Source organism: Mustela lutreola, chromosome 8, assembly GCF_030435805.1.
Source record: "Mustela lutreola isolate mMusLut2 chromosome 8, mMusLut2.pri, whole genome shotgun sequence".
Classification (NCBI taxonomy): domain Eukaryota; kingdom Metazoa; phylum Chordata; class Mammalia; order Carnivora; family Mustelidae; genus Mustela; species Mustela lutreola.
Window position 1 is genome coordinate 51851633 of NC_081297.1, and position 144179 is coordinate 51995811.

At 36.2% G+C, this 144179-nt stretch overlaps 1 protein-coding gene and 1 non-coding gene across 6 annotated transcripts; both read right to left on the reverse strand.

Moving 5' to 3' along the window:
- Positions 1–2421: 2421 nt before the first annotated feature.
- MON2 (MON2 homolog, regulator of endosome-to-Golgi trafficking) lies at positions 2422–113552 on the reverse strand. 5 transcript variants are annotated; one of them, XM_059184753.1, is made up of 35 exons: positions 113018–113552; positions 97530–97593; positions 88213–88340; positions 87152–87283; positions 83079–83208; positions 76281–76378; positions 75462–75587; positions 73794–73988; positions 67021–67145; positions 66466–66602; positions 65234–65387; positions 59532–59764; positions 57759–57840; positions 56199–56383; positions 54835–54947; positions 53653–53757; positions 52864–52944; positions 52712–52785; positions 52536–52626; positions 48364–48465; positions 46962–47072; positions 45273–45448; positions 42014–42176; positions 40354–40647; positions 37314–37512; positions 32997–33625; positions 27645–27788; positions 27040–27057; positions 26620–26748; positions 24427–24617; positions 17298–17358; positions 16013–16136; positions 12530–12737; positions 9873–9955; positions 2422–2725 (listed from the first exon to the last, which is right to left on the reverse strand). In XM_059184753.1, the coding sequence occupies exons 1-35, from the start codon at positions 113126–113128 to the stop codon at positions 2562–2564; spliced, it is 5160 nt and encodes a 1719-aa protein (XP_059040736.1). In that variant the 5' UTR covers positions 113129–113552; the 3' UTR covers positions 2422–2561. The 5 variants fall into 5 exon arrangements, with proteins under 5 accessions (XP_059040736.1, XP_059040739.1, XP_059040738.1 ...); XM_059184756.1 differs by lacking the exon at positions 113018–113552 and adding an exon at positions 95041–95057 and having other exon boundaries at positions 97530–97562; XM_059184755.1 differs by lacking the exon at positions 97530–97593.
- On the reverse strand, positions 106696–106882 carry LOC131840105 (U2 spliceosomal RNA). Its single transcript, XR_009357208.1, has one exon. It is a non-coding gene; the product is annotated as a U2 spliceosomal RNA (small nuclear RNA).
- Positions 113553–144179: the final 30627 nt, after the last annotated feature.

A 144179-nucleotide genomic window follows, 5' to 3' on the forward strand; every position in this document is an offset into this window, starting at 1 on the left:
GTCAGAAAGGAATTGTAATCCAATGTTGGAATATACCTGTTGTCTGGTAATCTATGTTATAAGATAGGCACTGTCAGTGACATACAATGATCATGTGAGGCTTAAAACCCATTATATTTATAGTATGCATTCCAGAGGACATTATTACTAATGGTTCAAGGACTAATCACAGTCTCAGTTGTGCTATAATCTTAGCCTTGGGAACTTGCTTTTTTTAATGATCTCTTAGCATCTAGTAATCTTGCACAGCTCAGTTCTCTTAGTCACTAGAGAACCCACTTCATATTAACAAAACAAGGGCTCTGCGTTAACCACCCCAGGGATTGGGATATTTTAGAAAATGCAGCCTAAGAGGAATGTTTGACTCAAGGGAATGAATTGCTGGTAGCTGACTCCTGGGGGTGGCAGGAAATATTCTGAGAGGAAAAACCTGTCAAATTATATCACCAAGGGGGCAGCTCACTTTGCTTGTCACTAAGACTGACACTGATTACCATATTATATGGTATTAACACATTTATGCTTTGGTCTGTAGGGAATGGTCCCAGTATTGAAAGCTAATAGGATAGATATTAGCTAAAGCTACTCAATTTATATAAATGTATGCTATAAACCTCTGACTCATTTTTAACTTTCACTGGAGAGTAATTTTTATGAGTACAACTGGTCTATTATTTCTCAAGAATAAACATTTTCACTTCATGTAAATTCATGGCAGTATTTTTAACATATTACTTAACTGGCACACTACCTTTCTATTTCGGTAGTCTATCAGTGATAAACAGAGTTTTCTAATCCTTAATTTAACATATTCAAATGTAGGAAATAAACTAAACACACAGCTTGAATGTATTTTTTTTTTTTTTACAACTTTAAGGAAAATGCTGGAGATAGACTGGAGGAAATGCCATAATTTACCTTAATTCTAGGTGAAATTATAAAATAGAAATTCATTCATTCTGGTAAATAAAAATAATATCCCCTCCAAAAAAGACCTTACCATGTTTATAGGTAACAGTGCAAATTAAATAATTACACAATTACAATAGCCTCAAAATTGTTTCTCATCTATTACTCAATTCTAGTATCTTCCCTAGTTTTATATTTATTTGAGAGGCTGAAATGTATAAATTCTATTAAAATCAAAGGCCTTCTAGCACATTAGCACAATACTGAAACCATTATGATTTCTTAGCCATTGTTTTAAACATCTTTGCATCTTTACATGTTTAAGAAAATTTAACTAAGAAAAATATGGTAATATCATAATCCATTAAATAAAAAATACAGTGATCTAGGTTAGTTTTTTAAGAAACAATTATGTTAATGTACTCAAGAGCATTTTTCTTCTTCACTGAGAGCAAAGTGAAACAAAATTAGCAATTTACTCCATGACAGAAAGTTTACTGTACTTCTAAATGATTCACTATCTCCAAAAATACACTTCTCATTGTTTTGGAATACACACACATTTTATATTTATGAGTTAGCATAGTTATTTTTCTTCTTGAGAAGACATTACAAAATGAAACACTGAAATGAACGAAACTTCACAGGCAAAAGTTAGGAAATCTGGAATCATCTTGCCTGGGTCATAATTCAAAAACAATGATAAATGCTTAGTGGGAAAAAAAATCAGTAGAAATAGAATATGAAAAGTCTTTAAAATTCAGATACCAAATATAAAAACAGACAGACTTATGTGAAAGCTGGGAAAGATATTTAAAGAAATGAGGTATGATGGAGCCAGAGCGCTACAATATATCCCAATGTATTAATAACCCATACTTCAAAGTTGCAAAATCAGCAAATCATAAACTATTTGCTGCTGTGTTCACATGACCTTTCTGGTCAGATGTTCAATAGTCACTAGTAAATACATTTAAAATAAGCACTGAGATAACTGCATGATCACATGGTGAGCGTATCTGCTGCTTAAGAAGGCAAATTATAAGTAAAAATGTAAGCAAACAATTTTGTATTAATAATAAATACTAGCTTCAAGCATTTAACATTATCAATATTTTAAAAATTTAAATAATAAATGCAACTATTTTATACAGAACTGTACCATTTATTATACACACAAGTTTATCAGTTCCCTTTGTTTACAAAGGCTGGTTATAGATAATGTGGAATGTTACAGTACCATCTTGCATAAAATTTTAGTACACTTTTGTACTTGAAAAAGGGTGCAAAAACACCAGCCTAATAAATCTGACTGAATGAAATAGCTTTTCTTTCATTTTAAAAAGTACATCACATACACCACAAACTGTACATAAGCTCACTTTTAAATCACCAATTGAAGATAAAGTAGCAGGCGTGTTTTAGTTACATTAACTCTCTCTCCATCAGTTTAACTTACTAAAGGCTTCCACTGCTACTCATTCAGGAGGCTTTGTTGACATGTAAGAAGTCAGGTAAGTACAATTTAAAGGAGGTCAACAACAGCTGCCAAGAATTATTTGTAGTAAGAAATGTCCTTCTCATAGAAGACTCACTGAGGATCAGATACTCTTGAGATATCTATCTTTCCTCTTTAAAATTATTGTAGCTGGTCAAGACTCTCCATTTTGAACTTTGGATGCTGGTGGTTGCATGAAATCCTTAAAAGGAACGAGGGCCTCTTTAAGCGCAGAGCAGACTTCTGCAGATGAGCAGGTGATGCATTCTACTAAAGTTGGGTATAAAGCAATCACTTGTGCCCAGGTATTTCCATCAACTGTAATGAGAAAGTATAAAAATCTCAAAAACTTGTGGTTTAAATAGTAGAGATTATGCAATTAACATAAACAATCCTTTAAATACAAGGCAAAGAAAAAAATCCCCAAATACGGAGATTCCATAAACGTGTACCCTTTCTTTTTTTTTTTTTTAAATTTTTGGGAGATTTCCTGCACTATTTAATAAGATATGAAGGAAAACCATATGGTCAATGTGCAGAGTCATCAATACGAAGAAATTTGATAACGTTCATTTAATTTTTTTTTTAAGATTTTATTTATTCATTTGACAGAGATTACAAGTAGGTAGAGAGGCAGGCAGAGAGAGAGGTGGAGACAGGCTCCCTGCTGAGCAGAGAGCCCGATGCGGGGCTCGATTCCAGGACCCTGGGATCATGACCTGAGCTGAAGGCAGAGGCTTAACCCACTGAGCCACCCAGGCACCCCTGATAACGTCCATTTTAAACGATACTTCAATTTGTGAAGGCCCTGGAAGCTGACAAAATAACCTGGAATTCAAACTTATCATTTTCAGTATAAGTGCCGGATAATGTAGTATGTATTTCAAGAACAATGAGAAAACAACTCCATTTCTTAATGTAGTTGTATGCTAAAAATATAAACATTTATATGATTTTCCCAGTAATGTCCTTGATATTCACTTTAATTTCAAGTGACCACACAGATCCATTCTTGTCCTGTACTGCTCCCTAATCTTTATGTATATCACTACATTGAAACCTCAGTGGGGAGGTACATGTCTGTGTTCTTCACCACTATCACCAACAACCAGTATAGGTGAATGCTATTTGGCTATTTATATCCTAATTAATTTACAATTTCCTCATACTCTGAGATCACATATTACATTCCTATTTTCTTGAAAGTACTATGCATATTGCTGAGAGTTCAATATGGAATAAAACCAACTGAGAGATTTCGTTAGATAGTATATGTATACGACACTTCATGGAGTAAGTCTCAAATCTAGAAGGCAGTATAGTATAAATGAAAGAATACTATGTCATACATGAGGAACTTTAATTCTGTTTTTCACTCCAATTTCTCTTTATCTCAACTTCTGTTGGAAAATAAAGGAATGAGTTTCTCAAACTAGTGTCCTTCAAGATACTTCTTATAAAAATAAATAATGTTCAGGTAAGTTTGACACATGTTATATATATTATCTTCCTTTTTGGGAGTCATAATTCACATGAATTTATTAAAAACCTGCAGTAAAAGAAGAGGTTTAACTTTATTCAGGGCTTCCAAAACTAATTTGGTTATGGAACTTTTTTTATATTCAGTATCTACTGACACCACTCATCATCATTCATCATTAATAATCATTGCTTAGTACTAACCTTGGGAAATGCTGACCTGTTCATTAATCCCTACTTCACCCACACAATGGCTTCCTCAGAGTGGGAGTAGGGCTGATGGGTAATGGTGAGGGAGGGAATGTCAGGCCAGAGCTGTTTTTATCTGTTTTATATGTTAGGAATCAATATCAGATTTCTTTTGTAAAAAGAATTGTGCTGCTTGACAGGAAAGAAACATTTTAAAAATCACCAGTCTAAGAAGTTTTAAACAGTCTTCTCCAGCTGTTGCCTGTGAAACTTTCCACTAATCATTTGACAAAAGATTGCACAGAGAGGATTCTAGAAAAATGGCAGAGTAGGAAGTACCAGGAGTCTGTCTACCCACCCAGACAACAACTGCATTGGCAGAATCTGCTTGATGCCAACTATTTTGGAACTCTGGAGTCTACTGAAGGCTTGCAACTTGCAGGGGTAGACTTGGACAGTTTATTGTGATTAATTTTGGTCAATTTCAGGTCTTAGCACAGTAGCAGCTACACATCCCTCACTCCTAGCCATGTGGTCGGCAGGTGTGCACATGTTCCTGAAGCAGCTAGCACAAAGCCTACAGAAAAGGCCAGTGGACAAAAATAACACAGCCTCCAAGTAACAGGGATCTGTGCTCTCTAATCGATGCTTTTGATCACAAAGGTGCAGATAAAAAAGCTTCAACAGCAACAAAAAAGCCAAACACCTCAATTCAAAAAATGTGCAACGGGTTTAAATAGATATTTCTCCAAAGGAGATATACAAATGGCCCATAATGCACAGGAAAAGATGCTCAACATCGTTAATCATGAGGGAAATGCAAATCAAAACTACAATCGGACCCGCCTCTTACTCATTAAAATGTCTACTATCAACAAAAACAAAAATAAAAATGGAACAAACAAAAAAAAACCCCAAGTATTCATAAAGATGTGGTAAAATTAGAATCTTGTTCACTTGTGGTTAGAATGTAAAATGGTACAGCCATAGTGAAAAATAACATAGTGGTTCCTCAAAAAGTAAAAAATAGAGTGGCACCTGGTGGTGCCTGGTGGCTCAGATTAAGCATCTGCCTTTGGCTCAGGTCATGATCTCCAGGTCCTGGAATCTAGTCCCATATCAGGCTCCCAACTCAGCAGGCAATCTACTTTCTCTCTCTGCCTGCTTGTGATCTCTCTCTCTCTGTCTCTCAAATGAATAAAAATCTTTAAAAATAAAAAAAAATTCAAAAATTAAAAAAAAATAAAAAATAGAATTACCATATAATCTAGCAATTCTACTTCTGGGTATATACTCAAAAGAATTGAAAGCAGGGTCTTTTTTTTTTTTTTTTTTTTAAAGATTTTATTTATTTATTTGACAGAGAGAGATCACAAGTAGGCAGAGAGGCAGGCAGAGAGAGAGAGAGGAGGAAGCAGGCTCCCTGCTGAGCAGAAAGCCTGATGCGGGCCTCGATCCCAAGACCCTGAGATCATGACCCGAGCCGAAGGCAGCGGCTCAACCCACCGAGCCACCCAGGCGCCCGAAAGCAGGGTCTTGAAGAGATTTCTGTACACATGTTCATAGCAGCATTACTCACAATAACTAAAATGTGGAATCAACCCAAGTGTGTACCAATGGATAAATGAATAAGGAAAATACAATATACACACACAGACACACAAAGACACAGATACACACTGAAATATTATTCAGTCTTAAAAAGGACATTCTCTAACATTCTATGATATGAATGAACCATGATCATATTATACAAAGTGAAAAAAGCCAGTCATAAAAAGACAATTTACTGTATGGTTCACCTTATATGAGGTACTCAGAGTACTCAAAATCATAGTGATAGAAAATAGAATGGTGGTTGCCAGAAGCTTGAAGAAATGGGGAATAAGGAGTTATTGTTTAAAGAGTGTAGAGTTCCAGGGGTGCCTGGGTGGCTCAGTGAGTTATGCCTCTGCCTTCAGGTCAGGTCATGATCTCGGGGTCCTGGGATCGAGCCCTGCATTGGGCTCTCTGCTCGGCAGGGAGCCTGCTTCCCCCTCTCTCTGCCTACTTGTGATCTCTCTCTCTCTGTCAAATAAATAAATAAAATTTAAAAAAAAAAAAAGAGTGTAGAGTTCCAGTTTCAAGATGGTAAGAGTTATAGAGATGGTGCTGATGGTAGTACACTATTATGAATATATTTGAATTTGAATACATATTGAATATATATGAATATACCACTAAACTATACACTTAAAAATAGCTTATTATAAATTTTTATGTGTATTTTACTATAGTTTAAAAAAAAAAAAGTTGCACAGATTGAAACCTAGTATCTAGAATGCCCCAGATGTTAAGTCAACTGACAAAATTAAGTCTTGGTTTGTTATAAGAAAATACAAAAATACATTAAGATCACATCTCAAACTCAGGAGAAGTTACTCAAATTTCTTAAATTAAAATATATTTTTAAAAGCCCACTATAGATCTTGGTGGGCACCTTGGACTACCTACCAAAAAGGAATGAAAAAGCTGCAAGCATTGATATGGAAGAATCTCCATATTATATGAAGCAGAAAAAAACAGAGTATTCAGAATAGTAGATATAGTATGGTCTATTATGTATATTCATTTATGTTCAAAACTGGGGGCGTACTGGAGTATATATTTGGTATTTACATAATAAACTTTTGGAAAGATCCACAAAATAATAAAAATGGTTACCTATGTCAAGTTAAGAACAGTTAAGGCAGATCTAAAATAGGGTAAAGATGATCTTAAAACTTTTCCCTGTATGTCTTTCTATGATTTGGAATTTTTGAACCATGTGTAATGTTATTGCTTATCAAATTTTAATGTAAAGATCAAATAAAACAAAAACAAAATTCCTCCAAATTAAAAATAAGTCTAACAAATGCCTCCTCCCCCCCTCGAAAGCCCCAAAACAAATGACAAATGTCCTAAACAAATGTTGAGTGTACATTGGTTCCAAATCTTATACCTGTCCTCCTGAATTAACTCTGGAATAGCTATGAGCAATCCAACATATTTCCACTGGAAAGGCCTGAATTTTTCTAAGTTACCTTTTATTTTCCTGTTTCTTTTTTTTTTTTAAGATTTTATTTATTTATTTGACAGAGAGAAATCACAAGTAGATGGAGAGGCAGGCAGAGAGAGAGAGAGAGAGGGAAGCAGGCTCCCCGCCGAGCAGAGAGCCCGATGCGGGACTCGATCCCAGGACCCTGAGATCATAACCCGAGCCGAAGGCAGCGGCTTAACCCACTGAGCCAACCCAGGCGCCCTATTTTCCTGTTTCTTAATGAAGCTTATCATAGCTAATATAATACCATCATCATTTATGGTTACATTTAAGTTTTCACTTCATATATCCGAAGCTACAATTCAAACTCTCTTAGACAATTTTTAACAGTTACTTAAATAATCTATCACTAATGCACTGCCCTATTCATGGCCCACTGGCTTTGTTTAAAAAAAAAAAAAAAGGAAAAGAAAAGAAAAAGATTTTTTAAAGTTACATTTCCCTTCCTTTTTTTTTTTTAGATTTTATTTATTTATTTGACAGAGAGAGAGACAGTGAGAGAGGGAACACAAGCAGGGGGAGTGGGAAAAGGAGAAGCAGGCCTCCCGCCAAGCAGGAAGCTTGATGTGGGGCTCGATCCCAGGACCCAGGATCATGACCGAGCTGAGGCAGATGCCTAATGACTCAGCCACCCAGGAGCCCCTTCTTTTCTTCTTCCTTTGTACAAATTCTGCTTCAATTCTTGACAGCTATCAAAAAATCCTACAAAATCATGCAAGCACTATGCACTGAAATGTACTCGTTATATTTAATATATCTCTAACAATAACATGGGAATTGGAGAATTTTTAATTGGAGAATGTTTAAGTCTTAAATATATTTTTAAAGAATCCAATTGTGACCTATGATGTAACAAAAATTTTACTGGTCACTAGGAAGTTAATTCATGGTATCGCTCTCTGAAATATCAACCAGAACTTTTTTTTTTTTAAAGACTTTATTCATTTATTCGACAGAGAAATCACAAGTAGGCAGAGAGGCAAGCAGAGAGAGAGGGGGAAGCAGGCTCCCTGTTGAGCAGAGAGCCCCCAATGTGGGGCTCGATCCTAGGACCCTGAGATCATGACCTGAGCTGAAGGCAGAGGCTTAACCAACTGAGCCACCCAGGCACACCAACCAGAACATTTTTTAAGAGAGCTCAAATTTGAATTTGAAGGGATGAAATCAGAGTATTGCTCCCACAATTTTCTTACAAACTCTACCCCTCCCTTTGGATTGAATAAATATAAATCTATTGCTCCTTAAGATTTAGTATAATACTCACCGTTTTAGGCCAAAGCACCAGTGGGTAAATTTTGAAAACAGAAAAATAAGTATTTACTTATAGTATATAGCAACTGCCAGAACAAATATCCTATGACTCATTTATTAGGCATTTATTAGGAACTTCCTTGGGTATTAAAAGTAATGTTACTTAAAGTGCCAGTCTGCTAAGGTACTTGGGCCAGAATATAAATCAATACACTTCCCTCTTTAACAAAAGCTTGTTGTATTAAAAATGCCAACTGGGGTGCCTGGGTGGCTCAGTCGTTAAGCGGCTGCCTTTAGATCAGGTTATGATCCCAGTCCTGGGATCGAGTCCCACATCAGGCTTCCTGCTCAGCGGGAAAACTGCTTCTCCATCTCCCACTCCCCCTGCTTGTATTCCCTCTCTCACTGTCTCTCTCTGTCAAATAAATAAAATCTTACCAAAAAAAAAAAAAAAAAGTCAACTGAACCACTGTGTTCACTGACACAATTAACTTATACTCTGGTGCCAGCTCTTTATCCTGTCCTCAAACCACTTTGTGTTGCAATGCAGAGCATTCAAAATAGAACAAAGCATGTCCCAAAAAGCCTCTCAAGAAGTTTACAAGTTAAGGGAACTGAGCCATGTGTGTATATAACTGTAACACATACAGAGTGCTTTAAGACAAAGGTATACATGCTACAAATTCAATGAAAAGAGAAATCACTCACCATTAAGGATTAAAAACAAGGCTTAAAAGCAGAGTGATATCTGAACTAGATAGATGTAAGCAGAAGACTGAAATAAGCAAAAGGTTGGGACTACTTGGGTAGACTAAGAATTTTAGTTTGGTGGGAAAACAGGATATGTGAGGTCTAATGGAAATAAACCATACATCTAAGGGGGTTTGACAACAATACTCTTTGCATTTGGTAGGTAATGGTAAATGAAAATTTTTTGTTTTACAAAGATAGGTAAATGAACGATCAAAACTGCACAAAAAATAATTTCTGGCAATAATGTAAAGAATGGAATAAAGAGGAATGAGTAAAGAAGAGGAATGTAAAGAAAAGGAATGAGTTACAGAAAGGAGAAACAAATGAGGAAAAGCTATTAAGTAATTCAAAGTTGTATAGTTTATTCAATACAAACGCAGGATGGAAGCCTACACTACCCAAAAACTCAAGTGATGGTCTACATTAAAAATATATGTACTATGAATTATCCATGGAACATTCTGAATTCAGACCAACTTAGTTTAAAAAAAAAAAAAACACTGTTATTTAACATAAAGAAGCTAAAACATTACAAATTAATTTTACTTAATTAAATCCTAATGGACTTCTTTGCCGTTATAAGGCCTGGAAAAAAGAAAGCCAAATAACTGTTATATTCCTAAAATTCAGTTAACTTAATAATAATAGTAAAGTGCATCAGAAATAGAACGTAAGTGCTGTGAGTTTATAATAACTGAGTTTCTAAGCACTTACCATTCTCAGGCTGAGTTTTCTTAAGTGAATCAATGAGAGTACTGACTGCTTTTAAAACAAATATGATTTCCGTTACTTGTTGCCTGAAAAAGAGATGGGAAATTATTTCCATCAGGATTTTAAGATATGCCATGTTTGTTTTTTACTAGGTTTATACAAGTAAAACATCTTTATACAAGTTATTGTATACATCTTTATACAAGTTATACATCTCTATACAAGTTATACATCTCTATACAAGTAGATGTACCTTGGAAAAATACTAGACACAATCCAATGCAAAGTTAATATTAGTTTTAAATTCTTAAAAAAGAAAAATTATTTTATTAATATGTACTTCAATGTGCAAATAAGATTTACATTTTTATCATAAATTATCCATTTCAAAAGGGGGCATCTATTCAGGCAAATCTAAATTTATTTGTAAGATATTTCACATAACTATTTAAATTTAAGGTATTTTATACATCCTTTTAAAGCTCCTCTACAAATTTTTTTTTTTCCTTTTTAACTAACTAGTCCTAAAAGGGATCTGCCAAAGTTTAAATGGAAATAAAGACTACTACTACCTCCTGGCATATAATTTTACCATGCTGTTAAAAGGACATTTAAAATTACAATAATATAGAGACGTCTTGGTAGTGTAGTTGGTTAAGTGTCCAACACTTGGTTTCAGCTCTCTGTGATCTCTGGGTCCTCATTTCAGGATCCTGAGGTCATGATCTCAGGAACATGAGGTCAAGCCCTGTGTTGGTCTCTAAGCTCAGTGTGGAGTCTGCTTGACTCTCTCTCTCCCTCTTTCTCTGCCCTCTTGCACTCTCTCTTTCAAATAAATAAGTAAATCTTTTTAAAAAATTACAATAGTACTGGGGTGGGAAAAAAAAAAGTATCATAGTACCTTTAAAGTTTCTATCTCTCTCTCTAAATAAATAAGTGAATCTTTAAAAAAAAATTACAATAGTACTGGGGTGGGGAAAAAAGTATCATAGTACCTTTAAAGTTTCCAATACAACAAAAGAAACATGCTCAAAATTAATCCTAAAGCATGATTATTTGGAGACATTAGCAATGAAGAATTAACTTGGGAGTAAAGGATCAAGAGTAGCTTGATTCCCTTCTTTCTCCCTAAATAGTCTCCTCAGGCCTGATACAAATCTGTGTTTTCATTCTACAAAAAAGATTTTTCTATTACTACAACAGTATATTTCAAGTTTCCTTTTAAAGCATAGAGGAATGTCATTGTGTTGCATTGTAGTTTAGAAAATAATGTAATGATACTGAGTCAAACACAGGATGATACACTATAACACTTTTATAAGACAACTATAAATAAGACTCAATTTAAAAGCAATAAACACTGAAAACATAAAAAGAGGAAAAATTACTTTCTGAAATAAAATAATGTTATACTCTAATAAATAAAAAACATTCCAAGCAAAGCAACTTTATTACTGCTTTTCAAAATATACTTCAGAGATCAATTCTGACAAATCAATTTTTAATTATGCCCATAACCAAATTACCAACACCTGTCTTTGGAACTTTTTCACATATAATTCTGAATATGAGAAGGTATAATTTATGATTAAGAATTGGTAAGCATTGGTAATTAAAAAAACAATAGCAAACTATTATGTAGCTATTTTTCATTCATCAAATTTTAAAAACATAAATCATAAACTGGCAAATAATTTTAAAATGCTAACAACTGAGGAAAAGGACATTTAAATACTCCTAGGAGAATGTAAATTGGTAGAAATCTCAGGTAGGCAATTTGTAATATACATATCAAAAGCTTTTAAAATGTCTTTATCTTCTGACAAGTTAATTCTCACTTCAAAAATTTATTATAAGTAAATAAGAATGTACACAAGAATTTAGGAGTGGTGATTTACCTTTCCAGTGCTACCTTATATGAGATGGAACCTATCATGATTTTCGTTAATTCTTTCTTGACTTTGACAACTTTGTCTTCCAATATTATTTTGTTTCATTTGTTTTGCCTTAAACTCTAATTCCCATATTAAAAAACAGACTGGTGATATAACCATAATTTGTGATTGCATTTTTTGATGAATTCTGATTTCTACCCCAACTTTGATTAGCCGTGGCTTAGCAGAAAGACCTAGAGTCCATTTTACTAACACAGCATGGCTAAATGGAAAGCAAATTAGTCCAGGAACAAGGGCTTAATTAAGCAAGCAAGAAGAAAAGAAGATCTAAGACATGGCTAGTGGACTTACTGAAAAACTTAAAAATAACTAAAACAAACTAGGAAGTTTGTGGAATATGATTTACCATTATTTTCTCTCTAGAGAGAGTCACACCCATGTGCTCATACAGATTCATAAGTCCTTATCCAGAAATCCTTAAGAAGACATATTTTAGAATTCAAAATTTTCTTTTAAATCCCAAAAGGAAACTTGGTACATATACATTACTTAACCTCCATGAGCAGTCTGAAAGAGCACCCCATAATAAAACACACTAATATATCTGCAGCAAAACTTACAAATATTTACACTGTATAAAATAAAATTATAAACAGCTTCAGGTCACATCAAATCACTTATGAAAACAATTTGGTGCTCAGAGCTTTTTTTATTCATAGTAATTAAGATAACATATTTCCTTCATCTATAAAATAAAATCTGTACCTTGGAAGAGGGCATTTACCACTTAATCTTTCATCCTCTATATAGCGATGAAGCACATCTTGAGATCTCTTTAAAAGCACTGAGAGTGCCATTCGTGAGATGTAGCCTTCTTGAGGTGTTGTGACTTTATTACTGAAGGAAAACTGGAGCAATGTTTCAAAACACATTTTAGAAAATTCCTCTCTCAAACGAATATCAATCTCTGCTTCTGTAAAATTGACAATTATTGATGGTTAACAAAAGGCTAAATTAATAACCTTAAGGATAACAACTCTTAGCCAACTAGAAATAGAAGGAAATTCTTCAATGGATGAAAGCCATCTATGAAAAACCTACAGCTAAAAGCATATATATAACAATTTTCCTCCTTGCAAGATCAAAAGCAAGGCAAGACTGTCCACTCTCATCACTTCCACATAATATTTTTCTTACCTAGACAAAGACAATTTTATACCCTTTTATACCCTTGACAGCACTATCAAACACTTCTCAATAGTTTTCCACAAGGTCAAACTTGCGATACTCTTTCTTTCTTTCTTTCTTTCTTTCTTTCTTCCTTCCTTCCTTCCTTCCTTCCTTCCTTCCTTCCTTTCTTTCTTTCCTTCTTTCTGCTTCCTCTCTCCCTTTCCTCCTTCCTCTTGGCAACATCTTTGCCAGAGCCAGACCTCTGCTCTAGTGTGGACTAGCTGCTCTCCAGACCTGCCATCCAGCTATATCCTCCAAACAGTCTCTGCCAAACTCTCAGAATTGTCTTTACTCTCTCTTATTTTATACCCAACTTCCTAGATCCATGCCCTCGGTTTCTTTGGTTTACTCCTTTGTTTTCATGGAACACATTCTGGAGTACCTGAGAAAGACTGAATATGAAGTAAAATTTTTCAGAACTTGCATTTCCAAGAATGTCATTACTTTACTCTGGTAGTTAAAGAAGTGTGTTACCTAGCAGCATTAGCACCACCAGAGAACTCATTAGAAATGCACATTCTCACATCCCACCCCAGACCTACTGAATCAGAAGCTCAGAGACTACAGCCCAGCAATAGCTTGCCCTTGGAACTGACTTTAATACATGCTGACATTTGAGAATTACCATTCCGTGCTTATACTCTGACAACAGTGGGCCTACGTATAAAACTCCATGTTAAAAATTCTTTCCGACTATAACTCTGAAACCACTGTGTCCATGTCTTTTGGCATCCAATGCTGCTACTCAACAGTCCAGTATCATCTTGACAAAATCCTTCTGTGTCGGCCTTTTTCCTTTTCTTTCTGAAATCTTATAGAATCTTCTCTTTAGCCCAAGTACTCTGAAATTTCATGACAACATAAAATTTGTGGATCTTCCTGTGGATCTTTTTTCTTCCACTGTTCTGGTTACTGAGTGACTATTTTTAATCTGGAGACTGATTTCTTCGGTTTATGTCTTTGATAATTTCCTCTTTTAGCTTTGCTTTGTATTTTCTCTTTCTGGAAAACCTATTGTCAGATGTTATACCCCTTGGACTCATTTTCATCTTTCTTCTCATATTGCCCACTTTTTTTCTTTCTCTGCTTTCGGGGTTATTTCCTTATATTTTCTTGCAACCCTTCACTGAACGTGTTATTTTAGTGGTCATATTTTTAGTTTCTATGAGCTCTTTCTTATACTGATTGCTCCTTCTTAATAGCATTTTCTGTTTCATGGATGTAAAATCTTTTATCTCTTTGAACATCCTAATTATAATTGTGCTTTTTGGGAGTGGAATGTGTCTGTGACCCTGAATTTACATTTCCTCTGGGTTTCTTTTCTTCCCTCTTCATCTGTTTTGGTTTTTCTCTTTCACATTGGAAGATTTTCTCTGAAAGCTTTGGCTATCAAGTCATACTTAAGAGTGGTAGACCAAAAATAATCCCTGGAACCTAAGTCTTTATAAATTGGTCCATTTTAGCATAGAGAGCTTTCCATATATATGTTTTAAAAGGCCCTGCAGGGTGCCTGGGTGGCTCAGTGGGTTAAGCCGCTGCCTTCAGCTCAGGTCATGATCTCAGGGTCCTGGGATCGAGTCCCGCATCGGGCTCTCTGCTCAGCAGGGAGCCTGCTTCCTCCTCTCTCTCTCTGCCTGCCTCTCTGCCTACTTGTGATCTCTCTGTGTCAAATAAATAAATAAAATCTTTAAAAAAAAAAAAATAAAAATAAAAAATAAAAGGCCCTGCAAGTTCAAACTGAGAAGTTTGTGTCATATAGCAAAGCCATTGGAAGAATGTCCATGTACCTATTTTATCTTGGTATATTTAATACTTTAAATGGCAAGACAGAAATTGCTTGAAAAGGTATACATGGCAATTCAGTGGTCCTTATTTAGCTTAAAATATTTATATCTGATTATAAATAGTTTGTAATACTTTTATAAAAATGTATCTAGAAATTTTTATATACTCTTAATAATAAAAAGTTGACTGTGTTAACATATAAATAGTATTTAATCTTTTTTCCTGAGATTTTTATATTTGTTAAATCTACACTTATCAGATCACTTTTATCACTTATCTGGGCTGGGAAAAAGAACTACTGTAGTTTCTGAACGAAGCAGTATGAGAGACACCTAGTGGCCAAACTGTGAGCATTTACATGCTCTTTAAAGTGTTCAGCACCGTTCAGCAGAAGTTAGTCATGGCTCTGGTAAATTCCGGGGATAATGGATATGCATGGCACAAATTTAAAAATTTTTTAATCATCTCAAGAGAAAAGTCACGTAATGATACCACACAATTACATTTAGCAATTGAGCACAGGTTTAGAAAAAGAAATAATAGCAAAAGGCAATTTAAGTATTATCTCCCAATAAGGTAGCATGATAAAATGAAAAGCATGGAATTCTTTTTAAGGATGAATTTGGCTTCCAGACTTTAGATTATGGATAATTTTTCCAAACTTTTTAAACCTATTTCAAACTTTTTAAACCTGTGCAATATGGTGGAAACTATTCTCATAGAAACGTTGTGAGGAAAGAGGTAATATTCTAGGGTAATACCCTGCACATAGTAAGCATTTACTAAACTTAGTTCCATTAACAATGTTATAGCATCTATTTGTTTTAACTGGTTAACTGTAATTTATAACTCTGAACAACTGATATCAATATCTTTATTTCACAGATGACAAAACTGAGACTCATAGAAGTTAGCCAAACACTAGGTGGTAGAACATACACTTATTCCTTCCCAATAATCCATGACTTCACAAAACTGTTAACTTGTGTCAGCCAACAGTGACTTGGGTAGATTTCATAAGTGCTCTGCAATTTAAATCATAACACATAATTCACAGAATATTCACATTTTCTCCATATAAAACTTAATATTCTACCACATTCTTAAAATTTATCCGACAATTCTCAAGTTCACAATTTACCACAATCATAGGACTAACATTTCTATAATCAGTTTCATCCAAAGTGCTTCAATAGTTACTAACATTTTTAATAAATCATTAAAGTAACATACCCGTAAATGAAGATGACTGAGAGTGTATTGAGCCCTTATTAAGCATTGTCATTATCTGACCAACAAATTCCTTAGGAATAAAATTGGCATAAGGTAGTATCTCAGTGCTGATAAGCTGAACTACCTAAAACAAAAGAGGTAAACTCAAATGCATTTTTTTCTTGAAAAAGACCAACACAAACGATAACTTCTAGACTAAAATCTAAATTTTATTTTAAAAGAAAATTTATTAAAGGATTTTTCTTAATAAAGTACACAAATATTTTAATGTTAACATACAGGATGGGTAGCCTATTTCACCTTAGTAATAATAATAATTTATTTTTTAATAGTAAATTACAAAACAGTCAATAATATAAACTGTTTACTATGCAGTCATTTTAATAAATATTAATCTTATATGAAATGTATCCATGTTAGAATAAAATATCCAAAACAGATTTAAGAATAAATCTGGTTAAATCACCTTTTTAGAATCATAAACAATAAGCCAAAAGAGAAAGTAAAGTTATATTCATTTTTGCTAAACAGCTCACTTCTAATATATAATTCATTAATTTGCCCTTTGAAGAAAAAGGAGTTTACAACAGTTTTAAAACACAGGACAAAAGGCAATGAACACTTTAAAGTAGTTTACTTATTTGATTTACTTAAAAGATCATTTATCCCACTTAAAGGAAAATCATCAAAACACCTCCCCCAACAAAGAACCCATAAAGAACTACTTCCTTAAGTTCCATTTACAATTAAAAAAAAAAAAATCTTAAAAAAAAAACAACACTCATTATGTGCCTCCAGAGTTCTAGAGGTTTTATCTATAGCCGGTTAAAAACAAAAACCTAGGGGCGCCTGGCTGGCTCAGTCAGCAGACTGTGTGACACCTGATCTCAGGGCGGAGCTGAAGCCCCATGTTGGGCATACAGCCTACTTAAAAAATTCTAAACAACTTACTGATTAGTTTGAACCACTAACACCTGGTTTGCCAAACTACAGAGCAAACTCTCAAATACATGCTCAAAAACTGACAGATTTTACTGAATCAATTGCTTTTTTAAATTATTAAATGAACACAACTTCGTATTTAGAGACAAAGCTAACAAGTATAAGGAAATCATGTCAGTGTTTTCAAAACTAACCTTTAATCTATGTGAGAGTTTTACTGCTTTTAGGTTCAATCTTAAACCTATTACTTTACTTTTTCTCTTAGCAATTTTATAGTTCCAACATTTCTACTATTTGCTTTGCACAAATGGTTATGGGAAAATGTTTTAAATAGCTTCCTCACCTCAACATCAATACTTTCATTTCTCTGAAATTCTTGAATAGAGAGATTATCTGGAGGTATGCTAAAAAAATAAACAAAACACTTGATTTTTAAAAGGTAAAATGTTCTCTGGAAATAAACAGCATTCAAATGACAAAAAGTATTTTCTCACCCAGGTTAGACATTACCATTTATTAAAAAAAACAGTATTTTTAATTAAAGTTATTAGGATAAGTGACTAAACTAATTACAAACATGAACTTCTAGCTACAAAAATGCTTGGTCCATTCCAGAACTAAATAAAATCTGTACTTTCAGTACTAATGAATGAAAGAATAACAAAGAGTGAGGATATTACTATTATCTGTAATAACAAGAAAAATTACCACTGTGATGATACCTGAATTCACTTATATTGCCAGTGGAGTGTCTTGGTTATCTGCTGAACTATTCACGGAGAGACTGACCATTAATCACTAATTTGTAATAAACACAATATATTAAAGATCTTTACAATAAAAAAGAGAACATCTGGGGGAAAAAAAAAAGCAGAAAATTGTTCCAGCAAGATCACTGGAAATCAACATTCTGTGAGTACCAAGGTGAATTTTAAACCACGTGACTCTTAAGAATGAACAGTAAAATGGTATTAAACTTGTGAAGCAGTGAAAAATAAACTACTTGAAAACTGCTGAGAATCAGATGTTAATGCCTATTACAATAATAGTAACAGTTAAAGTTACAGAGACAGCCAATGTAGGAAGAGCTTTATTTGTATTACTTCCTATGATTGAACAGTAACCACATGTAGTATTATCCTCATGTAATTGACAGAAGAGGAAATCGAGGCTTTGAATGCTAGTAATATGACAAAGAATGTATTATAAGCAAATGACAAGGTCAAAATTTGACCCTAAACTTCTCTGATGTTTGAGCTTAAATTCTTCTCTTTCATGTTGTAAATGCAAAATAGTGTTATCATATTTAGGATTCGAGGCATAATGTACACCTTTATACCTAGGGCTATTTTTGCTTTATTTGGTATTATTTGGTTTTTCTGTTTACAAGTTATTTCTATTTACAAGTGTTTCCTATTTACAAGTATTAGAATATACACACAAGTATTAGAATATACACACACACAAATGTACTCTACTATGGTTACCAGATCTTTGTTTGAAGCTACTTTTCATCCAACAAATTACTGAGTACCAAATACTCTGTATTAGGCACTCTATGAGATCCAGCTGTGAACAAGATGGACCCAGTCCCTGTTGCATGAAATCTGCATTTTGGTGTGCAAGTCCTAAACTAACTATAATCCGGTATTAGGAAACTACAGAAAAAGTTTTAAAGACATGTACCCAAATTTGTACCAATGGTGGGAATTTTATAACCACTACTACTAAAGTAGCTTCACAGAATCTTTCTGTATCTCTAGAGATAAAACTGTTTAATTCTAATTTATAATCAAGTAATGTAAGTGTTAACTGATACAAAAATTCTGAAGATGGTGGAGGTAACTAAGGATGGGCTGATTAGCAATTTAAAGAAAGTTTATTACGAACAGACACTAATAATGTTATTGGAATCATATAGCAGAAACACTTAAATGGATATATTTTTTAAAGATTTTATTTATTTATTTATTTATTTATTTATTTATTTATTTATTTGACAGGGATCACAAGTAGGCAGAGCCGCAGGCAGAGAGAGAAGGGGAAGCAGGCTCCCCGCTGAGCAGAGAGCCCCATGTAGGGCTCGATCCCAGGACCCTGAGATCATGACCTGAGCCGAAGGCAGAGGCTTATTAACCACTGAGTCACCCAGGCATCCCATTTAAATGGATTTTTAATATACTTTATAAATATTTTATAATATTTTAAAAGAAGGTAGCACACCAAGTCAGAAACTGAAAAGTTCATTACTCCTTATCCCAGTGATCAATAAAATTCGAAAATTATTTGATCGTGCATAGATTATATATATTTTTTTAAGATTTTATTTATTTATTTGTCATAGAGAGAGAAGCGAGAACAAACACAGGTATACAGAGTGGCAGGCAGAGGCAGAAGGAGAAGCAGGCTCCCTTCCAAGCAAGGAGCCCGATGTGGGACTTGATCCCAGGATGCTGGGATCATGACCAGAGCTGAAGGCAGCCGCTTAAGCAACTGAGCCATCCAGGCATCCCTAGATTACGTATTCTGATCTCAAAACCCAAACTAACTGTTATACTTTAACTTAGAGTTAGTATCCTTACTAAACACTTTGAGCATATAAAAAAACACTGGTTGAATTTTTTAAAAACACTAATAATTAACACAGTTTACCTATAAAGTGTAAGTAGAGACTGTCAGTAATCCAGGCAGAAATGGGCCACATAAGATCTTTAAATTCTCTAAGACTGAGGTTAGTTAGCGATTTTTTAAAAATTATTTTTATGAAACTTTGACATAAAAGAGCCTTCAAACTGATAAAGTATTATTTGTAATTTCTTTCAGTTCTCTCTGCATGGTACATTAAAAAAATATATATTGAGATATAATTTCATATACCATAAATTTCACCTTTTAAGATGTATAATTCAGTCCTTTTTAATATATTCACGAAGTTGTACCACTTTCAATTCTAGAGTATTTTCATCGCTCCTGAAGACATTCTGTACTTTTAGCAGTCACTCCTCATTGTCTTCTCCTCCCACCTGTGGCCATTAATCTACTTTGTCTCCATGTATTTGCCTACTCTGGATATACTATATAAATGAGATCATACACTATATGGCTTTTCATCTCTGGTTTCTTTCACTTAGCACAATATCTTCAAGATTCATCTATATTGTAGCATGCATGCATGCATGCATGTATTTTATCTCTTTTCATGGCTGAATATTCCATTCTATGGACAGACCACATTTAATTTATCCACTCAACAGCTGATAAACACATTTGCTTTTTTTTACATTTTTTAGCTATTATGAAAAATACTGCTATGAACATTAGTGAACAAGTTTTTGTTTGAATATGTTTCACCTGATTTCTTTTGGGAACTACTTGGTGATTTTAAACTTAAGGTCCACTGACCACTAATTGTATGAATTCTCACTAGGCCACGTGTATTCTACAAGTTAAATACATTTCTCCTTAAATACTTTAAGGAGGACTGAATGAATTCCTAATAAACCTCAAGTGTCTACCTGATCACAATGTTTATGTTTTTCATCTTTAATTATGTATTTTCTTTTTCTCATTTAAATTTACTTATCATAATCCTCAATTATATCCAAAGTCCTTGTTTTCTTCTAGCTAATTTTGTTGCCTTTTTTTTTAAAGATTTTATTTATATATTTATTTGACAGATAGAGATCACAAGTAGGCAGAAAGGCAGGCAGAGAGAGAGAGAGAGGAGAAGCAGGCTCCCCGCAGAGCGGAGAGCCCAATACAGGGCTTGATCCCAGCACCCTGGAATCAGGACCCGAGCCGAAGCAGAGGCTTTAACCCACTGAGCCACCTTGGTTTAATTTGTATTTCTTTGTTACACTGCCTTGCAAAACAGTTTACAGACCAAAAAGAAGCTAAGAAATATCAGAGAAAGGCATGGTTATTCACAGTCTTAGAGTATATATTAAAGAAGTTAAAGGGTTTATAAATGTTCCAAGATAAAATATACTCAAATATTAGTATTATCTAAAAACCTATGTCTTGTTATTCCAAGCGACGTTCTGAAACACCACTATTCAAATACTAGTGCTGGACTTCAGTTATAGAACAAATATATATGTGACATAAAACAAAATTTTGTGATTTCCAAAGTAATCAATTATTTGGAAAACAAAAAACAAAGCCCTCTCATGAAATAAAAATACACATTGTTTTTAAGTTCTCTTCGTGAGCACTGCATTTTTAACTTCAACCAACTAATGAAAGCATTCGATTTGAGCCTTAAAATATTTTTGGACTATGAGGGGTGCCTGGGTGGCTCAGCGGGTTAAAGCCTCTGCCTTTGGCCCAGGTCATGATCCCAGGGTCCTGGGATCAAGCCCCGCATCAGGCTCTCTGCTCAGTGCAGAGCCTGCTTCTCTCTCTCTCTCTGCCTGCCTCTCTGCCTACTTGTGTTCTCTGTCAAATAAATAAATAAAATCTTAAAAAAAAATTTTTTTGAACTATGAAATAAAAACTAAACTGGCTTTATCCATTTTAGCTGTTTTCACAATGATGAAAAATTTAAGTGAAAACGTATAAACTAGTGGGACTTCTACAACTAATCAACTCATTTCATTTTATAATTAAGAAAAATGATGCCTACTGAAGGGAAACAACCAGTTTAAGGTCAGCAGAAAGTAGGTGGCAGAGTCCAAAGCAGGTCATGGGTTTCCTGACTCTCAGTATAGGGTAGCAGAAGGCTTAAATCTATAACTAAAATAATCACAACTTAGAATGCTCATTTTGTGTTAATGACAGCAGAATTTAGTGCCTTTATTATTTTCTAGCCATAATAAGCAATTCCAAATTTAGAAGTAAATTTCTACTCCCAGTTATTTAGAGTTTGGGTCTTTAAAACTCTGGTTTGAAATATGGCTGCTTCATGGGAAGGGGTATGTATAATATAACTTTCTCTGAAAGAAAAGAAATAACAATAATGAGGATAATAAAAGTGGTAGCAAGCATTTTTAAAGCACTCATGTGCCAGCTACTACTCTAAGCAGTCACTTTTCTTAGCGACTTAATACTCGGGTATCTGGGTGGCCAAGTCTTGATTTTGGCTCAAATCATGATCTTAGGGTTGTGAGACAGAGCCCCTCGTTGGGCTTCATGCTGCCTAAGATTCTCTCACCCTTTCCCTCTGCCCTTCCCGCACCTACTCTAAAATAATAAAAATAAAATAAGTCACTTAATACTCTAAGCAGTCACTTAATTTAAGTGACTTAACCCTCATAGTAACCCTATGAGTTAGGTAGCATTATCATTCCTCTTAACAGATGAAAATATCTCAGTTACAAAGTAACTGTTGGGATTTGAATCCAGGTGGCCCAACTCCCGAGGTCAGTGCATTACACTGGCTGCTTCTTAAGCAATATGATTTTTTAACATACCCAATATACTAAAACCTTTATTGTAAGTAGGGCCATTGTTGGGCAAAAGACTCCAATGAAGTTATAGTACAGCTGCATTAACACAAAACGACATGAGATGTACAGTATCTATTATTAGGACTTTGATTTCACTTTCTACTTTCCTGCACAGAAACAAACAAAAATCATTTCATAAAACTGAACTTAATAAAAATATGCAATAAGAAACTTGAGAATAAGTAAGATGGTGGCAAGACTCAGCCATAGTAAAAGATTCTTCTTTTTTTTTTTTTCCAGATTTTTATTTACATATTTGAGAGAGCAAAAGAGAGAGAGAGAGAGACAGACAGAGCACACAAGCAAGGTAAAGGGGAAAGGGAGAAGCAGACTCCCTGCTGAGCAGGGAGCCAGATGAGGGGCTCTGATCCCAAGACTCCAGGATCACGAACTGAATAAAGACAGATGCTTAACTGACTGAGCCACCCAGGTACCCCAGGAAAAGAAATTCTTTTTTTTAAAAAAGATTTTATTTATTTATTTGACAGAGAAAGATCACAAGTAGGCAGAGAGGCAGGCAGAGAGAGAGAAGAGGGGAAGCAGGCTCCCTGCCGAGAAGAGAGCCCGATGCAGGGCTCGATCCCAGGACCCTGAGATCATGACCTGAGCCTAAGGCAGAGGCTTAACCTACTGAGCCACCCAGGCGCCCTGGAAAAGAAATTCTTTTTTTTTTTTTTTTTTTTTTTAAGATTTTATTTATTTATTTGACAGACAGAGATCACAAGTAGGCCGAGAGGCAGGCAGAGAGAGAGAGAGGAGGAAGCAGGCTCCCTGCTGAGCAGAGAGCCCGAGATCATGACCTGAGCCAAAGGCAGCGGCTTAACCCACTGAGCCACCCAGGCGCCCTGGAAAAGAAATTCTTAAAGAAAAGTTTACTTATTGCTAAAAAACCTGCTCTAAATCTTGTATTGATAAAGCAACATGCATATACAGATAGAGAACTGGGAAAGAAAAAGTATAAATTTCCAAACCTACTTGATTTATACAAATTAACATAGTGATTTTACACAATGGAGTCCACAGAGGAACTCCAATTTTCAGGGTTGAAGATAAAAACACAATTTGTTTGAATATGTTTTGTGAGTCATTATAATTTTTCTACAAAAACAAAAAGTACACTTGCATTGGTATCCATAACATATCTAGAGATGAGAAATATAAAAGAAAGTAAAACAAAATCTAACCATTTGTGGAAACAGAAATGAGAATGTAATTACTTTTAATTTTGAAATACCAGATATGCTTTCACACAGCAAAATTTAAGTTAACCCACAGACAATTCCTCCTTCAAAAAATTCAGTGTGTGTTCCAATTATCCCACTCTCAGTGAGGGGTCAAAAGAGGATCAGGAAATGCTCAGGTGGATATCATATAGTGAAAATCCCACTCTTCTTTGCCAAACCCAGCATCTTAAAGAGCTGATCATTATCACCACTAATCTTATTTATTATCGTAAAAATACTGATTTTCTGAAATTGTTTTCCTCTTGCAATGTCAAATGGGTAGCAGATTTTTTTTTTTTTTTTTTTAAATATTTTATTTATTTATTTGACAGAGAGATCACAAGTCGGCAGAGAGTCAGGCAGAGAGAGAGAGAGAGAGAGAAGCAGGCTCCCGCTGAGCAAAGAGCCCGACGCGGGGCTCGATCCCAGGACACTGAGATCATGACCTGAGCCGAAGGCAGCGGCTTAATCCACTGAGCCACCCAGGCGCCCCTGGGTAGCAGATTTTAAAAAACAGATCTTCTTAGCTTCATTGAGTCAAAACCTTAACTATGATACATCCATATAGTCTTATAGAGTCCTGTCTTAAAATCCAGAATAGCGTGAAAACCAAAAATCTCCACTTGTTCATGGATACTGTACTAGTGGATAAATGTTTAATCAGTTGTGCTCTGTATATAATGGAACAATCTTAATAATTACTTTGTTAATGAATGATGAGAAATACTGTTTTCAGATCAACTGCAGTTATTATATACTTTTTGAGAGACTGTCTTAAAACTATAAAATTGAATAAGCTGACCTTTTGGTAAAGAGAAAGTCTTCAAAAGTATTGGCTAGTTCTGGCCACATACTGTCAAATTTCCCAGAAGAAGCATGCTGCCGGGCAACAGGTAGCCCAATAGAAAGAACTTTGAGAAGAGAAGATACTGCTAATTTCCATGTGCTTTCGGAAGGGCAGGAATATTTCAAACTGAGAGGAACCCTAAGTGTCTGTGAAAATAAAGACAGTTTAAGATATGTATTAATTAAAATATATACACACTTTAATTACTTAAAAAACTAAAGCAGAGAAAAATAATAGCATAGGTATTTTTACTTAAAAAGGTTATTTTCTAGAAAGATCAATTTTCAGACATAGTCCTCAAATCTACTGCCTAGAAAGATATTCTGACTCCATTTTATAAACAATGACCTTGAATAAGGAACAGCATTTTGAACTTCAGTTTCTCATCATAAAATACAGTGATCTTATCTCAAAAGTTAAGATAGGAGTAGCAAACTTAAATTTTGCAGGTTCTCTCAACTTAATGTTATTTAATTAGAACATCTTGCCATAGTTTTCCTAGAAGAAAATAATTTGGCTGATGGTGTTCTCACATCTAAGAGAGATCAATATCTTGCTTTTTACATTATTGCTTAGGTAAACATAACCTAAACCATCAATACTCTGAAGCCTTATGTTTTATCTCTAAAGTTCTTTAAATTTTATGTTCTACTCCAATATTTAAATGTACCTTTTTTCCATTTCCAAGTTATTTCAGTAAAATTCATAATTCAAAAGACAATTTATTAAATCTTTAACCCTTGCGGATATAGGTGTAAAGCATCTGAGTTATGTATAGTGACTACGATGTTCAGACTTATTTTTAACTAGTCAACTTTTGAGGTAGATTGCTATAAACCATTGAAGAACTAATTTGAATGAACTCCAAGAGTCATAGTTCTATCCAGCAACTAAAAGACCAGACGGACCAAACTACCACAGTGAGTTGTCTCAGAGCATTATCAATAGTTTCAGCATACAATCAGATCGTTTGCATTAAAGTGAAAATCCTGCTTTTATATAAAAATTCTAGTTAGAGAGCGATAAGGAGTAGAAGAAATACATTTTCACATTTCATGGTTACGGAGGAAATATAAAACTTAATTTCATCACCCTCCACACAATTACTACTAACTACTCACACAGTGAACCATTACCTGTTAGCATAAACTGGGCCTCAACTAAGAGACAATCTGCTTAGCCAAATCTAGTTATCCTTTTCCTCTCCCCATGTGCTTTGGGGAAACCTGACTCCACTTCCAGTTGGGAATTTCAGCAATATCATACAATAGGGAAGATAATCAGAAAAAGACATAGGATTTAAAGATTTGATCTTCTAAATTTTAAGTCATTTCTGAAGCCCAATATGAAAGTAAGCCAGCATGCAGTGGGTTGAGAGTGAGCGGTGACTAGGTGAAGGACACAAGCTGTTTACAGTAAAGGAATTTGGAAAAGAAGGAAAGCTGAAAGAGGATGGCCATTTGAGTAGGAAGTAAAGTGAGAGAAAGTTCTTATCTTCTTTCCAAGATATGGTTTACAAGGCTAAAAGGAAAATGAAAGAAAGAAGGAGAAAGAAAGAAAGGAAAAGAGAAAAGGAGAAAAACAAAGAGAAGGATGAGCTTTGGAACAGAGAAAGGTTCAGATCTGCCCTTCAAAACACAGGAAAAAAAGCAAGAAATAAACTTCAGGGGAATCAGACACAATCAACCAGAGATGAGTTTTAAAAATGGTTGTCCATAAACTAGGGAACTGGCTTAAAAATAAAATACAGATGATCAGTTAAATTGAGGCACTGTGAATTTCTCTCTGAATGCTCATCAACCTTGAAGTATGAGAAGTATTGTCCTAAGAAACAGGATCCTTCATTGACTTGTGGCATAATTTAAGAACTGTAAAAAATCTAATGCATACTTATTTTAAAATATTTTTCATTAAAAAAATTTTTTTTCATACTGGGAATGGCTTCCTAAATACTATCCATGAATGATGGAGAAAAGTCCCTATAAATAATAATATAAATATTTTTCCATTTATCTCTCTCTCTATATATATATGGTATACCTATATACCATATATATATATACATATATATATATATTTTATTACCTAAAGAGTAATTTCAGTAATAGTGTCTTCATCAAAAAATAGAAATTAAAAAGAAAAAGGTACCTTAATAATATTCTGGAGTACTTTCTCATTCACAACTGCTTTGTGACAGGCTGTTTTCTGGTATAAATCCACAACTACTTCTAAAGACCTTTCAGCAAACGGTACATAATTCAAGGCTACCCATTCCGCCTAAAAAGTAATATTTTCACATGGAGTTAAAAATAAATGAGATTAAATTAAATCATATTGCTTTCAAAGAGAAACCTTCTTCGTCTTAAAGTTCAGTCCTTGGTTTTAGGCTGCATTATATCACATGCAAAGTTTTCAAATAGATACGTACTTCACGAAAGAACAATTTTCAGCCAGGTAAAAATTAAAACTATCAAAAAAAAAGGACAGAGAGCATTCTATCAAGAAATGGGAAAGATGTATTTTACTTTTTGCCAATAGGTTAGGACAATTTCAGGAAATTTAACTCACCGGTGCAAATAGTTGGATCTATTGTGATTCCATTGTGTTGCAAGACAAATAGAATGAGAAAAGTTAATACACATTAAAACTATTTTTCGGACCATGTAAAATTTTAATTTATCTTGAGTGAACAAAATCAGCCTGTGCATGCACTCAGAAATTTACTTTTCCCCTAAGCCAAAATTTTCAAGCTATGGCTATAAAAATCTTTTGGGTAAAATCCAACTAAATTTCACACCAGCAGAGGACAACTTATTTAGTACACACGGATTTCTTCATTTTGCATTGCAGCTATTTATTTTAGACAAGATTAGGCTTAGAGATTTAGAAGCCATTTTGTAATGGGATGGGGCAGTCAAGAAAGGAACTTTGAAGAAAAATGTAACATGAAAAGCCAAACTATCTAGAGAACTATTTGGGAAAGGAAAGTCATAAGCAAGAAAAAAAAGAACACAGAAAAGGTTTTCCAAACAGTGTTTCTTTACAGCTTAAACTATTAACAGACACATGAAAGTTTATTTGTACATGAAAAATTTCTGAGATACTCGAAGTCCTTTAGAACTGTTTACCAGCTATGAAATCTTACAGAGAAAATACAATTTAAAGCAAATTACCTGATTATATTTTGCATTTGCAATGTGCTTTGTTTCCAGCTGCCCATACTGCGGAGGTTTACAGGAAAATTCCACAAATGCCAGTAACTGATCAAATATAGCTGGATACATTATTTGCATGTTTTCTGGCCCCACACAGATGGCCTATAAAAGCAAAAATATGAACAGTAGAATGCATAACCTGAACTCTAGTTAAGTTCTTCACTGTATACACATTTAACCAAATAATCTTAAAAACTGTCCTATTTAATGTAAGTATTCTATAATCTTTTATAAGCCCTGAAGGACATAGCTATTACAAGTTATTTTAAACTATTATTGAATACAGTAAAAGCTCAATGTGTTAATCAGCTATAAAAATGCTTTTTAATAGAAAGTGTGATTTATTACTTAACAGACTGGAAAAAGGGCAAGTACTTGGAGAGGAATCCCAGGCAATCCTGAGTTTCTACGATCGGATCACATATTCAGTAATACAGCCACTAGACCATCAAGAATACTTCACTGATCAAGATGATATTGACTGATACTGACTTCTATTTTTCTTTTTTTTAACCTTTCAAATAATATATTTATTTACTTTTTTTTCAGCGTAACAGTATTCATTATTTTTGCACCACACCCAGTGCTGCATGCAATCCGTGCCCTCTCCAATACCCACCACCTGGTTCCCCCAACCTCCCACCCAACCCCCCCCTTCAAAACCCTCAGATTGTTTTTCAGAGTCCATAGTCTCTCATGGTTCACCTCCCCTTCCAATTTCCCTCAACTCCCTTCTCCTATTTAAGTGATAGTATCAGTTCATTGAAATGACAGCTGATTTCTGCACTATGCTTAGTCTTCTGACTTTAATAATCATGTGTATTGTAGTTGGCAAAATAAATCATGTATGAAAATCTGTTTCTAAAAGAAATGTAGGGACGCCTGGGTGGCTCAGTGGGTTAAAGCCTCTGCCTTTGGCTCAAGTCATGATCCCAGGGTCCTGGGATTGAGCCCCGCATCAGGCTCTCTGCTCAGCAGGGAAGCTGCTTCTCCCTTCTCTCTCTCTCTCTGCCTGCCTCTCTGCCTCCTTGTGATTTCTCTGTGTCAAATAAATAAATAAAATCTTTTTAAAAAAATTATTTAAAAAAATAAAAGAAATATATATGTTAATTTTTCAACAGTATACATTTAATGTCTAATGTTCTGAATATACAGACTTGGTTTAAAACAAGAATATTTTTAAAAATTAAAAGAAATTAAATCTATTGCTATAAGCAATTTGATAAAACAAAGAGTAAAATGTGTATCTTGACACTGCAGATTTTAATTACTTCAGATATACTGAAAGCACCTAAAATAAACCTTACATTTTCATTTTTTCCTAGCCACAAATGTGTTTTCTCCTCTCACCCTCTCACATATTTTAGTGCTTCTTTTTCTCTGTGGGAAAAATATTTAATGGTATTATTTACATAATGTCTAAAATACATTTGTGGTTTACAAAAAGCATGGTCATTCTACACTTTAGGTACCCTCAAAGTACTAAATCAAAATTCAAAGCATTTCAATTTTTTTTTTCAAAGCATTTCAAATTTTTTTTTAAAGATTTTTTTTTTTGAAGATTTTATTTATTTATTTGACAGAGAGAGATCACAGTAGACAGATAGGCAGGCAGACAGAGAGAGAGGGAAGCAGGCTCCCTGCTGAGCAGAGAGCCCGATGCGGGACTCGATCCCAGGACCCTGAGATCATGACTAGAGCAGAAGGCAGCGGCTTAACCCACTGAGCCACCCAGGTGCCCTGAGCATTTCAAATTTTTAAGGAATTTCTTTAAAAAGATGTATACATTTATGTTTTTCTGCAATCCATGGCTTTTTAAATAAAATAAATTACCTGTTAGATAATATATTAATTTTATTTTCCCTGAGAGAAGATGTAACCATTTAGTTACTATGTTACCATTGAGTTCTAAATAATGAGTTCTAAATAAAAGTCTGGAAATATAAAGTAGATAAGCAAAATGGGGCCATGACTAAGTTAGATCATCTTGTAATTACAATGTAAAAAAGTAGAATAAAGATATCTAATACTATCCTTCAATATTTGGTTATTTTTCTTAGTAACAGTAAATGGAGGACTTGAATACCTAAAAAAATTTACTCTACTGACTGCTTCTGTTAAGTTTCACTTTCTTCTTTATTAACCTCTTGCTGAGTCTTAACTCTTAGGAGTAAACAAGCAGTAATTAGGAAAAGAAATAATTACACCAAGTAGCTATTTAATTTTCAATGACTAAAAAAGAGAGAAAAGCCTGTGTGGTTACCTTAGAAAACTGAGTATTACAATTTCTCTGGAAATATCTTAGCACCAAATGAAAACTGTGATTATATACTTTGATTTTCAGTGGCTCTTTATAAAAAGAAAAACATACTATAGTGCTATACTTGACTTAATAAGCAATTCTGAGATCTTAAGATGTATAATATGGAACTGACATTTTTTTTAAAAACAAATCCCATCTAAGAAAAAGTTATTATTGGTTTTTCTTCAGTATTCTTAAGTTTGCATATCAGAAAAAAACTACAGTATGAGCCTGATAACATATTTTAGTCCAAAAGTTAAGAATCAGTCAGCAATCTAGACATGTCCTATTATTCCAGTTTGAAAATATATGTGGAACAAGAACAGAAAATGGACATCCAACCTCTGACATGGTTCAAAGTTTCTCTTATTAAGTCCTTCAACAGTAATTCCTTCAGCATCTGTATATATTAAGACTTCTTTGCCCTCTCCTCTCATATACTAAGAACTTGAAGGGAACTTGAAGACAGTAACAGTTAACATTTAGTTTAACTGTGTCAGGCATTTAGAAAATGCCTTAAGCAAATCCCATTTGATAAAAAGAAAGTTTTAGATCTATTATTTTCATATTTTATAGATTAAAAAGCTGATAATTAAAGAGATCCCAAACCTTGACCCATTGAGTAGCAGGCAAGGCTTCATTGCACAACTCCAAGGGCACCATCCACACATAATGTGATGGTGTTTCCTGGAGTACTACTCTGACAGCCTTGATGACGGAGGCAGATACAGTACCCAGCCATCTGACTTTAGGAAGTTCAGCAATAAATAAGACAGATGCAGTCACCTGATCTCAGAACTTAGGTAAAACAAATCATCAAATTCTCATCTCCCACATAAGCCAAAATATCTTGGCCCCCAAAATAAATAAATAAATAAATCGGCATGCATAACTAGGTCAATTTGGTGGGAACTAGTGATTTAAAAACCAAGAGAAAACCGTGACCCTGAAGCCCTAAACTATATAAGGGTAAACATGAAATAAAAAATGAGTTTTTATGAAGGAAATGATATTTAATCAATAAAATTTTTGTTGGATAGCTTATTAATTTAAGGATAAAGTCCCCAAATAAGTAAATTTTGCTGTGAAAAAATTTTCTGACACCTTGGGAGAAAATACAGAAACACTTTTACTGATAATGAAGTATGCTAATTTTTTCTATTAGGAAAAATTAAAGATACCATATGGTTGACTCATATTCAAGTACTATGAAATATCATTTAGATAATCACAGAAGTAATAAATGTTAGCGTGAAAACTAGTAACACAAAATGGTATCAACTGATATAAATGAACAGCAGCAAAACTTCCTAAGTTTCAGACTGAAGGTATGTATATATTGTTTTCAAAGCCAGTAAAAGCTCAGAACAAATTCCTAGTAGTTGGAATAAATGATTGTTTGTTCTGTCATTGCCAAAGCAAAGTTTTTAAAAATAAAATTATGTACTTTTTTTCTTGAAAAGAATTTTGGAGGTTTGTTTCTTCTTTGTTTATAAAAACCTATGTCAAATATCTGAATGACAGTTCTAGATTACAGACATCCTATAAGGCCTGTGCTTTGCTCTGCTTTATGACAGAGTAACTTTTCAGTTTCCTCCAGGCCACTCCATAAGCAACCTATATGCATGGTCAATCAAGGGGGACAGAGTAGGTACTGACAGGCTACTTTTATTTCTACACTAAAAATAAAATAGCTATTCTGATTTCAACTGCTGAAAGCCCATATCCCTAAAATAACGTTTTTTAAATGTCAGATTCTCTTAAATTTTAAGTTTCTACACAATTTTTCTTTACACAGTGTAACTCGGGTTAAAGAGATCAAAGGAATTACTGCTCAGCTGGATTTCCTCCAGAGCCAGTGAAAAGGTATTATGGTGTAACAGAAACCGCTACTTTTACTGTGAAAGTTTTCATCATTCCAGCTGGATATAATGCAATCAGTTAATTAGAAAACATGACTTGCAGTACGCGAATCTGATCAACCATGAATGTCATAGCAACTTTGTTGGAATTGCTGGCTCCTCAATAGACATTTTTCTGTTTAGCATTTTCGTTATTGTGAATTGCGCAATTATCTTGATAGTTTAAAGAATTCTTTGATTTTGATCTGGTCTTGCCTGCTAATTGGGATTTACACAATGATTTCTAGGTCAATTGTTTATTTTTTAGCTGTTTGGGTTTTACTTTTTTTTTTTTTTTTTTTTTTTTTTTAAAGATTTTATTTATTTATTTGACAGAGAGAGATTACAAGTAGACAGAGAGGCAGGCAGAGAGAGAGGAGGAAGCAGGCTCCCCGCTGAGCAGAGAGCCCGATGCGGGACTCGATCCCAGGACCCCGAGATCATGACCCGAGCCGAAGGCAGTGGCTTAACCCACTGAGCCACCCAGGCGCCCCAGGGTTTTACTTTTTTATTTAAATTCAATAATTAACATATAATGTATCACTGGTTTCAGAGGTAGAGGTCAGTGATTCTTCAGTTTTATATAATACCCAGTACTCCTTAATAACTTCTTTGCAGTAACAAAACACACATAGGTAAGATACCTCTTTTTAAAATTTCCATGAGGAAAATTTATAAATTTATTCTTACTTACTTTAAAATATAGGCTCCCAACAATTCCAGAGCTAAATGAAAAATATATATATATGATCCCATACCTTATTAATTTTCTAATTATATAAGTATTTTCTAACGTTGTTATTCAGAAAAGTATATCCTCTTATGAAGGAATGCATGATCAAACCAAAAATGCTGGTGAAAGGAAACAAGAGGATACATACAGTTTCTGAAAGATTCTCAAAACAAACCTGAATCACTTTTTCAGATACATCAGAAAACCCAATGTTTTTAAAATAACTGGATGTTTACAATCCTGAATTTACACAACGTATACATATACGACAGTCTTGATGATCCAGATTTCATCTCAAAAAACATATAGCAAACTAAAAAACTGCCAGCAAACCACATGCATTATTGTTTAGACAGTCACTAAAATTCTATTACCTTTTGGAGAACATCTAAAGCTGTAAGCACGGCTTCCTGTAAACTTGTCAAAACGGCTTCTGTATAAGATGGAAGAATGAAAGGGGACGCATCCGAACTTATTGGCACTGACACAGCACTGTGCAATATGACTCCCAGCTTTTGCAAGTCATCCATGTTGAAACCAGTTTTTATGTGTTGGTAGAGAGCGGGAAATATCTGAATTAATGCTGTAAGGAAAGGCTGACTGGGAATGAAAGTCAGTTTGTCAAAAGTAACAGGAGGCTTAGTGCTTTCCGATCCAATTCTATACCAGGTACTCCATGCAGCCCACCAGAGATTCAAATCTTCAAGCTCATCAGTAACTACTGGTGGCTCAGAACTATTGTATCTTCCCAGTCTGTCTCCAATGGAATCTGTTCTTACAAATGGTCTGCTCAGGCCAGGGCCTGATATGGACCCTAGAAGGACAGGCACAGGTACATTAACTGCAGGTGGGGTCTCAGGCTTATCTGAGTCTCTGACAGGGGACACAATCTGTAAAATTTCCTGGAAGCTTTTCAGTGCAGCCAGAGACACTTCATTGTTTTTGCTGAGTGCTGCTGACTGTATATGGTCAAGAAGAACATCCCATGCTCTTGAAAAATCTCCTGTATTAGGAAGAGAAGAACAAAATCTATCAAAGCAATCAAGATTTCTCTTACTAGTCAAGATGTCTCTTACTACTACACACTTTAGAATGTTTGTTTTATTCTCCTACTCTAATTCCTATACACTAGGAAAATATGCTTAGGTATTAAGATATAAACAATATGAATTAAAATCAATGAAATCCAAAAATCCAGTAAAATTTTTTTTTAAATATAGGAACAAAGAGCAACACAAAGAGGACAATGAATATATCATCAATGTTTCAGTCTTAAATACAGAACTCTACAAATGTACATACACATGTTTACAATATTTCCTGGTATTTCTGCCTAAGAAGAATGAAATAAAAACTTAAGAGGGTAAAAACAAAAGCTTTTTTTTTTTAAGATTTTATTTATTTACTTGAGAGAGAGACAGTGAGAGAGAGCATGAACGAGGAGAAGGTCAGAGAGAGAAGCAGACTCCCCATGGAGCTGGGAGCCCGATGCGGGACTCGATCCCGGGACTCCAGGATCATGACCTGAGCCGAAGGCAGTCGTCCAACCAACTGAGCCACCCAGGCATCCCAAAACAAAAGCTTTTTAATAACAACTTTGATCTATCTGTCTATCTTTATTAATGTTAAAATCTTTTTTTTTTTAAAGATTTTATTTATTTATTTGACAGAGAGAGATCAAAGTAGGCAGAGAGGCAGGCAGAGAGAGAGAGAGAGAGGGAAGCAGGCTCCCCGCTGAGCAGAGAGCCCGATGCGGGACTTGATCCCAGGACCCTGAGATCATGACCTGAGCCAAAGGCAGCGGCTTAACCCACTGAGCCACACAGGCGCCCCTATTAATGTTAAAATCTTAAGATGTTCTCATTCTTAAAAATATTGGAAAAGTTACAAATTATTACTGAATAATATGTTCTTATAGGTCTAAATGCTTAAAATAAACTATGCTATACTCAAAATCTTAGTGCTACACTTTTTCATATTTACGTAACTTACAGTTGCAGGGTTTTCCTTCCTTTTTTTGTTTTTTTTTTTGTTGCAGAATTTTCTTAAACATTTATTTCCAATTACAAGGAGTCACCAGGAGAAAAGGTACCATAAAGTACAGACTGCTTTTTAGAATGAGTCTAAATTTCTTCCTCTCATAGGAAACTGAGTCTGCTGATCCACCATCAGCAGAGCATGGGCTGAATGGTAGTTATTGGTTTCCGCTGATCAACCCAATCTCTTTTTCTACTCCTATGACCAATTAAGCACATTTATATTGAAGCTTTTTATAGAAACATGTAGTTTGTTCCTATGAAGCCCAGCAAAAATGACCTTGTTCCTCTAGCAATCTAGCCTAATGGCTTTTAATACCATGGATTATTACCAATATACTTGTACTTTTTTTGTAACGATTTTTTATTTTATTCATTTGAGAGAAAAAGAGCAAGCAAGCAAGAGCATGAGCAGGCAGGAGGGTTAGAAGGAGAGGGAGAAGCAGATTCCCTGCTGAGCGGGGTGCCTAACAAGGGGCTCAATCCCAGGATCCCGGGATTATGACCTGAACCAAAGGCAGACACTTAAAAGCAACTGAGCCACCCACGCACCCCACATACTTGCATTTAAATAACACCAAAATCAGAAGAACAGGTATTTTCCAAAGTAGGATGACATACGTAGGCTATGAAATACTTAAATAAGATTTAAACTCACTTCCTAAAGGCTATAAATGACTAAATTTTTAAAGAGGAGATGAACCCCCCCAATAAATAAATTAAAAAATAAAAATAAAAAAATAAAGAGGAGATGAACCCATACGCCTAAAGAAGCATTCAGTTAGTAGGAAAGCTCGAAGTAGTCCTGCAATAAAACAATAGGTACTATTCTGCCCAAACAGGACAAAATATAATACCAGCTACATGCCTCTTCCTCTCCACTCTTTTTTATTAAAAATTGAGGTATAATTTATATACAATTGAAAACAGATTTTTTTTCTTGTTAAACTATTCAAAGAGTTTTGACATATTACATCTAAAAACTATCAAAACAGCTAAACAAAACTTCTGTCTTTTGCCATCCTAGTTCAAAAGTCAGATGAAACAATAATTTACGAACCAGAACAGTGACTTAATCTCAGAATATTTCATACAATCAGGGGAAAAACCCTGGAATTCCTTTACTAATTTAACTCTATGCCTAGAAAAAAGTCCTCTTTCTAAAAGAACAGGTATAATTATATATTACACATGGTTATGTTAAACATATGAACATTCTAAGATAATAAAAAACATTTTCTAATCTTCAAATTATAAAAACATTATCAAAGTTACACAAACTGTCTTCTGTCTTCATTTTTTAAAAAACTAGATCTTTATCTATTAGGTTTTAGCTTTTAAAATAAAGTAACAATCATGGAAGTATTAAAAATGATGTTTATTTGGGGCACCTGAGTGGCTCAGTGGGTTAAGCCTCTGCCTTTAGCTCAGGTCATGATCCCAGGGTCCTGGAACTGAGCCCTGCATCAGGCTCTCTGCTCAGCAGGGAGCCTGCTTCCCCCCTTCTCTCTGCCTGCCTCTCTGCCTACCTGTGATCTCTGTCAAATAAAGAAATAAAATATTTTTAAAAATGATGCTTATTTTGTCAAAACTCAGCAATTGTGCACTTAAGACCAGTACATTTCATTTTCTATAAATTTTACATGAAAGCTAAAAACTATGATTTTTACGTATGTATTATTATTAGGCTTTAGGAATGCAAAATTGATCAGACACTATGGATTATTCTGGGAAAAAAAAGGAAAAATGCATGAAGAACACTACACAAAAATGATGATGAAAAGCATAAATACACTCATGCCTTAACAGAAACAGGCACAAAGGGCGCCTGGGTGGCTCAGTTGTTTAAGCAAATGCCTTTGGCTCAAGTCATGATCCTAGAGTCTCAGGATCGAGTTCTACATCAGACTCCCTGCGGGGAGTCTGCTCTCCCAATGACCTCTCTCGTGCTCTCTCTCAAATAAATAAAATCTTAAAAAAAAGAAAAAAACAGGAACAAAAAAGCTAAATGTAGAATAATAACTTGAAAAAATGCAAGACTCTGTAGGACATGCTCATAATTAAGCAAAAAAAATTTTCGTTCTGTTCATTTTTCTCTACCACCACCATCACTACCATCAAAAGTGAAGGTACAATCCACACTGGATTTCTTAATCTTAGTACTATTGACCTGTACAACTGCCTGCAAAACTCTTCGCATTTCGTCTTACTATTGCCTGATGAACATACTACTCACCCCTCAGATCTCCTCGCTAAAATACTGCTTTCTTAGGGAAGCCTACCTAGATCGCAGAGGCCAGGTCAATTACGTATTAGAAGCTTACAAAGCACCACTCCTTTGTAACATTTATCACTGTAGTAAGTTTGCATTTGTGTAATTACAGTTACTCCCTCAGGCACAAGATACCAAGGATGTTGTGTATTTTACTCATCACTGTATCCCCTAGCCCATATGAGTTACATTACATGTTTTCTCAATGAGATGAATGAAAACATGTATAGCTCACACCACACATACACAAAGACTGGCAGTTAAGATTGATTATTCTTGGGAAGTAGCATTGTACATAAATTTTTTTAAAGATCTTTTGTATTTTCCAAATTTCCTTTAACATGAATTACTTATATAAACAGGGGGAAAATGTATATATATACCTAAAGGTTGCAGTAAATATCTTCTGGTGTTAAAGATTCTTGCTACTCCGGCCAATGTTAAAACCCATGTCTCTGCCCACTGCTTCTCTGCTGTGTCCCTTGAATGATGAATGAGAATATTGCCACCTCCAGACTCAATCTTTTCTTTGTCTGCAGTGGTAGAAGACTCCCGAACTCGGTCCAATAGATGAAAGAGAACCTGAATATTTATAAAAATGAACAGAAAAATAACAAAGCTTAAGTAATAGCATAGCATTAGAAACTGTCACAAGAAATTATACCTGACAGATCAATCCCGAATACTAGAAAAATTTTAATAGTAGATATACTGTATTATCTTTAAAGTTATGGAATATGAAAAAAAATTTTTTAAGATTTTGTCAGAGAGAGAGAGATAGCACACAAGTAGAAGGAACAGTAGGCAGACGGAGAAGCAGACTCCCTAACGAGCAAGGAGACCAATGTGGGACTTGATCCCAGGACCCTGGGATCATGACCTGAGCCAAAGGCAGATGCTTAACCCACTGAACCACCCAGGCATCCTAGAATATGAAAAACTTTAAAATTGGATAGAATATTTTCTAAGACTTATTGATTTGGAGTATCAATAGAGTATCTATGGGGTAATATGTAAGAAGGGAATGAAGCTAAGAAGTCCAGGCAAAAAATATATTATGGAAGACATCTGTAGAGAGATTATAACTGAAGATTCAAGACTACATGAAGGTGCTTCAAAAAAATCAAGCAAGGGAACTTCTGGCTCGTTCAGTCCATAGAGCACATGACTCTTAAACTCGGAGTCACAAGTTCAAGCCCCACATTGGGCACAGAGCCTACATTAAAAAGAAGGCGCCTGGGTGGCTCAGTTGGTTAAGCGACTGCCTTTGGCTCAGGTGATGATCCTGGAGTTCCAGGATCGAGTCCCACATCAGGGTCCCTGCTTGGCAGGGAGTCTGCTTCTCCCTCTGACCCTCCCCCTTCTCATGCTCTTTCTCTCTCTCTCACACTCTCTTTGACTCTCACATAAAGAAATAAAACCTTAAAAAAATAAAAATAAGAAAAAAGAAAAACATCAAGCAGGAAGTGTTTGGGACTTGAAGAGTAGATTCAGGGGAAGGAACTGAAGAAAAATTTTTTAAAAATTGGAAAGACAAGCAGAAGCTTTCTGTGAAACAGAATCCAAGGGAAGAGAAATTTCAAGGAGAAAATAATCAAGTGGTAGATGCTACAAAAAAATAAAAGTGAGTAGGGTAAGAACTGAATTAAGGTGAAAATCTTGGCAATTAGAAGACCACCTATAGCCTAAGAACAATTTCCGTGGTTCTTCAATTATGGTCTCAGAACCAACAGCATTAGCATCACACAGGCAATTCACAGACATGCAATTTTCAGACCTCAAGCCAGGGCAGCTCAGAAAAATCAGAAATTCTGGGATGCAGGGGCTGGTGGCTCAGTAATCTGGACTTGAGCGAGTCCTCTAGGTGATTCTGTTACTTTAAGGTTTAAAAGACTCTGAAGTAGAATAATCTGGAAATATATTAAAGGGTCAGGAGAATGCAGGGAAGGTAAGGAAAGAAAAAAAGAATCACTGACAAGCAGGCAACAAGATTAACAATTAAGCTGTTTAAAAGGAAAATAGGAATCAGAAAGTATCAGTTTGTTTTTTTAAATGGTAAAGAAGGCTTAAGCATGTTTGTGATCTGAAAAGGAGGAGGCAGTAGATGGAGTTGAAACAGAATACACAGGACAGAGAAGGGATTTTAATTATTTTTTTATTAGTGGATATGAATTATTAATTTTTAAGAAGACATTCTGGAATATTTTTATTAAACTGAAGACAAATTGTTAAATACAACTAAGATTTACTATGCAGCCTATTGTCAAACACTGATCTCAGAAACTCACAAAAGTGGTGAAATGACAGATTTAAAAAAAAATTTTTTTTTAAGACTTTATTTATTTATATGACAGAGGGCACAAGCAGGCAGAGAGGCAGGCAGAAAGAGAGGGGGAAGCAGGCTCCCTGCTGAGCAGAGAGCCCCATGAGGGGCTCGATCCCAGACCCCTGAGATATGACCTGAGCCGAAGGCAGAGACTTAACCCTCTGAGCCACCCAGGTACCCCAATAAATACATTTTTATTAAAATAGAATACATGGAACAAAAATGGAGAGCTTTCAGCAAAGAAGGGATCCTCACTAATGAGTTGTTGGCTTTGTAAAAAGTTTTTAAAGTTTTTAAAAAATATGTATTTTATCTTAAGAGAGAGAGTATACCTGCACACAGCCGGGGTAGGGGCAGAGGGAGAGGGAGGGACAGAATTCAAAGCAAACTCCATGCTGAGTATAGGGCCCAAAACATAGGACCCAATCTCACAACTGTGAGATCATAGCCTGAGCCAAAATCAAGAGTCGGATGCCCAACCAACTGAGCCACCCAGGCATCCCCTAGAAAGTTTTTAAAAAGAGGACAAGAAAGAAAAATAAAGGGGTGCCTGGCTGGCTCAGTCAGTATAGCAAGTGACTTCTGGTCTCAGGATTGTGAGTTTGCGCCCCATGTTGGATATAGAGATTACTTAAAAATAAATATTTAAAAACAAAGAAAAGCAAGAGAAAAAAAAGAAAGAAAATGAAACTGTATATTTAATGAACAAATATACAGAATTTACCAATTAGAGGTTACTTCTGTTTGGTGATCCTGAAAGTAAATTCACTACTGTTGATATTCTTTTATTTACAAAATTCTCAATTGGTTACATTTAAATTACGTGGTTTTGGGAAAACAGGAAGCAAAAAGGGAAAGGCAAAGGCAGAAATCAGAGACAGACAGTAAGAGATGAAGACAGAAAAAGAGAGAATAGGCTTTCAGTATGTAATTTATTCTGGGTGAGATACAACTTAAAGTATGACAAAACTAACATTCTGTATTGTCAAAAGCACAAACGCCTGGAAATTCTTCTTCAAAAATTAATAGGTACAAGAATAATTGAAAAATTTAAAAATCTGTGTCAAAAGCTAGTAACTCAAGCTAATCCACAGTACCTTCCAAATAACAGTGTGCCACGTTGAGTGCTGTAGTAAAGTTCCATGTGCACCAATTGTTGAAAACAGAGTTTGTCCTGCACTTTTCCTCACAGCAGGACGGGGGTCCACACATAGTTCACCCAATTTTGCGTAAAGACACAACCACAAGCAATCAAATGGTGGTGCAGGATGGAAAGGCCGATTTAAAACAACTCCTTTCTCTTCTGCCTGCTTTTGCTGTGCTGCCTCTTCTTTATTTAATTCTTTTTCAATAGTTTCTCCTCTTTGGAAAAAATAATCTGAAATATTCCACTAAAAAGCAAAGTAGAAAAACGCCATTCACTCACAGATTTTATTTTGAACACATAAATACATATGCAACACATGGTTGCTTCACCTTTCAGAATAAAACTTTTAAAAGCCACTTCAGTAATTTCTTTTCTAGTAGAACAGATCTGAAAACATCTCTGTCACATGTCTCCATCTGATCTCAGGAGAGTTTGGGGAAACAAGCATGGGCTAACGTGAATATTTTCAAACATTTTTATTATGAAACATTTCAATAACAGAGAAAAACGGGGAAAATATATCAATATACTGATATACAGAAAGCCAGGTATTAACATTCTGTCATATTTACTTCGTTCCACTAGATAAAGGGTTTAAAAAAATAACCATAATGCCATTATGACACCACAAAAATCATTAACAATTCCTTAATATCATTTAATGGTATTTTATAATTTCATAAGAATAATTACTATATCCAAATATATCTTATGACTTCATTCTCAACCACAGTATGTGGTGTATGAATTAATGAGAATTATGCCAAATATAAAAATGTGACCATAAAAATACAGGAGGTGACGCCTAGCAGTAATTTAATCAACACTGAACTACTCTTTGGGAACAATTCTATACACGTGCTTATTTTCTTTCCTATAATTACCTATTTAATAGTAACTTATCTTACTTATAAGGGTATTTGACTTTTAAAACTTCTGGCTTATAATAAACATTAAAAAGTCAAAATAATCTCTTTAAATACATTTATATTGGGAACAGCTTTCTATTTGTTTACTTACATAATATTAATAATATCCTAGCTTAGATTTTACTTTCTACATTAAAGATGAGTAAAATGAGGCTCAAGATGTCAATAATTAAACAAGAGGCACAAAGAATTAAAATACAAGTATATCTGCTTCCACAGTCAAAGCTCTTCCATTAACATATGCCTTCTAAGAGCTAATAAAGCAGCATTGACAAACTATAGGACTGTGTATATAGCAAAGCCCTACGTATATAGCAAAGCCTTTTATTGGAGCTTTATTTACTAAATAAGTAGTATATGGAAATGTTGCTACTGAAACAATATTAAAAATCAGTTAATCTTTACACAAGCATACATACTACTGTTTTACTAAATCCTCTCACAACAAACCTTTTAAAGCTAAATTTTAGCTCAATATATGAAAATTATTCCAAATATTTTATTAATGAAGTAATTCTTAAGTTGTGTCATTTAACCCTTCATGCAAAATAAAAGTTTATTACTTAAAAGTCATTTGAACAATCCCTCTAAAGCCAAAAGCCAATTCTCTTAGTATTCACTCTGAATATCGTAACAATGATTTCTAAATTATATGATCACAAGAAAGGCAGCAATACTTACCAATAAACCTATTGAAGTTAAACTAATATTAAGTTCTTGGTTATGAAGTCCAAAGCTACCTGCAACATCTACAACAATCTGCAGGCATGTACAAGGCATTGTTGGTAGAAAATCCGTCACAACCAACTGAAGACACTGGAATGCAGTTCGTATCAAGGATTCTCTGAAAAAAATGGAAAAAAAATTATACTCGTGCACTTAAAAGCAATGTAAGTAAAAATACACACCTTACACTAATTTTAACCAAGTTAAATTCTATTTTAAAAATTGAACAAGAAAATCTTCCTAATACAGGTCATACAGTATTTAGGTATTTACATAAATGTAAAAGAGAAACACACATTTGAAAAAATTAACAAATAAAAATAAAGAATTTCATATCAACTAGCCAAACAAAACTTAGACATTAATGAGAAAAGGAAACTGGCCACAGCTCCTTTCTCACCACTATATCCCCAATACATAGCATGGTACCTAGCAAATGCAAATGCACACAATTTACTCACTGAATGAAAATTAGTTCCTCATTCTTTTCTATCTATATCTTTTTTTATAATTTTTTTTTTAAGATTTTATGTATTTATTTGACAGAGAAAGATCACAAGTAAGCAGAGAGGCAGGCAGAGAGAGAGGAAGGGAAGCAGGCTCCTTGCCAAGCAGAGAGCCCGATGCGGGACTCGATCCCAGGACCCTGAGATCATGACCTGAGCCAAAGGCAGCGGCGTAACCCACTAAGCCACCCAGGCGCCCTTATATCTGTATCTTATTTAAAATTCTACATCTAGTCTGTAAAAGAAAAGTGTACATTTTGAATTTCAAATGAAGAGAGTAAGAAGTAACTGATTTTAGAGAGAAATTCTAGTGGTGAAATATAATAATGAAATGAATTATAATAGCTAATGTTTATTTTATTTATTTTTTTTTTTTTAAAGATTTTATTTATTTATTTGACAGACAGAGATCACAAGCAGGCAGAGAGAGAGGAGGAAGCAGGCTCGCGGTTGAGCAGAGAGCCCGATGCGGGGCTCGATCCCAGGACCCTGGGATCATGACCTGAGCCGAAGGCAGCGGCCTAACCCACTGAGCCACCCAGGCGCCCCAGCTAATGTTTATTTTTTCTTAAAGATTTTATTTATTTAGAGAGAGAAAAAGAAAGAGAGTGCACTCAGGCAAGGGGAAGGAGGAGAAGCAGACTCCAAGATGATGCAGGGCTTGATCTCACAGCCCTGAGACTGTAACCGAAGTGGAAATCAGTCGGATGCCCAATGAACCGAGCCACCCCAGGCAACCCAATAGCTAAAACTTATTATTGAGTGTTTGTTACGTCATGCACTTCCTAAGTGTTCTACATGTATTAACTAATTTCATCCTACAATGATGTCCTATTTTATAACCGCACTGTAGACTGGAAGAAGAAAAATACTTAAGCTTGATTTAAGCCATGGCTGATCTCTTTCTACTTTAATCATCTCAGTATTTTGTAGTATTTAAGAAAATTTAGGGCACCCGGGTGGCTCAGTTTGTTAAACGACAGCCTTTGGCTCAGGTCTAGTTCCACATCAGGCTCCCTGCTCAGCAGGGAGTCTGCTTCTCTTTCTGACCCTCCCCCCTTTCATGCTCTCTCTCAAATAAATAAAACCTTTAAAAAATTTTATTACTACAAATAAGAAAAAATAATTTTCCTTAATAAGCCCAAGCACCTCAATCATATAAAACTCAACTAGTCAGCATACCAGATAGCATGAGTTCTGCTGCAGAGTGAGACAAATATATGCAAACATTCGACAGACCTCTCTCTCTGCTGCAACACTCTACCTTAAGCTAAGTAAATCCATTTTGTTCTTCCTTCAGTATTTACTACTTAGCTAATAATACCACCATTCATTAAGCTGCCTAAGTTACAAATATAGGATTCATTCCTTATTCTATTTTCTATATCACCCTTCACTTCCATAATCAATCTGCCAAGTAGTTAACTCCATCATTCTGTGTTTCTAGAGAACACTGCAGGTTCTCTCATGTCTCACCCACCCCTCCATGGTGCTGTCACAGTAATGTATCTCAAATGCACATCAGATCACACTGTTCCTCTGCTTAAAACTCTTAAAATGCCCTTCAATGTACTTAACATAAATCCAAATAGTTTATAAAAGCATATAAGGTCCCTCATAATTTTGGCTCTGCCCTCCTCCAGGGACACAGGCCCCTACCACTGTAATCTTTTTTTTTTAAAGATTTTATTTGTCAGAGAGAGAGTGAGCGAGAGAGCGAGCACAGGCAGACAGAATGGCAGGCAGAGGCAGAGGGAGAAGCAGGCTCCCTGCTGAGCAAGGAAGCCAATGTGGGACTGGATCCCAGGAAGCTGGGATCATGACCTGAGCCGAAGGCAGCTGCCTAACCAACTGAGCCACCCAGGCATCCCTACCACTGGAATCTTATTCTTTTGCAGGATAACAGACTATTCTCATTAGGATTCTACTTATAGACCTTGTTCCTCTTTCCTAAGATTTTACTTTTAGAGCAAGAGCTATTTATCTGTGTAGTCAGAGTAACTAGCAGGGCACAGGACTTAGAATACACTGGCACAGGGGCACCTGGGTGGCTCAGTGGGTTAAAGCCTCTGCTTCGGCTCAGGTCATGATCCCAGGGTCCTAGAATCAAGTCCCGCATTGTGTTCTTTGCTCTGCAGGGAGACTGAATCCCTTCCTCTCTCTCTGCCTGCCTCTCTGCCTACTTGTGATCTCTGTCTGTCAAATAAATAAATGAAATCTTAAAAAAAAAAAAAAAAAAAGAATACACTGGCAAAAAATAAATGAATAAATTTTTACACTTGATCTTAGCCAAAAGGCCGAAAAGCAATGAACAATAAATTTTTAAAAGTCCCTTAATAGTAATTTCTTAGATTTCCCAATATATGCAGTGAAGTCTTAAAGTATTAATTCACATCTTACCAGTGCTTAATTTAATAATATGAGACCCAATCTTCCGATGTGTTACAAAATTTGTTAGCTTGGTGCATTTACCCTATAAACCTTGTATTTCTGTATAAATGTCAAATGTCAAGTAAACAGCAATTTTTTCTATCCTTCCAAAACAAAGGTGAGCCCTGATAATTCACTACAGTCACTGGGGGTAGAAATAAGAAAAACGATTCTAGATCTTAGCCAGGAAGAGGACACATAAAAAATTACCACTTCTTCAAGACTTTAGGGCAAAGTCCCTCTTCATTACTTTTTGGATGTTAATTTTAAACACTTACCCTTGATCATTTCTGATTGCTCCCATGACTCCAAGCACTAATGGCCATCCAGGCCCAAGACTGTCTCCCTGACTCTGAAGAATCTGCAACACACATTCTAACTGCTTGAGTCGGATATCTGGATGGTTAATACTGGACATCTCCTTTAATGGGTTCAATAAAAGCAACTGCAGCCTCTGAAAGGAGGGCAGGAAACTAATTAGGAAGAGAGGCTCAAAAAAACAGAAAGGCTTTCCAGTTGCTTTTTAAATTTAAATTCACTTCCACTCAGACTATAATAGTAAACAGAAACTTTTCTACTAAAACAAACAGTGAATGTGATTCTCTAACCATAATCACCAAAGGTTTATTTTGTCCTCTGTATTTTTTTAAAATAAGAGAAAATAAAAACCAATTTTCAACATGTTAAATTTTGGATTAAACGGAGAGTGATCCTGCATTAAAAGACATTCATTGAAGATCCCAAACAAAAATTAATTACTTAATTAAAAACTTTTTTTTAAAAAGACACTAATTAAAGACCCATATGAAATTAATCTCACTAAAGGAAATGTATCTATTAATATCTAGACATATTTGGAGAGAGGAAAATAATCCTCAATTTCTAAAATCATCTTTCATTTATTCCGTTAATGTATATCACATGTATTGAAAATTCTTAATACTCCTAAAAATTAAGTATGGTTGACATGAACAAAGATGGCATAAAACTAGTGGAACTCATCGGAGTTTAAAAAAAAAAAAAAAAATGTACTCTGTTCCAGTCCCTTCAAAAGTATCTGAAAGCACTTGCTTCATTTTTAACTTTTTTCTCTTCAAGGACTCACTTATTTGGTTCGCTGACTAAAAAAACATTAAAGCTCCCACCATGTGCCAAGTATTAAGCTGAACATTAAGGATACGGATTAGGGTTTTGTTTTCAAAAACCTTAAAGTATAATAGGAAAAAGTATGAAATCTAAAATGTAAGTTCTGTAAGAACATTTATCGTTTCTGTTTCATTTATCATTCTATGCCAAGAGCTAATACACCAGTTGGCATATCGTATGTACTCAATAAGTAACACAATTACAATATAGTAAGATAATGAAGGCAATGGAAATGCCTATCAAATGCCTCATTCCTACTCATTCTTCAAAAACCAAAACTTTGGTAGACTTTTAAAAAACTGTGTAAGATACAGGTGAATGATTACAGAAGTCAGGACAAAGGATTCAAAAGTAAACTCTGGAAGAATAAAATAACTTTTAAAAGTATTTTAAAATAAAAATCTATTTATGGTACTTGTCTCTTCCAGCAGTTGTTTTCTCCTCATGTATGGATAATCAGAGAAAAAATGAGAGACAGTTAAGGACGAAACCAAGAAGGCTAATAAAGTAGGGCATCAAAATAAAGCTTTAACAATGCAGGAACAGGGAAACTTCTGCACTAGAAGACTAGTTCTAGATAATTTAATAGCTTTAATTCCCTGTCATTTGCAAGAAAGTTGCTGTATTTTTTAATAAAGATAATCCTAAAAATCCAGACATATCAACTTCTGTAAGATATCCATGGCCTACATATAAAATAGAATATTAAGCAACAAAACTCATTCTCAAAATATCATCCATTTGCTATATTAAGAAAAAATTATATATGGGAGATGATTTTATATTAAGAATTATTTTTAAAAACAAGAATTTTTTTTTACCTGGTTTTGTGAAAGTGGAGGATCATGGTTAAATGTTAATCCTGCTTTAATAAGTGAAGTTAAAGCTTCTGCCCCCCATTCTCTCATTCGAGAGTTTGGATGCTGGCAGACCTGAGGACAAAACATTGAATAAAAATTAAATATTTAAATTGTATACTTAAGCTATGTATCACACATCAACTTGAAAAAAGAAAAATTAAAACATTACATTTTCTGTTCTTAAGTTTTATTTATTTATTTGAGAGAGAAAGAGCGAGCCCAAGCAGTGTGAGGCACAGAGGGAGAGAGAGAGAAGCAGGCTCCCGACTAAGCAGGGAGCCCAAAGCGGGGCTTGACCCCAGGATGGTGCGATCATGACCTGAGTGGAAGGCAGACATTTAACCAATTGAGCCACCAGACACTCCCGTTCTTTCACATTTTAAAAATGTCATCAAAAGTTCATTAGTAATGGAAAATTATATCTAGAATGTAAGTTAGCTTACCTTCTGTATAAGGGGCAAAGGAAGCAATAGAGAGAAGATAAAAGATGAGACTAAATAAGTCACAGGAAAAAAAGAATGTCATAAAAGTAAATTGTGTCATCAGAGTAAACAAAAAAAGCAAGCTCACACCAAAGTTCCTACTTAGGCCTATCCTCATAATCGAATACTGTGCTAAAATCTTAAAAACTTATTTTTGTGCTATTTGGTGAGAAGGTCCATGATAAAGAAATTGGCATATATCCTTTAATAATCCACAAAAGTAATCCCAATAAAATGGAAAAAAAATAAAGAAAAGGACAAGGACATTTGTTATTCTTATTAAGAATAATACCTTTCCTAGCTTACTCAAAAAATACAAAATGAATCCAGGTAACCTAAACCTAAACCATACATAAACACGTATAATGACGGAAGCAGCTGTTACTGAGAAGTAGCTCATTATTACCAATCATTCCAACTTGGACACAAGATACAAATTCAGATAAAAATTCCCTGGTACTATCTATAATTAGTGATACCAAAAAAGTTTTTCCCTTTGCAGAAGAGCTATCTCAGGATCACAGGAAAGGCTATAAAGATACAATGTTTACTACTAACTCTCAGCCCAATTGCCTTGAAGTTTCAGAACTGAAACTGAGGTAGATCATGAGACTATATAACAAAAGAAAGAGGTCCCAAGCTAACAGCTGAAGGAGACTTCAGAGACTGCATTGTGTTATCACCCATTTTTCAGCCAAAAGCAATTCTTCCACCAAGCAATTATTGTAAAACTTTAGTAATTGATAAATTATACAGGGATAAGTACAAGGAAAAAATAATGGTAATGCTGATTTTTCATATGGTTACCCAGAATCATTAGTTCAATATGTAGGCCTTTATTCTTAACAAGAAGTAAACAGTATTTAAGAAAAAGAAGTTACCTCAAGCAGATGCCCAGTTAGAGGTCTCCAAAGAATTTCTATTCGGTGCATGTTAACTAGACCCGTTTCTAACAATTTGGCAACAGCAAAAAGAGATGGTTCCTAGAGAAAAAATACATTGCAATTTGCTATTGTAAGAATTTTCAGTACCTCAAATGTAAATAAAACACAATACTCTGAAAAGCAGGACTATAATTAATATCAAATTAGTATAAAGTTAGTAATACTCATAATAGAATCTCAGTTATCATAAGACAAGCCTTTCTGCCCACCTTCAAGTATCCAGAATAGCTTCTAGTTGGAAAATTGGTTAGGAAGAAAATGCCTTCATGAGGAAAAACTGAAAAATTCAAAACTTATTCTAGACATATAGAATGGCTAGTCTTCTGACCAGAAGGAAAGATACATTCTGCCACAGACTAAACTTTGTCCCCCTAAAATTCCTTTGCTGAAACCCTAACCCCCAAGTTGATGGTATCTGGATATAAGGCCAATAAGGGATAATTAAAGTTAAATGAGGTCATAGGGTGAAACTCTGCTAAGTCAGGATTAGTAGTGTCTTAAAAGAGACACCAGAGAACTTGTTAGTGTGCTCTTAAGCACTCCACCCCCACCATATGAGGACACAGTGAGAAGGCAGCTATCTTTCAAGCCAGGAAGAAAGCCCTCACTAGAACCACCATACTGGCATCTAGATCTCAAACCTGCAACCTCCAGAACTGTAAGAAAACACAATTCTGTAATTTAAACCACCCAGTCTGTGATAATTTGTTATGGCAGCCCAGACTGACTAATATATATTCTTATTAGTGTAGTCTTCATATGTCCAGGTTTTATGTGTGAATGTCAGGAAGTATGAAAAAAGCAGAAAGAAGACATCAGAGAGCAGGGGGTAAAGTATGATGTCAAGAATATGGCTGATACCAGTTTAGACACTAATAGAAAAGTAGCAGAAATAAAGACAAACCCCTCTCCTCACTTGCTAGCATTTCACCAACCAGAAAGACAAATATAATGGTCAGGCTGATCCTTCCTGCACGAGCTAATATTGTACACACCTTAAAAATTCGTGTGGTAGAAAAATGTATCATGGTAGAAACAGCATGGTAACTGTGAACTGCCTATAAATGCCTAGCATTTCATTTCAACTTTACCACCTAACAGCTGTGTAACAGTAAGTTACTACTTCCACTAAATTTTTTTAATGTATGAAATTGAGATAATAATATACAGAAACAACCACATGTTAGAAAATATCTGGCACATAGTGAGTCCCCATAAATGTTGCCTAGTATTACTTCCTCCTCCTCCTTCTGCTCATTCTGACCAGGATATATATAAGAATAGTGTGTCATTTAAAAGAATGTACAGACATCCACACTTCATAGCAAAGATTCTTATTCAGGAAGCCTAGGATGTAGTCCTGGTGTTTGTATTTTTAAAAACTCAACAGCAGACTTTTTTTTTTTTAAGATTTTATTTTTTTATTTGAGTGAGCAATAGAGAGAGAGAAAGAAAGCATACAACCAGAGGCAGAGGGAGAGGGAGAAGCAGACTCTCCTGCTGAGCAGGGAGCCTAATGCAGGGCTCGATCCCAGGACCCCAGGATTATAACCTGAGCCAAAGGCAGATGCGTAATCAAAAAAACTCTACAGCACAAAAAAGTTAAAGCCACTACTGGTTAAGAATAAAGCTCTAGAATGATACAGATGTGGGTTCAAATCCAAGCTCTAACATTTACCAAATAGGTGATCCCAGATAAATTAGTTAAGTTCTCTATTTTCATATTTCATCTGTGAAAAAGAGGATACTACCACCAAACCTCACCAAGTTGTTTTAAATGATTAAATAAGTAAGTGCCTGATCTACAGTAAACTACAAACAGCAGCTGCTTTTTTATTTTTGTCATTGTTATACTGAGTTTGGTAATATGTCTGCACAAGTATCATCAACCCATTTGAAAACTTTACCATAAGCTACTTCCTCAACACAATGGCACAAATTCCTGAAGTGAGGACCAAAAATGAAATGATTGGTCACTCTAAAGCCACGATAAAGGACACTGATATATAAATCTTTAGTCCCTAGAATATTTAACTCAGAAGAGCTAACACTGATAACGTATTTTTAACAATGAAAAAAATTATACAAGTTTATTTCAACATCTGAATATTTTACAATAACTTTTTAAAAAAGCACAAGTGAGGGGCGCCTGGGTGGCTCAGTGGGTTAAAGCCTCTGCCTTCGGCTCAGGTCATGATCCCAGGGTCCTGGGATCAAGCCCTGCATCGGGCTCTCTGCTGAGCAGAGAGCCTGCTTCCTCCTCTCTCTGCCTGCCTCTCTGCCTACTTGTAATCTCTGTCTGTCAAATAAATAAATAAAATCTTTAAAAAAAAAAAGTACAAGTGAATAATATACTGTTTTATGCTTCCATTTAAAAATTTATTATACTTGAATTATTTTTATAAACTTTTATTTCTGTTCCTCATTTACCACTTCTCTTTACAAAATCAAATCATATAATAGAGAAATAAGAACACATTCTCAGGAATATAATGCCCATTCCAGTGTATCCATGTTTTCAACAACTGCTCCCTCTAAGCCTCCCTGAAATATCACATCTGCTCCTACCACTCTCTTTAAATTATATTTTTCTAGGTTAACTATAAACTAATAATAATCAAATTTCCTATTTCTTCTCAATCTTCATTCTTCTTGATGTCTTGTAACATTTCTTTTTTGATTTCCACAATATTGCCCTTTTCTAAATTTTGCCATTCCTTCAATACCCAACTCCAATCACAAATTCATTCATCTTGATTAATCTTAGTTCTTTTAGTCAAAATATGCAGTAAAAACATCTTCCATAAGAGGACACTAAGGATTCAGAAAATAAGTCTCACAGATCTGTAACTTTAACTCTTATACCACTTCAACTACCACTTAACCATGAGCCAAGTAGTTTACATGCTATTTGAAAGTAAAAAATCTTGTATTTCCTTTGTATTTCCTAGAAGAGTATCATGTACATAGAGTAAACATAGTATGGTTACTGAGTGAATATGTAAATTCTCAAGACATTACCACAGAAACTTGCTCAGAGTTCCTTCAGGTACTCTATTAAAAATATATTTGTGTGTTAAGAGTTAATCTTAAAGATACAGGATTATTAAAGGTATCAAGAAATTGATTACTTCATTATATTTTGTATTGCTCTTGCCTTAATTTGGAGTCAACTATAATGCACATTTTCAAACACCTACAGGCTTATGTAATTCTCTAGCTATGTGCTATAGTATACAAAACTTCTCCCTAATGAAACCTTAGTGTGGTTCATCTTTACATCAGTCTTACAGATGAAAAGCCACAGTATAAAGAATTATACTTTAGGTCTAGGCAGACAATATAATTTTGGATCTTACAGGTATATGTTAAACAAGTTATAAAGCTGCATCCTCTGCTTTTTAATCATGTTCTGGGTATCTTTATTTATTTGTAAATGGTCACACTATACTTATTTTAAAACACAGAAAGTATTTTATTTTAAATAATTTCTAAAATATAAATAAATCCATATATTCCTGTGCTTTCTAAGTATAATAGAAATTATATTTTGAGTACAGAAAGAAATATTCTTGAATGTCAATATTCAAAAGTACTGTTCTATTCATTCAGTTAATGAGCAAAGCAAAAAATTAATTTTCAAGGTAGGGAGAATCATTACCTTTAGAAAGAAATGATTAGCTCCTTATTTTCCATCCCAACGAAGGCAAGAGAAACTGAGACATATATATATTGCTGGATTTAAATCTTGTATTGCCCCAATCATAAATTATAATTACAAATATTATTATGACATTTTATGGAACTCATTTATAAATGTGATACTGCCTTTATTCTTTATCAAAATGTTTCATAAAATACTCAGTACCCAAGAGAAACAGAAACAGTTTAAAATTATTAATATATATTAGGCAAATCACAAACCGGATAGTCCTCTTCACTCCCCCTTCAACAAATAACCACCATAAATGGTAAATACTCAAGAGAATTGAGAGAGCCTGCAAGATAAGCATTAGTCCCATTACTAAAATACTAAGATCATAATGAGTGTACTCCTTATTTAACTCAATAATGTACCATATTTAAAACAGAAAGATAGAATATCACACCTTATTATTTCCATAGGCCATATCCATTGCTTCTAGGGATAAGGAGCAAAGTGCATTTATTAAATGATGCAATGATACGTCATCAAGATACCTATAATGAAAATGAAGAAATAAAACATTCTGATCTAAAATATACACTAATAATATTTCTATCAATTTTAAAAACTGATTCTTACTGTGAGCTTTCAAACAATCTTGAAAGTATATTGGAAATCACTGGTAAATCTGTCATCACTGCTGTTGTTAGAACCTAAGAGAAGAACACAATTAAATGTAACATATGAACATTTCAGGAAGCACAAATTGAGTAAAACCAACTAGAGCTTACTGTACTGGGTCCTTCTACAGCTCTCCCAGGTTTCAAGGCACCACCACTACTAGGCTTTAATCCCAGAATCCACACAAGATGCTGTAAAATTAAAGGAAAAAAAAATAAAGAAATTTATAAAAATTATAAAAATTCTAGTAACTGAAATTTTTAAAAAATCAGTAGTAATAACTAAAATTAGTAAGTTTCCAATAACTAAATTTGTTTTTAAAGATTTTATTTATTTGACAAAGACAGACAGAGAGCACAAGCAGAGGGAGTGGCAGAGAGAGGGAGAGGGAGAAGCAGACTCCCCGCTGAGCTAAAATTAGTAAGTTTCCAATAACTAAATTTGTTTTTAAAGATTTTATTTATTTGACAAAGACAGACAGAGAGCACAAGCAGAGGGAGTGGCAGAGAGAGGGAGAGGGAGAAGCAGACTCCCCGCTGAGCAGGGAGCCCAATTCAGGACTCAATCCCAGGACTCTGAGATCATGACCTGAACTGAAGGCAGCTGCTTAACTGACTGAGCCACCCAGGCACCCCCAATAACTAAATTTAAGTTAGTAATTACTATTCATATAAAATACTTCTGACACCAAGCATAGGATATAGAACTTAGGCCATTGAGAGAAGAATTCCATCACTTTGTACAATAGAAGCCACATCTTTATTCCTTTCTAACTTTTTCTTCTTCAAACTTACTGCCTAGTCTTTAGGCCTGCTCAAAGCACCAGAAGGTATTGCTTCATTTGTTAGCACTCAGCTATAAAAACAACACTGACCTCTGACCCAGAGCCTACAACATACCTGTAGAGTTGCCAAGACAAGTTGCCATGATGTTCCAAGAACAGCTCCATGGCAGTGTGCCAAGTTAAGTAAAGTCCTCATACACTGGATATTTTTGGAAGTGAGCTATATATATTTTTTAAAAGATATATTTGTAAATACTGTTGTACATTCTTGTAAAGCAGCATTATCATATTCAAATATTTTTTGAAATAAAAAACCAAAAATATTAATAAGAAAATGGGTTTGGATGGATTTTAAAGAACAAATTAATTTGCTTAAAAGTTGTGTCATCATATATATATATGTATTAGAATGTCTCATAAGAGATTCCAGATGGAGAAGGTCAAGTAAGGAGTTTTAACAAATACTATAAAAGCTTACAGATTTTACTTTAAAACAGAAGTATTTAAAGAGGTATAGATAAACAGGAATCATATCATATTGGTCTACATTATTATTCTGAAAATCAATCTGTAAACAAATATTAAGAAAGACTGCATAAAGGACAGTTTGACATTGGCCTGGATTAATACTGGCTGAGTTCATGTTATGGAACTACCATAACCTTAGTTAAATTAACCTCTCTACCTATCATTTCATTTCTTTAGAAAGAAAAGAGCTGAGGGTATTAAATCAGATAAAACAAAATTCAATAAATATCAGCTGCCATCATCATCATTATCATCATCATGGAGAATATATTTCTTTTAATTTGGTCCTTACTATGGTCTTCACTGGAAAATACTATGTTTTAAGAGTACCACAAGAAGAAATGGCAGATCATGGTTTTACACTTTCCTTTTTTTCTGATTCCTTTGAATTAACATTTTGTAGAACTCAAATGCCCCAGAGTTGTTCTATATTAGAAGGAAACCATGTAAACTACTTTTATCCTAATTACATTATTTCAGAATATACCTGTAAGATATATATTATAGGCATGATCCTTGGCTGGAGCTAATTTTCTGTGACGGTTACTATTAAAAAGATGATTGAAATGAATTACTTTTTAGGAGAAAAAAAAGTTGTGTTATCACAACTGCTATGATAATGCCAACTGCTAATGTCTTCTGAAGGTATCAATCATCCAGGTAAATAAAAGTAAGTAACTATAATGATAAAATTTGGCAAACATAAAAAGAAAGGTACAAAAGGTGTGCTGGATAGTTAGTTGGTAACCAAGATAAGAAAAATATTTACCATTACTGTTCCTTGAGGCTGGACAGCCAGAGGCTGACCCACTGCCACAACTTGTTGATGAGATTCACTTGATGGACTTATCATCATAACACTTTGACCCTGAATGGAATATGCTAGAACACAAAGGAAAGCTTAAATAATTAAGATAAACTTCTCATACAACATTCAAAGTAATGTTATATTTTACTTTGTTTTGTTTTGTTTTTTATAGATTTTTTAAAAAATTTATTTGTCAGAGAGAGGGAACACAAGCAAGGGGAGTGGGAGAGGGAGGAGGCTTCCCGCTGAGCAGGGAGCCTGACGTGGGACTCTATCCCAGGACCCTGGGATCATGATCAGAGCCGAAGGCAGATGCTTAACAACTGAGCCACCCAGGTACCCCATTTCACTGTTTTATTCATTTGAGAGAGAGAGAGAGTGCATAACAGTTGCAGGGGGAGGGAGGCAGGTAGAGGGAGAGCGAGAAGCAGACTCCCCACTGAACAGGAAGCCAACACAGGGCTCAATCCCAGGACCCCGAGATCACAACCCAAGTCAAAGGCAGACATTAACCATCTGAGCCACCCAGGTGCTCCAGTAATGATATACTTTAAAGCATTAATTTTATTAAACTAAGTGCAACTATGACACTTATGTAGTTACCTATATACAAACCTTTTAAAAACTCAGGTGTTACAAAAACCAAGATAAGTTAAACAAATTTTAAGTAATTTTCTATATAGCTTTTTATTTTTATTTTATTTTTATTTTTTTTAAGAGTTATCTATCTTTTTTGTTTTTTTTTTAAGATTTTATTTTATTTATTTGACAGAGAGAGATCACAAGTAGACGGAGAGAGAGGCAGCCAGAGAGAGAGAGGGAAGCAGGCTCCCTGCTGAGCAGAGAGCCCGATGCGGGACTCGATCCCAGGACCCCGAGATCATGACCTGAGCCGAAGGCAGCGGCTCAACTCACTGAGCCACCCAGGCGCCCTCTATATAGCTTTTTAAAATTGTAAAACTTTGGCAGACTTCTTCACAAGCAAAACAGAATTAGGACACATTAAGTATTTTAAAATGCATTCCCAGTAATCTTTTCTAATTAAAATTAAGGCCAATTTTTAATTGTATTTTTAAAATACAATTTAATACAATTTTAAATACAAAATAAAATGTTTAAAATTGTATTAAAATTGTATTATTCTCCCTGCACCCCCATTGTTTTGAAGAGATGGAAATAACTGAAGCTCCACATCATAACTTCTCACCAAGGTCAGAGTCAGTGAATGAAACAGCAGAGGCCTGAACTCAGAATTTCTATAATATTTTCTCTATACCATGTCACTCCACTAGATGGAAAAAACTGTGAATAAGCTAAAGTCTTACATTTGTTGGAAAGTGTGGCTGCAGTGGTGGTATTCAGTACTGTAAGAGCATAATGGGGAGGCAAGGAACCTTTGCATATTGCAGTTATAAAGGCATCTCTTGAAGTTACAAGGCCCAATCTTCCACAAAGCGCAGCCATAGTCAATTCAGCTTTTAAAATATTCTCAGTGGCAGCTTCATCTGTGCTGAAAAGATAAAAGTATTTTATTTAACAGGATTCATTTATGTTTAATAATACTGCAGATATGACATGGAATTAGGTATTCAGTAAGTTTTAAGAAAATCTATACAAAAGTATTATGAACATCAATTTACTTAAGAAGGAATTTTAACTAATGAACATAATGCCTGAAAATCTGAACTGGGTAAAAGCAGTATATAATACATATATCATTATTGAAGAAAATGGTCACATACTCAAAAGATTTAACCTAAAACATCAAGCATTTTTTTTTTTTTTTTTTTTTTTTTTTTTTTTTTTTTTTTTTAAAGATTTTATTTATTTATTTGACAGAGAGAAATCACAAGTAGGCAGAGAGGCAGGCAGAGAGAGAGAGAGAGAGAGGAGGAAGCAGGCTCCCTGCTGAGCAGAGAGCCCGATGCGGGACTCGATCCCAGGACCCTGAGATCATGACCTGAGCCAAAGGCAGCAGCTTAACCACTGAGCCACCCAGGCGCCCCCATCAAGCATTTTTTTTTAAAGATTTTTATTTATTTATGTATTTGAGAGAGAGAAAGATGAGCCAGCCATGGGGAAGGGCAGAGGGAGAAGCAGACACCCTGCTGAGCAGGAAGTCTAATGCAGGGCTCCATCCCAACACCTAGAGATCATGACCTGAGCCAAGGGCAGATGTTTAACTGACTGAGCCACCCAGGTTCCCCAAAATATCAAGCATTTTAAAATCTGCAAATCCTGTCATTATGGGAAAAAAAAAAAATCAAAGTAACTGATAATTATCATCACTGCAAAAGTAGTAGAAAGGCTTGAAGTGACAAAGGCACTCTGTAATTTTAGGACTGTATTTTCCATTAAAACATCATGACAACTATTCTGCGGGGGAGCAGGGCAAGAATAGGATGAAGGAGAGGGAGGTGGCCAAAAAGAATAATGTTCTATCTCTCTGATATGAGGAATTTGAGAGGCAGGGCGGGGGGCTGTGGGGGGCAGGGAGGGGAAAAAATGAAACAAGATGGGAACGCGGAGGGAGAAAAACCATAAGAGACTCTTAATTTCAGGAAACAAACTGAGGGTTGCTGAGGCGGGGTGGAGGAGAATTGATAGGGTAGCCGGGTTATGCATATTGGGGAGGGTTATGTGTCATGGTGAGTGCTGTGAATTGTGTAAAACTGCTGATTCACAGACCTGTACCCCTGAAGCAAATAATACATTATATGTTGATTAAAAAAAATAATAATAATGTTCAATATATATAAAACTATGAAAAAGATAAGAAAAATTAATATTAAAAAACAATTTAAGGACCAATTTAAGTATCTATTTTAATGTTTATTTCTTATTAACTGCCACATGCAATAAAAAAAATTATAAAGACTGAATACCTGGCATCAAGGAGGAGTGAGAGAGCAGCAAGTAAACCACACCAGCAGGCATTTACCATTTCTTCCCAAACAGCTCTACTAACTTAAAGGACAAAAACATACAACACTTCGTGATCATTATAGATAGCAGAGTATTTGACAATATATCATTCTAAAACCACCCTAGTCATTTGGCAATAAATTACATATTCTACCAACTTGATTGTTAAATACTAAAGTTCTAATAGTTAAAATACATTTGAAAAAATGAAAACTTAAAAACCACACCAATTTCAGAATTCAAGAAGTCTTTAAACTAAGTTGTTTTAAAATATCAATGGTAGGATCTTTCAGTACACAAGTTAACTGGGGTGTGTGTGTGTGTGTGTGTAATACCAATTCCTATTCCCTTCCCTTCACTGGGCCAAATTTCCAGCCTCTGTGACCATGACCAGCTCAAAGAAAGGCAGTGTTAACAAGCTATTCAGCCAGGAGACTGATTTCTATACACTGGGCATCGAGCAAATGAGTAAATCCAGTGAATAAACTGGGACCACGTGTCTCACTTCTGGAAAAGGTAATTGAAAACATGGAAAGATAAAAAAATAAGCCTTGTGGTATTAAACCAGAACTGGAAGAAACCTGTTAGGCATTTTTAGACAAACATTTTTTAAAAATGTAAAGAGGTGTGTGTGTGTGTATTTCCTTTTCAAGTAGTAAGAAGCACAGTAGTGCCCATGTGTTCATTTCTAAATACTAAACTAAAAAGAGCAAGGGCTCCTTAGAAAAATAACTGATTCCTGGGCTTGGCAAGAAAGATCCAAGATGAGCTTAGAACGTTATATTGTGTCAGATAGTGAATTGTGCTCAGAAAATGATAAAAGGACACAGTGGCCAGTTTGAAAGGGGTCCCACTGGCCATTATCAGGGACAATCTGAGTGTTAAACCAAATAATTTATAATCACATCACACTGTAACCTTTCAAATAAAATAGAAATCTAAGAATCCATACTAATATAAATGAGTAAATTAAAAAACTAAATAAATGGGTGAAAAGGGAAAGCTCTCTTTTACAGAAGCCTCAAAATATTTCTCCACAAAAAGTTCATAATTAATCTTACACCAAAGAAACCAGCCAGACATCATGTTAACCAAATGATAAAAGTTAACATTACCAATAATGAGACATACTGATAACTGTATGCTCTTGCTGTGTTTATAGACTAGGTTTAACATAGCAGTATTTCTGTGGTAGCCCTAGCAAAAATTAGTAAATTGAATCTAATTATAAGGGAAAAAAAGACAAACCTAAACTGACTAGCCTGTTTTGACTACTCTTCAAAAATGTCAAGATCATATAAGACAAGAAAAATCTAATGAAGTTTCTAGATTAAAGGATAGTATAGCAACATGGAACTAAATTCAACATGTGATCCCAAAACACCAAAGATATTACTGGGGCAACTGGCAAAATTTGAATGAGGTCTGGGATAAGATAATACTGGGCTGATGCTAAATTTATGATGGGACTATACTGTAGTTTTATTAGGAAACTGTCCTTATTTTTAAGAAAACACGAAAATATTAAGGATATCATGTCTGCAACTTATTCTCAAATAGTTCAGCAGAAAAGTATAGTGACATACATAAACAGAACAATAACACAAATAGGGTAGTGTTAACAACTGGGAAATCAGAGTGAAGGGATGTTTGGGAACTTGAGTATTTCTGCAACTTTTCTGTAAATTCAAATTATTTCAAAATAAAAATTAAAAATACAGATATCAATATACCTTTTTCTTTATCCATCTGGTCTGATGTTGACTGTAATTCTTGCTGTTCTGATGATTGTGTTGGTGAAGAAGCTGCTTCAGTAGTAGTCTGACATTCTGTTTCAACCTCTCCTAACTCTCCTTCAATCATACTAGTAATTCCACGTACAAGGTCAAGCAAACAATGGAATGCCACAGACATAGCATAACCTTCTGGTATAGTTGGGGGCTCAACTTTGTCCAACATCTCCAGGCTGAAATTAAGAAAAAATCAGAACATTAATTAAAAGCCATGATGATGAAAATATATATACAAGTGTTTGTAGTCCATAGAAAGTAAGAGCAACAGAATAGAAAACATGAATAGAATTAATGAGTGTTTCATTTGGAGGGATCCTTTCTCAGTATTCTAAGAAAGTGATTAGAATAATTAAGGCCTGACCACTGCCATAACTAATTATTTTATCAATTTACTTTTTGCCCCTCCCCCTCAATGTGCCAGTATTTTAATTAAAGAAATTTAATTCGAGAAATTAAGTCTTACATATAAAATAGAGTAAGATTAAATGGATTATAAAACTTCTCAAACTAATTCAGGTGCTTTCAAAATAAGGTACTACAAAACCAAATCAATCTTATAAACAGGAAGATATTTTCACAATGAGAAAGTATTACTGTGAGATATCCAGCTTAGCTATCATCTCAGACACAATCTACCAACAGAGTAAGAATAATACTCAGAGCATCAATATGTCAAAGTAAAAAAAAAAATTTTTTTTAAAATTTTATTTATTTATTTGAGAGAGAGAGAGATCACAAGTAAGCAGAGAGGCAAGCAGAGAGAGAGAGGAGGAAGCAGGCTCCCCGCTGAGCAGAGAGCCCGATGCAGGGCTCAATCCCAGGACCCCGGGATCATGACCTGAGCCAAAGGCAGAGGCTTTGACCCACTGAGCCACCCAGGTGCCCCAAGTCAAAATATTTTTAATGATTTTTTATTTTTATTTATTTGACAGAGAGAGACACAGCGAGAGAGGGAACACAAGCAGGGGGAGTTGAAGAGGGAGAAGCAGGCTTCTCATGGAGCAGGGAGCCGGATGTGGGGCTTGATCCCAGGACCCCGGGATCATGACCTGAGCCAAAGGCAGACACTTAACGACTGAGCCACCCAGGTCCCCCAAAGTCAAATTATAGAGCATTTTCTACTCCATAGTTAGAACAAGCTTTCAAAAAGAAAGGTAATAAATCTTTTGTCTTAAATCACAGCAAATAAGAAATTATGGTTTTAAATTCCTTAAAATTTAAATCTGTCGCAATAATTCAATGGAAAAAGAACTGGTAGTACTGGAACAACTGAATATTCATATGTAAATGATTGATGGTAGATCTTTACCTGGTACCATATACAAAAATTAACTCAAAATTAATCAATGACCTAAATATAGGGGCTAAAACTAATACTCTTAGAATTAGAGTATTCATGACCTCACATTAGGTAATGATTTGTTAGACAGGATACCAAAAGAACAAGCAACAAAGGAAAAAACAAATAAACTGAGTTCATCAATATTAAAAACTATTGTGCTTTAAAGGCCATTATTAAGAAAATGAAAGATAATCCACAGAATAGAAAATTTTTGCAAATCATGTATCTGATAAGGGGCTAAAGATCCAGAATATATACTAAATAATAAAAAGACAACCCAATTAAAAAAAGGAGCAAAGGATCTGAAAAGACATTTCTCCCATGATGATATATAAATGGCCAAAAAGTATGTGAATGAGATAGATATTCAATGTCACTGGTATTTAGAGAAATGCAAACTGAAAATATGGTAAGGTAACATTTAATGTCCACTAGGATGGCTAAAATCAGAAGACTGTAACAATAATCAAAAGACAGTAACAAGTGCTGCTGAGGATGTGGAGAAATCTGAACCCCTATATATTGTTGGTGGGAATATAAAATGATAGAGTCAATTGGGAAAATAGTTTGGCAGTTATTCAAAAAGTTAAACACAGTAATATGTGACTCAGTAATTCTACTCCTAGGTATATACATCTATGAGAAATGAAAACATATGTCTAAGCAAAAAGTTGTACACAGCAGCGTTATCTCTAAAAACCAAAAAGTGGAAGCAGTCCAAATATACCCATCAGTGGATGGATAAACAAAATACAGTACATTCATAAATCTGAATATTATTTAGCCATAAAAAGAAATGAAGTACTGATATATCCTACAATACAGGTGAACCTTCAAAACATGCTGAAAGAAGACTGAATAAAAGAGTATTTATTGTGTGATTACATTTATATGAAAGATCCAGAATAGGGAAATCAGTAGAAATGCAAAACAGATTAGTGGTTGCTAGGGGAATGGGAAAGAGAGACTAGAGAATGAATATGGGTTTCTTTCTGGGATGATGAAAAAGTCCTGGAATTCAAGATGGTTACTGTTACATAGCTTTTGAATACAGTAAAACCATAAAATGTATAATGTAAAGGGCGAATTTTATGGTATGTGGATTACATCTCAAAAAAAAAAATTGAAATCACTAAAGATTACAATAAGTTAATAAAAGACTTCCAGCCTCAAATTCTAAAAGTTGCTGAATCATAATCAAGACTGGAGGTAGGTAATTTGTAAAGAAATGCAAAACTCAGAATAAACAATAACAACACCTACAAACAGCTACCATTTGTTGCACAATAACTCTTGGCCTGGGACTCTAGGGGCTTTTTGATATATGTTGTCTTGTTTAACTTTTCACAAACCCCTAAAAGATACAGATGATACAACTAAGGACTAAGGTGACACAGTTATCCATCAACAGTTCTTAACCCAAGTCTCACTCTAAAGCCTATCAATTTAACCCCTAGAATGTGAGCTCTGAGGATTTTAAAATTTAGAGAATCAGTAAAGATATATTTATATTACTGATCAAGAGATCTAAGCTCAAACAAAGAGGTAAAGTTTATGGGTTTAATCATTGCCAAGCAAATGAGACTTTTAGAGCCACACACTAAGCCTGTGAGTGCTAAGCATTTTTTTCAGACAAATCTCTATTCTCAATGAAGAAATGATCTACTGAGAAAATGCATCTGAAACAAAGAAAATAATCTTAAATATCCCAAACTCTAATCCCCATTCTATGGTAAAGACCTTAAATGCTAGTAAAGAAAAAAAGGTGATTTATGCTGATTTTTATAAATACCACAACCTAAAACAAAGCTCACGCTTTCTTATCTCAGTATTTCAGTGCTATTTTATTAGAACTAGTATATAAATTCCAGTTTTAGATAAAATGTAACTCATTTATTTAAATATTTTAAAATTTAAGGTAAAGTTGCAAAATTGTCACCAGCCTAACTCTGAAAGGAGTCATAGTGTAATTAATCAGAAAGAATATGTCAGCAATATTTATGTTAAAACTACTTTTGTCTGTATATGACTTAAGTTTTCAAATGATTATATACACAAAAAGTTAACAGAAGAACAGAATTTACATCAAAATTTACATGTATGCCTTCAGAGAAAATAGTGAGAATACTTTATACTGAATCTCACAACGAATAATGAATAAAAGATACCAATTCACCAGGGAGGGTTCAAACATACTAATTCATGTGTAAAAGAAATTCCACTATTTCCTGGCTATTTTTGATTCCAGAGGTGAATAATCTCAGTGTTTATAGCACTAAAAAAAAAACCCCAAACCATTATTTTTGTTCCTTTAAAAATTTAGTCCTAACTTTGTCTTCAAGTGAAATAACGTACTGTACTCAAAATCATAGTATTTAGTAGCTGAACTAGTTTAAATCCAACTCTCTTAATTGATAAGGATTAAATTATCAATAAATAATTGGTTTCAAACTTCCACCAATAAAAAAGTAATTCATACAACTTTGCCAAGTATTTACTCCCATTCATTTGTTTTAATTTTTCTTCCTCAAGCATACATCTTCACTCTCTCCCTTTATTATGTATTTGCTCAATCTTTCCGCAGAGATCGTTTCTATCCCCATCTTTACCCTGGTCGCTCTCCATCCCCTTAATTTTTTTTTCTTCAAAAAATTAACTACTACCTAAGGTGGTACTGTATGTTTATTTGAACCTTTATTGACTATATCACTCACTAAAATGTAAGCTCATTGAGGATAACTAGTTTTAATATTGGGGTTTTTTTAATTTATAAAATGAGGTAGGGAAATAAACGAGTTTACTGTTTCCTTCAGTGCTAGAAATCTGACTTCTTTTAAATCTGATCATCTAGTATACTTGAGTCACTAGCCTTTGTAGCAAGCAAAACTTATATGAGACTAGGTAACTTTAATTTCTTTTAAATGACTAAGAATAACAATGAATTTTAGTTAAGTATTTCAGTCCTCTATGATTCTATACTTTCATAATTTGGTGCAAAATAAAGCTGCACATACCATGATTATACTATGAAGATTGACATACCATATAAATTTATCATTTAAACTAGTCAGAGAGTGGGAGTTAGGCACATGGGTGAAGAGGAGAGGGAAACACAGGCCTCCAGTTATGGAACGAGTAAGTGATGAGAATAAAAGGCACAGCATAAGGAACATAGTCAATGATATTGTAACAGTGATGTAAAAGGACAGACGGCAGCTGCACTTGTGGTGAACACAACATAATGTATAAACTTGTCAAATTACTATGTTGTACTGTATACCTGAAACTTATGTCATGTGTGTAAACTATACTCAAATTTAAACAAACAAAAAATAACAAACAAGCTAGTCAGAGACTCTGCTTCACACTTTAATTCTGATTTACTGTCATCGGAATAGTGTTTTAATTACACATGTCAAGCATTCAAAATGTATTACTTGATTGCCTAACAGCAACAGCAGTAGTGTTAAATCTATGTAGGACTGATCTTTATTTATTTATCTCTATAGCACTGTAGTTCACTCTAACTTAAGAAAAATCAACAATATACTGCCAAATATGTATTTCTTAAACTGAATTGGCTTAATGACAATAAAAATAACACATATGGACTCCATTAAACACCTTAAGTTAATTAAACTATAAGTACTGTGTGTTAAACTCTAAAAACGTAATTAGCTACAGTTAAAATAAATTTTCTCACCTACAAAATCCTGAAAGGTAGATATAACACTACTCTCATTTTATAGGTGAAGAAACAGATTTTTAAAAAGGTTAATTCATTTGCTGCTGGTGACTCAGTCAGCATTAAAAGACCTAAGTCCAAAATCACATACTTAAATCAAAAAGCCATACAGAAAAGCTAACTAGGTCCTCAGGTAAAAAAAAAAATACATTTTGGGAGCGCCTGGGTGGCTCAGTGGGTTAAAGCCTCTGCCTTCGGCTCAGGTCATGATCTCAGGGTCCTGGGATGGAGCCCCACATTGGGCTCTCTGCTCAGCAGGGAGCCTGCTTCCTCCTCTCTCTCTGCCTGCTTCTCTGCCTACTTGTGATCTCTGTCAAAAAAAAAAAAAATACATTTTGTTTCACAATACTGTTAACACTAACACATCAATAAACAGCACAAAAGAAAACAAACAAAACCCAATCCTATGTAAAACCAACATAGAACAAGAGAAAATTAGTTCTAAATTGCATTAGAATTACTAGGTTTAAAATTTTAAATATAATGCAGAAAAATTTTAGGATAAAATAACCTCAATGGCGTCATTCATCACAAAATAAAGCTACTACTACTTACTACGTGGCTTTTGCACTGCCTTGCACTGTTATAGTCAGAATAGGTATCCAAGTTCCTCTATATTCAAATGCTGGTAGCAAAGTAACACCTCCACCAATCCCCAACATTCCTGAGTTAGCTGGTGCTGAGACGGGGCCACCTGAGTTATTGTTTCCTATTAGACAAGGGAAAGAAAGCAAAGATATCAACTTACTAGTTAATTACGAATCCATAATACACAGACATCTGTTTAATTAAAGAAAATTTGTTCTATTAAGAAAGGATACCACACGAATAAATGAAGTTTATCAACCTTGCTTTGGCTATTAGAGGCTCTATTTCCCCAGAATACCATTTCCTATTTATTTATTTATTTATTTAAAGATTTTATTTATTTGAGAGAGACAGAGGGAGAAGCAGGCTCCCCGCCGAGCAAGAAGCCCAATGTGGGACTTGATCCCAGGATGCTGGGATCATGACCTGAGCTGCAGGCAGCCACTTAACCAACTGAGCCATGCAGCCGTCCCCATTTCCTTTTTTATAAGAAAGGTACTAATGAGTAAAACTACTGACAAACTTTATAATATACTTTTTGTTAGACCATTTTTTATCAGAGGTGAAAATAAAGAATTAAGAAACCATTAATCAGACAGTAGAAAGTAGAAGATAAACACAAAGAAGGCAAAAAGAAACAAGCCATATGTTGATTGCCAAACAAGTTTACCTATTTTTTTAAAAGAGAAATGAACAGACCTCCTAAGGTGGTGAACCAAATTCTTTAAAGAGAGGCACAAAATGAAGATCCTTCTCTCTCTCTCCTTTTTTTTTTTTTTTAATTTTAGTTATTTGAGAGAGACAGAGAGAGCAGAAGAAGGGGAAGAGCAAAGGGAGAGAGAGAAGAGGCACCCTGGGATCACCCTGCCTGAGCTGAAGGCAGACACTTAACTGACTGAGCCACCCAGGTGCCCCAAAATGAAAATTCCTCTAAAATGAAAATAAACATCTAAACTCTTATTCTTAAGCGATTAGAGAACTTGAAAGTACAGTAAAGAAGGAAACATATTCTGGAAAGAAGTAAACATAGCTGCCTCAACGAGACTGAATTTTCTTTAAGTATAAACTCTTTACTATCAATACATTTAGGTAATCCAAATTTCTCCAGTAACAAAATTTCCATAAAATATCCTCTGGGAACAGTGAATTCAGTAAATCATGGCAGAATATAAAAAAACAAAATAAGAATTAGTCTTTACCAGCTTGGTTTGTTGTAGCAGGATTTCCGGTAGGAGGGACAAGAAACAACGACTGTATAAAAGATCCCAGGGCATTCACAATATCACGAAAAACCTTGGTAGAATGCTGTTTCATATCATAGGACTGACAAAATGATCTGTAAAATAATTTTAAATGTTTCTGAGGAAAATACTTGAATATATTAAAAATTTTTAACATTTTTTATAGCAATTAATGTTCATATAATCAGTCTGAATGCTGTACTTAAAACTTCATCACACCTGAGTGATTTTACTAAGTTAGTAAAAAGGTTCAGACTGAGGTTAGTGTTATAAAAGATAAAAATCATCTTGGCCATATTAACCAATAAATTTGGATTGATGGCAATTACTACCCCTATTTTTTTTGCCCACCGCTCAGCTGTTTTACACACACACACCACTACCACTCCATTTATAAATAATACCCAGTTTTCTTTGTTTAGAAATCACTAATACTTGGGAATAAATATTTAAACTCTTCCTACTAGCAAACATTACCCTATCTATTTAGCAAAATATTGCTGAGGTTTTTACCTTAAGAGCTGAGGCTGCACACAGAGTCTGTGTATTGATTCTACTGCAACAGCTCGTAACCACTGTGGTTTATCTGCATCCAGAAATTTCACCAGAAGTGACAGAAATATCTCACATTCAGTTACCTAAAAAGATTTTTAAATAATAATATCTTTAAACCTAAGATCAGAATTTATAAATTACATTCTTGTTCTTAGTGTAACGGACAAACCAGTAAAATCTTCCAATTTTAAATAAATTAAAATTTTTAAAGGGGAGTAAAGAAAAAAGCAGACTATATAGGAAAAAGTTAACAATAAAAATAATCAGTATCTCTCTACATCCCTGAAAACACAAAAGTGATCTGCTCTCATGGTTAACCTTTTAACCTTGTTCTTTAGAAAACACTATGTACCATTACACCATTCTCATTCCTGGCAGGTAGGATGTATCATATAAACTGCTAATAGAATGTATGTTCTACTCTTCAATAACACCACGTTTTCCCGTAAGTTCTTTTGCTGCTTAAACAGAGAGGCAATAAGCCTAAGCACGTTTAATATATATTTTCTAGTATAAAAACAAGGAATCTGTAGCAGTTGACAGGTAAAAAGATACATAAAGTATTTAGAACAAGGCCTGGTACATAGCTTTGCTTTGTAAGTATTAGTAACCATTACCAATATAAACCATCTCCTCTGCAAGTTCTTTGTAAATAAAAATGTCTGAAACACATTTTCACCATTATGTATTAAATGTCTGATAAATGAATAAACAACCAAAAAAAAAAGTAACCAGGTTTTTCAACAGTAAATGGATTACTTCTGTTGTACACTAACTGAGGACACAACAGGATATCTGGGAGCTAAGAACCTGACATTGTGATTACTAAGCCAAACTGGACCCTCCTTTTACTGTGGTACCTTCTTGGACAAATTAGCTAGGGGTATCCTGAAATGAGCGAGCATCACATGGGGCGAGAGGATGTTCACCCAAAGTCTTAGCAGCTGGTATTTTCTAATGCCTTTCAGTACTGTTAACTGAATGCTTAAAATCAGGACATGATCATGAAAGCAGGAGGGATAATTAAAAACTTTATCTGTGGACTGCTATGATTGGAGAAGTCATAAAACAGAGGTTTAGCAATGTTCTAATCATAAGACAGCTAAAAAGCACTAGATCAGAAATCAGATAGGCTCATCTTCTTTATCCACCAACTGAGTGGATGACAAGGTACATAACCTTCTTATAAATAAAGGATAAAATTATCTGTATCTTTCGGAGAAATCAAATCAGAAAACTGTAAGAATAAAAACATCCCCTAAACATGATAAAATTCATGCAAATGCAGAGCACATTATTTTTTCTATTAAACAAATGATCCTTTTAGTAAAGAACTGAAAAAGAATGTGGTGACTCACTGTACAAGTTGTATGTACTTGAGTTTTAACATTAGTGCATCCTCCAAATGGACACTACCTACTTTAGAGTGAAAATGAAATATGTATGTGGTAGAACTGAAGCCTCATCAGCTAGATTATGAGGCCAGAAAACAAAGACTCTCAGAAACATCATTATATCACAGCCAAAGGAAATACTGTTAAAAAAACGTGCCTTGAAGAGTGTATCATTTTCTCTCCTGTGGTAGACAGACTACAGCACAAATCAAACAATAAATTTATATTGTAGCCACTAAAACCTTGTGATCTGGGTAAAGGAGAGACTCTCTCCTGAGGTCTGGAACTTTGTTCTCCCTTCCTCCCTTGTTGCCAAGTGTGAAAGTCTGATCACAGAACTTGTGCTGAGGTCACTGCACTGTTCTCAATCAAGGACATCAAAGGAGGGTGCCTACTGTGAATCTGTTAAGCCTTTTCCCTCAAGAGGTGGAACTCAATAGGGAAACAGGTACTAAGATTGGCATCTATGGCCCAAGTCCAATTCCTTGTGGCATGAAGATACTTCATGAACTCCATTATAAGCATAAAGAGTGATAAATGTTTCTGAATTCCTAGTCTTTGGTAAAGCATAGTAGTCAAGAGACAACTGATGCTTTAAGTTAATCAAAATCATCCTGGTAGCAATTCTAATCACAGCATCACATGGATTTCTAACAGATTATAACATAAGATAACTGCTGACTTAGGACACAATAAAGAAAGTCTGATAGAATATTTAAAATTGGCATTAGCAGCCTTGAAGAGAAAAGAAATGAGAACTAAGAAAACAGAGAAGTAGTAAAATGCACTGGAATTAACAGCAAGGGTTTTGGGGTCTAAAAGAATTCATTAACATCCCAGCTCTGTGGATTAGAAGGTATAATCTCAGGCAAATTACATAAATATCCCAAGTCTCATTTTTTTTTTTTAGCTGTAGTAAGGTTTATATGAATTAATATATGTAAAGCACTTTGTACAGTATCTAAAATAAATGCACTCAAAAACAGAAATTTCATCCAAAACCAAAATTCTGAAGAAGGTATCTATATCTATATCTCTGACAAAGTCACCAGATGAACTGCTACATAAGACAACCGGTGGACAGAAACCAAGTTCTTAATCTGTTGGGATACTGTAACAAAAGACCACAGACTGGGTGGCTTAAATAACAGAAATTTATTTGGCACAGTTCTGGAGGCTAGAAGTCTGAGATCAGGGTGACACCATCACTGCAGTTTGCGTGAAAGCTCTCCTCCTAGCTTGCAGACAGCTGACTTATCACTGTGTTCTCACATGGCAGACAGAGCAAGAAAGCTCTCTAGTGTTCCTTCATATAAGGTCACTAGCGCCATCATGACAGCTCTACCTGCATAACCTCGTCTAACCCTAATTACCACCCAAAGATTCCATCTCCAAATACTACCACCATGTTAGGAGTTATGGATTAGGTTTCTGAGAAATCTACTGACAGTCTTATGAGTGTTCCCTTGCACATGACAAGTCATTTTTCTTTTGCAGCTCTAAAGATTCTCTGTAAGTTTTAGCAGCTTAATTATAATGGGTCTTGGTATAGCTCCCTTTGGATTAATCTTGTTATAATTCTCTGAGCTTCATGAATTTATATGTTCCTTTCCTCTTCAAAATTGGGAAGTTTTTAGCCATTACTTCAAATAGGCTCTCTGCCCCTTTCTTTCCTCATGTGAGACTCCCATAATGTATTGTTAAGCAATAAGAAAAATATATATATATATATTGGTCTCTGCTCCTGGTTTCTGACACAGAGCTCCTAAAATCCCTATAATTTCCTAAGTGATCAGAGCATCTGACACAGAGCTCCTAAGTCTCTTGGAATTTCCAAGATGAATAGTATCTTCCACTCTAATGAGGCAATTCTTAATGGATTACAGGAGACGGGCTGGATACCAGAAAAAACAATCATAATTAGAAGCTTCAGACTTTCAGCCCCGCCCTCATTCTCTGGAGAAGGGAAAATGGTAGAAACTGAGTTAATAATCCATCATGCCTACATGATGAGAATTACCATAAAAATCCTAAAAGTACAGAGTTAAGAGAGCTTCCAGGTTGAGGAGCATACATATACATGCCAAGAGAGTTGCACACTCCAACTTCATGGGGACAGAAGCTCCTGCTCTTGGGACTTTTCCAGACCCTGCTCTTCATCTGCTTATCAATAGTAGTATCCTTTTAAATATCCTTTGTAATAAACAGACAATAGTAAGTAAACTGTTTTCCTAGGAAACCCAAAGAACTTCCCATATACAGCCAAGTTACAATCTGTGGGTAAGTGGGCAACATATTATTAACAATTGGCATCTGCAATAGGGGGTAATCTTGTGAGACTGAGTCCTTAACTGTAGGGTCTATGCTAACTGTGGTTAGTATCAGAATTGAATTAAAATGTAAAATACCTGACTGTCAGAGAATTTGCTGATATGGGAAAAACTCCATTATGTCTCATGGATGAGGTGTTATGAGCGTGAGAGTATAACCCAGTACATTTTTGCTAGACATGTGTATCTTGGTCTGCTGGATGGTATGCCATAAGTCTCTTACAGGCTCTTCATTCTTCATCTTCTTCTTCTTCTTCCCCTAATCTGGTAAATGCAAATGACTTGTCTTCAAGCTTGTTGATTCTTTCTTCTAGTCTACTGATCTAGTCTACTGCTGATCCCCTCAGTGCATTTTTCAATTCAGTTACTGTATTCTTCTGCTTTATATTTGTTTTATCCTTCTTTATAGTTTCTCTTTGATATTCTCATTTTGTTCATACACCACTTTCTTGATTTAATTTTAGTTGTCTGTATTCTTTTTGTTCACTCAGCCTCTTTATGATTATTCTGAATTTTTGTCAGGTAATTCACTGACCTCCATTTCTTTATGGTTAGTTTCTGGAGATTAATTTTGTTCCTTGAATTGGGCCATGTTTCCCTATTTCTTTGTATGCCTTGTTATTTTGTTGTTGTTGTTGAAATCTGGGCATTTGAAAAAAGCCAACTCTTTTAGTCTTTAGGCAAAGACTTTCACCAATCAGTCAGGGATCCTCTCAAACCTCTTCTGTCCATTTGTTTATTTCCTCTGGGCTTGTGTGTGTAACTTCCCAGCTGAAGACATTTCCTCCTTGTTTCCTATTCAGGAGCTCCCCCTGGTCTATGTCTGCAGTATTACGCTCTCTGGGCAGCAGCAAGCAGCAGAACTTGTCTTTGTTCTGAGCAGGCCCAAGGGGTACCTTTCCCATCACTGCTACCTTTCCCGTCACTGCTACCTTTCCCATCAGTGCTCCGAGAATCAGGTGAGACAGAAACCAGTTAGCATACCTCAAAAAAGTTAGAATGGAGGATGCATATTTCATCTTTCTGCAACCTAAAGGAGAAACCACAGGTTGAGAGTTTTCTCCTCATCACACCATGCTGTGCTCTTGTAAGGAGTGAGATGCGGTATGTAGCTAAGTGCAGTAAGATTTCCTACCCACTCTAATGAACCTCTCTGCTTTGCCTTACACTTGTCTGGGGTGCTATAACCTCTCAACTGATAAGCTCTCACAGAGGTAATCTATGTACTGTTAACCTGGTGTTTCCGTGGGGAACAGAGGGGCTCAGCTTCATATTTCCAACATTTTGCTGATGTCACTCTGGTTTACATTTTTAAAAAGTTTCTTTGTGGACTGAAACAGACCATAAATAAATATAACTCAGAATATGTAACAGGCGACAGGTAAAAGCTCTCCATCTCTGGAAGAAATTAAGCTACCTTTCATTTATTTTCAGCAAGCGCCAGGAGACCTTTCAAAACTTTCAAAAGTTAATCTATGTAATGACTCACAAAATTTCCCTCCATTTCAATTGTATATAATTAGACAAAAAAGTACTGTTTTTTCAATTAAATATAATTATTGAAAATTATATCAAATACCATAAGTGTTGAGAAGAACACTGTAATTTTTTAAAAGTTAACCCTTACAGAGAAAGATGAAGCTATGAATTAAAGTAAATTCCCAAACTTATGTACTGAAATATTCAATTGTATGTTATTAATTTTGGTGGAACTAAAAAAGTCCAAGCCAACAATTATGAGTGTACCAAAAGACTCTTAAACTTCTGGGACCCAACTCTGATAACAACGGTGTCCCCAATAAATAGCAATTCGTTTGAAGTGATTTGATTTCCTGTAAGTACTTCTACATTAAATACATCAATATGTACTATAGGTATACTTTGTGTGGTCAGAAATAATTGTTAACTACAATGCTTATAAAGATGATTTCTAAATACACTGTGCACAAATGGATTTGGAATATGAAAAGAAAATCTATGACATGTTTATCATAAATATTTTTAAAAGCCCTTTATTTTAAAAAGCTCTCCACAGAATTTATTTTATTTATTTATTTTTTAATTTTTACTTTTTATTTATTTATTTGACACAGAGAGAGAGATCACAAGTAGGCAGAGAGGCAGACAGAGAGAAGGGGGGGAAGCAGGCTCCCCGCTGAGCAGAGAGCCCGATGCGGGGCTCGATCCGAGGACGCCGAGATCATGACCTGAGCTGAAGGCAGAGGCTTAACCCACTGAGCCACCCAGGTGCCCCTCTCCACAGAATTTAGTATAAACTTATCTGTTTGTTTGTAAAGTTGATGGTTAGCTCTAATATTTAGCACATCGACTGCTCACAGTGTTAGAAGTATTATAAATTTATATAGTGAACTATTTCATAATTATCAACAATCAATTATTCCTGTTAATTAAATAAGGATATAAACTAAAAAACTGTACAAGGATGAATTTCACATAACATAAAACTAAAAAAAAGTATTACACACCATTTCCTCTAAAAACTATTACATTGACATATTATGATAAGGAGTATCACAACATATCCTGCATTCATAAATTTATGCCAAATAAATACAATACTGGACTAGAAGTCAAAACAGTTGATTTCTAATCCTAGAGTTCACCAAATTTTTAACTTCTTTGCTTTAATTTGTTAAGATACATTAAATAGTATAAACAAAAGCAGCATAAACTGAAGATACTAAAATTTTAATTATCCCTCAAATGAGATAATTTGCTAATAAGCCAAATTTCTAAGCCACAAATTCTATACTGCCCTCAGATAAAAGGCCATGACTCCCCTTGACATACATTAAAAATACTATATAAAACATAAGCAAAAAATCTAAGAAAGGATAGAATAAAGCCATAGAATAACTAGGAAAACACCTATAAATACTTTTAAAAAATTCTGAAGTGTAAAAGCTGAATGCATTATAATAAATCATCATTTAAAGGGCACTACATGCAATTACACATACAAACACACATGAAAATTAGCACTTACCAAAAGGCTGTAAAATTGCTTAATTAGAACAGATACTACTCTGAGCAAACGCATGCAGATAGGAAAATATGGTTTTTCAACTGGTGCTGGAGAAGATGAAGAGCTGGAACCTTGTCTGAACTTTATATTTGGAGAAAAGAGTTTTATCACAAGAGGACATACCCTTTCTTTGAGAAGGAAACTAAACTCTTGGTGCTATTTGCAAAGATAAAAAAAAAAAGAATTAATTTAGTTTATACTTAATACTTTTAAAAACACAGACTTACTGGCAAATAAAATTTATTAATAATCAGCTTTATTACATGTTTAGTTTATTATTCTACAGTTTACACACAATTATGAAATTAGTGTTGCTCTTTCAGACTGTAAGATCAAAATGGTCATCAATATTTCAAAAAAATCTAATTTAAAAATGAACATTTAATGATTTGGAATTAAGAGGTTTATTATTAGGAACTGTGATTTTGGTAGAACACTAGCAATTCAAAACAAAGAAGAGAATAAAGAAGACAGATTACACAAATTCAAACAGCTAAAGCATTTAAAATAGGCTGCTGAAAGAAAACCAGGTAAATAAAATATGTTCTATAATTCATTAATTTTACTTTGTCAAGATAACTATTCTGTTCATGCATGGAAGTTTTTTTTTTTTTTTTAAAGATCTTATTTATTTATTTGACAGAGATCACAAGTAGGCAGAGAGGCAGGCAGGGGGAGCTGGGGTGTGGGGGGAAAGCAGGCTCCCTGCTGAGCGGAGAGGCCAATGCAGGGCTCAATCCCAAGACCCTGGGATCATGACCTGAGCCAAACGCAGAGGCTTTAATGCGCTGAGCCACCCAGGCACCCCCATGCATGGAAGATTTAATAATTAACTTAATATTTTGTTCTACTTAGATTGCTTGAACAGAACACAATAAGCTGATTTAAAAAAAAAAAAAAAAAACTCAATGACAAGCATAGTCACTATTTTTTTTTAAGTTTTTATCTCTTCAATCTCTACACCCACCATGGAAATCAAACTCGACCCCAAGATCAAGAGTCACATGCTCCTCAACTAAGCCAGCCAAGAGCACTGCATAATTATTTTAAAGTCTGGGACTTCTTTTTCCATTTGAATTATCCAAAAGCACATAGCTACATAAACAAGTAAAAATCAGTAACAATTTTTCAGTTTTTTTTTTTAAGATTTTATTTATTTATTTGACAGAGAGAGAGAGATCACAAGGAGGCAGAGAGGCAAGCAGAGAGGTGGGAGGGGGGAAGCAGGCTCCCTGCCGAGCAGAAGCCCAATGCGGGGCTCAATCCCAGGACCCTGAGACTATGACCTAAGCTGAAGGCAGAGGCTTTAACCCACTGAGCCACCCAGGTGCCCCAATTTTTCAGTTTTTAAATATTATAATAAACAGCTCACATACCAAATTCCCTCAGACACCCACAGATTGGAAAATGCCTCACTAGATGGTCTCTAGGAACTCCTTCTAATGCTAAAATTTCAAAGTGCTAGGGCACTACAATAATGTAAGACAACACTAAATTATCACATCTGAAGTCTAATGCTGTAATTCTTTCAATCCTCTCACATGGGAAAAAGAATACATGGTAATTTCTTGGAAAATACCTGTGAAAAAATATGATTTATTTTGTTGCAAGATACTACAAATGGCTTACTTGTAAAAAGACCTGTGGAAAATCATTCAGGACTGACTCAAGTAATTCAAGGCCAAATGTTCGAGTCATTTCTGTCATGCCTACTAGCCAGTAAGGAGCATCAGCATTAACCAACTGACAAAGGTCCTGGGAAAATAAGTTAAAAGAAAAATAAAGAAAACATTCACATGCTGGAATGAAACATGCTTTTCAAAATTCATAAAATTTTTAAAAGTTATCTCTTCTTATATAGTTGTTTTTACTCCTTAGAAACTAAGCACTGGTAATTCAATTCTGAAAAACCATATACTTGATTATATAAGTAAACTTTTAAAGAATCATATAACTATTGACAATACATACGGTACATAGATAAATAGTTAATAGTCTTTTAATGAAAAACCACTTAAAATAACCCTTTAATAAAAATTAGTAAAATGTTCAGGGCAGATAAATCTTATTTTACTTAAAAGATATATTCATGACAAGTAACGTGAAAATCAGGTATTTGTATATAAAATTACAGTGTTAGACCAAAGACTTATTAGTTAAATTTTTATGTTACAGAAATTATTTTCTAGTCATCCCTAATATGCCTCTTTTTCTAGTTCTGGGCTTAATTCATTTTATTTCCTTAAAATGAAATGTTTTATCATGTTCCTTAGCTATAGATGCCCTTTAATGTTTTAGAACATTTTCAAAATACTACTTTTGACCCTTTAAAATTTGACAATTTAAAAAGCTGACACTTGAAAAATTAAATCAGACATAAAATTCCAAAATCAAAAATTCATACAAAACTATATTCTATAATAAAATCACTTTTATCAACTGAAATACCTGGAAAAGCATATATGCATCTTTAGCACAAGGTTTGAGGGTGCTGACAGATCTTCTGTTACTATTTCCTTGGACCAGTACTGGTTGTTCTATAATATCTGCAATCAAAATAAGATGGGTTTCAGCGGTTTATAATGACTTTAATAAATCATATATACTATTTAAAATAAATACATGTTTGTGAAATTATAAACATTTCTTAAATGTAGGCTCAGTATTATGCCTCCAAAATGGGAAAAAAAATTAGGAATTTATTGTTATATAGAATGCCATAAAAACTACTCTTTACTATCTTATGTCATTTTAATAAGTTTAGCATCTTTATCCATACATTTGATTTTCCCAGTCTCCCTTTTCCCAATCCCTTTATTTAATGGAGTTGAAATTCACATGATCTCTGAATGTGCCTTTAAAAATCAAGTACATAGAAGTTTACCACATGGTTAATTCCTATATCACCTCAGTATAAACGAAGAATTAATTGCTTGATCTGCCACAATTGGGGGAGGAGTCAAGATGGCAGAGAAGTAGCAGGCTGAGAGGACATCAGGTAGCAAGATATCAGCTAGATCGCTTATCAAACCATTGCGAACACCTACAAATCCAATGGGAGACTGAAGAGAAGAAGAGCAACAACTCTAGAAACAGAAGAAAATTGACCACTTTCTGAAAGGGAGGACCAGCAGAGAAGTGAATCCAAAGCGACGGGAAGATAGACTGCAGGGGGAGGGGCCGCTCCCATCAAGCGGCAGAACAGCGGAGCAGAAAATCAGGGCTTTTGAAAGTCTGCTCCAATGAGGGACTTTGCTCCAGAGGTTAGACCAAGGTGAAGCCCACACGGGATCAGCATGGCTCCAGGTCCCAGGGGCTCACCGAAGGGTGGGAGTTGTCTGAGTGTTGGAGAGCTCGCAGGTATTGGAGCAGGAAAGCCGGCTACAGAGACAGAGCTGAGGAGTGAGCTCTCAACTCAGGGTTACCCTGAACCGTAATCCGTGGCACAGCTATTGCTCCGTGAATGAGGTCCCCACAAGACCCGGGGAGACACCCCCTGGGGGAGCTCAGGGATCTGCGGGGTTTGGAGACTCCAGGCGGAGCTGTGTGCCAGAGACAGAGACGTGGTCACAGGCTGGGTGAGCTCGGAACAGGGCTGAAGGCCAGGGAGACCGGAGTGATTGAGTGCTTTTCTCTGAGGGTGCACTGTGGAGGCACCCCGAGCTCTCAGCAACTCCAGGCCAGAGATTGGGAAACTGCCATTTTCATTCCCGTCCTCCTGAACTCTACAGAAAGCGTTTAGGGAACAAAAGCTCCCAAAAGCGAACCCAAGTGGATTACTTAGCCTGGCCCCTGGTAAGGGCAGTCAATTCCGCCTGGGGCAAAGACACTTGAGAATCACTACAACAGGCCACTCCCCCAGAAGATCAACAAGAAATCCAGCCAAGACAAAGTTCACTTACCAAGGAGAACAGCGAATTCCAGAGGAGGAGAAAGCAAAGAATGGAATTCATGGCTTTCTCCCCATGATTCTTTAGTCTTGCAGTAAATTAATTTTTTTTTCTTCTGCTAAATTATTTTTAATTTTTACCCTTTCCGCTTTGAATGTTTTTAAACTAGTTTATCTTAACAATACCTTTCATTAAAAAAAAATAATCTCTTTTGAACCTTCATTATTTTAGTCATATTTTATCCTTCATTGTATCTAACTTTATTTTTTTGTATACACATAGGGTTTTTTCTTCTAAAAAATTTGGGGTACAACTTCTTCTAAAAGATCAAAATATACCCTAAATCTAGCTCTGGGCTTGTTCTAGTCTCCAGCTTAAGCAAATTCTCTCCACTTTCTTTTTCTTTATTCTCCCAACCAACTTCCTTTATTAACTCTTTTAGAAATTAAAAAAAAATTTTTTTTCATCTTTATAGGCATAATCCATCCCTTTATTGTGTTTACCCTCATATATGCTTTTCATTCTTTAAAATTTCAGGAGGTAGGTTCTTATAAGAGACCAAAATACTGCCAAAATTAAGTGGGTCACCCTGTTCTAGTCATCAGTTTAATATATATATTTTTTTCATTTGTTTTCTTTTTCTAACTTTTTTTTTTCTCTGAACTTCTTTTTATGCCCTTTCTCCCCCCACCATTTGGGGTCTCTTCTGATTTGGTTAAAGCACACTTTCCTGGGGTCTTTGCCACCCTTTTAGTATTTATCTGCTCCTTCATATATTCTTTTTTTTTTTTTTAAGATTATTTATTTATTTATTTGACAGACAGAGATCACAAGTAGGCAGAGAAGCAGGCAGAGAGAGAGGAAGGGAAGCAGGCCCCTTGCTGAGCCGAGAGCCCAACGTGGGACTCGATCCCAGGACCCTGAGATCATGACCTGAGCCAAAGGCAGCGGCTTAACCCACTGAGCCACCCAGGCACCCCTCCTTCATATATTCTTATCTGGACAAAATGACAAAGCGAAAAAACTCACCACAAAAAAAAGAACAAGAGGCAGTACCAAAGGCTAGGGACCTAATCAATATGGACATTGGCAATATGTCAGATCTAGAGTTCAGAATGATGACTCTCAAGGTTCTAGCCAGGCTCCAAAAAGGCATTGAAAATATTAGAGAGACCATCTCCAGAGAGATAAAAGCCCTTTCTGGAGAAATAACTAAAATCTAACCAAGTTGAAATCAAAAAAGCTATTAATGAGGTACAATAAAAAAATGGAGGCTCTTACTGCTAGGATAAATGAGGCAGAAGAGAGAATTAGTGATATAGAAGACTAAATGAAGAGAATGAAGAAGCTGAGAGACAAACAAATACTGGACCATGAGGGGAGAATTCGAGAGGTAAGTAACACCTTAAGACAAAACAACATTAGAATAATTGGGATTCCAGACGAAGAAGAGAAAGGGGAGCAGAAGGTATATTGGAGAGAATTATTGGAGAGAATTTCCCTAATATGGCAAAGGGAACAAGTACCAAAATCCAGTAGGTGCAGAGAACCCCCCTCAAAATCAATAAGAATAGGTTCATACCCCATCACTTAATAGTAAAATTTACAAGTCTTAGCGACAAAGAGAAAAATCCTGAAAGCAGTCAGGGAAAAGAAGTCTGTAACATACAATGGTAAAAATATTAGATTGGCAACGGACGTATCCACAGACACCTGGCAGGCCAGAAAGAGCTGGCATGATATATTCAGAGCACTAAATGAGAAAAACATGCAGCCAGGAATACTATATCCAGCTCGGCTATCATTGAAAATAGAAGGAGAGATAAAAAGCTTCCAGGACAAACAAAAACTGAAAGAATTTGTGAACACCAAACCAGCTCTACAGGAAATATTGAAAGGGGTCCTCTAAGCAAAGAGAGACCCTGTAAGTAGTAGATCAGAAAGAAATAGAGACAATATATAGTAACAGTCACCTTACAGGCAATACAATGGCACTAAATTTATATCTCTCAATAGTTACCCTGAATGTAAATGGGTTAATGCCCCAATCAAAAGACAAAGGGTATCAGAATGGATAAAAAAACAAAACCCATCAATATGCTGCCTACAAGAAACTCATTTTAGACCCAAAGACACCTCCAGATTTAAAGTGACGGGGTGGAAAACAATGTACCATGCTAATAGAAATCAGAAGAAAGCTGGGGGGGCGCCTGGGTGACTCAATGGGTTGAGCCGCTGCCTTTGGCTCAGGTCATGATCTCATGGTCCTGGGATCGAGTCCCATGTCGGGCTCTTTGCTCAGCAGGGAGCCTGCTTCCTCTTCTCTCTCTCTCTGCCTGCCTTTCTGTCTACTTGTGATCTCTCTCTGTCAAATAAATAAATAAAATCTTTAAAAAAAAGAAGAAGAAGAAGAAGAAGAAAGCTGGGGTGACAATCCTTATATCAGATCAATTAGATTTTAAGCCAAAGACTATAATAAGAGATGAGGAAGGACACTATATCATACTCAAAGGGTCTGTCCAACAAGAAGATCTCACAATTTTAAATATCTATGCCCCTAACATGGGAGCAGCCAACTATATAAACCAATTAATAACAAAATCAAAGAAACACATCAACAATAATACAATAATAGTAGGGGACTTTAACACTCCCCTCACTGAAGGGACAGATCATCCAAGCAAAAGAGCAACAAGGAAATAAAGGCCTTAAATGACACACTGGACCAGATGGACATCACAGATCTATTCAGAACATTCTATCCCAAAGCAACAAAATACACATTCTTCTCTAGTGCACATGGAACATTCTCCAGAATAGACCACATCCTGGGTCATAAATCAGGTCTCAGCCAGTATCATTGGGATCATTCCCTACATATTTTCAGACCACAATGCTCTGAAGCTAGAACTCAATCGTAAGAGGAAATTTGGAAAGAACCCAAATACATGGAGACTAAACAGCATGCTTCTAAAAAATGAATGGGTCATCCAGGAAATTAAAGAAGAATTGAAAAAATTCATGGAAACAAATGATAATGAAAACAATGGTTCAAAATCTGTGGGACACAGCAAAGGCAGTCCTGAGAGGAAATATATAGCAAAAGAAACAAGAAAGGTCTCAGATACACAACCTAACCCTATACTTAAAGAAGCTGGAGAAAGAACAACAAAAGAAGCCTAAACCCAGCAGGAGAAAAGAAATCATGAAGATCAGAGCAGATACCAATGAAATAGAAACAAAAAACAAAAAACAAAACAAAAAAAAAACAATAGAACAAATCAACGAAACTAGGAGCTGGTTCTTTGAAAGAATTAATAAGATTGATAAACCCTTGGCCAGACTTATCAAAAAGAAAAGAGAAAGGACCCAAATAAATAAAATCATAAATGAAAGAGGAGAGATCACAACCAACACCAAAGAAATACAATGATCTGCCACAATTACTACATTAGCTATAGGTACTGACTAGCTAAGCATCAGCTAGAAAGATGTTTCCTAACTCAACATTTCTTTGAATACTAATAAGATACCATTTCTGCAAATTATGACAGCCTATTTTGAATAAATGTTGACTTAATGACTATTTGAAAAAAAAAATGAGGTTTTAAGTATTTCTTCCTTATTAGAAAGTATTAAATGAGATACTGGGTTTTAGAGACACACAGCTAAAACTACCAATCCAGGAATCGCACTGAAGTTACGAATACATAACACATCCAAACTGGAGAACTGCGGTTTTACCCTGTAACTTTAATTCCTTAATATTTCAAACTCTAGAACTCAACCTGCATTTACCCTGAGAAAAAAAGCAGAAAAACCAACACACCAAACTAAGTGGAAAAATTCTAATAAGCCAAAAGATTAAGAATGTCTGAAACTTAAAATATGACCACTGGTTAACCTCAGCAAAAGTAAAGAAATTATTAGAATAGGCCTCATTACCAATTATTTACCAGTATTGCCATTTTTTATCAATAATACCAAAAGAACCTCAAATGAAATGACAGACAGCATAACATTAAGAGTTGGGGGTAGGAGGATTTCTCAGGGATTTTCCTTGTGTAAAAGGGAAAAATAGTTTAATCTTTTGTTTCTTGAGTACATAAGCAGAAAGGATGTCATGATGGTAGCACCTTATGATCTTTTCAACTAATCATGGGGAATAACTTAATTTCATCCAATAACAAATTAATAAAACATAATTTCTATAGTTAAAAATTATCAAACTATAAAAACTACTACAGGAATAGTATCTTCAGCTCTTTGACATGTTCCTAAGTTTTTAGGAAATTTTTTTAAAAATCACAAAGAAAGATGTTTATAATTACAATAAAAGTATCTAATGAAAATATGAAAAGATAATCTTACATTACATAAAATCCTTCATTAATACATGCTAATAGGCACAGACTAAAATTCATGTGAGGGAAACCCACTCTTGGAAATTTACCTTAAGGAATTAATTCAAATGGGAAAAAGTATGTAGGAGGACACTCAAAAGAGTACTTAAATACTAAACACAATGTAAGTATCCAATAGGAAACTAGTTCATTAAACTCAGAATAGCCACAAAACATAGTGCATCCATTAAAATTTAAATTATAGGGCACCCACATAGCTCAGCTGGTTAAGTATCTGCCTTTGGCTCGGGTCATGATCCCAGGGTCCTGGAATTGAATCCCACATTGGGCTCCCTGCTCCTCTCTTCCCCTTACTCTACTGATGCTCCCTTGCTCTTTCTCTCCCTCTCTCTCAAATAAATAAAATATTTATTAAAAATAAGTAAATAAAATAAAATTTAAATAAAAGAATAACATGAAAAATTCATATAATGTAATGTCTAGCTAAAAATACATATAATGCGGTATTTGATATAAAATGTGAAATTAGGGGCACCTGGGTGGCTCAGTGGGTTAAAGCCTCTGCCTTTGGCTCAGGTCATGATCCCAGTGTCCTGGGATCAAGCCCTGCATAGGGCTCTCTGCTTGGCAGGGAGCCTGCTTCCTCCTCTCTCTCTTTGCCTGCCTCTCTGCCTACTTGTGATCTCTGTCAAGTGAATAAATAAAATCTTTAAAAAAATAAATAAATAAAATTTAAAAAATGTGAAATTATACATAATTAAAAATAAACATGGAAAATAAAGAGTTTATTCTTGGGATGATAATACTGTTGAGGATTTAGGTTTTTGAACTGCCAATGTCAATATAACAATATTTGTAAAGTAAATACATTTTTTAAAGTATTCTAGTTTTTAGGCAACCTAAGTTCACAGGGCAAAGACTGAAAATCAAAAGAGAAATCATGGGTCGAAGAACCACACACTGTGAAAAGGAAACCAGTTTTATCACTCTACCTCTGTGTCGTTCATCTTCAGCAACCATCCTCTCAAAAACAACAGTAACAACTTGTCGCACTGTAGCAGCAGCTGTATTATTTGTAATGTTATCTTTTGTAAAGTGTAGTCGAAAACAAAGAACAATTGCCTAAAAGAAGAATTTTCATTTAGTGAAATAGGACTGAAGAACAGAGTAACTATTTATTTGATATAACCCAAAACTAAGTAATTTGTTCAGCTGTTTCAATCACAGATACTAAAATTTCCACCCTCTTATATATACAATAAAACCACTAAAATCCTTGGATTTTGAAATAATTCAAACTAAATATACAGCCACATAAGATTATGTTACATAATGTGAAACATGCACTTCACAACTTGGTTCTTTTAACATGCATATAAAAATGTGCTGTGATGGGGGCACCTGCGTGGCTCAGTTGGTTAAGGCGTCTGCCTTTGGCTCAGGTCACAATCCCAGGGTCCTGGGATCAAGCCCTACATCGGGCTCCCCGCTCAGTGGAGAGCCTGCTTCTCCCTCTCCTCTCTGCTCCTGCTCTTACTGTCTCTGTCTCTCAAATAAATAAAATCTTTCTTAAAAAAGTACTGTGCTTTATTTCCCCAGAATGACTTGTTTTGCAAATAACAAGTATTCAAAGTTTTTTATATCACTAAGTCATCTGAAGATATATTATATAAATATGCTAAGCATATAAATGAATAAAATTAAAATTTTTTAAAGGAGTCATTCTTTTTAAAAATCAACTTCAGGTTGATTAAGGTACAGTTTTATACAATAAGCTGTATCTCTTAGGGGCGCCTGGGTAGCTCAGTTGGTTGGGCAACTGCCTTCGGCTCGGGTCACGATCCCAGGGTCATAGGATCGAGTCCCACATCGGGCTCCCTACTCAGCAGGAAGTTTGCTTCTCCCACTAACCTCTCTACTCTCATGCTATCTCTCTTTCATTGTCTCTCTCTACCTTTCAAATAAATAAATAAAATATTTAAAAAAAATAAGCTATATCTCTTTAAGGTATTTAATTTGGTGAGTTTTCATAGTTATAGTCACCCATGAAACTACTGCCACAATTGGGTTACAAGACAGTTTCAACACCCTAAAAGTCTCCCTGTGTTCTTCTGTGCTCCACTTTTTCCTCCATCTTTGGTTCTAGGCAACCACCATCTTGCCTCTTTCACTACAGATAAACTGGCATTTTCTACAAACAGCATTTCATCATTCAGTATGCACTGTTTCTGTGTCTGGTTTCTTTTACTTGTAATATTCGTAAAATTTATCCATGTTGTTCTTTGAATCAACAGTTTGTACTTTTTGATTCCTGAACAGTACTTCATAGTATAGGCATACCAAATATTTTGCTTGCCCATTCATCTGCTAATGGATATCTAAGTTGCTTCCAGTTTTTAGCCATTGTGAATAAAGCTGCTGTGAATATCATATACAAATCTTTCTAAAGACATGTTTTCCTTTACCATGGATAAGTAATTAGAAGTGAAAAGGCTGGATCAAATAGTAAGTATAGGTTAAACTTTTAAAGAAAATGCTAGTTCTCCAAAGTGATTTGATTTTATTTTATTTTTAAGATTTTATTTATTTATTTGACAGAGAGAAATCATAAGTAGATTGAGAGGCAGGCAGAGAGAGAGAGAGGGAAGCAAGCTCCCCACCGAGCAGAGAGCCCAACGCGGGACTCGATCCCAGGACCCCGAGACCATGACCCGAGCCGAAGGCAGCAGCCTAACCCACTGAGCCACCCAGGCGCCCAGTCTCCAAAGTGATTTTAAACTCCTACCAGCAGTATGTGTGATTTCAGCACTTTCACACATCATCAACAATACTTGATATGGTTGGTCTTTTTCAATTTTAACTACTCTAATGGATATGTAACGATACCTCTCTATAGTTTTAATTTGCTTTTCCCTGATAACTTACGATGCTGAGCCACTTTCCATGTATTCAATAGCCATCTTATTTTGTCAAGGGTCTATTAAAAAATTAGTGCAGGGGTGCTGGGGTGGCTCATTTGGTTATGCATCTGACTCCTGATTTCCACTTACGTCATGATCTCAGGGTCATGAGATTGAGGCCTGCATCCAGCTTCACACTCAATGAGGAGTCTGCTTGAGATTCTTTCCCTCTGCCCCTCTCCCCACTCAGCACTCTTTCTCTCTCAAATAAATACATAAGTCTTTTTAAAAAAAAAATGTCTGTTTTTGTCTTGGGTGGTTATCTTATAAATGAGTTGTAAAAGTTTTTTTTTTTTTTTTTTAAGATTTTATTTATTTATTTGACAGAGAGAGATCACAAGTAGGCAGAGAGGCAGGCTGAGAGGAGGAAGTAGGCTCCCTGCTGAGCAGAGAGCCCGATTCGGGGCTCGATCCCAGGACCCTGGGATCATGACCTGAGTCAAAGGCAGAGGCCTTAACCCACTGAGCCACCCAGGCACCCCGAGTTGTAAAAGTTTTTTATACACTCTAGATAAAAGTCCTTTGTGAGATATTTCTGAATATTTTCCCCCATTCTGTGGCTTTTCTATGGTTCACAGATTTTTTTTTTTTTTTTTTTTTTTTTTTTAAAGATTTTATTTATTTATTTGAGAGAGAGACAGTGAGAGAGAACATGAGTGAGGAGAAGGTCAGAGGGAGAAGCAGACTCCCCATGGAGCGGGGAGCCCGATGCGGGACTCGATCCCGGGACTCCAGGATCATGACCTGAGCCGAAGGCAGTCGTCCAACCAACTGAGCCACCCAGGCGCCCCAGATTTTTTTTTTTTTTTTTTAATCTACCTAAAGCATCTCTACCTAAAGGTCACAAAAATTTTCTCCTATGTGATTTTCCAAAAGTTTTAGTTTTAAAGAAGCCATGTTTGGAGAAAAACATAATGGTAGTCTAAATACTATATTTATCATATTAATTACATTAAAATTTTAAAGGAAACGAGCTTTTTATATCAATATTACTGTTTCAATTTCAACATAAAGGAAAGGTTTATGTTATATAGAAGCTTTCATAGTACTCAATTTGGTATTATTTCTTTATACTTCACTTTTCATTCCAAAATATTCCATTTCCAAATTAACCAACAAATGCAAGCCCTGCATTTAATTTTAAACTATAATAGTTCTTATTGCTTTGGTAGGTTAAATGACAGCATTTTATAAACTCTTAAATATATTGTATCGGAACAATAATTTGATAGGTAGAAACCAAAAGGGATGACATACAACAAAAGAATACGCAAAAATACCTAAAATGTTTTATAAAATAGCAGGTAGCTTAAAATAAGCTATTTGCAAATGAGCAAAATCTCATTATGACCAAAGAACATCAAATGAATAACTCAAAAAGATAGATCTATTCTCTTTAGAGTATATACAGCTTAATGTGACAGTACCCTTTTCTACTTTAATACCCATCTACTTTTTAAAGGTATGCAAATTATAATGGAACTACTATTGAAAGTCCAACAAATTTCTTAAACAATAAATGATTAACTAAAGATTATTCTTTATATTATTCTCTGTACTTTCTGTTCTTTAGAAATAAATCATAGTTTTAAAAAATCTTTTTAAAGAGTGAAATAATAGAACAGCTGTTAACATGTTCCAAAGAGGGTAGGAATGGGGAAGAAATGAGAAACCCCTACCATACATGCAGCTTTATCTAGTATAAATGCCAAAAGGATACTTTCCCAACTACTTAAGAAAGAGATTTAAACACTCTGGCTTACATATCACATAGATGTAAAATTTTAAAAGGTGGGAAGAAGAGCTATCACAGGCATACCCAACGCAATGAGAACATGGATATCTCCAAACATTTTATCTTTCTATTCCTATTTTTCTGCCAATTTTCTCTTATTCCCAACAGGCTCTGCTCTATTACGTAACCTGATTTCAATTCTAATCTGGGGGAAATAAGGCCACAGTGGTTTTTAATGTGCAATGTCCATTATCATGATAGCTACAGGGAAGTTGCTTTTGGTACAAACAGTACCAGGCTTTCCTCTTTCAGTGAACTTATTCAAATACAGTCTCAAAGCACTTAGAAACTTTGACAACAGGTTTCCTACCTTAGAGAGTGACTCATCATGAACTACTGTATTGGTTGTTAAAAGAACAAGAACTGTTTGAAGTAGCTTAAGTTCTTCAAGACTGTTTTCCATTAGCTGCCAAAGCATATTAATTATATTTCCAGCTGCAGTCTGTAAAATAATGAGTTGAATTATTGTCAGCAAATAAAATATAAGGTGTTTAAGTCCCTAAATAAAAAAAGATGTAAAAATATTACCTCTTCTGGTGTTTCTTGATCATTAACAACAAAACCCATGTTTCTAGCTCTATAGATCAAAACACATCTCTTAACTAATTTGAGATTCACAGCTAATTAATTTTCTTCTAAAAAAATAAATTGTTTTAAAATATACCATTTGAATATATGCAAATAGTTGCATACAGTTCTGGGATACCTAGTCAAAATCAAAGCTCATTTCTACAATATGGGTATATTTCATTTGGGCACTTATACAGACATACACAAATTAACTGAGAATGCTACTATTTCACATATTATTCCATTTATAATACGTATACAAAAAACAAAATGCAACTCAAATTAACAACACATTTATAAAGTCAATTAAATCTGACAGTGTTTTGAATGTTACATTATAGGTAAAAGACTGTATCACTTCTATTAAAGTAACTTATGGAGTTAAGGTAACATTACTACATTTGAAAGCAGGATGCAGATTTGTAGTGATGAAATGTTTTTCCTTGTTTTAACACAATAAAGTTAGGTACAAACAATTCACTTAAATTAATGAACAACAAACTTTCACTTCAGAGAATCTAGGAAAATCATTTTTCCTTTTTAAAAAAAATTATAAATTATATTCTCTTCAATGACACTGATCTATGTCACTGAATGACATGACAAAATGCACTTCATTTTTATTCATTATTCATGAGCACTTAATAGGGAGAAAATACGATGATCTTTCAAAATTAAGCCATGTCCTTCAAGCACATATATTGTTTAACATTGAGTTATTGGATATGCTTCATTGTCCCCTAATTAAAAATCCCTGATTTGATTCTTAGGTGCACAATTGAGATAAAGTCTTCACAGTACCTCAGACACAACTTCATGTGACATGAGTCTCTGAATGGCGGTCAAACATAGCTGAGTAATCTTTGGCTCCTTGGTTCCACAACCCATTAGAAACGGCTGAACCACCTCTGAGCTGTTTTCTTTCAAGGCTTTATTCAGAATACATATAAAATAAATTATTAAATCTAATTCACAAGAAGGAATATATATATTTACAACTAGTATTAACGATCTTAATAAAAACCACTTTATGTAAATACTAAAATAGAAACCAAACAATAAGAGTTAAAATACTTTATACAGATACTATCGACTCCATATCTAAACTAACCCCTTAGCTATAGCTTTCCCATGCTTTTCTCCTAGCATTGTCTTTTGGTTTTCCTCCATCTCCTGCTATAAAATCTTTAAGGACAACTCAGAAGTTCTATCCTGCCTTGGAGAAGTACTCTATTTCTTCAACAGTGCATGAGGAGAAATATGAAAAAGAATAAATACGTCAGAGTAGAAAAAATAATTAAAAATAGTATATACATCATCCCCATCACCCTTCTGAATGTTCAGAAGCTCCCTAGAATTTCATTACATGCCTTGAATTTATATAGCCTTAATTTCTTCAAGAAATAAACTCATTAAAAAACAATAACATTACTCCTCTTTTTACTATAGCATTCTTTAAGTTAAATGGATGCCCATGCTGTAACTCCATATCTTAATTTAACTCTTTCCACCAAGCCAATTCTTTCAGATGCTTTAAAGTAGCCAACAAAAATGTAAAAAGTTAGAACATGCACAAGCTGAGTAATACCTTAAATTTACAAAATGAAATTAAATCAGTATACACTTACTTAATAGCTATACAAAGATGAGTAAGACAGGTCTCTGAGGATGAGGCCATCCTCAGAGAATTTAAACAGATAACATGGAATTCCATCTCCTTGGAATTCCAAGGAAAGAGAACATTACACTTATGTGTTTGGTATATGGTTTTCAAAGGCAATACATCCATCAATTATTCTTTTGAGGTTAAAACTTATAATTAAGACAGACAAATCTGAATTTTAACTTTTTTTTTTTAACTTTTTTTTTTTTTTCAAAAGAAATTGTCGGAAAGTCATCCACAGTCACCATGAAAAATATAAAACTAGTCTCAACATTAATTTCATCAGTTAAATCCTCATCTTTCTTCTCCCAAACCTCCCTTTATAGTATGTATGCTAAATAAAGCCCACAATCTCCTATGGCATACTCCGCAAAGTCCCTCAATATGCCAGCATAAATTACTGATTTAACACAGCTAAGAGATGGCAAATATGATCGTCAAAGAACAGTGTTTCCAAAAGGGCTCCTTGCCTTATTTCCTTGCTTTCTTAAGCATAAAAGTTTTGATTCAAACCAGAGTCACAAATTTTCCATAACAATGTCTCAAAACATTTAGATGAATGACTAACAAAGGAAAATAAAGCTAAAAAAAAATAGTGAGGCAGTAAATATGCTACCATATTCAATCCTGCCAGAATGAGGCTATTCCTAACTCTATTGAACATGCCTAGTTATTAAATGCCATTCAGGTAAACAGAAGTTTATCACTGATCATTTTTATGACGTTAACATGTTTCTCATTTGAGTGTCACAATAATCACAGAGAGTTTACAGAGCATGATTTGGCTCAAGTGCACAGTAAGTAAGTGGTAAAGCCAGATTTTTAAAATAGGTCTTCTAACTCCTGGTTTGCTATTCTTCCCACAACATTATACTGCCACTCTTTAAGGTAAACAGCACTTAATGCAAATCAAAGTTAAAACTGTTTAAGGTATGAAAGAGGACCAATGAACTGCACTGCCTAAAGTCTTCAGATAAATTCAGGAAAGAAACGGTCTTTATAGAAGGGGGAAAAAAGTACTTTCTTGAGTCTCTTGAGGACAATGACTTCAAGACACACTGGAGGATCACAAAGACAAATCAGTGCCAATTAATTATGATACAATGCCTTCTAATCACTTAGATTTGTTCCTCACAATTTCATCCATCAAGGCCATTGTTCTCTCTTGTCTCTTTGATAACAGCCATTCTGACAGGTGTAAGGTGATTATCTTATTGTGGTTTTGATGTGCATTTCCCTGATGATTAATGATACTGAACATCCTTTCATACACTTGTTAGCCATCTGTATGTCTTCTTTGGAAAAATACCTATATAGGTTTTCTGCCCATTTTATAATCAGATTGTTTGGGATGCTTCATTTCTTGAAAGAGTACTTCACTATTGACTCTGAGATCATCTAAGCCAATGTCCCCACACATAATGATGTTGGTGCTTTTTTAACCTTACCATAAGATGTCAACAGAAAATTTCTGTACAACAACTAGGTGACATTTTAAATAGGAGTCAAACTTACAGGATATCGACAATGCACATAACTCAAACGATGTAATAATAATATGAATAACTATAAACAAGTTCACATATGCACTGAAAAAGACACCTCCAGACTACCTGGCCCACAATGATTCTAAGATGTCATCAATTTTAAGATGTGTTATCAATCTGAGTAATACTAAAATGTGAAAAACCTGTGCAGCTTAGAATGAATAAAATAAGGTTAATTTCAGTGAAATGCTATATACAGGTCAGTCACAGTTACCCATGTGTCTCAAGTTAGGATAAATTAAAATAGTATTAAAAATAATTTTTAGGGGCATCTAGATGGCTTAGTTGGTTAAATGTCTTAGGGGACATTTGATCTTAGGGGAATGAGTTCAACTCTTGATCTTAGGGGAATGAGTTCAAGCCCTGCACTAAAATAAAAAAAATTAACAAATAATAACGATAATTTTTATAAATTTTATTTTAATGTAACTCAAAGGAATCAAATATCGACTTCTTGCCTCCTTCTCATTTTCTTTTTTCTCCCAGTTTATATAAGAATAAAATAATCAAAAAGGAAATTCCTATGTTATCCAGGATAAATAATCAGTAACAAAAAAACTATTGATCTGTTGTCTTTTGAAGCATATGTGAAAACGAAAACATCTACCATATCCAGATCACAATAGTATAAGATAGATTATAACCAAAAAAAAAAAAAAAAAAAAGTTAGGTTTTTTTTTTTTTTTCTTCTTTTAAAGCTGACAGTAGGGCGCCTGGGTGGCTCAGTGGGTTAAGCCTCTGCCTTCGGCTCAGGTCATGATCTCAGGGTCCTGGGATGGAGTCCCACATTGGGCTCTCAGCTCAGCAGGGAGCCTGCTTCCCTCTCCCTCTCTCTCTGCCTGCATCTCTGCCTACTTTGATCTCTGTCAAACAAATAAATAAAACCTTAAAAAAAAAAAAAAAGGTGACAGTAGTCTTAAACAGAAATTAATATTGCTCTTCTGAGAGGCGCTCTGTTTATATACAATAATTTTAATGACATGCTATTTAAACACAGCTTTATATAACACCTTCCAATGGGCTTAGACTTTAGAAATCACATTGAGGAAAAAGCTGTATAGCAATAAAGACAACCTGCTCTAACCATTTTTAAAAATCATTCCAGGAAAGAAAGAGAAAAAGGTCAACTCTTTTTAATCAAAACTCTCTATTTCAATATCCTTTAAAATATAAAGTCAGGCTTTTAAGGGGTCAGAAAAAAAGTTCATTTTTTTACCTAAGTTCTTTAATAAACAGGACTCCTTTAATAAAATAACACTATGTTTGATATTTTATTTCCAAATTGTATAACTGTGAGAGCAAATGATACACTTTCACACACCTGGAAGAGGTCCAGCAGGTCCCCATATCCTAGGGGTTTCCTTGCTCTGTGCAGTTTCACTGCATAATTGTAGTTTTTATCCTGGAAAGAAAGAATTAAACTAGGATACCCCACTATGAATCACATTAATGGGGGTTAAAAGTTTCATTATGATAAATTTTAAATGGTCATTAAATAACAACTGTAATTCTTGTGAAAGAAATAAAATGTGATGCAGACATGACTGCTATCTTCAAAATCCCTTAAAATTTAATTATTAAAAAGACTGATATTTCTAACAACATTAAAAAAATAATTTAATGATTCTAAAATCTGAAAATACTTTAATAAAGTCACTCAAGAATAGAAGGACAAATAAAATATGGGCAGTTTCATATTAAAAGCACATTGTATGAAAAGGAAGGATATTCAACAAATGATGCTGGTTTAATCAGTAATTCTGCACAAGAAAAAAAAATCTAGGTCCTCATGTCACTCCACATATTCATTAAAAAAAAATAAATTAAAAAAAAAAAATTTTTAAAAAATGACTGTCTACTATGCGGGGAAAGGGCTTCCTAAATGCAAAACAAATGAGAAAAGTTACATTATGTAAACATGAAAAACATCTAGACAAAAATTTAAAAGATAAATAACTTGCAGGAAATATAAACATGATGGGAAGTCAATACTTTTGCTATGTAAACAACTCAAATAATTTGATAAGAAAACACAAAAACTCAAAGAAATAAATGTATAATGAAAAAAAGGAAATAATATATTCAGAGGAAAATGTTCAACATTAAAGACAAATGTCAATTAGTATAAGAATCATTTGCCTGTTCAATTTCCAAAAAAGATTTTTTAAGATAATAATCAGGCAAAGATGTTATAAAAATACACTCACATATTGCTGGTAAAGGCATAAAGTTTTATCTTTTCAAAAAGATAACTCTTTTATCTTTTTGAAAGATAAACTGGTGACAAATTCCAAAACCATGTTCATATACTTTGATTTAATAATCTCATTTCTAGAAATTTATCTTAAAAAAATTTCCAAATACTGAAATATGTCTAACATAAAGGAATGGTGAAATAAGCTACAAGCACTTTTTCCAATATTATGAAGGAATTTAAAAAATTAGAAAAGACAGTATCAAAGGAAAGTACTTAACAATGTAAAAATACAAATTAAAAGGTTAAAAAGTTTTTAAGTATCCAAGGAAAAGAATAAATAAGAACATATTACGCCGTAGAGAAACTATGTAATATCTGGCCTACTAGATTAACTTGTAAGCATAAAATTAATTACAGCCCCCAAGGTCATTTAGCCGAGATTATAGAACTAGCCCACCAACCGACCTCTACTTTATGATGGTACACTGAAATACACCTTCCACACTGTTGTGCGAATAGTTTACATAAAACATTAAAATGAGGGGCACCTGGGTGGTTCAGTTGTTAGGCGTCTGCCTTTGGTTCGGGTCATGGTCCCAGGGTCCTGGGATCAAGCCCTACATGCGGCTCCCTGCTCAGCAGGAAGCAGCTTCTCCCTCTCCCATTCCCCTTGCTTGTGTTCTCTCTCTCTCACTGTGTGTGTGTGTCTGTCTCTCTCTCTCTCTCTCTCTCTGTCAAATAAATAAATAATCTTTTTTAAAAAGAAAAAAAAAAACATTAAAATGAATGTGCCACTGTCCTGATTCAAACTCTTCCATCAAGCAGCTCACGAAGTTACACAATGGCAATGCTTGAATAGTGTATCCAAATAGACCAAACTATTATAGACCAAATAGTCTATCCAAATAGAACAAACTGTTCTCTCTCCCATATATTCAAGTAATCTGCTTTACTTTCCACTTCTATACCTTATTTGCCTGGCTAACTTCTTCCTTTTTTAAAGATTTTTTAAAAAGATTTTTTTTAAGATTTTACTTATTTATTTGAGAAAGAGATCACAAGTAAGCAGAGAGAGGGGGAAGCAGGCCCTCTGCTGAGCATGATCAAGCTCCCTGGCTTGATCCCAGGACCCTGAGATCATGACCCGAGCTGAAGGCAGAGGCTTAACCCACTAAGCCACCCGGGTGCCCCTGGCTAACTTCTTTCTAAGCTTTGAGACTCAGCTTCAGATTCCCAGGCTGGATTGGATGCCTTCTTTATGTTCCTATAATAATAAGCCTATTTTTCCATCTTGGCATTGACCACAGTATTAAAATTCTCATTTAGGGGCTGTCTCCTTCATTACTCTGTTATCTGGCTAATATGAACTAAGTATGACAAAATTCATCTACCAGAGTCATCATAACATGTAAAATTACAGTAAAAACTGGGAAGTAGTAAAACACAGTAGAGGTAGCACTAAGAGACTTACTCACATTCTGGAGTGACTCACTCACTATTAGCCTACATTTAATGAGGGCTTATTATTTCCTGCTAACTACTAACAATATAAGGAAGAGTATCTCTCCTAGTGATTCTTACATAATGATTTCCTTATTAACAATGTATTTATGATATATATTCTACAGATGTTTATAAAATATCACAAGCATATATACTGATAAGATAGAAAATACTAAATAAAATCAGCAGATAAATTACCTCTTAACATCAGAAAATAATTCCAAAGCATAGTTACCCATTGCTATTTAAAGACCTTTTAGTAATAAGACCATGTAGATATGAAAAAGGTGAGGGAAACTGAGAAAAGAACACAAATCACACATAATGATCATCTATGTGAAAATTCTACACATAAACTGGCAGTAGCTGAAAGCAGCCAAAGATAGATGTAACCATTATGGTTTTGAGTATGGATTAAATACACAATTTTAAGATATCACAACTTCATTGGTTTCCTTGTTTCAACTATTCAAAAAGCAGATTCTCTGTTTATGTAATTTTTGTATAACACAAGCCTTCTCAGTCAACCTCAAGTATATTATAAACTGGCTTAATAAAAACATTTTGTAATTTATGGTAGTCAAGTGTAAGATCAAGGCATTTGGCCTTGTAAATGAAAAACTTGATGTTGCTTTGTCTCATTTGCAGAGTTTTTATCTTTAAAGAAAAAGGAAATTCTGAGATAATGATCTGTATATCTGAATCGATGCTGACATTACCTGGCATAGCATTCCCACTTATGTCAGCATTCATGACAGCAGTGAAAACAAAGAAAAATAAACATTAAAGGAGGATGCTTAAAAGAAGGGGAGATGCAAAGCAAAGATTTATTCTGCAATGTAAATAACCTTCCTTTGGAAAATAAATCTAAGAAAACTAAAGCTGGCTAGAAAACTACGCTGAATATCACTGGTCAGACTAGTTAATCCTAATTAAGGGTGCTGATTGTTATAGCAACCCTTTATATTTTCTGAATATGTAGAGATATCTGAGAATTCAATATCCCATTTCATTTGCAACTCCTCCATTGTTTGTTATCTTTAACATCCATGATAGCACAAAAGAAGTAACCTACAGTCTCTAGAACTATAGAGAAGTAAACACTTCTCAAGAAATTAAAATTTTTAAAAAGTTAACTACAAATTTTTCTTAGTATAAACTGTACTCTAATTAAGTAGTTTTGAAACTATATATTGACAAAATTCTTTTCCCTTATTCTTGAGAGCCTTTGATTTTCAACATGATAGTGGTCTAAAAAGGTACAAATACTAAAGTATCAATGCTATAGATACTTGGTAAAAAATGCAAGGAAATAGTTTAAGTGATATACAGCTCCTCAATTACATGGCTCTGGACACTATGGACCTTAAAACATAAACTATTAATTGTATTTGCATAAAGACTTGTTTAGCATCATTTGAATAAAGCTAATTGAATTAAAACAAACAGCCCACCTATACATTAAACTCACACTGACAGAGACAAAATTTTCTTACTTGTTCTTAAAATTTACCAATTAGACATTTTATTTACTTTGGTATAGAACTCAGCACCAGACAGTGATCCTCTGAAGAAATCAGTCTTTTTAAAAAATCTTCATCAGCTACAGACCCAATGATAACGTCTACTCTTGGTGAATAACTAAGGACATGATATCAGCAGTTATAGTAGCAAAAGTTACTATTTGTAATGATATTCTAAAATGATTAGCTAATTTAAAAACATCCAGATCATAATTTATCTTAAAACATTAGTTTCCTCACAGTAGCTAATCCACCCAACATGCATCTCCCAAAACCCACTATCCCACCCTCCAATCCAACCATACCTACCTTTGCCTTTACCCACCACTTTCACTATACCCCTTCTCAAAGTGCACAGAGCATTATTCAGCGCTGTGAATAATGTTACAAAACTATTTGGTGTTTCGACAGATTGTTCAAAATCAGAGAAGAAGCTGTGAGAAACAGATGCAACACAGGAAAGCTCACCCTAAGGGCAAATGTCCGGCAAAGCCCGGCAAGCCCAAGTAAAATCCACCTTCCACCCTTAAAACTTGCCCCCAAAAGTCTTCACTTCATTTTGTAATACTCTTTGAGATTCCACCAATTAGGGATTTTTTGGTATCACTTTTAAAAACGTAAAGAGATTTATGAGAGTTGGAGAGATTCTCCACTACTGAATTTTGTGTCAATCCATTTAATAGGACGGCTTTTCTCCTATAACTAGCTGAGAGCAAAGCACTATTGGAACTGGAAATGCAGATTGAAGGACCAGTAAAGTAAGCAACAGTTACATATAACCCTTGGGAGGGAGTAGTAGCTGGTGTGGAAACCTCACAATATCACGGCAGCATACTGTAGCGGGAAGAACATGGGTTCTCAACAGCCCTGGATTTAAATCTAGTTCCACCACTTAATCATGTGACCTCAGTCGAGTAACTTAATCTCCTTGCATGTCAACATGTTCTATTATAAAGTAGAAGTATTTCCCCACAAAGCTGTCTTTTATTAAAGTGGCACAAATGTCTCACACGTAACAGATTCTCAGAAAATGCTACTTTCCTTTTCCATGTTCATTACAGAGGCAAGAACAAAAAGGTGCCAAAGAAAAGAAGTAGATTGAGTATCAAAAAGAGTGCCAAAGAGGAACTCCTGAAATTCCTCCTTGAATACCAGTTCAATCAAGAGAATGTAAGAAAACTTTTTTCTTTTCTCCACCCAGCTCCCATTCTTTCTTCATGACCATACCGTCTTAGTCCTAGGATTCAAAACTCATATAGTACTACTAAATTTATAATACTACATTATCACCTGTTTATATTATATAAAGATAAAATAGATCTTGGAAGGTGGACTGAGAACCAATCTTTCATTCCATTCAGCACAACAAATATTAATTGAATGTCTTTTATGGGTAAGGTGTGTCTTAGGTGATGGACAAGACATGGAGGAGAATGCAAATCCCTGCCCGGAAGACAAGTAGTTTTAACTTTTCTGACTTCAGAGAATTACATGACATTCATCTTTGGCAAATCCAATTAGTTCGTAAGTTAGGGACTTTTACATGTTATCATCATAAACAGCATGCTAGGGCATAAAGGAGAGGCCACAGAAAACTGATAGCTCTTTTCTGGGTTTTTTAAAGATTATACTTTTGTTATTAGTGAAATTTTCATTAATGGTTGAATTTTTAAGCAAAAAATTACCTGCCAAAATTTCGGTGTTTCGTGCAGCTATTGTTTTAACTTTTATTATTCCTGATTCAGCAGCCTGCAAGAATAAAAATAATTAGAACATAAAACTTACTATCAACATGAATTACCTAGGGAAAGAAATCATATATGATCACTATTATCTTTATTTTCAAAACTTCAGAAACTAAAGCCTAGTAGTGCCATAAATATTAAATGTAATAAAATGTGATTCACCTGATTACTCACATGCAACTCGGTATTACAGCATGTTGCCTTTCTCTGCCTAAAGCACATTTAATCCCTCATGAATTGAAATGTTCATAAAATATAAAAATAATATACAAAAACAAAGTCTAATGAAAAAAACTAGGTTTCTCTCCCCCATTTCATACCTCTGTCCCCACCACTAAAAAAAATTGCAAAACACTGCAAAATCAAGTAGACCTGTTTTGGATTTGAGAAGAATGAATAATCAATAAGTTTGTTATTACTTTTAGTTTACATTTTTTTAAACACCCACTAGATTTTCATAAGGCACCTAAAACACTGTATCATTAAGTGTATTTAGCTGGCAGCATTTGGAAGTTATATAGCATTTTATACAATGCCACAGAACTGTTCTGTCCAAGACAGTAGCCATTGGCCACATGTTGCTATTAAGCACTCTGTATGAGGTTAGTCTGAATTGAGCTGTACTCTTAAGTATAAAATACACAACAAATTTTGAAGACTTAGGGCACCTGGGTGGCTCAGTGGGTTAAGCCGCTGCCTTCGGCTCAGGTCATGATCTCAGGGTCCTGGATCGAGTCCCGCATCGGGCTCTCTGCTCAGCAGGGAGCCTGCTTCCTCCTCTCTCTCTCTGCCTGCCTCTCTGCCTACTTGTGTTCTCTCTCTGTCAAATAAATAAATTAAATCTTTAAAAAAAAATTTTTTTGAAGACTTAGTATGAAAAGGAAATGTAAACTATCCCTTAAATATTTACACTGGTCAAATGTTCAAACAGTATTTTGAATATATTGGCTTAAATTATATACTATTAAAATTTAATGCCTGTTTCTTTGTATTTTTAATGCAATTTAAAATTACACATATGGATTGCATTTGTGGTCCACATTATATTTCTACTGGACAGTGCTGACATATAACACTGATATACAACTTCCACCATAGAAACTCAGAACATTTTCACTATCAAGAAACATGCCTATTTAATACTTAAACTGGTCTCCACACTTCCAAAAATAATATATATTCATAAGTTATATGCCTAAGTTTTCCTATTAATTTGCTTACTACTTGCTCATTTATTTTGTCATCTCTTACTGTTTGCTAAGAGACAAGTGATAGCGGGTTCTAAAGGTTTAAAAATCACTACGGAGAAACACCTGTGTCCTGGGGGTTCTTAGTTTGAGGGGCACTGGATAAATGCATAAAATAAATACTACACTGTAGGCTATACTATGTACAGTATATGACCTTTGTCATTCTGTTGGTTTCCAAGCATGTGAAGCCCTTGCCTGTGTTTGCAAATTTCCCAACTTCATGAGTTCTGACGCAGGATAGAGCTTATCTACACTATTAAAAATGGAAAATGCCAGATACTTGCTTTCCCACATGCCCTGGGAGCCTATTCTAATCCAAACAGACACACTTAGCAGGGATTCTGAACATGGAGAAAAAAGCAGGGACAAGAGAAAATTCTTTCTGATGACAGCAATACTGAAGGTGACATCTACTTTCCCAGGGCAGTAATAGCAGAACCCAGTGGCAGCACAAAGGGGCCAGTGCCATCTCAGGTATCCAGTCACTTGTTTGGCAGAGAACAGCAGGTCCCAGCTATTTAGCTTCCCTTTGTTTCTGCACTTTTTCTAAAGCTGGTTTCCTCCAGCCTTCTGTCAATTATGTGGGCCACTCAATATATATCAGTATACTTCATTTCTGCTAAATCAGTCAGAGCTGGTTTTCACTGCTCACAACTAAGAAGCCTGATATACTAGGACTTACTTCTATAACTTTAAGAAATGAAAACGTCCAAGTTAAATGAACATTGCTACAAGCAAAAATATAGTAAAAATAAAATTCTTTGGGGAAAGATAACTGATTTTCTAATTATTTGGGGCAGGCAATGTGTATCAGAAACACCAAAGGCTTAAAAAAAAATCCTGATGCCCAGGTTGTAATACATTCCAAGGAATGCGAGTGGGAGCTAGGCATCAGTATTTTTTCAAATCCTCAGGTGAGTCTACTATGCAACAAAATCTAAAAGATGACTGCAATAATGTATGCAAAAGATGATGGTATAAAAAAGATGATGCCCAAGGTAACAGTGATTGAGATAATAAAAAATGGTCAGATTCCAAATATACTTTGAAGATGTACAAACCATAGCAAACTTACAGTAAAAATTTGGGTAAAGAAAAACAAAAAACCAAAATCTCAAGAATACTGAAATCATTATATATACTCTGTTATACTCACACATTGCATCTCAAACTCTGTTAGGTAAATTTCTTACAGAGCCACTCTGTTGTCACTGAGATTATTTCTACCATCATTTTCAAGCTCTTCCCCTCTTCACTATGACCCTTTGTACCCCGTATATGTTCAAGTTCAGTATTACTTCCTGCTTCAGCATCAACAAAAATTGGTCTAACTGAACCATCATAAATACCACTGTTATTTGTCCTAACTCTGAATTCTAGCTAGTCTGACTGAAACAGTTTCCAAAATCAGTCCTATCACTTGCTAGTTACCAGATGTCAGTCAGTAAAAGATTTCAAATTTGCTAGACACTATTCTGATTCCCTGAGATAAATTAATAGTCTATCCATGTCTGTGTCAGAGATATGTATAAAGAAGTACAAATAAATAAATTGTAAAGAGTATAAAATGCTTAACAATTATTTTTATACCTACACAATGAGGAAAAGGAATAAAAAGTGGGTGGGTTTTTTTTTTAAGTATAATAGTTCCAAAGTAGTGTTTTAAAAGATACATAACCAGTATTTTCATTCCTAAACACACAAAAAAAATCATAAGGACTATTTGTTGTCTTAGAGATAATTAGACCTATCTTAGAGATCCCCATTTTTTACATGCAGGTTTCTATTCTCTTTCTACTTTGAAAATGTAACAGCTTATCCCCTAGGCACCCTGTGTGGCTGGAAAGTCTCATTATCAGAGTTTACTGACAACATTTGTATACCAGGGACTCCCTAACCACTATAGTCTTACTTCATACACTGGCCTAGCTACGTCTTCAAGAGCGTCTTTTATAAATGGAGATATTCAGACTCAGATTGCCTTCTGTTTATCAATGATGGTCTATGTGAAGAAGAGTCTTTAATTTCTTGCTTTATAAGTATCCTCTACTCTGATCAGGTTATCTTGTAACCTGATACAAGATCTTGTACTCTGATCAGGATATCTTGTATATCCACTAGGGAATTACTCAATTATAAACATAGTTATTTTTTTTTCCTAAACTGGATCTCAAGCATAAAATATTTTTTTAAGAAAGTTGCCATTTCTGTAGGCTTAGATAGAGATAGGATAGGATAGGTTTAGGTGGGTAGTCTAATATATCTATTCCTGGGGGTAATCTGAGTTAGGAAAAAACACCAAAATTAAATACACTGTAGTACTTAATACCCTTTACTCTTAAAATTAATCTCTCTCAAGAAATATTTTTTCTTTTTTTCAATATTTTTTGCTTACCCAAATAGACTCACCAAGGACTTTGGCACAGAAAAGTAGAGACAAAGACCATCTAGAATATTCTTGGCATCACTTCTTACTCGGTAAACTCTTCCTGGGCAATCTCATAATTCCATGGTTTCAATTACTTTCTAAATGCTGAAGACTCCTAAAATTATATTCCTATTCCTTGCCTGTCTCCTAAACTGTAGGACTTATTAACCTAAATGTTTAAGGGGCACCTAAAATTCAAGATATTCAAAATAGGTGTCATTATGTCACCCCCTCCATGCATTTCCACTTCTGCCCCAGAAACACATGTTTCTCCTCCTTATAATCTCTATTTTTCAGAACAGCAGCAGCATCCATCTACTTACCTACTACACATCTAGAGATTCTCCCCCTCATCCCACAAATCTGATCAACCACAAAGGCTATTTTGTGAGCATATCTTATATTCATCCTTCTCAAACCCCACTTCTGCACCTTGATTTAAACTTCTCATTATCAACCTAAATTAGTAAAATGAAGGTTCTACTAGTTTAGAACCTAAACAACCTAGAGATTTCTCTACTTATAATCTTGCCCTCCATTCATCCACTGAGTCAAATTTTCAACAGTTCCCTAGCACCTATCTCTACTAGCGTTTCTCAAAACTGAATAGTGTAAGGCCACCCTTTAAAAGAAACAAAACAAGGGCGCCTGGGTGGCTCAGTGGGTTAAGCCGCTGCCTTCGGCTCAGGTCATGATCTCAGGGTCCTGGGATCGAGTCCCACATCGGGCTCTCTGCTCAGCAGGGAGCCTGCTTACTCCTCTCTCTCTGCCTGCCTCTCTGCCTACTTGTGATCTCTGTCTGTCAAATAAATAAATAAAAAGTCTTTAAAAAAAAAAAAAAAAAAAAAAAAAAAAAAAAAAAAAGAAACAAAACAAAACAAAAACAAAAGCAAAAAAAAAAAAAAAACAAAAAAACAAAACCCATAGACCTACCCAGTTACTGACAAATCTAAGCATGTATAAATCAAATTAGGAAAAAATTCCTTATTTTTACCACTCCTAAATTATAAACCCAACAAATTCAAAAGTTACATACAGACCCAAACTAACACTAATTTAATGTGACAAATAATGTTTTGCTGAAATTAAACCACTGCTGATAACATGAAGATAACTGTAGACTTATGGAGCAGGTTCTCCTGATTTTGGCACCCTTATAATACCATAAGTAGTGACAGAAATAATTTCTTCCATCAATTTTTTCTGTGACAATTATCAAAAAGCTTTCCCATATTTGTGGGCTATCTATGGTTTGTACCTATAACACTTTATCCCATTCACCTCATTACATGTCTATTCTTCCATTCTAACTGTAAGCCCCATAAGGACAAGAAATATATTCTATTCATCCCTTCATATTACTAATGCCTAACAGTGCCTGGCATACAGGAGCTACATAATAAATGTTTCTAAACAAAAACATAAAAAGTTCTAAGTAGAAAAAGAGACTTCATTGCCCATTAACTGAAAAATCCAGAGGAAATCTGACCCAGAGATTCACAAAGCCATCAGGGCTGCAGTTCCACTTCTTTGCCATTCTACCAGATCTGTCCTGTTCCATGGTCGGTGAATCCTTAGGCCACTTCCAATCTTGGCAATAAAAATAGCTGCAGTCATTCTACACCTCACAATTTTATATGGCACTATCTAATAAAGATCTCTTTCAGTAGCTTTTAAGAAAGAAAGGAAACTCCTTGTCCAGGAGCACTCACTGGCATTATGTAAGCTGGGCAGAAATGAAGGTGGGGATGGTGGGGGTGGGGAGGGTTTAAACTAGATTAAACTAATCAAGGTATGGTACCCTGAAGAAGGAGTAAAATTAATTCATCTCAATCCAAAGGTCTAGAAATGAAGGAAGAGGAAATGGATGTCAGGAAGAGAATTAACAAATGTCTACTACTTGAACTAGGAACAAACTAAAAAAAAAAAAAAAAAAAAAATTTAAAAAAAGGAATGCTAATTCCCTTTGTCAAAGCTTCCATGTTTTTTAGAAACATATGTTCTATGTTCTATGTTTTTTATTATGTTCTGTTTAAAAAAAAATGAACTTTTTTTTAACTTTCATCTATGAAAAAAGATCTCAAAATCAGAACTAATTTACCAAAGGTCCAAATTAATGATCCATAGGACATAGCATTAAAAAGAGAGCTAAAGAAGTAATGTGAAATTCAAGTTAACAGCAACTTGGATTTTAAAATGTACTCATAAAAAAATAAAATAAAATAAAAATAAAAATGTACTCATAAGACATCAGGCAGGCATAAAGCTGCCTAAAGACTTATGATTTTGGATGTCAGGTAAAATCAAAAGACCTAAAGTGAAGTCTACACTTGGGAATAGGGAGATCTAGAACATTCCCTAGAGGACAATATATGTGATATGCCTATATATATGGTATCCCTTTTCTTTCCTTTTAAAAAAATTTTTAATCTCCAACAAGTAACTAATTAGTACCTCCTAGATATAAAAATGCTTTGCACTATGGTGAACAGAAAGATAAACAAGATTCAAGATTTACCCATAAGGAGCTATTTGGAGAAAAAACAAAAACCCTAAAATCGCTATAACAGAAGGTAAAATATAAGAGTTATGAAGAAATAACTTTTAAAATAAGTTTAAATGAAAATTGAAAAAACAGAGGGAAACAATAGCTTGAAAACCCTGGGAAGGAGCTGTAACAGTTTTTGCTCTAGCAACTACCAGTACATGGCACACAGCAGGTACTCAAAAACTATTTCATGAACAAATGAATGAAGGGATGAGAAAATTAGAAAATTATCTGAGGGCACCTGGGTGGCACAGCTGATTGGACATCCAATTCTTCGTTTCAGCTCAGGTAGTGTTTCTCAGGATCATGCCTCAGGGCTGTGGGATCAAGCCCTGCATCAGGCTCCATACTCAGTGCAAAGTATGCTTGAGATTTATTTTCTCTCTCTCTCTCTCTCCCTCCACCGCCCCTCCCCCTTGCAGACAAATGCTCCCTTCTCTCTCAAATAAATCAATTTTTTTTTTTTAAAGATTTTACTTATTTATTTGACAGACAGAGATACAGCGAGAGAGAGAACACACGCGGGGGGAGTGGGAGAAGGAGAAGCAGACTTCCCACCGAGCAGAAAGCCTGATGCTGGGCTCAATCCCAGGCCCCCAGGATCATGACCCAAGCCGATGCCCAATGACTGAGCAACCCAGCTACTCCATCAAATAAACAAATCTTCAAAAGAAAAAAGATAATTATCTGTAAAGCTGATTCATTCATGCAACAAATGGATAAGCAACATTTAAAGTGGGATTAAATGAAAGGTAGGATTTTTTATTTTTTATTTTTTTAGATTTTATTTATTTGACAGGCAGAGATCACAAGCAGGCAGAGAGAGGGGGGGGGAAGCAGGCTCCCTGCTGAGCAGACAGCCTGATTCAGGGCTCAATCCCAGGACCCTGGGATCATGACCTGAGCTGAAGGTAAAGGCTTTAACCCACTGAGCCACCCAGGCACCCCAAGGATTTTTTTTTTTTAAGATTTTATTTATTTGTCAGAGAGAGAAAGAACAAGCAGGAAGAAGTGAGAGAAAGCAGGAAGATTTTATTTATTTGTCAGAGAGAGAAAGAACAAGCAGGAAGAAGAGAGAGAAAGAAGTGGCAGGCAAAGGGAGAAGCAGCCTTCCGTTGAGCAGTAAGCCAGACATGTAACTCGATCTCAGGACCCTGGGACCATGACTCAAGCCAAAGGCAGATGCTTAACCCACTGAGCCACCAGGTGTCCAGAAAGGCAGAATTTTTTTTTTTTTTTTTTTTTTTTTTAAAGACAGGAGAAGGTGAGTCTGGGCCAGCAAAAGGAACCTCAGAAACATGAAAGAGGAAAGCAGTAGCACATATTTGAAGAATATATAGCAGGCAATAAATCTTGGCTGAAGTATAAAGGAATATGAAGAGAATATGAGGGTGATGACACTTCTATAAAGGAAGGTTAGGACAATCGAGGAGGGTCTTAAATACCATGCTAAGGGGTCCTTTATGTACAGAGCAGCCACTGAGTGTTTCTGAGCCATATATTGAGTATATTAAGCTAGTGGTTACATGTAGAATGGTTTATCTTTTGTGCCATTATTGCATACTAAAGACCAGGCATTTGAAACCTGGAACTAAAATAATATGCTGAGAAAACAGAAAGAAGAAGAGGTATGTTGGAAATTACAGAGCAGGAAGGAACATGTGACAATGAATACAGAGAGCAGAGGGGGGAAAGATAGCCAAACGTGACTAAGGTAAGCACTAGTGATAAATGCCATCAACAGAACAAATGAAAGGAGGGGAAAGGGCAAGTTTTTTGATAAGTTAAGTTCAATTTCAAGAAGTCCTATTTCAAGTGTGGGAAAGATATTCTGGTAGGTGTGTTCCACCAACAGCTAGAAACACAGGTCTCTGCTCAGGAAAGAGAGCAGTCTGTGCAGCCCTTTTCAGAGTCACTGGTACTGGGGTTAAGGCCAGCAGCAGGGGGAGTTAAGAAGATGCCAGGGCTAAGGGATAAGTATGGAGAAGAGGCCTGAAAATAAAATTTAGTTTACACTTATAAATAAACAAAGGGAGAAGGAATACTGAAAGAGCCAGGAGAAACAGGAAAGTAAAGTGATACAAACTTCAAAATGAAAGAACTGCAACATGGAAAAGAATGATGAATAGTAACAAATAATGAAGCAAGGCAGAGGAATGGGAACAATGGTAAGAACAAGTTGAGTATGTTTTAAAGGCACTTTGCAGTATGATACAATGGAGAGGAGTTTCAGAAAGATGCACAGGGATTCACATCCCAGTTCTTCCACCTTCTAGCTTTACTAATGTGTGCAAGTTACTGAACCAAGAAAAAACCGTAATTTCCTCATCTGTAAAATTAAAACAGCATCTTGTAATAGAATCAATGGATGCAAGGTCCCTAGACTAATGAAAAAACAATATTTTACTCAACACTGAGTTAACTTCATAATGATAAAGGCAGTCTCATTCATTTTCTTATTTCCCACCATGCTTTACACTTAAGACACTACTAAATTCCTATTAAATTATAACAGTGATAGCAAAACCCAATGTTTTATACATGACTGAAAATAAGCTCTACTTATATAAAAGAAAAATGGGGAAAATTCCATTTTTGAAGTATGTCCTAATGTCTTTTATTTCTTCTGTATCACCAAAGCACAGTGATAAGAAGATGAAATCAATACATTGGACTAAAAGATGTTTTCACTGATCTTTGCTCTCATTTTCTTCACAGAAGTAAAAATACGATGATCAAAACACTTAGTGAAAAAAATGTTTTATATTTTAACAATAAATGTCATTGTTTATGGACTTTCATAAATGTATAAGACATGTTATAGACTAACCAAAAGCTGTTTAAAGAACTCTCACTGTAAAATGCTCTTAGAATACTGCAATAATGTAGAAAATTTTCCTAGAAGTTCTAGTGAAAACATTTCTGCTTACATTATTCTTGAAGTTAACATCTAAACCATTAATCAGAAGAAAATGAATTTAATGAGACCTTAGGAATCTAAGGTAACTCTTCTGGAATAAAGTCATAGATACTACACTTGATCTTAGCCAAAAGGCCAAGAAGCGATGGAATAAAGTCATAGAAAGAGCAGAGTCAAAGGAAAAAAGAGAAAAAGAAAAGAAACAAAGACCAAAGGCCACTCCCCTAGCACAATTATCTAAAATTGCATTATACAGGAAAATAAGTCTTGACTAAAATAATTTCCAACTCCTTACATACTTCTCATATTAATGTGACTGAGGTTGGTACGTTTTTTTGAATAAATTATGAAAATTTATTTCAATATACAAAACACCAACTTACTCTATGACATTTCTGAGAAAACACAATTGGTTGTGTCATGAGTAAATTTGTTCAACCAACATCAACAGAGAAAAAAACTACATTATAAAATATTAAACCAAAATAGCTCCCATTTAAGCATGCAAACATTATCCAGCCCTCATTCTTAACTGTCAAACAATGCTGAAAATGAGATCTTCTCCCTACCAGAAGAGCCAACCAACTTGGTCCTCAGTCCTCATACAGCTGGTTAAACAAAGAATCCTGACATTGTAAGTAAAAGGCATCTCTCTCACCAAACTAATACATAAAAACACTGGGCACTGAGGAACTCTACTATAAGAACTTTTGCTTTTTAAGGCAAAAATCCCTGACAACTAACTCTTATCAAGCCCAAATACACAAGACAAAACAAAGCACCTGACATGGGAAGACTACTTGCACTCTTTTTTTTTTTTTTTTTTTTTTTTTTTTACTATTTATACCCTTATTGATTCCACTTCATTAAAAGGGAAAGAAAAAATCAATTCAAAACCCTAATTCTGACCACCTCAACTCAAATGATCTTCATTCCCTTTCTCTTCTACCACCCATTCCCAGGACTTCATCATCCTCTCGGGCAGCCTAATTTGGCAATCTGAAATCCATATCCCCTTATTGTCCCAATCCCTGTCCTTCTAGCTCTCCCACTCCACAACTCAACTGGTCTTTGATTAAATTGCTGCTGCTAGTGCCTTAACCTTCCATCTTCTTTCAATCAAACAAAATTTTGTTAGATTTCCTTATTTAGGAATACAACATAGACCTTACCATCTATCATCATTTCAACCACTTTTCCTGCCAAGACTTAAGTGTCCCAAGTCAATTTCTCCTCCACTTCTCTAAAGTGATCCACTGCTCCCCTCAAACTTTCTTTCTTTCATCACCATTTTGTAATTTTCAACACACAGATCCTGTATATGATTTTTTTAAAAAGATTTTATTTATTTATTTGACAGATAGATCACAAGTAGGCAGAGAGGCAGGCAGAGAGAGGAAGGGAAGCAGGCTCCCTGCTGAGCAGAGAGACCGATGTGGGGCTTGATCCCAGGACCTTGGGATCATGACCTGAGCCAAAGGCAGAGGCTTTAAACCCACTGAGCCACCCAGGCACCCCTCCCCTCAAACTTTCTACCCATCACTCCTTTCATCACTAATTACTCCTAGCAGTAAGCTTGTTTCCTACCTTACCAAGAATAGAGGTCATAGGCCAAACTGTCCACAACTTCCTACCTCTCCACAATGTCCCTCATTCAAATTTATCACATTCAAATTCATTTTTTTCTTTTTCTCTTCCTCGATCTGAGGAAAATATGTTCCTTCTCAGATTGAAAGCAAGTTCATTCACTTATGCCCTTGAAACTCCAGCTTTCTCAGGGACCTTGCTTTACAAGTATTCCCTTTCTCTCCCATATCCTTAACTTTAGCTGGCTAGCTACCTCTTTCCCTTTATTGTTCTTTTTTCCTAAAGTTCCTTCTTTGGGCCTGATATTCTCATTCTATACACTCTTCCAGAACCACTTTATCTATTCCTATGGTTTCTATTATCATGTATAAACTGATACTTCTAAATCTGAAATTCTAGACCTTCCCCTTAAGAACCAAATGATCATTTTCGAACTGCTACTGGTCATTTCCACTTGGATGTCACACATGAATCTTAAACTTATTATATTTAGGACTACTCACTTTACCCAAAAAATCAACTCCTCTTATGTTCCTTCTCTTAGAGATCTATCTTGTTTCCAAGCCAAAACCTGGGAGGCATCACAGATTTGTCTCTCTGCATTATATAGGAGGTCACCATGCCCTGGTAATTTTATCTGCTAAGTCTCTCTTTAATCCATGCTCTCTCTTTTACACATGCTCACCACAATGCAAGTTACCTTCTGTCTTCCTCTACTGCTACCTTCATGCAGGCAATCATTTTTTAAATTTGCTCTCTTTGCCTCAATCTCAGTTCCCTCTAATTCTTTCCACCAATACTGTCAGGAAAATGTTACTAAGGGGCACTTGGGTGGCTCAGTCAGTTAAGCATCTGCCTTCAGCTCACGTCATGTCCCGGGGTCCTGCGATCAAGCCCCGCCATCAGGGTCCCTGCTCAGTGGGGAGCCTGCTTATCCCACTCCCCTTGCTTGTGCTGTCTCTCAGTCTCTCTCAATAAATAAATTAAATCTTTGGAAAAAAAGTTACTAATTATAAATTTATCGTATTATTCTCACTCTTAAAAAGCTTTAATGGCTCCCAATTACCTTCAGCATGAAATTTATTTGACATGAAATATAAACATACGCTGTTTCCTCTGCCTGGAATGACTCCCTCCTCTTCTTCTATTGGCTAACTTCTACTCATCCTATTAAAGCTCAACTCAAGAATTACAAATTCTCTCTGATTGTACTTCCAATCTTAGATCCCCCTCATTTGTTTCCAAAGTAATGCCTGCAAACAGAACAACCAAAATGTTTTATTCACTAAATACATAAACAGAAAGCTTCAGAGATTACTACCTCTGAAAGCACTGAATTTCAATTATACAGAAATGATTTTACAACGCTTTAAAGTAATTTTTAAAGCAAAGGAATAATTTTTCATACAAATATTCCAGAACAAATTAGCTAGCACACTTGTGCTAAAAAAGTTACACAGCTGAAGCACTAAAATTTGTATTTATGGACTAAGAAAAATAAGCAGGAATATGAGAAGGAATATACTTCTGTTATTATTGAATTACTACTTTTATTATAAAATGGCAATGAAATTACAGCCACTATTGAAACAATTTAATAGGCAAAGGATAGATTTATACATGAAAACAACTAAGATGGAGAAAACAATGTGGAGATTCCAAAGATAAGAATAAATATCAATAAATAAGGGATGCCTGGGTGGCTCAGTCAGTAAAGCCTCTGCCTTCATGATCCCTCAGGTCATGATCCTCGGGTCCTGGGACTGAGTCCTGCATTGGGTTCCTTGCTCGATGGGAAGCCTGCTTCTCCCTCTGCCTGCCGCTCCCCCTGCTTGTGTGCTCTCTCTCTCTGACAAATAAATAAATAAAATCTTTTTTTTTTTAATATTTTATTTATTTATTTGACAGAGAGAAATCACAAGTAGATGGAGAGGCAGGCAGAGAGAGAGAGAGAGGGAAGCGGGCTCCCTGCTGAGCAGAGAGCCCGATGCGGGACTCGATCCCAGGACCCTGAGATCATGACCTGAGCCAAAGGCAGCGGCTTAACCCACTGAGCCACCCAGGCGCCCAATAAATAAAATCTTTAATAAATAAATAAGGCGCTATCCTTTACCAATACTCTTTTCTTCTGTAAGCACCATGATCAAAAAAAAAAAAATTACTAGAAACTTAAAATAAAGATTAAATATAGACGCTATCACTTCATTCTACCTTGTTTAAAAGGTAGTGGGGAAGGAGGCATCCCTTCCAAAGCACATGTGCAATCACCTCTGTACTGCACTGAGTTGTTTAGTACCCTTATAAGTAGTTCAGAGTAAGTATTTTTCAGTAATAATTGCGAAGATATTGGGACAGCGTTAACTAGTAAAGCTTCTTATAGTGAGAAAGGCTTTGCCTTAAGGTCTACTGAGCACCATCCTCTCCCCATCTCCAAAATAAATAAAACAAAAATGTACCAGTTCCTGGTACAAAAGCCAAAACCTGGCACTGCTATTGATTTCCAGGAAAAATTTAATGCAACCAAAATATTTCTTGAAAATCAAGGGTCCCTCCTAAAGAATCATCATTTTCAAGATTAACTACTTCATTCTTGTTTTAAACTTGACACAGTAATGGTCATTTTCCAATTCCTAAAGTGGGACCCTAAGTATATTAGAAGTGCCATTGGTTAAGGAGTCAAAGTTCTAACATTCAACGGATTCTTATGGAGTAGGTACTATATAGGAAATTATTTATCAGAGATTATCACACCAAGAATTATTTTTGCCATTACCTCAAAGAGTAGGTGCAATCACTAAGTATCTCTTTGGCCCACGTTCAAGTGAAAAAACTAATGAGCTTTAATGAAAGTTCCTAGATTAGATAGACTGAGTTCTAGAACTCTGTAAGTTACCTGTTTGGAATTCTGAATGCATTTTCCTAAAGAAATAATGTAATAAATGGCAATTAAATTTTCAAGCAAGCCCACAAAGGCCTTTATGTGTAATATAGAGAAATCTCAGTCTCTATATAAATTATAAGAGCTGGGAACAGTCAGTTCTATAAATTGTTAAAAATTACAAAATGGATTTGACATTTCAATAATGAGCATTTCTCTTACAATTAGAACAGCCTGATTCTTTAAAATTCTTTAAAACTGCTTAATTCTTTAAAATTACTTAGTATAAATTTTTTAAATAAAATAAATAAAATAAAATTACTTAGTATAACTTTCAACAGAAGAGGATACAGAGAAAATAATGAAAATCTGTATCACAAGCTATTGAGTATCTGAAATAAAACATATTATGATAATCATCTTTCCAAAAGTGGCACATCAGGTTTCCACTATTGGGTAATATTTGCTTACTTTATTAAAGAAATACTAGATGGAGTTTGTTGAAGACTGATGAGACCAAAAGCACTTACAGAAAAGTTAAGGTTCCTTGGAAGCCTAAAATTCAAACTTTACTGGATAAGTTTTAATTATAAAATTGTTATAATAATAAAAGGAAAACATTTAAATTAACATGAAAACATTCCAAAATTCCTTAGTGAACTTTTGGTGAATCCTAAATAGTAAATGAAATTGTGGATATACCAAACTACATTAAATAGGAATAATAATAATTGCCCTTGGGGCACCTGGGTGGCTCAGTTGGTTAAGCGACTGCCTTCAGCTCAGGTCATGATCCTGGAGTCCCAGGATCAAGTCCCACATAAGGCTCCCTGCTCAGCAGGGAGTCTCCTTCTCCAGCTGACCTTTCTCATGTGCTCTCTCATTCTCTCTCTCTCTTTCTCTCTCTCAAATAAATAAATAAAGTCTTTAACAAAAAGAAAATTGCCCTTACAAAAATATCATTGAAATACCTTATGTCAGGTAAGAGAAAGGAAAATGAGAGGCGATTTTAAAAAGCTTAAGAGAAATAAAATGACATCTTAAGAAAAATGTCAATAGTGATTAAATTAAAATTTTCAAGTTAGAAATATTTGGACAATTTATATACATTTTATATACATTATTAGTTGAAGCCTGTTTTTAATAATAAGCTTTTTGCTCTGAAAATCTTACCCTCATAATCTAATAAATCCACCCTTTAACCCTATTCACCCACGAAAGAAAGATGAAGAGTGTATTGAATTTAAACCCAAACGTCCCATTACAGCTGATAACAAGACTTAACATGATTATTGTGGGCCTTCAATATTTGTCATAAGCTAGGTGACTGCACAATTTACTAATTCTTGATAGTACTGACACTGAGTTAGGCTGCGTAACACACGACAAGAAGGAAAACTACTTCCCATTGAGTGATACATACTTAAACGTGAGGAGCGGAGATTTTTTTTACCACAACGATGGGTAACAGTTTTTAGAAGCAATAAACTTTAAGTTTTTAATTCTGGCCTGGCTAGTTTCAAGTTTGAAAAAGGCCAGAAAAGGCGAGGGTAAGGTACATTAGCTGAATCGGCTCACTCCCCGAAGTTCATTTCTAAACGCTGAGGACAGCAGTAGAGAAAATCAAAGCACCCCAGTCGTCTTCAAAGGAAACTATAAATTATAACGCGCTTGTGGTGCAAGCCACTGACTCGTAAATCTGGAAAGGTGAGGACCAAGTGAAAATTAGACAGGACAGGAGTTTGGGAGTGAAGGGCTGGGTCTAATAGGACCGGACATGCTTACCGTGCCTTCTCCCAACGCCGTCCAAAGCTTACCTCTTTGACAGGTGGGAATTTCTTCTTGCATTCCAGGGACAAGGCCCGTAAATCGCTCTGCATATTCTCCAGCAGCTTCTTCACCGCCTCGGGGCTGTTGGTGCCGGACATGATCCACCAAACTCCAATCCAGTATACGAGCGGCGCAAACGAACTCCAGCCCTGTCAGCCCCTGGGGGCGACAGGCAGATCCCTCCTGGCCTCTCTGGCCTCTCTGGCCCTTCCGCAGCCCGCCTCCTGGGCTCGGCCAGGCCTGGGCTGCGAACCCCGGAGCGTACCCGAGCGCCTCCCGCAACCTCCTCGCAACTCTCACAGCTCCTATCCGAGGCGCCCCCCGCAGATGCCCCGCCCCGCTAGGCTCCGCCGGCTCTGACCGAGGAGCCCACAAGGCGGGCAGGTCCCTCCCGCTGCCGCGGGGTCCGGCCACAGTTCGTCACCAGCCAACCTGGCAAAAAGCTTCAGCGATTGCTCCCCAAGCCCTCCAGACTCGCCGACGCCATTACCCGAGTCGCCCACAATTCCGAGCGCGGCCGGGACACGTCAGCCGCACTTCCGGGCACCACGGCCACCGCCCCCGCCGCGGCCAACTGGGGAGGTGAGCCGCAGGAGGGGCGGGGCCGGGGGCGTGGTCACGTTTGGGACCCACCAGGTTCCGGGAGGAGCCATTTCCCTCATTCCCCACCCCCGTCCCCCGCCCCACCCGCACACACTTGGGCCAGTTCTTTGCTTTTTTTAGGGTGACTGCTCTCTGAACGGAGCCACGTATCTCTTGGCCTATCTCTTGCCGTGTGTTTGAGTTAAACTGTATTTCGGTGTAAGCCGTTTGCTTCCTTTTGGCTTAATCTTCATCCGTTTTGTCCCTCTTCATTTCTGGCCCCTCGCATCCCTGGGCTAATGGCCCATGTCAGTGCCCACCTCCTGTTAATTTTTGTCCCTCCTTAGTACCTAAATTGCAGTTCCTTCACAGAGTTGTACGGAACATACGGGTGCACTTACTGTGCTATAGTTATTTATTTCCCTAATTTGTAAAATGGAAGATTAAACTACCCTTTGTTTCAAACCATCCACTGTCTTTCCGTTTCGCCCAAAGTAAAAGTCAGAATTCCTTCCTTGACCTGCCAGGTGCTGTGCGATCTGCCCCGCCCCTTTCACCGCTAGTCTCAGCTAAAGTGAGTTTCAGAAGCACTGGATTTTTTTTTTTTTTAAACCTCTGTTTTGTTCCCTGCAGTATCTCCAGCACTTAGAACAGTGCTTGGCACATGGCAGATGATAAATAATGGAATGAATGAATACCCTGCTGAAAACAGTTTTGATGCTCAAATAAGACACCGATATAAAAGCCTTCATTAGGAAGCAATTGTCTATAAAGCCAGAGTAAACAGAAAAATCATCTGTGCTTCTCCGAAGATCTGAGCCACTATTTGGCAAAGACATCTTGCAACTACTGAGTAGGAAGCAGAGAAAGGTAGAGGGAAAGCCTGAACCAGGGTAAAGATAGGAGATGAAGAAATAAGCACCCTCAGACAACTGAGCTGATGACATCTTTGCAGTATGGAGGACAATGGACTGTTGAGAGTGTCAGTGGGCAACAAGGTTTGGCTGTGAAATAAGACCTTGCACCACAAATACTTTGTAAACTAATTTGTTTTTTCCATCTGACAAGAAGTAAAGATGGAAACATGGAGAGCATGTTACCTTGGTGGAGGGACGTTAATGAGCTCTCAGAACAGTAGTTTGGATCATTTGTGTCTACACACAACTTTGGGAAGTTTGACAGCTCTTATAGTATAAGTTTCTGTGTTTTTTTTTAATGTTTTAATTTTATTAACATATAATGTATTATTAGCCCCAGGGATACAGGTCTGTGAATCGCCAGGTTTACACAATTCATAGCACTCACCATAGCACATACCTTCCCCAAGGCCCAAAACCCCACCACCCTCTCCCTACCTGCCCCCAACAACCCTCAGTTTGTTTTGTGAGATTAAGAGTCTTTTATGGTTTGTCTCCCTCCCGATCCTATCTTGTTTCATTTATTCTTTTCCTGCCTCCCAAGCCCCCACGTTGCATCTCAACTTCCTCATATCAGGGAAATCATATGATAATTGCTTTCTCTGATTGACTTATTTCGCTAAGCATAATACCCTCTAGTTCCATCCATGTTGTCGCAAATGGCAAGATTTCATTTCTTTTGATGACTGCATAGTATCCAATCCTATAGTGTAAGTTTTATGTATTACAAGCTGTGAATTTAGAAAAAAAAAAGTTTAGGTAGACTATGTGGCAGACATTATTCTTGAGGTCTTAGAGAGCTTTTAAAAAGGATACTCTTTTTAAATTATTTAAATTCAGTTAACATATACTGTATTATTAATTTCAGGGGTAAAATTTAGTGATTTATCATTTGCATATTACACCCAGTGCTCCTTATGTCAGTGCCCTCTTTAATGCCTGTCACCCAATTATTCCCTCCCCCACCCACCTCAAAGGAAAAAATGATCCTCTAATAACTGGCTCATAATCTACCATCAAGCTTCCACCCAGTGCCTTTCCTTATGTGGCCAATTTTTCTTTTGAAATTTAATTTTCTTATTATTAGTAACTCTGGCAGGAGTGACTCAAAATTGTCTTTTTTAAAGTCCTTTTCATCCCTGTTATATAAGTTGAGGTAATGCAATTAGAATTCATTAATTAAAAATAATACTTACAGGGGCGCCTGGGTGGCTCAGTGGGTTAAGCTTCTGCCTTCAGCTCGGGTCATGATCTCAGGGTCCTGAGATCGAGCCCCGCATGGGGCTCTCTGCTCAGCGGGGAGCCTGCTTTCTCCTCTTTCTCTGCCTGCCTCTCTGCCTACTTGTGATCTCTCTCTCTCTCTCTGTCTAATAAATAACAATAAAAATTTAAATAAATAAATAAAAATAATACTTACAGTGATTTGAAAACCCAAAATTTCCTTAAGGTATAGCAATTACTTATAACTAATATTCTGTAAATTTATTCTATTTTTTTTTTAAAGATTTTGTTTATTTGGCAGACAGAGATAACAAGTAGGCAGGGAGGCAGGCAGAGTGAAAGGAAGGGAAGCAGGCTTCCTGCTGAGCAGAGAGCCTGATTGGGGGGGGTGCTCAGTCCCACGACCCTGGGATCATGACCTGAGCCGAAGGCAGAGGCCCAACCCACTGAGCCACCCAAGCACCCTCTTTTATTAAATTCTTAATAGACTTAATCATCAACATGTTTTAACATTCTAGTTGAAAACTAAGAAACCCAGGTGTTTTCCTGAGCCTTTGTTCCAAATCTTTTAGAAAATGTATTTTATATAAATAATGAGCATGTATTCATGTGTAACAAGAAAAGTTGTCTAATGTCATTCTGAAATATCTGTCTCAGTTGATGGTGAAATCCAAATATTACTCAATTTACCTTTGTAAATTCAGATTTCACCATCAGTTACTTACTCTCTTCTTGGACTTTTTTTCTCTTCTACTTACTTCTTAAAGATTAGTATTTCCCAAAATTCTGTTTTTTTGCTCTTTCCTTCTTAATTTATTCTCCTGGAGTGATCTTATTGTGCACACTGATGGTTTCAATTACTACCAAACTATTGATAATACCGTGTATGACCTCCAACCATAGAATGTCCAGATTAACAGAAATACTACAACAGGAATGTGGTTGCACTATCAGCAAAGAGATAAAAAATAAAAGCTTCTAAACCTTCCAAATATTCAGACTTTCTGGAATACGTAACATCAGACCTTCTAAAACTTCACTTCCCCTTCCGGTCCTACTCTTAAATATGTAAACTTAGACTGGCCCTATCCACACTGTTTTGTATAGCGATGGGTCGATAGTTCTCTCTAGACACCATCTCACGTAGGCAATGTAGCTCATAAATCTCAAGGTAGCTCCTCAATCTCAAGAGTTCTGTAATACACAACTTCACAGCTAAGGTACATTATAGAGCATATTCAGACACACACACAAAAAAACCCTTTATTCTTAGCTTCTCTAGGCTAATGCCCAAGTACATTCCTGAATTTAGTGCTATGGAAGTAAAACAAGAAAGTTACTGGAATATCTCTGAAAATCATGATATCAAGCCCTTACACACAAACCTATAACCCCAGAATTCTTGTGTGAGATCCAGACACGAATATCCCACTGCTTATTGGACATCCTTACCTGGAAGTCTCATTGGCATCAACATACTTCCCCAAAAAGAATTGGTCCTCTTCATACATTTTCTTTTTCAGTAAAAGCAATTGGTTGCCACTATCCATCTGGTTCCCATCTGGTTTCCCAGATCAGGAAATTAAGAATCAAACTTCACTCTTTCTGCTCTCTCATCTACTACATTCCAGCGGAATCAAATTCTGTTCATTCATCCCATTTTTTAATTTTCAGCTCATCCATTTTCTCCGTTCTCAGGCAATCATCATCTCTCACCAGTTTAACTATTTTATTTATTTATTTACTTATTTATTTGAGAGAGAACCCACATGTGTGCAAGTGGTGGGAAGTCCGAAGCAGGGAGGGAGAAGAAGGGGGAAAGAATTTCAGGCAGACTCTGACCTGGGTGCAGAGTCCAACTCAGGGCTGGATCTCATAACCCTAAGATCGTAACTTGAGCCAAAACCAAGAGTGGGACACTTAACCAACTGAGATACACGGGCACCCCTCACTGGTTTAAAACGAACGGTTTCCAATGTGCAATCCCTACCTCTACTGCATTTTTAACTTATTTTCTAGTCTATTCCCAGACTCCACTTTCTAAAATGGAAGTATGAAACCCTTTTATGACTTTCTAATGTTTTCAGATTAATGTCCAAACTCCTTTATATAGTGTACTAGTTAGATTCTTTTAGCTACCTCAAACAGTAGGGCTTCTGAACATAAGAGACTACAGAATTTCAGCCACAAGTCCAAGTGCTTTGGAAATACAGAAAAAGCTTGGCTTCACAAAGCCTAGCATACAGTATGGAAACTAGAAAGTCCTTTGGCATCCTGTGTGTTGCTTCGTCCCCTTCATCTGATGATGAAGTACTACCAATGTCTCTGCTAAGATTTCTCCTACTCCTACCAACCAGTTGCCTTACTCCTTTTCTTTCCTTTTCTTTCTTTCCTTTTCTTTTTCTTTTTTAAGATTTTATTTATATGACAGAGCAAGAGAAAGCACCAGCAAGGGGAGCACTAGAGGGAGTAGGATAAGCAGGGAGCTTTCCTTCCCCATGGAGCAGGGAGCCCTAGGACACTGGGATCAGGACCTGAGCCGAAGGCAGATGCCGAACTGACTGAGCCACCCAGGTGGTCCCAGTTACTTCTCTCCAGATTCTATAGGTCCCCAGCATCCTTCTCTCTTATAGCTTCAGCTTCCTCGTAGCATCTGTTGCGTTTCTTCTCTCTCTGTGTCTACTTAACTTCTGTTTCTCTACCCTACCAACTACATACTTTATGTGTTACATTCAGATTTCTAAAGAGAAAGAATGTAAGTAGCTTGGCAAATCGCATATAAATGCTGTATTCCAATTTTGGTATGCTTTTTGTCAGACCATGTCCTAGGTCACTGAAAAGAATATAGATTGACTGTCCTTGGATCAGGAGACACCTCTGATTCCTACAACTATGGTCAAAGGTGATTGGTTTATGGGGTCCGAGTAAGGGGTTCATATGGTGCGGAACATGGGCAGATATGTTGAGGAAATTAGCGATATGTTAGTTGGATGAGTTAATATGAAATATTATTGAAAATGTATTTATAAATGCTTTCTTACCCACTTTTTATCAGTACTTATATTCTAACTATTATTTATAATTTAAACTTCATGTTTAGAGATTAAAACTGTGTTAAGTTCATAATTAATAGCAGTTATGAATTGAATTTTAGATTTTAGTTAGTCTCAGTCTTGTATCTTTTCCTTTGTCATCATTCTCTATCTCTGAATTACTTTTCCTGAAATAAATTCAGTTTACAATCTTCTTTTTCTAAGGATTTTACTAAGTCCAGAAATGATTAGTCCTTGATACCTCTTGGTACATATGCTGTCTTTGTATTTCTTAAAACATATTCTCAAAGAATCCCTTAAACTCTAATTTTCAGAATTAAAAATTATAACTTGCTGGCTGGTCTAAATTACATACTGACTAAAGAACACACGCTTTCTTTACAGAATAAAGAAATGATTATGAAAGACAAATTAGGAGTGGAGAACCTATAATTAAACACTGTGTTCTTCCTAGATGTAAGAATAAGTTGTTTATATGCTTCTTAGGTTTACTCTCCAAATTTTTTTCAAGATGAGGGTTTTTAATTTTTTTAAATTTATTTTTAAATAATCTCTACACCCAATTTGGGATGCAAACTTAACAACCCTGAGATCAGGGCACTGGGTGGCTCAGTCGGTTAAGTGTCTGCCATCAGCTCAGATCATGAATCCAGGGTCCTGGGATTGAGGCCCACATCCAATGTTGGGCTCCCTGCTCCACAGAGGTCCTACTTCTGCCTCTTCCTCTGCCTGCCACTTCCCCTGCTTGTGCTCTCTCTCTCCCTGTCAAATAAATAAATAAAATCTTTAAAAAAAAAAAACAAAAAACTGTTTAGATTGTCACAACTTGGAGAAAGGATACTAATGGTATCTGGTAGCTAGAAGTCATCAGAGCCAGTGCTAAACATTCTGCAAAGCATGTAGCAGCCAGCTCGCTGCCCAGCCCACCCCAGGAAAGAATTATCCAATCCAAAATGTCTGTACTGCCAAGGACGCTAGAATCAGTTCCAAAAGTTAGATCAATGCTTCCTTCTCCTATGTTTGAAACTGTGGCTGATCAGCTCTTTGGTACCCCAGTTTTCCAAGTATTTTTTTACAGATTCCCAGAACCCTCCTCAATCTGGGACTTAGCTCCTGAGCTCCAGCTGTACGTCATCCCCACCTGTCTGGATCTCACAATATTGCCTGCCCTTTGGTCCCTGTATCCATGAGCTTGGTCTCCACACATGGCAGAACATTCAGTTCCTCTGGCTGCATCTTCCTGAAGTCAATTATCCACCCTGAATATTAATGTCGTGGGTTGTTAATCTGTTTTTGGATTTCAAATGCCACCTTCTTATCTAGACTTCTTCCGATGGCCTCAGTTTAGTCCATTCTCTGGCTGGTTCTTCCCACTTCTCAACCTGCTGGTCTTTCATCAAATGGGCATGCATAGTTTCATAGTCTTACTCTTCCTAGTTAATCCTACCTCATGGTAGTTAACACGTCTATGTCCAGCTGCTTGAGTAGATAGATCAAAATGTGCTTTAGAGTTTAGATATGTCTCATAAAGCCAGTTTTAGAGGTAGGAAATCACGTTGGTTTAGCTCAATATTACCTAACTGGAAAAATCAGGAAAGAGAATGTCCACCCAAAGCAACATCCAGACTAGGTTTGTCTTATGAGACTTCCTCCAAGTCTGAAGAGAGATAATAGATAACATTTATGGAGCAACTGTGTGGGAAGGTCTCTACAAAAAAAAAAAAAAAAAAAAAAAAATGCATTTGCTATCCTAACTCATTTAACCTTTGTAAAAAATCCTGTGAATTAAGAATTACTGTTTCTATTTCATGGATGAGGAAACTCAAGCTGGAAGAGATTAGTTCACTCACTAAAGTTCCTCTAGCTCGTAAGTAGTGAGTCAGGATTCTGAACCAGACTTTTTTACCTAACACCTGTGGCCTTACTTCATCTATATTTCAGAAGTGACATGTTGTCCCTTGAAAAATCTGTTAAAACCTGAGGCCTGTGTCCTCCCTTAATCTGTTTCCTGAACATGTTATTGATTGGAACTTCTCCTACAGACTGATTATTTGATTAGGAAAAAAAAAAAAAAAGAACTTCAGGTTTGTCTTAACACTTGATACATTTCCTTGTGGGGGATAACATGTATCTCATGTAATTATAGGGGCATCTTTCTGTCTTCTCACTGTACCAGAGTTTCTTCAGTGGAAAGGTCTTTGTGTTATTCATAGCTATATTCCTCGTAACAGGCGTATATAATCTGGACTTCAGTAAACATTTGTTTCAGTTTATGGATTCTTGTTCTCAATCATAGAGGAACAAAGGTACTAAAAAACAAGAATTCAAGCAAAGGAAAACAAAGGTAGACTACTACTAAGGTAGACACACTGGGCAGCGTGCTCCCACAGAGAGGAGTGGGATAAGTCCTGTGGAAGTGAGAGCTGCTAGGCATCTTTTCCCATATATGTTTCTCTGAATATCTGCTTCCCTCCCTTGTCAAATGTTTGTGGGATGAGTTAGTGAAAACATGGTTGAGTGAGTAAATGAATGCTGCCAGTGGAATGAGATTTCTTCCTCCCGATTTTAAGACCTCCACTGTAACAATACCTGACCACTGAGGGGGCACATGTAGCACATGGAATGTGCCAGAATTCAATGTCTCAAATCTTTGAAAGAAAAACTTGAGTAACAACCAAGAATTCTTCAGATCCATGAAAACAGTGTAGATTCTTGACTCAGACTTGGTTACTCAGCATGCAGTTAATAGAGTACTTTCATGCCAATGGTGATGATATGCCTGACATTTGATAAATCTTTTAAGTAAATTACTGCATTACAAGATTAGTGACTTTACACTTTTAAAATTAGTGTCAGGGGTCAAAGATACCAGGGAAAGAGTCAAGTCCAAACAGCCCCTTGCTTCTTGACAACTAACAGAAGACTCCGTGAAAACTAGTGACCTGGAAAATTTTGATACGGTAGATGGGCATTTACACAGTCTAGGGGTTTCAGTAAGCAAGGAATGCCCCACATCACTGAGCATGTTGAATGCACAAGATCCAGACACAGGATAGCTATGCTTTAAAGAGCAGCTTCCTGGTAACATTGAATGCAGAACCCATAAGCCAGCCTAGCCCTGTTTGAATGCATTGTCCCTAGCCTCAGGCAGCTTGACTTCTGGGTCTCTGAGTGTTATACCAGAGTGGGGCCAGTGGAGACCCAAGAGCTTCCCAGGGGCTTGTCTTTAATAAGGAGGCCAGAGAGAGTGGCCTGTGTCACAAGGAACAAGCAAAACTTTAGGCTGCGAGAAAGAGCTAGAAAAAGAATGCAATTGCTATGACTAAGTGAACAATAGGTGCCCCAAAGTGGGAGAGCATGTTGAGGGTACAGGAAGGATTGGAAGATCTTCAAGTCAGAGGGAAGACCCCATCTGCCCAAACCAGGTAATTGCCTGAGAGCCTTGTGAACAAGACTTTACCAGTCATGCCACAAAACAGAGAAGGTCCTTCCAAAATGAAAATGGAGGCGGTGGGGGGATGAGCTATTTTCAGCTCTAGAAAAAAAAAGCCAAGGGGCAAGAAAGACAACTGCAAACCCAGATCAGTACAGATTCTGTGTGAAGCTCAGATGAAAATAGAGCTGACATTATAGGTTTTCAGGATCCTAAACTTCCAGGGTACGTGCAAGTTCTAGGGTGGATCCTTGGAAAGAAACAGGGTCTTCGTAGGCAGACATTTCCAACATTTGAGGAAAGTCAGAACTAGGAGGAACTCCAGTTCCAGGCACAGTTTTAAGATGAGAAATACTGTGTTTACAAGGCCCCCTCCTACCCAAATCAAAGGAAAGGGGCAAATGCCATATTAAACTACCATCAGGAAGGCTGTAAGGATATGAATAGATGAAAACCCCCAGAGTCATCCTTACAGAATTGTCAAGATTCCAACCATCAGGCATTTTCTCTGGTTGACTCCCCTTCCACACCCACCCCAGCCCCCGGCCCCACCCTAGGGAGACTCCACCTCAAACTGGGATATTCAAGCATGATTCAAAGTCGCAACTAGGACAGGCTTTATTTGGGGGGACGTTTTTCATCAAACAAGCCAGCAATTCATCCCCTGTTCTTTCCGAGGAGGAGAATCTCTGGAAGCAAGGTTTGTATACATACTGAAACAAAGATATAATAGCCCAGATGCCAGCAGCCCTCTGCAGAGGTTGGTCTCTATCACCAGCGAGGATTTTTACTCTTCCCTAATTGTTTTTTCTTAAAAGCAATATTTTATTGTCAATGTTCCATGGGGGTATATGTCAGTGTATCCAAGCCTAGCACTTCAGGCTTAGTTAACTGAAGGGTTCAACTTTAATTCTTAACCACAGGCCTGCTTTGGATTCTCAGAGATGACCAGGAGCAAAGAAGGAGGCTGGTAGTAGCATTCCACACTGACCCGATTCTTTCTTTCTTTTTTAAAATAATTGATTTATTTGAGAGAGAGTGAGCTCACAGGCAGGGGATCGCTGCAGAGGGAGAGGGAGAAGCAGACTCCCTGCTGAGCAGGGAGCCCGATATAGGACTTGATTCCAGGACCCTGAGGTCATGACCTGAGCTAAAGGCAGATGCTTAACAACTAAGCCACCCAGGTGCTCCTAAGTCTCTTAATCACACCTGCTCAAAGGTCCCATTATTCAAATATTTCTCTTCTTGTTTTCATAATATATTTGTTCTAAGAAAGAAAATATGAAAAAATATCAAGCAAACATTCAGGAGCTTCTCATAGTAGAAAAACAATGAAATTGGTGTGATCAGTATTGTCAGAGGGCAAAGACGATTGGGGGGAGAGCCCAGGACTTCAAGGGTCTGTCCTTCAGGCCACCATAAAATGTTAAGATTCCAAGTAGAGAGTGAATCTTGCCTAATGGATTATTGTGCAGTTTAACAAAAAGTTATGTCAGACCATGTGGGGTCCAAAAGGCTTAGGAAGGGGCAAATCATGTGTTGTATTATCTAACCCTACACAGGGATGACTTGTATACTCATAGGATTTCTTTGGGGAATTGTGAGATGTTGAGGGTACAATAGCTAACTCATGTCTACGGAAGAGGTGATGCGGTACCTACTGGCCGGGATTATTTTTTCACTCAACATATTCAAGGGTATTTGGGGATAACCAGGAGCAGATTCCAGGGAAGCCATATTTATTTAGACTACTGTAATTGTAGTTTACTGTTTGTCTTTAAATTGGGGCTACTTTAAATCCAGTTTCCCTTTTCTTTGCAGTACCTACAGCCATGCTTATTGATTAATGATAGTCAAGAATGTCCCTGAGGCCTTGGGTCACACAGATATTCTCCTACTTTAATTCCGAGTACCTTCAGGAATTTACTTTTCACATTTAGTCTTTAAGATATTTGTGGTCCGCCTTCAACTATCATGTTAGGAAGGAATGCAGTTTTACTTTTCCCCATTAGGTAATCCTGTTTTCCCAAAACTGTCCATGAAAAAGTTTGTGCTTTCCCCATTTCTAGGAGGTAAGAAGTCTCAACTATATATGGGTCTACCTCTGAACCCTCTGCTCCATCCCAAGATCTATTTATCTCTGTTCTTGTACTCTACTCTTCCTTATTGCCATGGCTTTGTAGTGTGTCTTTTTTTTTTTTTTTTTTTAAAGATTTTATTTATTTGACAGAGAGAAATCACAAGTAGGTAGAGAGGCAGGCAGAGAGAGAGAGGAGGAAGCAGGCTCCCTGCCGAGCAGAGAGCCCGATGTGGGACTCGATCCCAGGACCCTGAGATCATGACCTGAGCCGAAGGCAGCGGCTTAACCACTGAGCCACCCAGGCGCCCCTGTAGTGTGTCTTAATGCCTCTTCCTCCCCATGTGGCTCTTCCTTTACAACTGAAAAAGTTAGATAATCATCGACTTGTTCTTTCAAATAACTTTTGTAAAATTAACACGTAATGTATTATTTGCCCCAGGGGTACAGGTCTGTGAATCATCAGGCTTAAACAATTCACAGCACTCATCATAGCACATACCCTCCCCAATGTCCACACCCAGCCACTCCATCCCTCCCCTCACCCCGCAAGCAACCCTGTTTGTTTCGTGAGATTGAGTCTCTTTCAGTCTGTCTCCCTCCTCATTCCATCTTGTTTCATTTCCCCTCCCTAACCCCATGACCCCCACCCTGCTTCTCAAATTCCTCATATCAGAGATCATATAATAATTGTCTTTCTCTGATCCACTTATTTCACTCAGCATAATACCCTCTAGTCCCATCTCAAATAACTTTTGACTGCTGAGTTTCCAAATCAAAGAAAACCAAAGAGAACAAAACAAAAACACAGCTGCAATTTGGGTTGAGATTGCATGGAATTTATGGATTAATTTGGGGAGAATAGATGTCTTTATAATAATGTTCTGTTATTTAACATAACAAAAAATATTTCCATTTGTTCAAATATTTCCCTATGTCTTTTAATAGAGTTTCAACATATATATCATAGATAACTTCTCTATTATTTGGTAAGTTAAATTCTTAGACACTTAAATTTTGGTTGTTTAAATTATATTTTCTGGTTGATTAGTAGTCATAAGAGAAATGTTACTGATTTTTTTGTTTAAGATTTTATTCATTTATTTGACAGAGAGAGAGAGAGAGAGATAGATCACAAGCAGGCAGAACAGCAGGCAGAGAGAGAGAGGGAGAAGCAGGCTCCCTGCAGGGCTCGATCCCAGGACCCTGAGATCATGACCTGAGCCGAAGGCAGAGGCTTAACCCAATGAGCCACCCAGGTGCCCCCATGTTACTGATTTTTATCAACTCATCTTATATCTGGTGCTCTTTCTGAATAATCTCACTCGTACTAATAGTTGGGTTGTTGAGCCTAAGTTTTCTGTCTTGATCATATCGTCTGGAAATAGTACAGTTTTATCTTTTTTCCTTCAAATTCTAACATCTCTTATTTTGTTTTCTTTTCTTCTACAGCTTATTGGGTCCTGCAGAACTAAGTAAAATACTACCAATGAATGTGAACAACCTTGTGTTTTCCTGATCTTAAAGTGAATACATCTAATTTTTTTCCATTGAATAAAAAATTTGCTCTAAGTTTTGGTATTAAGTCTTTGTCAAGATAAGGTAGTTTCCTTTTATTTTTTTGTCTGTTAAGGGTTTTTAAAAAATCTTTGCACAGGAGCACCTGAGTGGCTTAGTCAGTTGAGCCTCTGACTCTTGGTCTTGATCTCAGGGTTGTGACTTCAAGGCCCATGTTGGGCTCCATGCCGGCTGTGGAGCCTACTTTTAAAATAATTACGTAAATAAGGGCATCTGGGCATCTGCCTTTGGCTCAGATCACGGTCTTAGGGTCCTGGGATCAAGCCCCACACAGAGCCCCACACCAAACCACACATCAGGCTCCCTGTTAAGTGGGGAGTCTGCATCTCCCTCTCCCTCTACCCTTCTCCCACCCACTTGTGCTTCTCTCTCTGTCTCAAATAAATAAAATCTTTAAAAAAAAACTAAATAAATAAAAATTTAAAAATTAGAGATCTTTGCATAAATGGTAATCATTATAAAAGTCTCGAGTTGATCATACGATGTTCTCTAGAATGTTAAGAAGGAATTCTATTGCTAAACTTTTCTGATATGAATTATGCTTACTTATGATAAATTAGATTTTTTTTACTATATTATTAGACTTAGTTCCATAATACAGGCATTTCCTGTTTACTGTCATTAACACTTTTTGAAAATGAGATGTTGAATCATTAAACAGTAAAAATTATAATGTATTTGTATATTGTATAATGTATACATTATTTATAATATATATATAATGTAAATGTATAGTGTATACATTATAATGTATAATGTATTCAATCCAAAACTTGAATAAATTTCCTAAAATATAGGAAAACTCATTGAAAAGACTGTAAGTAGCAAACAGTACTGTAAAAAATATAAAATGCTTCAAACATCACTTCCTGGGGCGCCTGGGTGGCTCAGTGGCACCTGCCTTCGGTTCAGGTCATGATCTCAGGGACCAGGTATGGAGCCCTGCATTGGGCTCTCTGCTCAGTAGGGAGCCTGCTTTCCCTCTTTCTCTGCCTGCCTCTCTGCCTACTTGTGATCTCTGTCAAATAAATAAATAAAATCTTGAAAAAGAAATCACTTTCTGATAACCTTAAGTTGAATGGAGGTTAATAGGTAGGACTTTGAAAAATCTCAGCTGAGGTTTAGTCTTGGCCCTCTGTCTTTCCTTGTGTTTCTAACCTGGAAAGCAGGTATGATGGCTGAACTTTCATGCAGCCGCTTTGTGATGTTGAGGGTGGAAACTTCATGCTGAGAATGGTGAGAAGAAAGCCTGCCTCCTTTATGGCTTCGTGCAGCTGGTTTGTTAACCCTTGGTTGCCTATTTCCTTGGACTTCCATTATGTGGGGAAGTTCACCCTTATGAATCACTCCAGATGTGTTTCTGTTACTAGCAGCAACTACTTACCTGACCCAGGCCCGGAGCTCATATTCCCCTGAGGTATCAGTTACCTGGTCAGAGCTTATATATGGAAGGAGAAGCCAATGTCCTGCCCTAGTTTTTATTATTCCTGGTGAGTTTAAGCTGAGGTGTAGGAAAGGGAGGAAATGGGGATCAGACCCCAGGGCAGACGGACCCTGGCTGTTGACCACTCCCTTTTTCTGCCAGTTCTTCACACAAGTCTTCAGAGACTCTTTTCTGTCTTTAAAAGCAGCAGCACAGGAAGAAGATGACTTCCTTACAGTGTAATACACTCGTTCTGAGGATTAGAAAGGGAGAGGATGAGTTTGCGGCCTAATGTTGTCAAAGATGCCAGGCATGGCCATGTTCCCTTAGTGCATTCTCAACACCATCGGCACTATTGCTGGAAGCTGCCATATTGAAAGTTTGGCTGGAGCTCCCTTGGAAAATAGCTTGTTTCATGTAATGTCACAGAGAGCGCAAAATCTCTCAGCCTGCAGATATCTGGTGAGTAGTTTCAGGCACCCGCTTCATATTCTATGTCCTATTTTTATATCCTATCAACTATTTTGCCTACTTTCTTTGAGGTCATTACCCAAATGTTACTTTCTCACTGAAGCTTTCCCTGAGTAACCAATTTAAAATCGCATACTTTTCTAGGGTGCTGGGTGGCTCAGTCAGTTAAGCATCTGCCTTTGGCTCAGGTCATGACCTCAAGGGTCCTGGGATTAAGTCCTGCATCAGGCTCCTTGCTCAGCAGGGAGTCTGCATCTCCCTCTCTCCCCCTTCCCCCAGTGCGTGCTCTTGCTCTCTAATAACTAAAATCTTTAAAAAATAATTAAAATAAAACTGCACACTCCCGGTTGAGGGAGTCAAGATGGCGGAGAAGTAGCAAGCTGAGACTGCTTCAGCTAGCCGGAGATCAGCTAGATAGCTTATCTAAAGATTGCAAACACCTGAAAATCCATCGGCAGATCGAAGAGAAGAAGAACAGCAATTCTGGAAACAGAAAAACAACCACTTTCTGAAAGGTAGGACCGGCGGAGAAGTGAATCCAAAGCGACGGGAAGATAGACCCCGGGGGGAGGGGCCGGCTCCCGGCAAGCGGCGGAGCAACCGCGCACAAAATCAGGACTTTTAAAAGTCTGTTCCGCGGAGGGACATCGCTCCAGAGGCTAAACCGGGGCGAAGCCCACGCGGGGTCAGCGTGGCCTCAGGTCCCGCAGGGTCACAGAAGGATCGGGGGTGTCTGAGTGTCGCAGAGCTTGCGGGTATTGGAACGGGAAAGCCGGCTACAGAGACAGAGCCGACAGTAAGCTCGCAGCTCCGTGTTACCTTGAACCGGTCGCAGGCTCGGTGAGCTCGGAGCGCGGCCGGAGGTCAGGCAGACGGGAGTAACTGGGCGCTGTTCTCTGAGGGCGCACTGAGGAGTGGGGCCCTGGGCTCTCGGCTCCTCCGGGCCGGAGACCAGGAGGCCACCATTTGTATTCCCGTCCTCTGGAACTCTACGGAAAGCGCTCAGGGAACAAAAGCTCCTGAAAGCAAACCCGAGCGGATTACTCACCCCGGCCCCGGGTAAGGGCGGTGTAATTCCGCCTGGGGCAAAGACACTTGAAAATCACTACAACAGGCCCCTCCCCCAGAAGATCAACAAGAAATCCAGCCGAGACCAAGCTCACATACCAAGGAGTGCGGTTTCAATACCAAGGAGAGCAGCAGAATTCCAGAGGAGGAGAAAGCCAAGCACGGAACTCATGGCTTTTTTCCTGTGATTTTTTTTAGTCTTGCAGTTAATTTAATTTTTTCTTTTTCATTTTTTTTTTTTTTCTCGCCTTCGGGTAAATTTTTTTTTTTTTTTAACTGTTACCTTTTTCTTTTTTAACGATTTTTTACTAGTTTATCTAATATATATATATATTTTTTTTACATTTTTCTTAGGTGTTTTCTTTTTTAAAAAAAAATTCTTTACTTTTTTTTTTTTTTTTTTTTTTTCTTTTTTCTTTCTTCCTTTTTGAACCTCTTTTTATCCCCTTTCTCCCCACTCACGATTTTGGATCTCTTCTAATTTGGCTAAAGCATATTTTCCTGGGGTTGTTGCCACCCTTTTAGTATTTTACTTGCCCCTTCATTTACTCTTATCTGGACAAAATGACAAGACGTAAAAATTCACCACAAAAAAAAGAACAAGAGGCAGTACCGAAGGCTAGGGACCTAATCAATACAGACATCGGTAATATGTCAGATCTAGAGTTCAGAATGACAATTCTCAAGGTTCTAGCCGGGCTCGAAAAAGGCATGGAAGATATTAGAGAAACCCTCTCGAGAGATATAAAAGCCCTTTCTGGAGAAATAAAAGAACTAAAATCTAACCAAGTTGAAATCAAAAAAGCTATTAATGAGGTGCAATCAAAAATGGAGGCTCTCACTGCTAGGATAAATGAGGCAGAAGAAAGAATTAGTGATATAGAAGACCAAATGACAGAGAATAAAGAAGCTGATCAAAAGAGGGACAAACAGCTACTGGACCACGAGGGGAGAATTCGAGAAATAAGTGACACCATAAGACGAAACAACATTAGAATAATTGGGATTCCAGAAGAAGAAGAAAGTGAGAGGGGAGCAGAAGGTATACTGGAGAGAATTATTGGGGAGAATTTCCCCAATATGGCAAAGGGAACAAGCATCAAAATTCAGGAGGTTCAGAGAATGCCCCTCAAAATAAATAAGAATAGGCCCACACCCCGTCACATAATAGTAAAATTTACAAGTCTCAATGACAAAGAGAAAATCCTGAAAGCAGCCCGGGAAAAGAAGTCTGTAACATACAATGGTAAAAATATTAGATTGGCAGCTGACTTATCCACAGAGACCTGGCAGGCCAGAAAGAGCTGGCATGATATTTTCAGAGCACTAAACGAGAAAAACATGCAGCCAAGAATACTATATCCAGCTAGGCTATCATTGAAAATAGAAGGAGAGATTAAAAGCTTCCAGGACAAACAACAACTGAAAGAATTTGCAAATACCAAACCAGCTCTACAGGAAATATTGAAAGGGGTCCTCTAAGCAAAGAGAGAGCCTACAAGTGGTAGATCAGAAAGGAACAGAGACCATATACAGTAACAGTCACCTTACAGGCAATACAATGGCACTAAATTCATATCTCTCAATAGTTACCCTGAATGTGAATGGGCTAAATGCCCCTGTCAAAAGACACAGGGTATCAGAATGGATAAAAAAACAAAACCCATCTATATGTTGCCTCCAAGAAACACATTTTAAGCCCGAAGACACCTCCAGATTTAAAGTGAGGGGGTGGAAAAGAATTTACCATGCTAATGGACATCAGAAGAAAGCAGGAGTGGCAATCCTTATATCAGATCAATTAGATTTTAAGCCAAAGACTGTAATAAGAGATGAGGAAGGACACTATATCATACTCAAAGGGTCTGTCCAACAAGAAGATTTAACAATTTTAAATATCTATGCCCCCAACGTGGGAGCAGCCAACTATATAAACCAATTAATAACAAAATCAAAGAAACACATAAACAACAATACAATAATAGTAGGGGACTTTAATATTCCCCTCACTGAAATGGACAGGTCATCCAAGCAAAAGATCAGCAAGGAAATAAAGGCCTTAAATGACACACTGGACCAGATGGACATCACAGATATATTCAGAATATTTCATCCCAAAGCAACAGAATACACATTCTTCTCTAGTGCACATGGTACATTCTCCAGAATAGATCACATCCTCGGTCCTAAATCAGGACTCAACCGGTATCAAAAGATTGGTTTCATTCCCTGCATATTTTCAGACCACAATGCTCTAAAGCTAGAACTCAACCACAAAAGGAAGTTTGGAAAGAACCCAAATACATGGAGACTAAACAGTATCCTTCTAAAGAATGAATGGGTCAACCGGGAAATTAAAGAAGAATTGAAAAAAATCATGGAAACAAATGATAATGAAAATACAACGGTTCAAAATCTGTGGGACACAACAAAGGCAGTCCTGAGAGGAAAATATATAGCGGTACAAGCCTTTCTCAAGAAACAAGAAAGGTCTCAGGTACACAACCTAACCCTACACCTAAAGGAGCTGGAGAAGGAACAAGAAAGAAACCCTAAGCCCAGCAGGAGAAGAGAAATCATAAAGATCAGAGCAGAAATCAATGAAATAGAAACCAAAAAAACAATAGAACAAATCAACGAAACTAGGAGCTGGTTCTTTGAAAGAATTAATAAAATTGATAAACCCCTGGCCAGACTTATCAAAAAGAAAAGAGAAAGGACCCAAATAAATAAAATCATGAATGAAAGAGGAGAGATCACAACTAACACCAAGGAAATACAAACTATTATAAGAACATACTATGAGCAACTCTACGGCAATAAATTTGACAATCTGGAAGAAATGGATGCATTCCTAGAAACATATAAACTACCACAACTGAACCATGAAGAAATAGAAAGCCTGAACAGACCCATAACCAGTAAGGAGATTGAAACAGTCATTAAAAATCTCCAAACAAACAAAAGCCCAGGGCCAGACGGCTTCCCGGGGGAATTCTACCAAACATTTAAAGAAGAACTAATTCCTATTCTCCTGAAACTGTTCCAAAAAATAGAAATGGAAGGAAAACTTCCAAACTCATTTTATGAGGCCAGCATCACCTTGATCCCAAAACCAGACAAGGATCCCACCAAAAAAGAGAGCTATAGACCGATATCCTTGATGAACACAGATGCGAAAATACTCAACAAAATACTAGCCAATCGGATTCAACAGTACATTAAAAAGATTATTCACCACGACCAAGTGGGATTTATTCCAGGGCTGCAAGGTTGGTTCAACATCCGCAAATCAGTCAATGTGATACAACACATCAATAAAAGTAAGAACAAGAACCATATGATACTCTCAATAGATGCTGAAAAAGCATTTGACAAAGTACAACATCCCTTCCTGATCAAAACTCTTCAAAGTGTAGGGATAGAGGGCACATACCTCAATATCATCAAAGCCATCTATGAAAAACCCACCGCAAATATCATTCTCAATGGAGAAAAACTGAAAGCTTTTCCGCTAAGGTCAGGAACACGGCAGGGATGTCCATTATCACCACTGCTATTCAACATCGTACTAGAGGTCCTAGCCTCAGCAATCAGACAACAAAAGGAAATTAAAGGCATCCAAATCGGCAAAGAAGAAGTCAAATTATCACTCTTCGCAGATGATATGATACTATATGTGGAAAACCCAAAAGACTCCACTCCAAAACTGCTAGAACTTATACAGGAATTCAGTAAAGTGTCAGGATATAAAATCAATGCACAGAAATCAGTTGCATTTCTCTACACCAACAGCAAGACAGAAGAAAGAGATATTAAGGAGTCAATCCCATTTACAATTGCATCCAAAACCATAAGATACCTAGGAATAAACCTAACCAAAGAGACACAGAATCTATACTCAGAAAACTATAAAGTACTCATGAAAGAAATTGAGGAAGACACAAAGAAATGGAAAAATGTTCCATGCTCCTGGATTGGAAGAATAAATATTGTGAAAATGTCTATGCTACCTAAAGCAATCTACACATTTAATGCAATTCCTATCAAAGTACCATCCATCTTTTTCAAAGAAATGGAACAAATAATTCTAAAATTTATATGGAACCAGAAAAGACCTCGAATAGCCAAAGGGATATTGAAAAAGAAAGCCAACATTGGTGGCATCACAATTCCGGACTTCAAGCTCTATTACAAAGCTGTCATCATCAAGACAGCATGGTACTGGCACAAAAACAGACACATAGATCAATGGAACAGAATAGAGAGCCCAGAAATAGACCCTCAACTCTATGGTCAACTAATCTTCGACAAAGCAGGAAAGAATGTCCAATGGAAAAAAGACAGCCTTTTCAATAAATGGTGCTGGGAAAATTGGACAGCCACATGCAGAAAAATGAAATTGGACCATTTCCTTACACCACACACAAAAATAGACTCAAAATGGATGAAGGACCTCAATGTACGAAAGGAATCCATCAAAATCCTTGAGGAGAACACGGGCAGCAACCTCTTCGACCTCTGCCGCAGCAACATCTTCCTAGGAACAACGCAAAAGGCAAGGGAAGCAAGGGAAAAAATGAACTACTGGGATTTCATCAAGATCAAAAGCTTTTGCACAGCAAAGGAAACAGTTAACAAAATCAAAAGACAACTGACAGAATGGGAGAAGATATTTGCAAACGACATATCAGATAAAGGACTAGTGTCCAGAATCTATAAAGAACTTAGCAAACTCAACACCCAAAGAACAAATAATCCAATCAAGAAATGGGCAGAAGACATGAACAGACATTTCTGCAAAGAAGACATCCAGATGGCCAACAGACACATGAAAAAGTGCTCCATATCACTTGGCATCAGGGAAATACAAATCAAAACCACAATGAGATATCACCTCACACCAGTCAGAATGGCTAAAATCAACAAGTCAGGAAATGACAGATGCTGGCGAGGATGCGGAGAAAGGGGAACCCTCCTACACTGTTGGTGGGAATGCAAGCTGGTGCAGCCACTCTGGAAAACAGCATGGAGGTTCCTCAAAATGTTGAAAATAGAACTGCCCTATGACCCAGCAATTGCACTATTGGGTATTTACCCTAAAGATACAAATGTAGTGATCCAAAGGGACACATGCACCCGAATGTTTATAGCAGCAATGTCCACAATAGCCAAACTATGGAAAGAACCTAGATGTCCATCAACAGATGAATGGATCAAGAAGATGTGGTATATATACACAATGGAATACTATGCAGCCATCAAAAGAAATGAAATCTTGCCATTTGCAACAACATGGATGGAACTAGAGCGTATCATGCTTAGCGAAATAAGTCAAGCAGAGAAAGACAACTATCATATGATCTCCCTGATATGAGGAAGTGGTGATGCAACATGGAGGCTTAAGTGGGTAGAAGAATAAATGAAACAAGATGGGATTGGGAGGGAGACAAACCATAAGTGACTCTTAATCTCACAAAACAAACTGAGGGTTGCCGGGGGGAGGGGGTTGGGGAGAAGGGGGTGGGATTATGGACATTGGGGAGGGTATGTGATTTGGTGAGTGCTGTGAAGTGTGTAAACCTGGTGATTCACAGACCTGGGGATAAAAATATATGTATATAAAAAATATATGTTTATAAAAAAAAAAAAAAAAAAAAAAAAGTACCAAGGTCTCAGAGATGAATAAGGCATTTTTAGTCCCTGTTCTCAGGAAGCCAGCTGTGATAAACAAGCAAAAATAAGTGAGATAATTCAAATATTAAATGCTCTAAGGAAAATAAAACACAAAAAAAAAAAAAAAAAAAAAAAAAAACTGCACACTCCCAACTTCCCCATCTCTCTTCCTTGCTTTATCCTTACTTCACAGCATGGAACATACAGTATATATTTTATTTATTCTGTTCATCATCTGTCTCCTCCATCTGCATAAAGATCCACTAGCATAGGGGTGTCTGTTTTCTTCACTGCTGTACTTCCAATGCCTGGCACATAACATATGCTCAATAATTATTTACTGAATACATGAATTCCAAGGTGTTATAATGGTTGCCGCATTCCTTTAAGTCAAAAACTAAATTATATGATTCAGAAGCACCTCCCAATGCCTTCAGCTGCCCCTGAATTCCTCAGGCTCATAATGAATTCCCTTGGGGGTAGATCTACTCCTTAGTTTGAGTGACCTATCAATCAGAAGACAAGCAAGAAAAGGAAGGCACTGCTAAAAGGTTTATCTGAGGATTGCTTAATAAAGAGGCTATTTTAAAAAGTATGGACAGATTTTTAAAAAATCCTTAAGGGAAGATGAACTACTCACCCTGGGCTGAAAACTATAAGGAGCTATTATTACTCCACACCTTGTAACAGACAAGGAGAAGGCCAGTCACTGGAACCTAGGGAGAGTAGTTGTATGTGTAGCAGATGTCCTACAGGGCTCCTGCATGAAGGAAGCTGGAAGAATAATGCCTTGCCCTCATCCTCTCCCTTCCTTATGCCCTCCTGCCAGGACCTCTCATTGGCCAAAGCCAACAAGAACCTGAAGGATACAAAAACTTAATGGTCAATTGTAATATTCTAGAGTAGAAGGAAGGGAGGAAAATAGTGGAGAGAGGATTTGCACAAGTGGTAAAGATACACTGGTTAATTATGCAGTCAGTAGTTCTTCTTTTCTACCAAACTTTTCCCTGCCATCATCCAAGTCTCAATAGATAGATTCCAGAGGGCCAACAGTGTGTGACTCTGATTGTTTTCCTTGGTGTATCTATCACCCATTAGCATGTCTATCTGGGTCTCCCACTCTTCAGCACATCCAGTACCCCCCACCTACCATCTATGGAATCTACCTGTACTCAGCAGTAACTGCAAGTGACATGCCCCCTTTGATTAAGAACACATTTTAGCCACAGTCCACCCATTTACTGAGTACACGGGTACCTAATGTACTTTTTCCCTTCACTCCTGTGTTGGCAGATACTGATGACCTATGGCCGAGTTAATAATATTCTTTATTCTTTTCTTAGCTTGGTGAAGCTCGCTAATATCTTTTTCTAATGGAACGAAAGCATCATCTTTCTAATGTTGAACCAGATTGATACAGTATACTTGGGGAATTTTATAGAAATTAGGTGTTTGCCAGGATTAAGTAATCAATATATCTCCCTCACCCACCTGCCCTGCAGGTTATCATTATATCAGATGGTTCCAATTGCTGCATAGGGTGATCTTGCCATCTTAGGGGTTTAGGTTTATGGTCACAAACAAGGAATATCCACATCAAGTAGCTCACTCTGCCCTGGATCATTAACGTACAGTCCCTTTGCTCAGATCACAAATTCAAACTCCCTCCCTGCCAAGGCATCGGATTAAAATGGGCCCTTCTTCCTACTTTACAGTTCTGTCTTGTGTGGTCATTGCCCTCAAATCAAAGTATGATAAAAACTCGGTTCACAAATCTTCTGTAGTAAGTATGACCATATTGGTACCCAGGTACCTTCCAGCTGCGTGACTGCCCTCAGACATAACCAGCTTTCCTAGAATTTCGTAAGGAAATTGTTCCCCCTGAAGGACCCCCAAAAGTCCAAATCTCAAATCCTAGGACCTGTAACTATATTACTGTTGGGTCCCCCCAAATTGGGTACCCCAATAATGGGTCCATGATTAAAGGAACAAGACTGATACAAAGCGAAGGTCAAGCAAAGCTTTATTTCGCGCCAAGCATCAGGAATCATACCAACCGTCAAACCGACCGGTCGGGGCTGCCCCTCCAGAGAGGACGACCCCTCCCTGCTTTCCAGACTAACTTTTATAGAGCAAAGGCCATGTGGTTGGGCCTGGCCATACACAGGTGGCCAATGAAATTGTGACACACACACAGGAAACTCCACAGTGATGCTAGGCGACCAACTATTTACAATTTACCCTTGTAGACATTTGATTTAGCCTATTACACCTTGGTTAGGATTGGCGCCAAAAGGCTCTCAAAAGGCGGGGGCCCATACTCCTTGGTAGCTAGGAGACAGTATGTGCCCTCACTGATTGAATACCTCCACCTGGCCTGACCCACCCTTGTATTTGGACTTTTTTACTTGGGACTGGTTTCTCAGACTTGCTTTTAAATAAGTTCCCCTGGAGGCGGGGGCAGGGTCAATTTAAGGTTTACAGCAAAATGGCAGTTCAACCAGGGTAGGGCTGCTCTGGCTGAATGGGCCTGTATTACCTTACACAGCAAGAGGGAGTCTGCATATGATTAAGGATCTTCAGAAGGAAAAATTGTCCTGTATTATCCAGCTGGGCTCAATGTAATCACAGGGCTTCTTGTAAGGGAAATCCAGGAGGGTCAGAATCACAAACGGAGATGTGAGAACAAAGCATGGGTATATGAGCAAAAAGGGGAGAGGAAACTGAAGATGTTAACCAGCTGGCTTTAAAGGCAGAAAAAGTGGGACGCCTGGGTGGCTCAGTTGGTTAAGCGGCTGCCTTCAGCTCAGGTCATGATCCCAGCGTCCTGGGATCGAGTCCCACATCGGGCTCCTTGCTTGGTGGGGAGCCTGCTTCTCCCTCTGCCTCTGCCTGCCACTCTGTCTGCCTGTGCTTTCTCTCGCTTCTCTCTCTATGACAAATAAATAAATAAAATCTTTAAAAAAAAAATAAATAAATAAAGGCAGAAAAAGTGACCATGAGCCAAGGAATGTGGAAGGCCTTTAGAAGCTGGAAAAGACAAGGAAATGAATTGTTCCATAGAGCTTCCAGCAGGAACATAGCTCTTGACTTGACTTTAGTTCAGAAGACCCATTTTTGACTTTGCATCTCTAAAACTTTAAGATAATAAATTTATCTTATTTTAAATCACTGAATTCATGGCAATTGTGTTATAGCAGCAATAGGAAATTAATACTGGTGCCACCTTGACTTTGGGTAATGAGTGATGGAACGACAGCCGTTCCAAGGACAACAGAATGAGTAATAGGTGAGTACAGGTCTGCTGGTCTTTCATTCTCTCTCTCTCTTTTTTTTCGAGGAGGGGACAAAGGGGCAGAAAGAGATTGAGAAAGAATCTTAAGTGGGCTCCACACCCAGCATGGAGCCTAGACTTGGGGCTCCATCAAGAGTTGGGTGCTCCACTGACTGAGTCATCCAGGTGCCCCTTTCATCCTCTCTTTTAACTAAACTTTGTATTTGGAATGCTTTTAGAGTTATAGAAAAATTGTGATGATAGTACAGAGAATTTCAATATACCTGCTTTGTTCCCATGCACAGGTGCCAGGGGTTAGGGGTGGAAAGAGGGGATTGTCTAAAATATCATTGTGTAGTAAAAAATAATGAGAAAAGCACAAGATAAAATTGAGAAACATTTCAGAAAGAACAATAGAGACTACAAACTTCAAAAAAAATCCATATTACAATATGGGTGAAACCTGAGGACATTATGCTAAGTGAAACAAGTCAGTCACAGAAAGAAAAATAGTGTGTGATCGTACTTATAAGACATATCTAAAGTAGTCAAATTCATTCATTCATTCATTTTAAATTAACATATAATGTATTGTTTGCCCCAGGGGTACAGGTCTGTGAATCATCAGGCTTACACATTTCATAGCACTCACCATAGCACATACCCTCCCCAATGTCCATAACCCAGCCACGCTATCCCGACCCCCCCACCCCCCAGCAACCTTCAGTTTGTTTCTTGAGATTAAGAGCCTCTTATGGTTTATCTCCCTCCCGATCCCACCTTGTTTCATTTTTTCCTTCCCTACTCCCCACGACCCTCCACGACCCTCCCGTTCTATCTCTCAAATTCCTCATATCAGAGAGATAATTGTCTTTCTCTGATTGACTTATTTCGCTCAGAATAATACCCTCTAGTTCCATCCATGTTATTGCTAATGGCAAGATTTCGTTTCTTTTGATGGCTGCATAGTATTCCATTGTATATATACACCACATTTTCTTTAACCATTCATCTGTTGATGGACATCTAGGTTCTTTCCATAGTTTGACTATGGTGGACATTGCTGCTATAAATATTCAGGTGCATGTGCCCCCTTCGGATCATTACATTTGTATTTTTGGGGTAAATACCCAGTAGTGCGATTGCTGGGTCATAGAGTAGCTCTAGTTTCAACTTTTTGAGGAACTTGTATAGTGTTTTCCAGAGTGGTTGCACCAGCTTGCATTCCCACCAACAGTGTAGGGACAGTTCCCCTTTCTCCTCACCCTTGCCAACATCTGTCATTTCCTGACTGGTTAATTTTCGCCATTCTGACTGGTGTGAGGTGGTATCTCACTGTGGTTGTGATTTGTATTTCCCTGATGCCAAGTGATGTGGAGCATTTTTTCATGTGTCTGTTGGCCCTTCTGGATGTCTTCTTTGCAGAAATGTCTGTTCATGTCCTCTGCCCATTTCTTGATTGGAGTATTTGTTCTTTGGGTGTTGAGTTTAATAAGCTCTTTATAGATTTTGGATACTAGCCCTTTATCTGATTTAAAATAAGATAAATTTATTATCTTAAAGTTTTAGAGATGCAAAGTCAAAAATGGGTCTTCTGAACTAAAGTCAAGTCAAGAGCTATGTTCCTGCTGGAAGCTCTATGGAACAATTCATTTCCTTGTCTTTTCCAGCTTCTAAAGGTTGAAGCTTATTAAAAAAAAAAAAAAAAGGTTGAAGCTTATTTTGCCTTCATGTAAACATGTTCTTGTCCAGGCAAGAACAGTCATTCCAAGGTAATCCGTCCATGCGATCCTTCTATCACCTTCAGCTTGTGTTATTTTTTTTAACGATTTTATTTATTTATTTGACAGAGAGAGATCACAAGTAGGCAGAGAGGCAGGCAGAGAGAAAGGAAGGGAAGCAGGCTCCCTGCTGAGAGGAGAGCCCGATGGGGGGCTCGAACCCAGTACCCTGAGATCATGATGTGAGCCCAAGGCAGAGGCTTAACCCACTGAGCCACCCAGGTGCCCCAGCTTGCATTATTTTTAAACATTTAAAATAAAATACTCATGATTAAGAAGAAATTAAATAATAAAAACAAGGAAATTGAGGGGTATTCTTCTCTATACTAGATCTGTTTGTTTTAAGGAATATTTAGAAAGTGCACATGAAGCCTAGAGAAAGTGATAGAGAATACTTTGTATGTTGTGTAGGAACTCAAAACATCTTTTGTAAAATAAATATTAAACAAAGGGATAAAAAGTAAGATCCCTAGAAACATACAAGAAACACAACTTTTTAACATAGTTGAGCTGACTCTGACTTCTGGAATGCATGGCCCTCTATTGTAACCGTTGTAAGGGCAGAAAGCCAAGAGATCAGAGAACATGAGGATATCCTTGGCTTGGCCTCTCAGTGTCAACTGGATGTATTCTCTTACTGTGGAGTCCCTGAGGGTTGTGACTCCCTGGTCAGTCTAATATAAGTTTCATTCTAGTCTTTGCAAATGTCTTAAGCAGACAACTTAAATAAGCCCAAGGTTGCCTGGCTGGTGAGGCCAGGTATCCCGAGAGTATATATATTTCCCTCCTTTTCTGTCTCCAGCTGAGATTATCTGCTGAATGTGAAGGTAGAAGATTTTGCTCTGTGGAGGTCTAAGGAGAGGATACATCTTTGTGGGAAATCAAAAATTGAGAGTCATAATCAGTAGAAACTTCTTCCAGCTTTCCAGTTTTAACATGACAATACCAAGTCATTTTTACTATGCACCAGCTATACACCTTAAAAATGAAAAGATCTGGGGTGCCTGGGTGGCTCGGTGGGTTGGGCCTCTGCCTTCGGCTCAGGTCATGATCTCAGGGTCCTGGGATCGAGCCCTGCATGGGGCTCTCTGCTCTGCAGGGAGCCTGCTTCCTTCTCTCTCTCTCTGCCTGCCTCTCTGCCTACTTGTGATCTCTGTCTGTCAAATAAATAAAATCTTAAAATAAAAAAAAGAAAAGATCTGACACATCAGATTAGAAGCACTTCTTATTTAATATAGGTCTCAAAAAGAGCAGAATAATTGCAATAACACATACAGCTGACACTCCTGCCCACTTCTGGCTGGAATTGACTACCTCTTGGTTTAACCACTATTGGTAGTAACTGAAACCTGTCTACTTTTCTAATAGGAGATAGCCAGTTTTCCTGTACTTTGACCAGAAAATTTCTTAGTTTATTTTCTTCAAGAGGAATACACACATAGAGGGAGAGACAGACAGAGACATAGAGGGACAGAAAGAGAAACTTAGAAAAGAGTATAGATAAACACAGAAGAACTTGCATCCTGCCTTTTCCTCCCCTCTCTCCACCTCATGGCATTGTAATAGCCTGCTCAAGTACTGATTTGGTTCTTAATATTGTAAAATGACAAGAGCAATGATTTTTTAAAACATTTTATTTATTTATTTGACAGGCAGAGATCACAGGTAGGCAGAGAGGCAGGCAGAAAGAGAGGGAGAAGCAGGCTCCCCGCTGAGCTGAGAGGCAATGTGGGGCTCAATCCCAAGACCCCGTGATCATGACCTAAGCCGAAGGCAGAGGCTTTAACCCACTGAGCCATGCAGGTGCCCCACACCCACCTTTCAAACTTTTAACTAGCAGCATGGTGCCTCTCCAAAGGATGTGAATAAAGAGGGGAGAGCAGAGGTAGAGGAGAAAAGTAGCTTCAGGAGTATCGTACCAATCTTTTCCCATAAGTCATCTGCCTGCTGGAATGTAATTATTTCAGAGATGACATCACTCTGGCAGAGAACAAACTTCATCAACGCAGTGTTTCTCCCTCCCCCTTGACCACTTAAAGGGGAAAAGAGCAGAGGTGGGTGAAGTATAAATGGAGTGCTTTAGAGGACCTGAGATAGACTCAGGGGGGAATTTCTCAGTAGCTTTCTATTATAACTTAGAAGTTCACTAAATCTTTCTACTTTCAAGAGTGGATAGATAGCTCATCCAGACAGAAAATCAATAAGGAAAACTGGACTCAAAACTACACATTAGAAAAAAGCAAAACAAAACTACAAATTAGATCAGATGGACGTAAAAGACATTTACAGTACATTCTACTCAACAGTAGCAGAATACACATTCTTCTCAAGCACACGTGAAATATTTTCCGGGATATATCATATAGTAGGCCACAAAATAAGTCTTAATAGATTTAAGAAGATTGAGATCCCATCAAATATCTTTGCTGACCACAATGGTATAGAACTAAAAATTAATTATAAGTGGAAAACTGGAAAATGTACAAATATGTGCAGATTAAATAACATGCACCTGAACCACCAATGGAACAAAAAAAGAAGTCAAAGAGGAAATAAAAAAAATATCTTGAGACAAATGAAAATAGAAACACAACATATTAAAATTTATGTGATGCAACAAAAGCAGTTCTAAGAGGGAAGTTGATAGTAGTAAATACTTTCATTATGAAAAAAGAAAGATCTCAGATAAACAACCTAACTTTACACCTCTGAGGACTAAAAATAGAATGAAGCTCAAGGTTAGTAGAAGAAACGAAATAAAGATCAGAGTGGTAATACACAAAATAGGAACTAAAATGAAAATAGAGAAGATCAAGGAAACAAAGTTATTGAACAGTATAATTTCACATACACTCCTCTCATCCTTTGTTGCCTATTTTATTCTCACATTACAAATCTCATAGTACTTATCATTCATTTTGCTTTGAACAAGTATCTCAGTATTTCTAAGAAAGTAAATTATTCTATATTTATCCACAATACTCTACTCACCATTTCCAGAACTCTCATTCCTTCCTATATGTAGATCTGAATTTCCACCGGAAATTCCTCCAGCATTTATTTCCCATAATGTGCAGTATAGGTTACCAGTGGATATATTGTTTTTATCTGAAAATGTTCAATTTGCTTTCAATTTTGAAGGATATTTTTCTGTGTGTCAATCCTAATTTTGACAGCCCCTCCCACCCTACCACACCTCTTAGCACCCTAAAGATGTTATCCCATTTATTCCTAGAATTGTTCCTAATGAAATGGTTAGTTGTCACATTATTTCCTTAGTGTGACTTTCCCCCTATGGTTGCTTTTAAGAATCTTAATTTTTACCTTGGAATTTTATCAGTTTGACTATTAGGGTTTTCTCTTCATTTATCCTGCCTGGGACATGCTTGATTTCCGGATGGGTTTTGTTTTTTTTTTTTTTTTTTTTTAATCAAATTTGGAAAAGCTTCAGCTATCTTTCTTTCCTCAATTACATTGTTCTGTTCATTTTCTCTCTCTCTCTCCTGTTTGGTTCTGTCTCACAGGTTTTTGAGTCTCTGTTAATTAAGAGCCCCTCCCATCCCTTTTCTTTTTTAAAGACTATTTGACAGAGAGAGCTACTCAGAGAGCAAAAGCAGGGGGAATGGCAGAAGAAGAAGCAGGCTCTCCGCTGAGCAGGGAGCCTGTGCAAGGCTAGATCCCAAGACCCTGTAATTATGCCCTGAGCTGAAGGCAGACCCTTAACTGACCGAGTCACCCACGTATCCTGAAACAAACAAACAAAAAAACCCCTTTTATTTTGGATACATTTTTTACTTTTTATTTATCTTATTATTTAAAGATTTTATCTATTTGACAGAGAGACAAGGAGAGAGAGAACACAAACAGGGATAGTGGGACAGGGAGAAGCAGGCTCCCTGCTGAGGAGGAGCCCCATGTGGGCTGGATCACAGGACCCTTGGGGACATGACCTGAGCCAAAGGCAAGGCGCTTAATAACTGGGCCACCCAGTCACCTCTTTTTGACTTATTTCTAATTATTCTGTTTTGCTTCAATCCCAACCAATAGTTTCTGATTTGTTATTATATTCTTTAGTTATAATATTTCTACTTGGTTATTTTTTCAATAATTTTCATATAGTTCCTGAAATTCCCTATTTCTTATTTATTCTAACCTTTTCCTATAGATTCTTTATTATAGTTATTTGCCACTTCTAACACATGGGTTATCTTTACCTGTTTCTTTATATTTCTAGTGATTGTGAATGTTATTTTCTACTTAACAGCATATGAAGCAATGAAGTAATGTCAATGCCTCATCAAAGCAAGTGAAATTAATGTTTTTATGCATATTTTTGGACTCTATTCCCCCACTTTTTTTTAATGATAAAATAATTTGCATGTAGCGATTTTGATCCTGATGTTTTCCAAGAACTTGGTTTTTCTGTATTTGAAATTACATTAATAACAACGTGACAGTTGTGGAAATACAGCAACAGAGAGGAAGGACCTCTCTCATCCCTGAAGTTAACAGTTTAGTTATAAGTAGTGTAGTCAATATAGTTTTCTTATGAATGATGGGCAGCTTTTGAAGAGGTTAGATCAAGGGAGTCCAAG

What these genes read in the sequence shown, in the direction of transcription:
- MON2 (XM_059184753.1), bottom strand. Translation starts at nt 113,128, where the DNA reads ATGTCCGGCACCAACAGCCCCGAGGCGGTGAAGAAGCTGCTGGAGAAT. An exon ending in CTCCACTTTCACAAAACCAG is followed by an intron (nt 45,449 to 46,961) that starts GTAAAAAAAAAT and finishes CCCTCCTTTCAG; the next exon opens with AGGCTGCAGTTGCTTTTATT. An exon ending in GACTTTCTCTTTACCAAAAG is followed by an intron (nt 17,359 to 24,426) that starts GTCAGCTTATTC and finishes TTATTTTTTTAG; the next exon opens with CATACCTCCAGATAATCTCT.